We start from the raw sequence: 108768 nt of genomic DNA, 5'->3' as shown, positions 1-108768 counted from the left end.
AGAGCCTGCTTCCCTTCCTCTCTCTCTGCCTGCCTCTCTGCCTACTTGTGATCTCTGTCTGTCAAATAAATAAGGTTAAAATCTTTTTAAAAAATAAAGAAGTTGCCTAGGGTTGGGGAGATGGGAGGGACGTGAAAGGGTAGGGGTTTCTTTGGGAGGTGGTCAAAATGCTCTAAAATTGATTGTGGTGATGGTTGCACAAGTATAAATATACTACAAACTACTGGATTGTACACCACTTTAAATGGGTGAATTGTCAGGTGCCTGTCTGCCTCAGTCAGGAGAGTTTGATTTCTGGATTGTGATTTCAACCCCACAATTACTTAAAAATAAAAAAAAATCTTAAAAAAAGGGTGAATTGTATAGTATGTGAATTATATCTCAAGAAAGCTGTTACCAAAACAAAACAAATCCTATTGTTGGTGTAAAAAAACATGTAGAAGTGTATCTATACAGGAGAAAAGACTAAAAAAAACCCTGACATATTAAAATGTTTATTAATGACCCTGTGGTTGAGCCAGGTCAGACTCCCCACTCAACTGGAAATCTGTTTTTCTCCCTCTCCCTCTGCTTGTGCTCTCTTTCTCTCTAAAATAATAAATCTTTTTGAAAAATAAAAATAAAATATGATAGAGGCTATAATTCAATTATTTTTGTGGTACAGTTGGAGCCCTGAGACGGTAGGTGCTATAGACTGAATTGAGTCTTCACCCTCAATTCCTATGTTGAAGCCCCAACCCCCAGTGTGACTGTATTTAGAGATAGGAGGTAACTGAGGTTAAATGAGGTCATAAGAGTGGGGCCCTAATCTGTTAAGATTAGTGTCCTTAAAAAAGAAACACCAGAGAGCTTGCTCTCTCCTCTGCCCCTGTAGGCAGATACAGCAAGAAGGCAGCCTTTAGGAAGTCAGGAAGACAGACCTTGCTTGAGACCAATCTTTCCAGAACTTGACATTGCACTTCTAGCCTCCAGAACTGTGGAAAAATAAACCTCTGTGCTTAAGCTAACCAGTCTATGGTGTTTTGTTATGGCAGGTAAGCTAAGATAGAAGGATCCACTCTCCTGGGGAGAAGCAGGGAAGATTGCTCCTGATTTCTGTGATTCTCCCCTGACCTCCCTCCATCTCCCTCCTTCCTGTTGCCACAGTTGCCTTTCTAAGGCAGACCCAATCATACTGTTTGCATGTTCCCAAGGCCTACAGAAAAATTCCAGCTCCTCTGTCTGGTGTGTCCCACTGCAGCAGTTGAGTTCTCCATCCTTCTCTATGAAGAAGATAAGGGTCTACTCCAACACACTCTGGGGAATCGCCAGAAAGGGTGTGGCATTTGGGTGATAAACTGACAGTAGGCCAGAATTCCTCTTCCTCTGCTCTTCTCAGAAAAAAATACACATTGGATCCTAAAGAAAGTTGAGTCAATCTTTACGGAATGAAAGAAACAGGTAATTGTTCCAAAGTCCCCCAAAATGGACACTGAGCTCCAACCCAGCTCTTGGGGGTGTGGGGGAGGCTGGAGTATACCCTTCCACTCCCTTGTTTCTAGAAACCCAGTTCATATTAAAGAAGGAACCAAATCCTAACTGGTTCCCGGGTGCTGGATGGCAAAGGCCTTTCTACACCAGAAATGGGGTGGACAAGAAAGAGGGTGCAGACTTTAGGTAAAAAGCTGGCATCTATCTTGCTAGTTCAGATGAAACAATGAACACTAGAGGTCAAACCCTCTGCAAGCACAGCTCTACCTGCTAGGGAATGGAGTAGGCCCAAGAGACAGGAATGTTCACTTATTCAAAGGATCATGACCCCACTAGCTTACTCACGGAACAGTTAGGCACTTAGATGCAGCTGATCAGCACTATCCCAAACACAGCATCACCAGGTGCTCCTAATGAAACCTCTAACTTAAGAAATGGGTTTTTCAGATTCCAAGGCCCCCGAGATAGAGCACACTTCCATGGACAGGAGGAAGCCACCTCAAGTAACAGTCTAAACAGTCTGTAAAGTAACGTCTGTGAACATGATTTCATGGGCCTCTGATTAACAGCGTCCACCTTCTCAGGAGACCCCCCTAATCCAAATTTTGCCCTTAAAAATCCTCCTTATAAGGCATCAGGAAGTTCAGGACGTTGAGCATTAGTTTCCCATTCTCCTGGGTGGCACCCCACCAATAAATAGTCTATCTTCATGGTGAAAGCTCGGTGCCAGTCCTTTACTGGCTAGCTGGGCAGGGTGAAGCAACTGTCCTTTGGATTGGTTACAGGTAGATGATAGGCAGACCTCCAAGAGGGTGGTCATGTTTGCAAAGACCTGAATCAGGAACAGGCAGATGAATGGGCCTGAGGCTCCAAGTGAGAAGGCGACACAATCTTGACTTGAAGCCATTCGCACACTGGGGACTTAAACGCATGAAAATGTCCAGTGCCCGACGCAGGGAAAACCACGACCATTCCAACCTAAAGCCCAAGGAGGCACAAGAACTCTCCGCCTTTGGCTAGGCGGCAGCCTTCCCGCCACAGCTGCATCCAATCTGAAGGCGCCATACTCCGTGAGTCAAACAATGGCCAATCAGAAGCGGGATTCTAGGCTTCGGCCCGCCCCGAGACGCTGACGACCAATTGGCGCCTGCGCAGCGGCGGGCCAATCCCCAGCAGTGTGCACAGTCCGGTGGCGGCAGTTGAGCGCGTGGCGTCTGTGGAGGCGGTTGAGGTCGAGTAGCAGCGTTGGGCAGCAGCTGAGCTCACCATGGTAAGACCCCAGGGCCCGGACGGCATTGGCAGGACCCCGGCCACTTTTGCTCTGTGGGCGAAGCCCGCCACGTGAGGCGACAGGGAGGGGCAAGAATAGGACGGACGCCGGGACCGGGGTGCCATGGCGGGGGGCAGGCGTGGGCCGAAGAGGGGTCTGGGGTGCGCATGGGAGGTCCAGGGCTGAGGGGACGAGCAGATCGTCATCCTTTCGCTTGTTTTCTGGGTGTGTGGGCCTCAAGGGTAGCGGCGACCTGCATCATGGGAGTGTCTGAGGTTGGGGGGGTTGCGTCGGCAGGTGCAGGTGGCGCCTCAGAAATTGTGCCTTGAAGGAGCCAGTCTGGCAGCTGGGTTTTTGGGGTGGCCTCCAATCAGCCTCTGAGAAGACCAGCCATATAGTGTTGGGCTTCTGAAGACTGGAGGGTGGTTCTCAAATTTTCGGGTCCCAGGACATCCCTTCGTATTACAAACGATCCAGGACTCCAGGGAGCTTTTGTTTTATGTGGGTTATATTGATAAGCATTTGTCATGTTAGAAATTTAAAACGAGAAATTAATTTGTTCACTTTAAGGCAACACATGTTAACATAAATTACAAATATCCAAGTCAGAATAGCCATAGTTTGTCAACTCTTTGTGGGAAAATAACATTCCATGGGAAAAGCAGCTAGTTCAGTTGGTAACTCAAAACACGCAAGTGCCATTTCTCGAAGACAGCTGTATTTTAGTAGGTACAAAAGTACTTTATGAATATTTTCCATCTTGTCACAGTTCTTGAGGACAGAGTTTTTTTAAAAGATATATTTAACTTTAGAGAGAGAGAGCATGTGAGCAGGGTAGGGGGGGTGGCGGGGGGAAGGGAGAGAGAGACTCCTCAAGCAGACTCCCTGATGAACACAGGACTGGATCCCAGGACCCTGAGATCATTACCTGAATTGAAATCAAGAGTCAGACGCTTGGCCTGGGTGACTCAGAGGGCTAAGCCTCTGCCTTCAGCTCAGGTCATGGTCTCAGGGTCCTGGGATTGAGCCCCACATCAGGCGCTCTGCTTAGCAGGGAGCCTGCTAACCCCTCTCTGCCTGCCTCTCTGCCTACTTGTGATCTCTCTCTCTCTCAAATAAACAAAATCTTTAAAAAAAAAAAAAAGAGTCAGATGCTTGGGTCACCTGGGTGTCTCAGTTGGTTAAGTAGCTGCCTTTGGGTCAGGTCATGATCCCAAGGTCTAGGGATTGAGCCCTGCATCCGTCTCCCTGCTTCTCCCTCTGCCTGCTCTGCCTACTGCTCCCCCTGCTTGTGCTTGTGCTCTCTCTCTGACAAATAAGTAAATCTTTTAAAATAAATAAAATAGGGGCCCGTGGGTGGCTCAGTCGTCAAGTGTCTTGTCTTGGGCTCAGTCATGACCCCAGGGTCCTGGGATTGAGTTCTGCATTGGGCTCCCTGCTCCGCGGGAAGTGTGCTTCTCCCTCTCCCACTCTGCTTGTGTTCCCTCTCTTACTGTGTCTCTCTCTGTCAAATAAATCTTTTAAAAATATAAAAGTAAAAAATAAAGAAAATTTTAAAATCTGCTTAAAAAATAAAAAGAGACGCTTAACTGACTGAGCCACCCAGGTGCCCCCAGGTTGGAGATTTTATGAAATCAATAATCATTTTTGCTTCATTATGAACATTCTTAAATGAAATTGACCAATTGATCTTCTTTTTTTTTGTCTTTTTACTGTGAGTGCATAAATGTGAGGAATCTGATGAACATTGGTACACTTTGGTGCCACTACCTTGATTTGTGCTCAAGCACCAGCAGTTTTACCCACCTCTAATTATGCACCATCAATGCAGTTGTGAACACGGTGAGAAGGACTGGTCACCTCAGCAGTCCCGACTATGATATTGCTTTAATTTCCATGTATCCTGAACAGGTATATGGATCTCCAGTGGCCTGGCAACTCCAGATAACTTTGAGGAATGTTGCTGGGTAGGGGATCAATAGAAACAATAGATCATTGATAGGAGGAAACATAGTTTTATTGTAAAGTAAAGAAATGAGGAGAGCTTCTGCACATTTGCTGGCTGGAAGTTGAAGCTTCTGGGTAAGTAGGGAACAAGGTTATCTGGTAAGAATACGAAGAGAGCAGTTGGGCTGGAGCTTGAAAAGAACACAGGAAGTTTCAAATAATTTTTTTCAGTGAGGAGATAAAGCTGACTAAAGAAATGTAAGATTTTAATGATCCAGCTGAGGTTGGCAATGAATTTATAATGGCTTTCTTTTGAAAGCTAGGAATGGGGGCGCCTGGGTGGCTCAATGGGTTAAAGCCTCTGCCTTCGGCTCCGTCATGATCCCAGGATCCCAAGATTGAGCCCCACATTGGGCTCTCTGCTCAGCAGGGAGCTTGCTTCCCCTCCTCTCTCTCTGCCTGCTTCTCTGCCTACTTGTGATCTCTCTCTGTCAAATAAATAAATAAAATCTTAAAAAAAAAAAAGCTAGGAATAATTTTCGTGACTGCTTTTGATTTGTTTCATTGGTTAGATAATCAGATGAAAGTGGCCTTGGAGATCACCTAGCACATTGGTCGCCCCCACCCCCTTTTTAAGATTTTTAAAATGTATTTGTCAGAGTGAGTGGATGAGCACAAGCAGGGGGAGTGGCAGGCAGAGGGAAAAGCAGGCTCTCTGCCAAGCAAGGAACCTGATGCAGGACTCTTTCCCAGGACCCTGGGATCATGACCTGAGCCAAAGGCAGCCGCTTAACTGACTGAGCCACTTAGGTATCCCATGTCAGTCTCCATTTCATAAAAGAAGAAACTGAGGGATTTTCTCAGGGTACAGAGCTTACTGCAGTCATAGCGGGGCTGAGTGAGTAGAAAAGCCAAGTCAGGCACTCTGTGAAGTATAGGCTGCTTGGATTAGGTAAGGCAAAGTGAACAATACGGATTTGCAAATGGTGTGATTGAGTGGAGTCCAAGACTTCCCAGAGTGTTGATGACTTCCTTCTCTGAAGGAATGAGTTCTTTGTCATTGGAGTTCTTTCTGGAATTGAATGCTTCCTTCTGGGATAGATTCCTTGGGGATTGTAACGTAGTGTGAGTCTCTGTGCCCCTAATTTGAGATATGATGCTCGTGTAATAGAAAACAAGACTTCAAGTTCTTGGTGTATTGTACATTAGGATTTAGGGTAGATAGGACACCTTGAATTTAATTTGATTTCCTCTATGTATTTGTAAGGATAATGTGTCTAAAATAGAACAAATGATTAATGACTGTGCAGTTAGGTTCCTGGCAGGAAAGGTATGATGCAGTCAAAATATGTACTTTGAAGAAAATCTTTAAAAAGGCACTGTCTATAAAGATATGGGCAGGGTCTAAGGAAACCACCAACAGATGGTGCAATGTTTTAGCATCTGTGATGTCTGGTAGCTTTTAACTCCTAGCTTTGAAGGTGAAGTGAGGGAGTGGTTACTGGAAGTTGAGAAGGTAGCTTTATGAAAAGCACTGTCTGCTAGAAGTTGCTGGCCTTGATAAACACTCAAGGAACCCATGGAAGTATGGCAGGAGGGAACCAGGAAGTGAGCACCCTGACCACACTGTCCTCTAACCTCCCTATCTCCTGCTGATGCCTGCCATTGGCTAAAGCAACCAGAAGCCAGGTGCAAAGCAGCCCTTTTAATGCAGTCCACATGGGTCAGCCTCCCTGAACACAAACCTAGATGGAGAAAAATAGAGGATATATGCAGATGGGTAGATAGAAGACACACATACGGTGACCAGTGGCACCTGAGCTGTGGTAACCTGTGTGCTAGTCCACTTGTCCTTCCCTGAGTCTACATTACCTGGTACCCGGTCTTTGGACAGGACACCATCAAGACTTAATATTCTTTAGAGACTAAGTATGACTAGCGACAATGCAGAGCTTATTATTGACAGGACACGTATAATCGCAAACACTTTTGTATATAGGGGCTAAGTCTGGCACTTAGTAGGTAGGGTGGTTTAGAGCACCTCAGTTTTCACAGTGACAAAAGGGTCATATAAGCCTTCTGGGAAAGGCTTGTAAATGATTTAGATGATGAAACATATATATGTTATTATGTTTTGCATGCCATATAGTGTCGATTATCTTAAAAACAGAGAGGTCTCAAGGTTTGTGTTCTGGTTCCCAGCGCGAGTGCATCTCTATCCACGTGGGGCAGGCAGGTGTCCAGATCGGCAATGCCTGCTGGGAACTGTACTGCCTTGAACATGGAATTCAGCCTGACGGTCAGATGCCAAGTGACAAAACCATCGGCGGTGGGGATGACTCCTTCAACACGTTCTTTAGCGAGACTGGGGCTGGCAAGCATGTGCCCAGAGCAGTGTTTGTGGACCTGGAACCCACTGTGGTCGGTAGGTACTGGGGCACTTGGACAGCTTTCCTGGGACAGTGAGAGAGTCTCCCTAAAGCCCCACCCACGTCCCCTGTGCTCCTTTGAATCCTTCCACAGAAAGGATGGGGCGAGCGAGTATATGCCTGTGACTGTGTTAGGTGAGAAATTACAGAGTGAGTGCTTAAAGTGTCTTTGGCACCGAGGCTCCTAATGCAGGAGAACCTAATATCCAGGAAAGAGAGGCTGGTAATAGATTCACTCGCGGCCCTCTCAGACCCAGGCAGGTGGTTGTGTAGACCAGGGTGCGGGGTGCCCGGTCTCGGGTCCTTCGTTAACGCTGCCCACAAGGTGTTGCTGGTGCACAAGAGTCTTGACCGGCATCTTAGACACAGAAGGTAAATAGAGAACATTCCTTGGGCTCCACCCGCTGAGAAGCCTGAGGTGGTGGCCAGGGAGAGCTGCAAAGAGACGCACCTTTCAGTGGCGACCCAGGAGGGGACAGAATGTCAGCCTGAAGTCTGTGAGCCACAGGCCACCTAGGGTGCCCTGTCGGGACTGCCTGGCAGAAGTCACGCCGACCTGGTGACTATCTAATATGTAAGGGCTTCTTAGGCACACTGTTTGATGTAGCTACAGCTGGGAAGAAATAATCGCGTGTGTACAGATGTGAGCTTTTTCCCCTCTTTGAGAACCGGTCAGATTGGACTTTGTACCTCCAGTTGACTTTCCCTGCTAGGGCCACAGATCGCAGTTGTGGTCTGCATGTCACAGAGAGACGTTTCCTGTGAGACACTGACGCTGCTGACCCCCAAGGCCCAGCATGTGTGTGGTAGATGCAGCGGGTCCCCGAATCCCTCCCTCTTGGTGAGTTAACAACAGGCCTTAAAGACACGCGGCCCACGCATCCTCTTTGTAGATGAAGTGCGCACGGGGACCTACAGGCAGCTCTTCCACCCGGAGCAGCTGATCACCGGGAAGGAGGACGCAGCCAATAATTACGCCAGAGGCCATTATACCATCGGCAAGGAGATCGTCGACCTGGTCCTGGACCGGATCCGAAAACTGGTAAGAGGGCGTCCTGTGGACGTTGCCCTGGACGGGAGGGCGGGTTGGGGATGGGGACCGCGAGGTCACTCTGGCCAAACCCCAGGCCAGAATCTTGAGTTCCCGTCTTCCTTCACTGGTGGCTTCATGCATCCATCATCCATCCATCCATCTTAACGTCTGCCTTGCTTTGCTTCTGCTTGCACACACACCGCGTGTGCGCTGTGGACGATTCGAATGCGTAGCGTCCTGCAGAGGAAAAGAGGAGTGACCGTGGCTCGTTGGAGGTCGGCGGTGTGGCTTCTGCAGGCGCTGACCCACGGTCTGTGATTTCTCGCAGGCGGATCTGTGCACGGGGCTGCAGGGCTTCCTCATCTTCCACAGTTTCGGGGGCGGCACCGGCTCTGGGTTCGCGTCTCTGCTCATGGAGCGGCTGTCGGTGGACTACGGCAAGAAGTCCAAGCTGGAATTTGCGATTTACCCAGCTCCCCAGGTGTCCACGGCCGTGGTGGAGCCCTACAACTCCATCCTGACCACCCACACGACCCTGGAACATTCCGACTGTGCCTTCATGGTGGACAACGAAGCCATCTACGACATATGTCGGCGCAACCTGGATATCGAGCGGCCCACGTACACCAACCTCAATCGTCTGATCGGGCAGATCGTGTCCTCCATCACGGCCTCCCTGCGATTCGATGGGGCCCTGAACGTGGACTTGACGGAATTCCAGACCAACCTGGTCCCGTACCCCCGCATCCACTTTCCCCTGGCCACGTACGCCCCGGTCATCTCTGCCGAGAAGGCCTACCACGAGCAGCTGTCCGTGGCTGAGATCACCAATGCCTGCTTCGAGCCGGCCAACCAGATGGTCAAGTGTGACCCTCGGCATGGCAAGTACATGGCCTGCTGTATGTTGTACAGGGGGGACGTGGTCCCGAAAGATGTCAACGCAGCCATCGCCACCATCAAGACCAAGCGCACCATCCAATTTGTGGATTGGTGCCCGACTGGCTTTAAGGTAGGACTGGGTGATGCAGAGTGTTTTTTACCTGTCAGCGGCAGCAGACGCAGCACAGCACGCCCTTTGTGGAGAATACCCCCATTCCATGGCAGCTAGGCTGCAAGGAAAACAAGTTTAGGAATTTATAAGGGCATATCAACTACTTCATGTATCCTTATTTCTTAGAACCACCCTATAAAGTTTCCCAGGGTAGTATTACTGACATCTTACAGTGTAAAGACTGAGCTGAAACAGCTGTTAGTATCTTAACGGCCCCATGGGCAGCAAGTGATGCAGAGCGCATTCAGAGACTGACTGTACGTCTGGTCTCTCCACATTTCTCTTTTGCTTACCTGAGTTTGTTAGGTCTGTGGTGTTTTGTATTAGAAATAGTGTTTTTTAGACTTTACATAACTTCAGACATCTCTATTCACTGCAGTTTAGGCAAAACTTACAGGTCTGTAAGCAGAATTTTAAACTGGTTACACAGTGTTTACTGTAGGGGCTGACGAGTTCACTCTTGTTTCTCCAAACCACACTGGGAATGCTGGGTCGTACATAATGTCACATTGATAATAAATAGGTGGCTCCTTCAACTCTGTTTAGTGTCACAGTGAAATGTCTGCCAAGAAAAAGGGAACATGTCTTGGAAGCCAAATAACAGATTATAGGCTCTAGACCTATTATGATTATGCAGCTAAGTGCCTCACTATGCCTGGTTTTGAGAACTCTGTGCCCTTTGTAGTTAAAAGTGGTTGTTCACCCTTGGGTTTCTGCACTTGACAAAGCTGTGGAGCCTCCTATTTGTACGTCCTGATGATTTCCTAAGGTGTTTGGAGAGCTGTACATTCCAGTCATTTCAGATTGAAAATGAAGAGAAACGGAAGAAATGTGTGTCATCTGGTCCCATTTGGAATGGCTGTAGCTTACCTGTAACTGCACAGAAGTTGAATCTCTCTGGCCCTGCCAGCCCTCACTTTTGTCTGTGTCAGATACCTTGATACACATCATCTCTGATGGTATAAAAATGATGGATTTAAAGTGACTTACAGGAAAAGGTAAACTTTATGACAGGTTTCACCAATCTGGAAATAGCCACAAATTTTACATGGGAAGTTTGCTGACCTTAGAAATTAGAGGTCAAAGTTTAAATCTATTCCGTGCATCTAACTGCCAAGTTCTTGACTTGGGTGGAAGAAGTTCTCTTTCAGTCACACTAACCTTCAGAAGGTAAGGATATCCAGGCAGCTTCACCTGGGAGGCACTGTGGGGGTTGCCTTGTGACCAAGCTCCCTCTCCTGAATCTCTGGCTCCTGTGAACCAGCATGAAGGCCAGTCTGTGAGGAGGTACAGAAAGCCATAGCTTTTTTTTTTTTTTTTTTTTAAGATTTTATTTATTTATTTGACAGAGAGATCACATAAGCAGAGAGGGCGAAGCAGGCTCCTTGCTGAGCAGAGAGCCCCATGTGGGGCTCCATCCCAGGACCCTGAGATCATGACTTGAGCTGAAGGCAGAGACTTAACCCACTGAGCCACCCAGGCTCAGTAAAGCCGTAGCTTTACTGGGTAAAGCTCAGTAAAAGCCATAGCTTTTACTGTTCCTACAGAAGACAGGCCAGCCTCAGAGGGACTGTATTGCATTCTCATTGCTCTAAGCTCTTTGTCACCTGGAGTGTGGTTACATTCTGTGTTTTCTAAACATTTACTCAGGGATACACAATATTCTCTGCTTAAATGTGTTTAGTTTTTTATTATAAAAATGCATATATGTGGCAAAATACTAAAACACTATAGAGGGACATCTGGGTGGCTCAGTGGTTTAAGCCTCTGCCTTCGGCTCGGGTCATGATCTCAGGGTCCTGGGATCGAGCCCCGCATCGGGCTCTCTGCTCAGTGAGGAGCCTGTTTCTCCCTCTCTCTCTCTCTGCCTGCCTCTCTGCCTACTTGTGACCTCTCTCTCTGTCAAATAAATAAATAAAATATTTAAAAATAAAATAAAACACTATAGAAGGCTGAAAAGCTAAAGTCCTCTTCCCCTTCCATGGAGCTTGCTTTGTTCTTCATTCTGTGCATTTTCAAGGGAATTTATTCTTTTTGTGTTCTGGGTGATGTCGAGAGGCCAGCAATAGGGACAAAGGATGTAAGTTCTTGTCAGTGACAGAGTTGACTCAGTACACACAAGCCACAGAAAGCAGGGAATTGGTGGCACTCCCACTTGGGAGGAACTAGCTGGCCTGTTGTGGGAGGGCAGCCGCACCCCCTGGTCAAGGTCTGGGCCCATGTCTCTCCCCATAACAATTCTGGAGACTGGCTGTGTCCCTAGCTGCTGCTAACTGCTTTGTGCTCACGAAGACATTGCCTCAACACACTCCCAGGAGTTTATCCTCCTGCACGATGATGTTCCCTTAGCCATCAACGGCTCTAGCCTGTTTTGTTACCCCAGAGTACAAATACCTAGGGTTATTTCTAAGCATAAATACTCACATAGTAACCAACTTGCTTTTCTTTTTGCCAAGTATATAATATACCTTGAAGGGTGCCTGGGTGGCTCAGTCAGTTGGTGTGCCTTTGGCTAAGGTCATGATGCCAGGGTCCTGGAATCAAGCTCTCCGCATCAGGCTCCCTGCTCCACGGGGAGCCTGCTTCTCTCTCTCCCACTCCCTCTGCTGTGTTCCCTCTCTCGCTGTGTCTTGCTCTGTCAAATAAATAAAATCTTAAAAAAAAAAAAAAAAATATATATATATATATATATACCTTGAACATGTTTATATGCCAAGACACAGTTCTCATTCTTTTTCATGACCAGTGTTTCACTAAATGGGTCTGTAAAAATTTAGTTTGCCATGATGGACATTTGTTTCCAGTTTTGCCATTAGTACTTTATAAAGATTTTATTTATTTATTTGACAGAGATAGAGATCACAAGTAGGCAGAGAGGCAGGCAGAGAGAGAGGGGGGAAGCAGGCTCCCCACTGAGCAGAACTGGATGCGGGCCTTGATCCCAGGACCCTGAGATCATGACCTGAGCCGAAGGCAGAGGCTTAACCCACTGAGCCACCCAGACACCCGCCATTAGTACTTTAAATACATAAAAATGTTCATACATGTAGCTTTGTGCTCGTATGGGTAAAACTAAGAATTGAAAGCATACAGCCAAAGGATGTTAAATTCTTATCAGTGTTGTCAAAAAATAAAGTACCAGTTTATACAGGGCATCATTTAAACTGGGTCCACAGCTCATTTTTAAAAGTAAGCTACTGGAGTGTCTGGGTGGCTTAGTTGGTTAAGCATCTGCCTTTGGCTCAGGTTGTGGTCCCAGGGTCCTGGGATGGAGCCCTACATTGGGCTCCCTGGTCAGGGAGTCTGCTTATTCTGCCTGCTGCTCCCCCTACCTGTGCACTCTGTCAGATAAATAAAATCTTAAAAAAAAAAAAACAACTACCTTTTCTGAGGCCACGTTATAATCGCCATATGTTCCCTTTCTCTCGCAGGTGGGCATCAACTACCAACCCCCCACTGTCGTCCCCGGGGGTGACCTGGCCAAGGTGCAGCGGGCTGTGTGCATGCTGAGCAACACGACCGCCATTGCCGAGGCCTGGGCCCGCCTGGACCATAAGTTTGACCTCATGTACGCAAAGCGAGCCTTTGTGCACTGGTACGTGGGGGAAGGCATGGAGGAAGGGGAGTTCTCTGAGGCCCGGGAGGACCTGGCAGCTCTGGAGAAAGATTATGAAGAGGTGGGTGTGGATTCCGTGGAAGCAGAGGCTGAAGAAGGGGAAGAATACTGAATGGGAGTGCATCTGGCTACCATCCCTTTGTATCAACCCCATTGTAACATTACAAGATATGTTTACCTATTAAAGTTTCTGTATTGAAGCATCGTGTCCCTTGTGCTGCACCTTGACAGAATGCCCGATCCAGATACCTGCCTTTTCAAAGTGCATTTCCAGGGGAAAAAACGTTTCCTCAAAAAAATTAAGCATGTTCTTATGTTTAGTTACCACTTTACCCCTAGAAGGCAGGCTTCAAAAGGCATGGCTGAGGGAATTAGGAAAAATGCTTTGGTTATTCTTAAATCTTTCACTTATTCTTGGTGTTCCTTTGGAGAATGAAATAGTAATGGTTTTTTTTCCCCCTAAATGTGGAGCCCTAAATGTGGAGCGGCTACTTTCACCCAGTCCTATGGGAGGGACCAAGGAGGCAGCTCCGCCCTAGCGCAAACGCATTTACTGAAGCTGTTTCCAGCAAGGTCTTTTGGGGGGGGGGGGTGGATAATTGGTTTGTTTTAAATCTTTTTTTCTTTTAACATTATCTATTTGAGAAGGAGGAAGTGAGCACCAGCAGGGGTAAGGAGGGGGTGGGTGGGGAGAGGGAAAAGCAGGCTCCCTACTGAGCAGGGAGCCCAAATATCAGGCCCTGAGATGAAGGCCCATGCTTAATTGACTGAGCCACCCAGGCGCCCGTTTGTTTGTTTGTTTTAAAGATTTATACATCTTCACTTTAGAAAAAAACAGACTCCAAGCAGGAGGGGCAGAGGAAGGGGGAGGGAGAATCCCAAGCCAACTCTGCGCTGAGCACAAAGCTTGAGGTGGGGATCCATCTCAGGCCCCTGAGGTCATGACCTAAGCCAAACCAAGAGCAGAATGCTCAACTGACTGGGCCACCCAGGCGCCCGTAAGGCCTTTGTTTTTGTTTTTAAAGATTTTATTTATTTGAGAGAGCATGAGAGGTAAAAAGGTCGGAGGGAGAAGGAGACTCCCCATGGAGCAGGGAGCCTGATGCGGGACCAGATCCGAGGACTCTGGGATCATGACCTGAGCTGAAGGCAGTCGCTTAACCAACTGAGCCACCCAGGTGCCCAGCCTTTGTTTTTATCCCTAACTCAGCTGCCTCCCTGCCAGAAGGAACAAGAAAACCCTCTGCCCATTTACCTTTTCGCAAAATGTGACCAGTGCCCACCGCACACCCATCCAATTTATAGGCACCTTTCCCGGAGTAAGCTATGAGCACTGGACTTTGTCAGGTTCTTTGGATCACGCATCGTGGCCCCTTTCTGTTCTCGCTGGGGTTAACTTTCTTGCAGTCTAGTCTTTCCCGGGAGCCAGCGTGAGTCCCAGGACCCTGCCGGCTTCCCGCTGCCCCGCCGCCAGAGCTGTAGGCCGGGACTCTGCGCCGCCAAGCGAGACTGCTCCTTCGGCGCCTAGGTACTAAGAACCAAGAGCTAGCGGGAAAGACAAAGAGAGGTCCCTGTGTGTGACGGCGCACGCGTTCAGGTAGGCTGGGACAGCGCAGATCCGCCAGCGATGTTACGCTCCAGCCGCTTCCGGGGCCCGCCCCGCCCCTCGGGCCAACGCCCCGCGCTTCCGAGTCTCTATGGTACCAACTTCCAACGCGCGCCACTCATCGCGAGACTTCGGCGATGCAGCAATGGCGAAATCGTGAGTGCCGCTGACGGGAGTCAGGAGAACGGGCTGGGACGGGGCTCGGGCGAGATCGGGCCGGGGGAGACCCGGCAGGCCAGGGCCGCCTGGAGCGGAGCGGCGGCTGGGGGCGCGAGGCCCCTTGGGGCCGGGACAGCCGCCCACGACCAAGCTCCCGCCTCTTCCCCAGATGCCGCGTCACTGCTCCGCCGCCGGCTGCTGCACACGGGACACGCGCGAGACGCGCAACCGCGGCATCTCTTTCCACAGGTCAGCGCGCGTGCGTGCTGGCGCGGGAAGGTTAACGTGCGCATGCGCCCGTTTTTCCCCTTTTCGTGGAGACACGATTGCGCATGTGCCATCCTCTGTTTGGCGCGAGGCTTGTACTTGCAGATGGGAAAGGGTGAAAGGGGCGGTGCCGGTGCGACTGAGTCTAGGTGGGAGAGGAAGCACAGGAGATCACCAGCCTGGGGCCTTATGTTCTGTGACTCTTACCTGCTAGGTGGTACTAAGGAAGTTGCTCTCCTTGAGGCCTCAGTTTCCTCATCTGGGCTTGGGAGGACGGTGTTTACCCGGAGAGTTGAAGGGAGGTCTGGTGGTGGCGTGTGCAGGACCAGCCCTTGCCGTCTGGAGAGCTTGGGCAGCTGGAGCCCAGGGTTGCAGACACCCTGGTGCTCACTGGTCTGTGGCTCCACAGACTTCCCAAGAAGGACAACCCGCGGCGAGGCTTGTGGCTGGCCAACTGCCAGCGGCTGGACCCCAGTGGCCAGGGCCTGTGGGACCCGGCTTCCGAGTACATCTACTTCTGCTCCAAACACTTCGAGGAAAACTGCTTTGAGCTGGTGGGAATCAGGTGAGCTTCCTTGGCAACCATCGCTGGGGCAGGGTTTGAAGCATCAGAGTAGCTGGCCGGTTGGGGCAGCTCTAGGGCCAGGAGAGGAGGATCCTGGAGTCACTCGCTGGGGGACAGAGAGACCTGGTTCCCAGCGTGGCTGCATCTTTCCAGCTTTGTACCTCAGTGACAGACCCATCCCCTCAGGATAACTGTGCCAGTGACAAGGGTGAAAAACATTAGCTTTTTCAGAGGTTGTTCTTTAGGACCCAAGTCCTCCCAGCAAGTCCACAATGAAATTACACTTTTGGCTGGTCAGCCTAGTTCTGGTGGAGCCTTTCTACACACCGAAACTTTGAGGAAGAGAATGGTGTAACTCTTTATCTAACTTGGTTTTCCCTAAATTAAGTGCTTGCAACATGCCTACCCACCTCCAGCAGCACTAGTGTGGGAGAGCCTGATCTGGGGCGCTGGGGGCATGCTAGCTCTGTGCCCTGCAGGTTGCCCTGGGTGGCAGGATGTGTTGTCCATCTCATCCAGGCTGCTTTCCCCCACAGCGGGTATCACAGGCTGAAGGAGGGGGCAGTTCCCACAATATTTGAGTCTTTCTCCAAGTTACGCCGGACAACTAAGACCAAGGGGCACAGTTACCCACCTGGCCCCCCCGACGTCAGCCGGCTCCGGCGCTGCAGGAAGCGGTATGTGTGCTGTGGGTGGAGGGTGCCTTGTTCCCATCCCAAGCCTGAGAGACGGGTTTATTTAGTTTGTTTGCCAGCAATCTTGCTGGACAGGGTTCTGAGCCAGCAGAGTGGGCTCGGTGGGCTGGTGAAGTGGGATCTGGCAAGGCTTTGGCCTGGCCTATTAGTCTCTCTCTCTCTCTCTCCTCTCAGCTGCTCTGAGGGCCGAGGGCCCACGACTCCATTTTGTCCACCTCCCCCTGCTGATGTCACCTGCTTTCCTGTGGAAGAGGCTTCGGCCCCTGCTGCTTTGCCTGCCTCCCCTACTGGGAGGCTGGAGGCTGGCCTCAGCAGCCCCTTCTCAGACCTCCTGGGGCCCTTGGGTGCCCAGGCAGATGAAGCAGGCTGCAGCGCCCAGCCCTCACCAGAGCGGGAACCAGAGAGACAGCCGTCCCCACTCGAGCCACGGCCTGTTTCCCCCTCGGCCTACATGCTGCGCCTCCCACCCCCGGCCGGCGCCTACATCCAGAACGAGCACAGCTACCAGGTGGGCAGTGCCCTGCTCTGGAAGCGGCGGGCTGAGGCCGCACTTGATGCCCTGGACAAGGCCCAGCGCCAGCTGCAGGCCTGCAAGCGGCGAGAGCAGCGCCTGCGGCTACGGCTCAGCAAACTGCAGCAGGAGCGAGCACGGGAGAAGCGGGCACAGGCAGATGCCCGCCAGACTCTGAAGGAGCATGTGCAGGACTTTGCCATGCAGCTGAGCAGCAGCATGACATGAGTGAGGGGCTGTCGGCCCCAGGGCTGACATGAAGGGCTGTCTGGTGGGTCTTCAGCCTCATCCTCCCTCAGAATCCGCCTGGAAAGGGAGTCCATGCTGTGTCCACCAGACCTGCCAGATGCCATAATAAAGTGGATTCTAGGAGGCCCTGCTATCTGGCTCAGCTGGGGCTGGGGCCCTACCCCTGGAGTCTGAGCTCTCAGCTACGGAGAGCAAGAAGTCCAACTCTTTCCTGCCTCTCCTCCTGCAACTCCAGGCCCCCCCAGGGTTTTCTGAGGGACAGGATGGTGTGAGCAGAGGCCAGGGACAGCACTAGGAACCCTCTTCTTGGTACCTGAACAGCCCAGACTTAAGCAGTCTCACCTCTCTGAAAAAAAATACTCATGAAACCCAGGCCAGATTCAGTTTGCAAGGACACCTGCATGGCTTCCATCCACTGACCCAGTCGGCCCAGCAGTCTGGGTTGGCCCAGCACAGCACCTCAACCCCAGCCTGCAGACCAGCTGTGTACCCCCTTAACCACTGTGCTGGGCTCATCTGAAAAACGGACAAAGATGGCAATTTCTGACCTTGTGCTATATGCTTGGCTAGTAGTAAGGGCCCAGCAATGACACTTCCTGGTCCTCAGAGGTTTGGGAAGAGGTGGGGAAGCTTAGAGGCACCCTTGCAGATAGCAGTCCTGGCCTCAACCTGAGTCCCCACTGTTGTTCAAGTTGACTGGAATGTAGGCTTCCCCACATCTGTGATGGGCAAATGGCTCAGGGGGCCGGGTGGTTTTTGTTTTTTTTTAAAGGGCCGGGTGGTTTTAACTGCACACGCAATCTCCCTGCTGGGCTTCAGCCACGATAGCCCAAGAGCATAGCTGAAATCTCCCTAGACCTGGAAAGTGCCACGCAATGTTCTGAAATTGGCTTTCTAGGGTCCTTGGTGTGTAAGTTCATTTATTCATAGGTTTAGAAGAGGTCAAGCAACTGGTTATAAGGGTCCACCATAGAGCAGGGTCTGTCCATCATTCCCTGGGGTTTCCAGGCTCAGAGAGGCTCATCTCGCGCTGGCCCGTTTCCTGGTTTGCTGACGGCCTTATGGACTCCCCATGCTGAGGGCGCCTACCTGTCACTGGAGCTCCCCATCTGTCTGTATAAGGTACCTGGGGCTCTTCATAAGGGTCAAGGCATGGCAGGTGCCATGTTTGCATGGGGGCACAATGGGAAGGAAGGTGTAAAGGACTGTTTCCCCCAACGTAGCTTCCTGATAGCTAGGGCAAGAGGGTCCCTGGGGTTCTTGCTGCCAGAAAGGAGACAGAATACTGCTTTCTGCATTAGCGTGGAGTCCCAGGGCCTTCTGTCGGCAGATGGGAAGGATGTGGTGGCCAGTCCTTAGCTTTCCAGCCTAGGCAGGAGCCTCTAATGCAGTGTGGGAGCAAGACAGCCTTGGGAATCCAGGGTTCCCCTTGGAGCACAGCCCTCCCCCACCCCCACAACTGGACACCTCAGATGGGGCGGGGAGTTGCCAACCCGGAGTCCTGGCGTGTCCCAAGCACTTGGGACACACAGTCTGTCCCCCGCTCAGGGAGGGCCTATGCCCATGAGGTGTGTCTAGCAGATTAGCACTACTGTGGTCTTAATGGCATGTCTATGACAATAAATAATTAGGGATACATGGGGACCGGGAGGGGGGCACCTCCACTGACTTCTCCCTGGCACAGCTGGGGATCCCTGATGTGCACACAGTGGGGTAGGATCCTGCAACTCCTCTGGAAGCCAGGCCCTGGCCAGAGTGGCCCTTCAGGCTAGTGCTGACTTGGGACCCTTAACAGCCGCCTCTGTGAAGGTGAGCGGGTACTGTGTAGCTCCGTCAGAGGGGTCTTGGCAGTAGGACTCAGCGGCCAGATCCACAAGCCATGCAGTCCCTGCTGGATGGGCAACCCCACACCAGCTCCATGGTGGGCTCTCCCATTGCTGGGCCCTGGCTTCCCACCCATACCTCCATCAGAGGAGAGGGTTCTGCCCAGGGTTTGGGGGAGGTCGCCTGTTTCACCATCCACTCCCTGTGGGACCTGTGTCCTCAGCAGTGAAACGGGGCAGAGACCCCATGTTCCCTTTCTCTTTGAAGGCTCAGGGAAGCCGGCCCCTTGGCTGGCAGGTCCAGTAGTCTGCAGTGGGCAGGGCAGGAGCAAGCACGTTGATTCCTGAGTGGGCTGGCACCACGTGGGCCCTCATATGTCAGCGCCCAGCTCCGCGCACTGCTTGTCAGAGATGTGGGAGGCCAGGGAGTCTATGATGTCAAGCAGCAGCTGCTGGCTCAGCGAGCGCAGCGTGGGCAGCTTGGAAACCTGCGGGAGGCAATTGGAAGGCCCACACTGGATGGAACCAGATTCCTGTGAGGGCCAGGGTGCCCTTCAGAGTCCCCCCTACACACACCCGAGCTCTGGCGAGCCAGAATATGGGCTGACCGAGTGACCCTCCCACACCGCCGCCGGGCCTACTGCTGCAGGGCAGAAGCTGCTTCCATGCGCCCCACCCCACACCCAGCCAAGGCCAATGCCAAGGGCCAGGAGGCCAGTGCGGGGCTGGGAGGGCCCTGACCTTGGTGAACTGGTGCACGATGATGTGCAGGCAGTGCCGCTTCATGTCCAGCGCCTGTGTCTTGTCGGCTGCCTCCAGGATCTGGAACGGCAGGTTCCTTGAGGGGCTGCTCCCTCTCTCAGCCAACCCCCCCCCCCGGGGGACTTCAAGGAGGCCCGTGGGCACCTGTGAACTACCTGCAGTACATTCTGCACAGTCACGTTCATCTCCAGGTTCTGCTTGCAGTACGCCTGCAGCCGGTTGTTGTAGAAGCCGTAATAGTAGGGGGCCGCAAACAGGTAGCTGGGGGCTGGTTAAGGAGCTGCCGGCCCAAGGAGCTTGTCCTCCCGCCACCTGCCCATCTCCCCGGGGAGGGTGCAGCTGGAGCCCCAGGCCCAGCAGAGACAGAGGAAACCTGAGCTGCCTCCTGCCTGCTCAGAACAAGAAAACCCACCCCGACACCAGGCGCTGGCCCAGGGCTCCCAACCAACTTGCTCTCTACACAGACTCTGAAGTACTCAGGGCTTTGTCCAGACCCCAAAAAATCCCAGGAGCCTCTCCCAAGAAAACACCCACATTCCCATTTGCAGGACTGACCATGGCCTCAGAGCCCTGGAAGGCATCTCACACCCAGTTCAGACCCCTAAGAAGGGACGTGACCAGGAATCCCACTGTGGTGATCTACTCACCTGTCACATGGGACGTTGACCGACCCTTTTCTCTGGGCAGTGATGAGGGTCAAGAACCTACCCACCCCTCCTGGCTGCAGACCCTCTGTGCCTGCCGACCAGCCCCTTCAGGGAACCCCGGGAGAGCACCTCAGAGCCGGCAGCTGGGACCAGCCTGCCGGTCTCCAAAGCCACCTGAGGTGGACCCTGGGAGCGCCCCCTGGTGGGGAGGATGCAGTGAGTCCTCGGGCGGCATGTTGACCTCCCCGTAGTAGATGTAGCGCAGCATGGACTCGAAGGCCTGCCTGCTGGGCACCATCTCCCCGATGGAGATGTTCACCTGGCCGTCCTCTGGCATGAAGGACCGGAACATGGCCTCAAAGTAGCTTCAGACAGGGGCAGGGGGGTCCTGGCTCGCAACAAATGCAGGCAGGGTGCGGGCCTGCCTGGCTCCACCACCACACACCACCCCCTCTACCCACCTGGAGCGGGCGGCCAGGATGGCCTTGTGGGCCGGTCTTGGGTGCCCATCCAGTAGCAGAGTGATGTCACAGAACTCCGCCCCTGCTCCCTCCAGGTACGCCTTCATGTCCTGGATCAGAGATGTGCCTGGGGGGAAGCCCCAAGGGTAGTGTGGGGGGACCTTGAGCAGAGGCCTCGCTCCCCCAGCAGACCCTGAGCCATTCGGGCCTCAGGGCTCCATGGACACTGCTTCCTGCCCATCTTGCTGCCCTGAAAACACCATTCCTGGGGGCAGAGGCCCTACTCTGGCCTGCCCCCCAGAGTCTGATCTCCCCAACTCAGCCCTGCGAGCCCTCCTCCCTTCCCTTGTGCTTATTAAGCTCCCTCTGGTCCTGGCAAGTAATGTGTCCTGACACATGTCACTCAGGGCCAATGGCCAGAGGCAGCACAGGCCCTGGGGAGTCAGGGGATGAATGAGACTGTGCTGTCCCTTCCCAGGCTAGGTACGGACAGGGAGGCACCAGAACATCTGAAGTGTTCGGACCGCGCTTGCCCCTCACTAGGCCCCAAAGGGTGGGCACACCTAGAGGAGTAGCTCAGGAACTAGTCACTGTGACCGTGGACGGGAGCCCTCAAACCTGTTAGTCCGAGCAGCCACCCTTGCCAGACAGCTGCCCTGTGTCCACCTTCAGAAACGGGCTCAGGAGAATCCCTGCCCTCAGGATGCCCTGTGGGTTAGGGCGTCTTCCTTCCAGGGAGCCTGAGCTGTCCGCCCTTGCCCCTGAGACCAAGAAGCACTCTGGGTCCCCTGCACACAGACCCCACCCTGAAGGCCGGGCAGGTCCTTCCACAGCTCCCATCTCTACCCAAGGCAAATGCCATCCATCCCTGTCTGCTGCTCTCAGGGACAGGGCCTGGGTCCCTACCGATGTCCACGGGCTGCTCCGAGGGGGTGCGGGGAGGTGGCTGCTGCTTCCGCCGCACAATCTCCACGATCAATGGCGAAGAGAGGTGCTCGAACTCCTTCATCATGATCACCTGGTTGAAGTGGGACTCCTTCACCACGAAGTTCAAGCAGTGCTCCTGGGACACACAAGCCGGAGCAGGCAGGCAGGGTCAGGCCTTGGCCCATAGGGCAGCAGCCCGGACGGGATGGCTTGCCAGGGATAAGGGGAGGGAGGGTTGCCAGAGTGCCGGTGGTAGTGGGCAGGCGGGGTGGGCCATGCATGCCGGCCGTACCTTTAACTGGCCCAGCTGCAGCCTGGCGGCGCTCTCGCACACGACCAGCACATTCTGCAGGTCCACGGAGGCTTCGATGTACTGTCGGCACAGCTGCTCCAGGCGGCAGAGCTGGAAGCTCAGGGCCAGCTTGTACACGTCCATGACGAGCAGCACGTCCTCTACGTGGCCTGCAGCCCAGAGCTCCCTGAGCCTCGGGGACGCACGGAGAGGGAGGAGGCACAGGGCAGCGCAGAAGGGAGGACAGGGCCCGGGGCTACTTCTGTGGACATCCGGGACAGTGGACAGAAACTCCACCACATGAGTGGTTGCGGGTAGTCGTGGCCACTGAGCCTCAGGCTGTACACCTGCCCACCCTGCTCCCCACACCCCCTCACCACCGCACCTTTCCGCGGGTACTTGATCTTGTCTGTGTAGAGGAACTGCATGAGCACTTCGAAGGGCCGGGCCTCAGCCTCACGGATGGCCACGTGCAACAGGGGTGGCCGGGCTCCCCCCGCTGTCCCACCAGGGACCTCCCTGGGAGCTGGGGCTGCCTCCTCCTCCAGTTTCTGCAGAGAGAGGAAGGGGAGCTCAGGGACGCCCCAGGGCTGCTGCCACCCTGGCCAGAGGGGCAGGGCCACACCTCACCTGGGCCAGCCGTTCCCGTGCCTGCACGATCTTCCTGCGGAGCCAGCGGCTCCGAGCAGTGACGATGGCCACATGGCCCTGCACGCACTCCTCTTTCTATAGAGAGAATGACACCTTGGTGGGCAACATGGGACCCTCCTCCTGGCAAGGATAGAGGCCCTGCCGGTCCCAGTGGGGGGGCCTGGGATTTCAGGGGTGAGTGGGAGGCCAGTCGTGCCTTGGGGCACAGCCCTCACCCTGCAGGGTGGCAGGCAGGCTGGGCACAGGGAGAGCACCTACCTCGCCCAGCACAAACTCCACGTCGCAGAACTGGCGGCTCTCCCACAGACGCCCATAGTCTTCATGCAGCGTGCACTTGGGGTAACAGGAGAACTGCCGAAGGAGACCCCAGTGTGGCCACAGGCCCAGCCCCTACCCTCCTCTGGGCCACACATCCCCAGCCCATCCACCCTGGCCGGCCCCTTGCCGTCAGCCCACCAGCCCCACCTGGAACCGGTACATCTCCCCGCTGCGGATGTTGTTGTCCACCGTGCCCCCGAAGATGTACATGGCGTCTGAGATCACCGCGGCTGCGTGGAAGAGCCTTCCGCTTGGCAGCTAGGTGGAAAGGGGTGGGGAGACAGTAAGTGACCCCAACCAGTACTTCTCTGAGCCTCAGTCTGCCCATCTGTGAAAGGGGCTGACCACAGGACTGGCACTGGCGGGGGGTGGCGGTGACCGACCCCTCGGGCGCCAACCCTCACCTCAGACGCTGGCGGGGCAGGCTGCTTGGCTGTGGTGGTGCCAAAGTCCAGGCCAAATACATCGCGGGACTTCTTGAAGCCACCTCGGTCCTCAGAGGCCAGGCCAGGCGCCTCCTCAGAAGACGATGCTCGCTCTGGCACCTCAGCCCCGCCGACCTGGAGGGGATGGACACATGAGCATGGGAGCAGTCTGCCAGGGCCAGGCCGGGCAGCAGACACCAAGCTCCTGCCAACCTTGCCCAGGAGCAAGAGCGCTTGGGGCCACATCTGGGAGGGGCTGAGCCACGGGTTGAGGGGCCCTGGCGGCACAGTTCAGATGGGACACCAGCAGCACTCAAGCTGGGTGTTTTGGCAGGACACCCTCAGCCCCATGCAGACACAGCCAGAAGTGCCATGTTGAAAGCCTGCTGGCTGGAAGAATGGAGAACAGGGGCCCAGGGCCTCAGGTCGGGCCAAGACAGGTGTCCAGAGCCTTGGGCCTCAGACATCCTGGCTCTCTGCTCTGGTCGGCTGTCTGGAGCCCCCCGGGGAGCCCCCTGAGGCTGTGGGAAGCTGTGGGGCATTAGGAGCAGCTAAGTCAGGATCCCCGCCCCCTTGGGCCACAACCCCCCAGCCCCACCCCAGCAGCCACAGCCACCGTTCTGGGCAGCACTTGCCTCGCTGTCAGAGCTGGGCTGGACGACCTCCCAAGTCTGGAAGTCCACATCGTAGCAGTGCAGCTCATTAGGCAGTGTGTTGTCTGCTGCGCCCCCAAACACATAGAGGTGGCGGTCAAAGGCCACCATGGTGTGCCCATAGCGCCGCTGCGGTGGGGGTGGGGAGCCACGAAGCAGATGCTCAGTGGGGATGCGCGTCCACCTGGGGACAAGTTAAGAGGAACCCAGTGCTGGAGTGGAGGCTCTGGCTTCCCCACGTCCTCCGCCTGGGGCACCCAGCTGGCTCAAAGCAGGGCCTAAGTGCATCAGCCCAGTGCCCCTCATCCCCTTTCGCTCTAGCAGCCGCTCTGCCTGCGCCCCTTGCCCCCCTCCGCCGCCAGCCATAAAGCAGGCAGCAGCAGCAGGCAGGAGCCGTGACCTCTGTACGGTGAGGCAATCCCACTCTCTGGGGAACGGAGACGTGTCCACAACTTGGACACATGTGACAATCCCCACAGCCAAGTAAGTCCTTGCTCTCAAGAGCTCCCAGGACCCCACCTGATGCTGCTCCTACATCTACCACCCTCCCAGGACTTCCCAACACCTTCCAGCACATCCTCTCTTTGAAACGCAAATGATCCTGGCCAGGCAGTCCACGCCATCTGGCTCCATGCTGCTCCCTGCTACTGCCCCCGCACCTGTTGCCCCTGCCACCGGGCGGGGGGGGGGGGGCTGTGGGGGGGGGGGCATTCAGCAGGCAGGAGATCTGCCCCGGCAAAGCCCAACTCCGGGTGGCAGGGGCCCTCACTGCCCATCTGGGGGGTGAGGGTGGGGCGGAGGAGCTCTGTAGGAGACTCCACGCTAAGCACCTCACACCAGCAGTGTGTCTCCATGGGAGATGGTACCTGTGTGAGGCCCACACGGCGGGATGTGCTCCCCTTGCACAGCCTCAAGCAGGCCGGGTTTGTTTGTTCCCACTTCTGGGGGGACCAGGGTTGGGGAGCAAAGGGCACAGGCATGATGCCGGGCAGGCGGCCGTCAGGGGTGCCCACCACCAGTCCCAGCACCAGGGCGCTCACGTCTTGTCTTTGAATTCGAACTGAAAGAGGTTGTTGGTTATCTTGGCTCCACTCTGCCCTGAGAACACGAACATCTTGTCCCGGCACACGGCCACCGGGAAGTTGCAGCAGGACGGCGGGATCTCACCGCTCTGAGCCACCTGGGGTGGAGAGGGCAGCTCAGCCAGGGCCCTCATGGGACCGGGCGTGTGGGTGACACCACTGAATTGGGACGACTTTCATTCTTGAAACTTCTTCCATCAGTCAGGGTTCCTAGACTAATTTCTGTAGAACAGAGTATAGCCCAGCTCATCCACCTAAAATGGGCCCGGTTTCTAACAGCTGAGGCTAAAAATCATCACTACATGCGAAAGATAACCCGGGGGGGGGGCAACGGAGCAGTCGGACAGATCCCCCAGAAAGAGCAACGAGCAGGACACCCGCCAGCGGGCTGAACTCACTGTTCAAGTAAGGGTGGGTTCTACCCAAGCCACACCGGTCACCGGACGTGACTCGATGCAAAACCCAGAGCCTTTAGTCACTAGGTAAGGGCAGCGGAGATCGGGCAGGAAGTTGGCAAGGAGGCGGCTAAGGACAAGGCTGGGCTTTGGCAAGAGGAACAAAGCAGCCCCTCCCCTGGCCCCCCAAAACCCTCACCTCCCTGCCTCCTCTGCCCCACCCTAGCCCCCCAAACTCCTCACCTCCTCCCAGCACGTGAGCTCTCGGTCCTGGAGGCCAATGGTCCACATGTCATTCAACCTGCATTAGGACAGGGGAGTCAGGATCTCCGCAGCTGGGGCTGGCGGCAGGGTGGGCCTGGGGCCAGCCAGGAGGGATGGCTCCAGGGAAGGACACATCATGCAGGGCTCAGATCAGGGGCCTAGGGAGCAGCCAAGAGGTGGGAGCTTCAAGGCAGGGGGGCTGGTGAATCCCTTCTCTATGCACCCTGCCAGACAGGAACACGTGGCCTTATGCACAATGTCTAGCCACTGTGGCAATGTCGATCTCATTCGGCTGACTCCTGGGGGCTAAAAGAGGAGTTCAAAGAGGCAACACTCGCAGAAGCTACCACTAACGGGCGCCTGGGTGGCTCAGTTGTTAAGCATCTGCCTTCGGCTTGGGTCATGGTCTCGGGGTCCTGGGGTCAAGCGCTGGATTGGGCTCCCTGCTTGGTGGAAAGCCTGCTTCTCCCTCTCCCACTCCCACTGCTTATGTTCCCTCTCTCGCTGTGTGTCTCTCTCTCAAATAAAATTTTTTTTTTCATTTTAAAGATTCCATTTATTTATTTATCAGAGACAGAGAGACTGAGTATGAGCAGGGGGAGCAGCAGGCTCCTGGCTGAGCAGGGAGTCCGATGCAGGACCCTGGGATCATGACCTGAGCCGAAGGCAGATGCTCAACCCTCTAAGCCACCCAGGCGCCCCAAATAAATAAAATCTGTTCAAAAAAAAAAAAAAAAAAAAAAGAGAGACAGAGAAGAAACTACCACTAACATTGTCACCACTTGGAGCTCTTGGTCCTTCTTTTTAATTTTTTTTTAGTAGCTGCTACACCCACCATGGGGCTCAAACTCACAACCCCAAGATCAAGCTCTTTCGACTGAGCCTGCCAGGTGCCCTACCCCTTGGAGTTTCTATGATGCTGAGATCTTGGGGAATGAGCACATGCTACTTTTATAATCAGAAAAACACAGTAAAGCCAACTGTCTAAAATGAGGGGGGAAATGCCCAGTACACAGGCAGGAACCCTGTGTTGTCGTCCACAGGGGAGGGGCTGGGTCTGAGGCCTGCTTCTGCCACCATGTGCTCACATAAGCCCCTCAGGGTCCCTCCTCACTGCAGGTCTGAGGATTTTCACCCAGCAATTCAGGGGGCCACCATCCACCCCACAGCTCTGACAACACCCAGCTATGACACGTGCAGCCAGGAGAGACCAGCACGCCTGCAAACAGCTGTGCAAATGTTGGCCTGGCCTGCTGCCCCCTTGGATGCCCCCAGGAGGCGTCCTCGGTGGGACTGGACGGGAGTGCTCCTCAGTCGCCCTCTACTCCCATCCCACCCATCTTCTTCCCCTCACTCCTGTGCACACGACCCTCCTGAGACTCCGTGCCAGCCTGGGCCTGACCCCGCCAGGAAGGCCTGCTCCAGGGCTCAGGACACTGGCGGGGTTGCTCAGAGGTGGGAGGTTGGGGCTGGGCACCCCCTACCTGGCATTGCCGTCGTAGCCAGCGAAGATCCACAGCTTGTCACTATACACCGTGGCACCATGGGCAGACCTGGCGACTGGCAACCTGTAGTGCAAGGCTGGGGTGAGGAGCGAGGCCACCCAGCACAGACCCGAGCCTCACAGCCCCATGGGGCCAGCCGGGCCCCCAGAGCTGCCACACCTACATTTGCTGACGCCAGGGCTCTGGGGATGCCAGATGGGGATCATGAGGCTGAGCTCATGAAACAGGGGCAGGGGGATGAGGAATTCAGATGTCCACGGGGTAAAGCCCCCTCCCAGCCAACACCAAAATATCAAAGCCGGGAGGAGGGGTGTTCCTCACCAAACAGGACCAGAGAAGCGCCCATCAGTAGTCCACTGGGGCCCCCTCTGCACTTTGAAAGGAGAGAATCTAAGGGCAGGGAGGAGGCCTCAGACAGGCACAGCTGGGAGTGAGCACAACTCAGGCCTCTCTGGGCCTCGGGCTCTTCTTCTGTAAGGCTACAGGGGACCCAGTGCAGGAGCCTTTAAGACACTCCTCACCCCCTGAAGGTTTCAGGGAAGTCTCTCACCGTCCTTCAATCTTCCACTCCGTCCACTGGCCAGTTGCAAATTTATATTCAAAAAGGTCATTTTTATTCTTCAAGTTAGAATTGGAGTAAATGTCCCCAGTGTAGCCCCCTGGGTAGAGAGAGGGAGAAACGGTCATACCCAAAGACAGCGTCTCAGAGGCTTCAAACCCCAGGAGGCGGGGGCAAAAGCTGGCCTCTCTAGACGTGTCGTGGGACTCCCTCTGTAAACCTTGGGGAGCACCTACTGCCTGCCTGACCCCGTACTGGGCTCTGGGGATCCAGAAATGAGCAGAACCCTGTCCTCTGCCCCTGGCGGAGTGACAGAAGAGGGAAGAGAGCCACCACCCTCCCGCCCGGTCACAGAGGCGGACCATTCCAACCCCGCGAGAGCGGCACAGTGAGGGAAAGGGACCCACAGGGCCACAAGGGCGCCTGTGAGGCCCCTAGGCCAGTGCAGGAACCCAGAGGACTCTGGCGGAAAAAGACAGCATGTGGACAGAGAGAGACTGGCCGGGCACCGCAAGCGAACCCCAGGCCAGGTGGCAGGACAAGGGAGCTGCGAGCCCCAAAGAGGGCACAGGGCCCCAGAGATAGGAGGCAGCTCACCGAAGACGAACATGCTGCTTCCGTAGACAACAGCTGAGTGGTGGTAGCGGGGGGCTGGCGGGGTGCCGGTGGTGAAGGCCCTGGTGTTGGCGGGGGATAAGTTGCAGGGTGGGGAGGGGAGTGGTCAGTCAGCAGGAATCAGCCGTGCAGTCCAAGCCGCACAGGGCACCCCCTGCCAACCCCGGGATTCCTTTCATTTTTTGCATTTTATAGGCAATACCTATCTCATTATAGAACCTTTATGTTATTTTTATTTTTTTCAGCAGGCTCCACAGGGACCAGCATGGAGTCCAACACAGGACTTGAACTACGGACCCTGAGATCAAGACCGGAGCTGAGACCAAGAGTCGGATATTCCACCAACTGAGCCACCCAGATGCCCCTCATTATAGAAACTTGGAACAAAAATGGCTGATAAAGAAGAAAACACAGAACCAGCGATAAGACTTGCCAGAAAGCTCCATCTGTAGCTTTAAGTCACCTCCCACCCCGCAACACACACACACACACTCCTTTTCTATGCTTGTTAATGCCTCTGAGGGGTTTTGTCAATGGAGTCACGGGGTGGGTATTTTGTAACATCTGCTTTTCGGACTCAACAGCAGAGAGCAACTCGGCCCGCAGCTATATCTGGGCGCCCTCGGTGGCGCTGTGTCCCCACTCCAGCAGCCGCTGACCACACACGTTCCTTATTGAACTAAAATCCCATTTCTACCTCTTTCCTGGGGCTGCTCCTTTTCAGACTTATTCTTAAGCAATTATTAGTGAAGGACTGTAGTCTTGAGGGTGATTCTTAAAATTAATCTGTAACTATTGGCTATGTTATGAAAGCCAGGGCGAGAAGAACAAGACATAAACTTCTACGGCAATCCCAGCGCTCAGTGATGCCACCCTGGGCCTGGACATCCTCCTCCATCCAAAAAGGAGCGGTGAGACCCCCACCACAGAGGGACTGGCGGAGGCACACAGAGCTGCCCACAGTGGGGCACCCAGGTGATTCGGAGGTTCTGTGCGCGTCCCACACAAGCCGATGGCGGAGCTCAGGAGGAAGCCCTGTACCTCCGAATCCTGGGATCCCTTTCTCCCCCTCAGCTGAGAGCTGCACCCTGGGCAGGGCTGGATACTGGAACAGACGGGTACAGATCTGCTGTGCTCAGAAAGGGCAGTGTCTTGCCCAAGGCCACACAGCTGCGAGGGCCGTCTGGGGGACGCGGCCAGGGCTTGCATTCGGCCCACTACCCATGTGGGGTCTCCGGGCAGAGACCCGGCCCCATGAAGGCCCCTCGCTGACTGCCAGCCCCTGGGCAGCACCCCACTGCAACACAGGGTGGGTCCTGGAAGGACCCATCAGCCGATGCCTCCTCCCCCCACTCCCAGCGTCAAATCCCACAGCAGCTCCCTGGCCAGGAGAAGGCCCATGACTGAAGGGCTCTCTGGAGGCACAATAGGAGGACCAGTAACCAATCAAACAGATCCCCATAATTAAGAGGATTCAGAATAATCAATCTGAGTTGCAGATTGGGAAAGGAACCCAGGAGACAGAGGGGAACACTAAAGGCCACTGTTATCTCCTCCCCGAAGCTTGTCTCTAGCTTTCCCCAGCATGAGTCCGCTAGAAGTTGGGGCCAGCACAGGGCTACAGAGTTCTGGGGGAAAGGGGGGCTGGGGCTCCAAGGCCACCCACCTGCACCAGGAGCAGTCCTTCACATCGAACCGTAGGAGGTCATTGAGCATGGTCTTCCTGAAAGACAGCCAGGAACAGGTTGGGGTCGGTCCTGGGCTGGTCCCGGTCTGCTCTCCAGGACCCAGAAGACGTACACTGCAGCCCGGGGGGGGGGGGGCATCGTGGGGACTCAGCCAGGGTCAGGCAACCAGCTGATGCCTGAGGGACCGGGGAGTGACCACAAAGGGCGCGCCCCCACTGGTGCAGGTACCAGGGCAGTGACGCACATGGGACCCGCCTGCCTGGGGTTGGGTCCAAAGCATGATCCTGACTGCTTGAGGGCTCACACCTCACAGCGGGCTCCAAGACCCCCCACTCTCACTCCCAAGTCTCAGCGCCCCCTTCTCTGAGGCTGTGCCACAAGGCAGAGCTTCCCACATCTCCGGGGAGGCCCTTTTGCTCCTCGCCGATCTTCCTTCCTCCTCTTTATTGCAAAGCCAATGTAACTACATTCAAGATACAATAAAACAGGAAACAAATCCACTGGCCATGTACCAGGACCTGCAATGTTACCACCGCACCCATGTCAGTAAGAAAGAAAAACGGAGTCAATTAACAGGGGTCTGGCACCCCTTGCAGGCCAGGCCTGTACAGGATCCCCCCTGCACCCCTCCCTCAGTCTGCAGCAGGGGGCTGTGCTTCCCACCTGCATTTACAGATGAGGAAGGGGCCTGGGAGATAAAGGGCCTAAGGCCATGCAGTCAGGAAGCCAGGAGCCGGGAAGCAGAAATGTGACTGTAATTTCTCCCCTCTCCCATCTGCCTCTCTTCTCCTTCCCTTTCTCCCCCCTCCCGCTATCGGGCACTGCAGGAAACCATCTTTCTTTGCACCCAGTCCATCTTTGCAAAGTTGCACCCAGAGTGAGACAAATCTGTACCCTGCTTCTTGGTGCTTGGTGCCACATTGTAGCAAGTCTTTCTGCTCACTGCTACACAGTTGCCATGACAACGCTACCTGCTACAGAACACTCCTAGGGATGCTCCCCTCTACTGCCCTGGGCTGGACCCCCCCCACCTTTTCCGGTCTGGGGGTTGTCATTAGCCTGCAGTGAACATCTCTGAGCAGATGCCTCTTTCTCTTTCACTCCTTCATGGGACACACATTTACTGAATTGTCCGTGTACTGGGTATAGGTCCCGCCCTGGTAGAGGAGAGAGTTGTGTGCTCTGAGATAACACTGAGATGATCCCGCGCGATCTGTGCTCTTACCATGGAGCCAGCAAGAGATGCAGAAGGGGTGGGAGGGCCGACAGCTGGCCCAGGCGGTGGGGAAGGCCTCATTCACAGCATATTCTGAAGAGAGGTGAGAAGGGTGGGAAGGAGGGAACCACCAGTACAAGGGTCCAAGCAGGAGATGCTTGGTTCACTCAGAACACAGTGAGATAGTGATGTGGCCCAGCGCTGTGCAAAACAAGGGCAGAGGAGCAGGGCAGGCACAAGTATATAGGGCCTTGTTGACAGCCAGGACAGCCCAGGCTCCTAGTCAGAGGGAGGGGAGCCATCCCGGGGCTATGGGCTGAGGAGGAACACAATGAGACTTGCTTTTGCAGATCCCTCTAACTGCTCATGGGGAAGAGCCTGTGGGAAAGACAGGCTGGAAGCCAGGGCCATTCTGCCTGGTCTGCAGGTCCTCATGGGGTCCTGTGAACCCCACCAGCACCAAGTCAGCCCCCCCAGGGAGTCCTGAAAAACCAAGGCTGCAGAACCAATCAGAGGCCAGCCCTTCTGGGCTTCAGACCTACTATAGTTGAAGGGCAGGGATGGACTCATGAGTAGACCAGGTCATGTGCAAACACTATACCCACAGAACAACCTCCACCCTGAGCCCTTCCCAGCTTGGTGCTCACTGACCCCCAGGAGCATGCTGCAAAAGCAGGGTGTATGACCGCCCCTTATACAGAGGAGGAGACCAGGGTGCAGTTAATGCTGTTAAGCCACCTACCCAAGCCCAAAATCACAAAGCTCTGACTTAAACTGAGCCGGGTCTATCCAGGAGACCAAAGTTCAAGCCTCAACCCCACATCTAGCAGGCTCCCGAGCCTCCCAGAGTCCTGGTGAGCATCCCCCGCCTTTCCTGACCACATCAAAGAATGAATGGGGGGAGGGAAGCCCTGCCCAGACTCCAGGCCGGGTGCCATTCTGCATTCCCCAAGACCGGGCCATTGCCCATGCTGATCCCTCTGCTTGGAACACTCGTTCTCTTTTACCTGATTCACTCCGACTTATCTTTCAGGTCATCAACCCCTCCAGGAAAGCTTCCCAGCCCAGACCAGGCCCCCTTCTCCTCTCCAAGCACGTAGGCTATGCCCACACCCAGTACTTAACGGGGCCCAGCCCACGATAAGAGCTAAAACAGTTCTTTCCCTCTGGGAATGGGTCTTAGGGGAATGCCACCCAGGCGAACCAGCCGCACAGACCAAAGGTTTGCCTCTGCCATTATCTCTCACCCAAGGAAACCAGCCACAACCTAACTGGGAACAGTTCATGGCATGGAGGTGTGCCCACCAACAGAACACCAGGTCATTGTCAGGAAAGCTGTTTCCCAGGAATTTCTAGCAATGTGGGAAAACCTTTACAAAAAGTGCAAAATAGGGGAAATAAATAAAACTGTCCTCTAAACGCTGCCATGTGGGGCATGTTGATAAAGCCCAGAGAGAAGGGCAGAGAAGGAAAAGTGTCTGGGGAGGGTGGCAGCCAGAGCGGATGTCTTTCTTTCAAGGATGTGTCCACTCGCTCAGAACAAGAGGCACATTTGTGTGTCCCAAGCATGTGCTACCCACTGAATGCTGTGCAGAGGGCCTTGAGGATAGGGTCTCTCATGTGGAGAAACAAAGGTTGAGGACTTAGCCAACCCAGTTAGAACTAACCCAGTTAGAACCACCATGTTTCTTTCTCCCTGGTGCAAACACCCTGATGCTCATGCTCACTCACCCATTGTCTCCACCAAATACGTAGATGGCGTCTTTATAGGCCACCACTGTGTGCTTGCTGCGCCTGGAAAAGAAAGAAGAGGTAGCTGGCAGTGAGGCTGGGACCCTCCTGGGGCAGCCAACAAATGAGACTAAACACCCAGGCTGCTACAGAAATCAGGTAACACCTCTCAACTGCCCAAGATCGCTAGAGATTCCCAAATTCCACAAGTACCACAGGACCCTGTATACGGGGACCCTGACATTGCCCTGGGAATCTCTGGACTCCTCGCCCCACTGCAGAGCACCTGGGACCCCAGCTCCAGACCCACAAACACCACTAGGTACCTCTAGTACCCTGCCCCAGGCCACCCCGCTCCGAGACTCCCTCAGAACACCCTCCTACGGCCTCGACATCATCCTGGACATCACCACTTCCTCCCCACCCCCCATTACCAGATCCCACTCCTGGACACCACGCCCCGGCCTCGGCCCCTGGACCCCGCCCCGGGACCTCCTCAGACACCCACCCCCCATCCCAAGCCGCCGTACCGGGCCCCCACGAACTCGTCGCAGGGCGGGAGGCGCCGCCAACGATGCACTGTCTCGAAGGGCCCGAAGTTGAGTGTCAGGTACTCAACACTGTCCGAGCAGCTGTGGTCAAAGTCCACACTCGGGGCTACCTTGGACCTTGCGCTGCCTGCCAGGGCCCCGGCCCCAATCGGGCCTCCCGAGCCCCCCGGCCCAGCCATCCCGGGTCCACGCCGGATCTGCCACCGGGTCCGCGGGACGTGCGGCCACCGCCCCGGGCCGCCCAGAAGGACTACATTTCCCGGCGAGCGCTGTGCCGAACGCGCCGCACTTCCGGCCTGCGCCGCACTTCCCGGCAAGCTTAGCGCCCCCGTGGCTCCGTGGGCCAGCGCAACCTCTGGGAAGCGGGGAGTGAGTAACCCTCTGGGAAGCGTTTGCCACAAAGTACGCGCGCCAGATTCCCTCTTCCACTGAAGACGGCACCCAGGCTCCAGCCCCGTCCGGACCGAACATCCCCGTCACCGGCCAGGCCCACACCGCCCGGAGATGGGCCACACTTCCCGGCATGCCCTGTGCGCCCGGAACTCGGCTTGACGGTCCGCTACTCTTGGGATCCTAGGTGGAGGGTTCCGGGCTTTCAGCGGCCTGGGAGGGAGCCCGACTATCTCCCTACTGCCTGCGCCCCCACTTCTCCTCCTCGGCATTCCTCTTGACTGGGAAGCAGAATGGTAGAGAGGCTCTAGATTCTCGTTCTTACTTAATAGCAGAGCCTCATTTTCTTTACCTGCAAAATGGGGATTCGGGGAGTTCTGGCTACCCTGAAAAGCATGGGATCTGTCTCAGGACCCGGCCCCTACAGCCCTACGTAGGCACATGCCCCCACACCGCCAAGCGCCAGCTGTCTCTGACCTCTGAAGAAGCACTTCCCGTCTCAAACCCTTGGCATGTGCTATCCCTTCTACCAGGAGCGCCCTTCTTTCAAAACCCAGATTCAAGACTCTGGTTGGAGAAGCTTTCCCTAACCCCAGGGGCAGAATCAATTGCTACCTCCCCTAAGTGCTCATAGGCCAAACTCCTGTCGCACTGAGAATTGTGTGGTTGTGCTTTCTCCCTTATAAAGGTCTGCCCAGTTACAATGGAAGTCACAAAGATCTGCAAATGTGTGCGTTTTAATTTTAAGATAATATCTAATATTTTGCAGGGTCCTGCAGGGGACCAGTCTCAAGAGAGGGAGAAGAGGATAGGCCTGTCCTGCCTCCATTGCCAGCCCTCAGTGGCAGCTGAGGCCTGGGGGGATAAGCATCTCCTGGAGGGAGCAGAAGCCTCTCTGGAGGTGAGCCAGGCAATCGAAGGCAAGCACTGGGAAGGCTCAGGTTCTGCCCTGGGAGATCCTGGGAAATTGGAGGTTGGCACTTGCCCCCAGGGCTTGGCCTCTCTCCCTGGTGCCCAAGCGTGACTGCCCAAGTCTGCTGCATGCGAGCTCAGGATCCTTTCCCTGTGAGCCAGGACATGTCGCCGGTCCTGCAGGAATGAGGGGAGGAGGAGTCAGGGTAGAAGACAGCAGGTTACCCACTCAGCACCATGAACAGGTGATCCCTGAGGACAGCGGGGGACCTGCTCTGTGCCAGGCCCCGTTGCCCAGGAGGAATGGGTACTTAGGCAGAGAGGGGAAGTCCATGGGGTACAGGCTCTGGGCTGAGGTGGGAAAGGCTCAGAATGGTCAACAGGAGGGACAGAGGACCACGTACTTGCTGTGCAGCACAAACAGCCTTTTCGAAGGCAAGAGAGAGAGAGAGAGGGCCAGGGAGAGGGAGAGAGGATGTCATTCAGCATGTTCCCTCTTGGTTCTCTATTGTTTCCAGCCCGAGGCCTACTCCTGTCCCGTGGCCTCCAAGCTTTCCCCAGTCCCTGGGCTGGGGGAGGAGGGCCTCTCTGTAGGCGCTTTGAGCCTACAGGGTGACTCCCATTGCCACCATCCTGGGGTGAGGGTAATGGCTGACATCCAGTGTCCCCCAGACACCAAACAACCACCCAACATCACTAGCTGCCTGTCCCTCCCACCCCTAGCTTCTGCCAGTCTCAACACAACCAAATACAGTTGGGTGTCCCAGGCCAGATGACTGCCCAAAGAGTGGCTTTGACCAAGGGCTTTGACCCCCTCCCCATAGCACTAGCTCTGCCCTGGGACACAGCCTCTTTTCCTCCTTCTATCACCCCAAGAGCACAAATAACCAGCCCATTCGTAAACCACAACCCTTGTCCCATGCCACCCCATAGACCTGATGCCCCGTTGACTGATGTGGACCAAGAACAGGGGAAGGGGTCTGTAGGGCTACAGGAGTGGATGGCTACCAAGGGCCAGTCCCTTGGGGGACCTCTCCCTCCCCCCACCAAATCTCTGAAGCCCACACTCACTCCACCTCCCGCTTTCGGATGGTGCGGCCGGAGGCTAGCACCTCAGCCACCTTGGACACGATGGGATCGTAATTCATGCTGGCCACAGCAATCACCTCATCGCCTCTGCAGGGACAGAGTAACTGAGCCTGAGGACTGCTCAGAAATAACATTCCTTCTTGGAGACCCTGATGCACTCCTCTTCAGCTGGGGCCCAGGGGGGGATCTTATGCAGGGCAACAGGACTGTCCTGAGCACCCAGCCCTCCTTGCTTTGCTTGGACCGACGTGGGCTTGGGGATCCTGTCAAAGGCCCATGGAGGCTCTAGCCTTCCTCTTCAGTGGAGTTCAGGGCTGAGCACCTGTCCTGGGATCACCACTCTCTACTTGTGTGACTCTCCTCAGTGTAAAAGTGGGAGGCCACAACCCCTACTCAAAGAGCTGTTCTGAAAACAAAATGTCCTGCCTCAAGGCGTGGCTGCTGGACTTAATACTACCCGGCCTCCTCACTTGGCCTTGGAGGGTCTCCTGCCTAGCTGTCTCCTCGGTCCACCTTTCAGGTAGGTCCCTCCACTGGAGCAGAGCTCCTCTGGGACGAGCTCCCCCTTCCCGACCTTCCCGACCGCTGCTTCGCGCCGCCTTCCACCCCGTTGCTCTCACTTGGTGTAAAAAGCCACGAACTTGAGCTCTTCCAGATCCCCCTGGATGATGACGTCGTCGAAGCCTTCTCCGTACCCTGTGAGCCGAACAGGAGGGGATGGGACTCCCCCAGCCTGTACTTTCCTAAGTCCTCCCTACAGCACCCCACCATGCCCAGCTCCTTTGTCCTTGTAGGTGGTCCTCAGTGCCGCCCCCAACCAGTTTTCGTTCTTCTTACGGCGGACGTGCTCACGCCCCTAGGATGCTCATAGCCCTGTCCTAACCCCCAGGCTCCGCCTCCGCACTCCGCCAACACCTTAGCCACACCCCTAAATGCTCTTGGCCCCGCCCCTGCCCGGCGCCCCTCCGTTACCAGCGTAGCGCAGGCTCTTGCCAAACATGGCTGTCCACAGGTAGGGTACAGTGCTGATCTCCGCCTCCTGCGCCAGCATGTTCTGCGCGGCCACCCGCCCTGTAGGACCCAGGTCGTGAGAACCCCGACCCTAGCCCTCACCACCCCTACACTGCCTGCCCGGGCTCTCCGGGGGACCTCTGACATGTGGGGCTACTCCCCTTCCTTCTCTTCCTCCTCACCTCCCCAGAGGTCAAGTAATGCGTCATTGCTCAGCCCACTGCCCACCCCCGATTGCAGCTGATCGGTGCAGAGGGGACACCTGGCTCAAAGCCAGTCACTCAGATCGCTTCTCTAGAGAATTTGAACCAAGTGCTCCAGACCTGGAAGCTCTGCTTCCTGGGGTTGGGGGATTGCCCACCATTTCCGGTGGGCACACAATGAAACAGACACACCAGGTATGAAGAGGATATCTATGGATGGCCACAGGGCTTGCTGTGTCAACTGGCTGCTCAGACAGGTCACCCCCGAGCCTTGAAAGGGTAACCCAGAGACCAGGACCCAAGGCCAACAACTGGGAGGTGGGCCTGGAGGAGGCTGAGCCCCAAGGACAGCCCCCCCATCCTGCCACGGGCGGGTCATACCCTGGGCGTGAGCCATCTGCCAGTGTGGGATATTCACTTTCCGGTTGTTCCTCCAGGCCAGGGGGAAAGTGACAGCATCGCCAGCGGCAAACACGCCTGGGACGTTGGTCTGCATCATCTGTGGGGAGCGGGCCGGGGGTCTATGGGTGGGACAGGGGCCTTGGCCTGATCCTGCCACCACCCCAAGGAGCACCCTGCCCACCCCGCCCGGCCCCACCTTGTTGACAGGGATGAAGCCTCGGGAATCCAGATTGACACTGCTCTGCCTCAGGAAGCCTGTGGCCGGCACCGCACCTGACAGGACAGGGCCACCGTGTCCATTCCCCAGTCCCTGCCTTGTCCCACCTCATTTGTCCGCCATGACCCATACCCTCCCTCACCAAAATCCAGCCCCAGACCAATAGTCCAAGGAGCAGCCCACCTAGTGGCCTTCATGCATCCTGTCCCCTCTGCATGGCCCCCCGCCCCACCAGACTGCCCTGGCTCTCACTTCTTCTGAGAGACTCCAGGAAGCGCCCCCACACCCCATCCCCATCCCACCTCACCCCCGCCCCCAGTGGTTGGCATGGTGTACCTCCCCAGTTCCTACACTGCCATCTCCCAGCTCTGTCCTTCCCCAGGCTGGCACCTGGAGGGCAGCAGGGCCCAGGTAGAGGGTTGTTTGGGTCCTGTAGGCCATGTGGGGCAGGCCATGGAGGTATCTGTGGGCAGTGGTCACTGGGCGCATCTTCCACACCAAGCTCTGGCTACCACCACCACCCCCCCCCACACACACAGCCCTGCGAAGTGGCCATTTTGTGGATGTGGAGACTGAGGCTCAGGGAGGGGAAGGGACAGGCCCAGGATCACTCTGGAGCACGTGCAGGTGCTTGCTGGCACCTGCCTGCCTGCCCACTCACCGATGCCCACAACACAGACGTCAGCCCGCACAACCTTGCTGCTCTTCAGCACGACCTCCTTCAGCTGTGGGGAGGGGGCAGGTGAGCAGGGCGGCCCAGCGCCTGGGAAAGGGTGAGTGGGGTAGAGGGGAGCAGGAAGAAGGGCCCACCTTTCCCTCCTGGGCCCGCAGCTCTGACACCTCTGTCTGCATGTAGAACTTGACCCTGTTTTTCTCAAACATCTGTCAGGGCAGGTGGGCAAGGCCATGAATGAGAACATGGCAGGGCTGGGCTGGGTGCCTGGGGTTCCGAGGGGTTGGGTGCTGGGGGCCGGGGTGCGCTCACCTTCATGAGGGCGCGACCAACACGTTCCCCCAAAAATCTCCTGAAGGGTGTCTCCTCCAGCTCCACCACAGACACCGAGTGGGCTTTTTCGGTCAGATAGGCGGCCACTTCCATCCCTGGGGCCAGGGTGGTGGATGGCAGGCTGGCACCCTGAGCCTTCCAGGGCCAGTCCCACCCTGGGGCCAGCCGTCACAGACCATCGCCCCCACCAACCCTGGCTGCTCACCCAGGAAGCCGGCTCCCACGACCACCGCGTTGCGGCCCCGGGCCAGCCTCACCACACGATTGGCATCTTCAGGTGTCCGGATGGTGAACACGTTCTCTACCTCTTTGCCTTTGCAGCTCAGCGTCTTAGGGCTGAGTCGTGGCCAGCATCAGTGAGGGGCTCCCAGCACCCCGAGCCCTCCCATCCCGGCTCGTGCCCTGCCAAGCATCCGGAGGAGACAAGGGGGAGACACCTTCCCACCTGCTCCCCGGCGCAAGCAGCAGCTTGCTGTACTCCAGCTTGAAGCCATCCTTGAACACAACCTTCTTGTTTCTCACATCCACTGTGACCACCTGCAACCCACGCCGGGCAGAAAGTGGGCCTGGGTGTGGACTTGAACCAGGCTGTCCCTCCCAGTCCCTGCCAGACCCTCTCAACTGGAAGGTTCCACCGGGGCCATTCCTGACACCTGGGTCATCCTTCCTCCTGGCTTCTCCTCTTTACATTTCAGACACCACCTTCCCCTCAAAGCCTTTCTTACGCTCTCCCGTCCCAGCCCTGAGCAGATCTCTGCATGTGCTCCTAAGCCTGCCGGGAAGGAGATTCAGGGCTGTTTTCCAGGCCTGGAGTGTGCCAGGGTGCCTGGACAGCAGGGCCAAGACGGCAGGACACTACCCCCACAAGCTTCCAGGGGCCCTCATGGCCTCACGTCATTGGTGGTTCCTACTAAGCCTTCCCCAGATTTCCTAGCCTTGGCCCCATACCTGGGCCTCAGTGAGCACCTCGATACCATAGGCTCGGAAAAACTCCTTGGGCCTCAGGGCCAGTTGCTCCGGCTGGGCGTCCAGGGACTGCAGGAGATAGCTATCTTGAGATAAAGCCAGGTGGCTCTTGTTCCATTTTGCAACAGAGGACCCAAGGCCTGGGGAGGGTGGGACTGGGCCCCACTCACAAAGGGGCTGTGGATAGAATTCAACAAACCCGCATCTTTTTGGAGGTACCACAGATAGGACTGTTGTGAGCAGAGAGGGCAGCCAGCCAGACGCCCAATGGGCACTGAGAGGGCCTGACTGTGCCCAGAGGGCTGGGGGTCTGGGCCCTTCCTGGGCCGCATTTGCCCTTCCTCCCACCTTGCTGAGCTTAGGTCGGTCATAGGGGAGGTGCCGGTCCAAGGTGCACAAGACGATCCTGTCCGAGAACCCCTCTTGCCGCAGGGTCTCTGCACACACTAAGCCAGCCGCACCTGAGGGGAGGGTGCTGTAGGTCAGGGACCCCCTTTCCACCCCACCCACCCCCCGCCCCTCATAACCCACCACCAACCTGCGCCTACAATGAGCACGTTGGTGCTGCTGCTGTGCCCAGCACTCGTAGAGATACACTTGGCCATCACCTTAGTTCTTCGCTGGAGCTGCAAGGCCTGGGGACAGCCGGAGAGCAGAAGGCAGCTGGGAGCTGGAGTTGTGGACATCCTCCCTGTGCCATCATCCCAGCAGGCCAGGTCCTGCCGCTGCAGTCCAGCCTCATCCCCACCAGGTAGCCTTTTACTCTTCCCCAGCCACAGGGCCTTTTCACATGCTGACCCCTGGGTCAAGATGCTATCCTCACTTCTCCCTTTTGCCTGAGCCCCAAGCCACACCCTCACCTGCTTGCTGGCCCGGACGTACACCTTCTCCTTCTCAATCTTCACCTGCAAGGGCTGTGTTGCTCAGGACCAGGTTTGGGGGTGCTCCAACCCCTGCCCTGCCCTCCCAGGCTCCCACCCCACCGCCCACCTAGCCCCACCTGGAATTTGTGCAGACTGTCTAGGCCAGGGAAGTCCTCCAGGTCACCAGTGCTGATGTTGAAGCAGGCACCATGCCAAGGGCAGCGCACCCGGCCACGGGACAGCACACCTGGGGGAGGGCGGTGCCAGGCTGGGGCCACCAGCAACAGTCCCTCTCCTCTGTGTCCCAGCAGCCGCTGGCTCTTCCCCACAGCCCAGGCGACCCCACTGATAGATGAGACCCTGAGGGTCCAAGGAGGATCTGAGCACCTTTCAGGGAGGTCCCACTCCACCACCTGTGTATCCTGGGACAGCTCACCTTTCACCAGGGGTGCGCCATAATGTGGACACTTGTGGCCCAGAGCGTGGAACTCCCCGTTGTCCTTCACCAGCAGCACCTTCCCCCAGCCCAGCTCCACTTCCCGCATCCTGGGGAGGGGCTGTGCTCAGACCGCAGGCTACACACCAGGCCCCACTTTGGGTGGGCACCTCTTCCCAGAGTTCAACTTTCTGGGGAGCAGGCCCAGACCAGGAGAGGCCATGATGGTGGGAGCTGGTGCAGACACCTGTGAAGGCCCCTTCCAGGCCTCCCAGCCCACCTCCTCCATGGCCTGCATCTTGCCTTCCCATCTTGGGCTCTTGGAAGCCCCCCACCCGACCCCCAGTCCCAGCACCCACTGGCCATTCTCGAGGTCCTTGACATGGCAGACAGCAGCCTCCACACAGTCCTGAGGGCCGGGATAGGGGTGAGGGGCGGTCAGGCGCTCCTCAGCGTGGAAGTGGCGGGCTGTGCCATTGCCCTGGTAGGCCCGGGGGCTGCCCTTCCCGCTGGCTGACAGCTCCTCCTTGCCCCGCTCCTTCTCCGGCAGCACCACCTCGATCTTGAGCTCCACTGTGGGTGGGCAGGGCAGCACAGTGAGCGCCCAGCCGGCCCACCCCCTTCCCCACCCCACCAGCTCCAGGGCTGGCTCCTTAGAGTGAGTTTCCTCCCGGGCCTCCACCTTTCCAGAAAGCTCCCTGCACCAGCTTCAGAGAGCCTTAAAACAGGTGAGAAGGAGAACAGATGCAGAAGGAGGGTAAGCTGGGTTGTCTTGAGTTCATCTCTGCATGTTTTCTTTTTCAGTAACAAATGAGTGGGGGGGGGGCACAAGGGGGCTCCTTTGACCCTGACATTGCCTTTTGTCCAAGAATCTATGTGGGAGGAAAGAACCCTGGTGCCCTGAGCCCTGCTCAGACTCCAAGGACATGGTCCCTGATGGCGGAGGATGCCTAAAGGGTCAGGTCACGTGTAGAGTCAGACCCAAGTGAGAGCAGGATGTCCAAATCTGGGTGCGGCTCATTTCCTAGCCAGTGACTCTGGGTGACAGCAAACAGAAGGTCTGTTGGTCCGTTTGCAACTTTCCCATAGGTTTGAGGGTTTGTTGTTTTTTTTTTAATTTAAAAAAAATGTACAGGGGGCACCTGGGTGGCTCAGTGGATTAAAGCCTCTGCTTTCGGCTCAGGTCATGGTCTCAGGGTCCTGGGATGGAGCCCCGCATTGGGCTCTCTGCTCATCAGGGAGCCTGCTTCCTCCCTCTCTCTCTGCCTAATTGTGATCTCTGTCTGTCAAATAAATAAATAAAATCTTAAAAAAAAAAAAGTACACAATTTATTTTCAACTTCTTAAAATAGTTATGCTCACCAATGTAGGAGCCCATCATTTGCCAAGCCCTGGGTTTTCCACGTTTTCATGTGCAGGGGTCTGGGGCCTTGGATGTGAACCCCACCCGAAAAGGGTAGGTACAGAGGGTGCGCAGGGCCCACCTCACGAAGCTTCCAAGCAGAAGACACTTCCCCAGAGTGCCCATGGGACCCATTCTAGCAGGCAGTTAGCTGGTTTTTGTCTCTATATTTCTCTGCATTTTCTAAATTCCCTACAATGTGCCTGGGGTGTTTTTCTAATTAGAAGGGAACAATAAACAGAATTTTTAGCAGCGATAATCCGGCCTCCTGGGCCTAGCGATGGAAGCTAAGCCCCTGGCCCAGCATGGGCCCATGAGGAAGCAGGAGGGGCTTCTCCCAACTCCCAAGGCAGCAGAGCCTCCAGGCTTCTCCCCATTTTACCTCTCGTCCCCTCCATCCCAGACCTGGCACTCCAGAAACAGAGAACACGGAGTCACGCCTCTGGGCCTTCTGCCTATGCAATTCCCTTGGCCTGGGTTGTCATCCTTCCTGGCCCTGGCTGACCCCTGCCCATCCACCTGGACAGTTCAGGTGCTGCATCCTGCGGCTGCCCATTCCTCATTTCACGCTGTGCTAATCTCCCACCCTGGCCTGGCCCGGAGCGGGGGCGGGGAAGGCAGGCCCACACCCCTTATCCTCAAGTCCCAGTTCTTAGCCAGGCCCAGGCACAGCAGGGGGCGGGGGTGAAGGTCTGCTCCATGATTCCAGCTGGGCAGGAAGGGCCCTAGAGCCCACCGCCGTGCTGAAGCTGTTGTGTCAGGTGGTGGGGGAGAGGGAGGTTGAGGGTGGGGTGGGTTCTTTGCCTCCATTTTCCATACTTTATGTAATGGTGTTAGAATGTTTTGAGAAGAATTAAAAAGGAAAATACTTCCAACTCAGCTGACACCAGCTATGTGAACTGTAGAGAGGAAGCTCACAGGAACAGCCTGGCAGGGGCCCAGATAACAGCCAAGCCAGATTGTTTGTATCCTCCACATCCTTCCAGAAGACTCAGAGGGGCTCGCCAATGCAGTCTAACGTGAATCCATTAAGGCAGAGGTCTCTGCCCACCCACAGAGCCAGATCAACCCTAGCCTCATGATTCCCGGGAGCCCATGTGACCATGCACCCTTGCCTTATCCTTTTGGACCTCAGATGCCTTCATTATAAAACAGAGAGAACAGTGCTTACCTCTTTGTTGATAGGGAATGCTGAAGGACTTAATATATGTAACTCAGAGTAGAAACTCAACAGATGAAGTTGGGGAATAGCATTGTATTGTTAGCTCTGAGCCTCCTGGCAGCCATGGCAAAAAGGGAAAGCCTTTAAGTGGCACTTGTGGCCTCAGAAAAGGCAAGCGACTAGATGCCAAGAGAGCTGTGCTTCTTCCTAGTTCTGAGCTTGGCAAGGGTCTGGCCTGGAACACTTCTTATCACGGACCCAGAGTCAATGGAACATGGGGAGCACAGAGCGAGCTCAGGAAATGTGTGCTGATGTGCTCCAATCCAGAGTCAAGCAAGATAGAAAGTAAAGAGTTTGCACAAAGACCTTTGGCTTGCTCTGATCTCCCTGTAGCCCCTCTTGACCCCAGCTGAACTTTTATGGCCCAAATGCTCCCACTCACACACGCTGAAATTCCCTGAACCTCACCCTTGACCTGCCCAGTGTAGGTGCCTAGGGTTCTAAGCTCCAACCCCTTTGCCATAGCCCCACAGGGGAGTCCTAAAAGCAGGGAGCCTACCTCCAAAAAGAGGGCTAACAATGTTCTACACATGCCCCTTCCTGTGTGCCAGGCCCTGTGCTAAGCAAAACAGTGTGCATGGGGTGGGGCAGGGGAGGGGGTAAAATTGTTAGCCCCACTTATACATGAGAACGCAGAGACTCAGAGAGGTGAAGTCACCTGCCCAAGGCTACGCAGCCAAGAAGCGGCAGGGCTGGATTTGGGCTCAAGAACATGAGTTCTCACCACTGCCTCTGGGGCAGTGAGAGCTGTCAGCTCCTGACCTGGGAGCTGGGGGCCAGGGGTCTCAGGCAGGCCAGCCTGTTGAAGTCCTTTAAAGGAAGCTGCAGGTGGCATCCTCTGCTCTTGGCCTCCTGCCACACTAGCTAGCATTTTCCTGCCCACTTCTGATGGGGGGAAGGCTGAGGTCAAGACAATGGTCATCATTCACCCAAGTCATACGTGGAGCCAGGAAGGGTGGCAGGATCAGGCCCAGAACTGGGTACCCACAGGATGGGCATGGGGGGAGGGACAGCTGGTCCCTGAGACAGGTACAGGGGGGCGTCCCCTCTGCCTGGCAGGGCATTAAAGGTCTCCTCTTGCCCCCAAGTTCTCCCTCAGACCCAGGAAAAGGAGAAAAGGCTCATGTGTTCCAAGGTAATGGAGCCGATGGGTATCAGGTATAAGGGGAGCTGGCTGGGGCAGGGTGGCCTGGGTGGCAGGTGGGCGGGGCACTGACTGGGCACGAGAGAGACCTCTCTGGGCCTCCATGTCTTCATCTGTGACAGGCCTCCATTCTTTTGCCTTCCTGAGTATTGTGAAGAGAGAGAGGGAAAATAGGGGCTGGAGAGAGAGCCCAACAGGCAGAAGTCTCCGTGGAGAGCACATCCAGGCCTCCCTTAACACCAGGGAAGCCCCCACCTCAGGCCGGAGCCCCTCCGGCCAGGCAGGGCAGGATTTCCTGCACAAATGGGGCAACTCAGTTCAAGGCCACACAGGGCATCAGAAGAGGGCTGTGATCTGTGCACCCCACCTTCATGGCAACTTTGATGGGTCAGGCTTATTTTGTAGAGAGGGAAACTGAGGCTCAGAGAGGTAACTTGCATGCCCTGGGTCACACAGCAGCTATGGGTGTCCTTGGAGTCCCTCTTCCCCGGCCCTAAGAGGAAGGCCCCCCTGCCCTATCCTGGAGCAGGAGGAACCCTAACTTCTACTTTCTGAGAGAGGTTCAGCAGCTATTTCCCCCAGAAGCACCCAAAGTCCCAGATAAAGAAGGGGACCCATTGGAGGGGGGCCAAGAGAAGGCTCCAGGCCCCCCACCCCCTCCTGCCTACAGGGAATTAACATTCTGAGCAGCCTGCAGCCCAGCCTGACCTACTTCGGAGGCAGAGGGGGGAGGGGGAGGAGGAAGGTGGCTGGAGGAAAGAGGGAGGGGGGGGAAGGAGGGAGGAGGGTAAGGAGAGGGAGGGTGGAGGGTGGGGAGAGGGATGGGGAGGATGAGGCAAGAAGAAAGGAGGTACCTGGCTTGGGTTTGGAGAAGCACCCACCCATGGCGAGTGGCCCACAGCTGAATGGGGGGGCAGGTATACAGATGGTAGGCTGTGGGAGGCCTAGGGTGCCCCCGGAGGTGGGGCTGGACTCCCCATGGCCCTTAGAGATGCTGGAGCTGCCATCGGGCCAGAGCTGCCTCCAAGACCTGCAGGGGAGACAAGGGGTATCTGTAGGGACCCGGGCTTTGATGGGGGTTGTGGAGAGAGACGCAGAGAGATAGAGATAGATGGGGGCAGCGGCGGGGGGGGGGGGGGCTTTGGGAAGATGTGCACATTTGAGTTGGGATCCACTGCCTATAGGGGACCCTGGAACGCACCTCCCTTTTGAGGCCTTCCAGCCTCCCTACTCTCACTCTCCCCTCCCATTTTTGCCTGTGGGCTGTGCCTACTGCCTAGGGGGCCCTCTGCTCTGATCTCAGCCTTTTTAGTCCAGCCCCACAGCTGCCTTGTCTGGTAAAACCTGATTTCTGCAGCCCAATGGAAAGCCAGCAGTCTGGGAGCCCTGGGACCCTCCCTTCTTCAGGGAGCTCCCACCATGCCTGGGGTCCAAAGGTCCTCTCAGGCAGATCAGAGCCCTCCTGATTCTGTAGTTTCTCCTTCCTACAACGGGGGTGACATTTAGTTCTCCTGGGCCCTGGCCCCCACTTTGGCTGGCAGGTCCTGGATACCCACCTCCTCCAGGCAACCCCTGCTTCTTCCTTCTGGCCCAGCAGTGGATGGAGGCTTTCCAGCCTTGGAAGGCGGGGCAAAGGGGGCAGGGGTCCAAGAGGTGGCCCAGTCTCCAGCCTCTACCCCTCCTCCCGGGTGAATGAGGCCAGGAAACACTGGAGGGTGTGGGTGGGGGGTGGGGGTTGGGCTGGGCCAGTCCGCTGGTCCCCAGGGAAACCCAGCTCCATGGTGAACAGAAGTAGGCGGCTAGCCCAGGCCTGATGGGGTTGGGGGAAAGGGAGCCCAGGCACACAGTCCATGTCCAGCAGCCATGAGCTCCCACCCAGTACACAGGACCCCACTTCGCAAATGCTCGCCAGGCCTGTGGTGCTGAGATGACATCCAACAGCAGTTGGAGAAACTGAGAAGCCAAGGGCTTGCCAAGGTCAAGCAGCAGGAAGGGGCATCCAGGTGACCTCCCACCTCCGCCCTGCCTTGGTTAGTTTCAAGATGGGCAGGGACCAAAGAAGCCCCCATATCTCCCTGCAAGCCTCAGGGCGGGGCGAGAGGTCACCAGATCAGAGTCCTCAAGGCCACAAGGTTGGCCTCCTGGAAGATGCAGCTTACAGACCGGACTTTGGAAGCCCTGGGACAAAGGTGTAGCAGCCCCGTTTACAAATGACCTTCCCCCAGTCCATCCCACTGTCATCCCCCCTGTTTCCCCTGGAAGTTCTTCCTGAAGTCTAACTTGAGGTGGGGCTGAGGCCTACCTGGTCTTGCCCAGATCTCAGCAAAGGCTTTGAGTGGGTGCCTGAGAGCAAGGGGGCCAAGGAGAAAAAGTTGGGAAGGGTCATCTACGGCCTGGCATCTGATCTTACCAGCCCTCCGAGGCGTACACTTACAGTTCAGGAGGCGGTGGCAGCCAAAGGTCACTGGCCACATGGGTCATACTGGTACTTGGTCCCCCACTCATCACCGAGGCAGATCAGTAAGACTGGGCTACCACCTGCCCTGCCTGGCCCCTCCCTGGGCACAAGGGGGCCCTCCCCAGATCCTGGCTTCTCCTCGGGCTCAGAGGGCTCAGGCTGAGCCCACCTCCTTCCTGCCTGGCCTCAGGCTTCACAGGCTGGGCCACAGATGTCTGGGAAGGTGGGACCTCCACTTGCTGTCCAGTCCCTGTCTGGGCGGTTTCTCCCTCCCTGGGGTGCCTGGGGGTCCTAGACCCTCCAGGGCCTTGGGCCTGGAAAGAGATTTGCTGGGGATGGAAGCTTCTCCAGGCCTACTATGTGCAGGCAGGCTGGGAGCCCAGCTACCTCAAAGGCAAAGGTTCTTGCTTGTGGAGCAGCAGGAGGCATCCCCAAGATTTGTGGAGTGCTGTCCCTTTCCCACAAATTAACCCAGTGCTGAAAAGTTCTAACTTTCCCACCAGGAGCATGTGTCCTCATTCACCCGGACACGGTGCCCCCAGGACCGTGCAGGCTGGGCAGAAAAGGGAGGAGGGGAAGGTGCTGTTCAGTTGGGACCCTCAGTGGCTTTCAGCCTTCTTCAGGACAGCAATCAAGTTTGAGGGGTGCCAGCCCTCACCTGCTCCCCCGCAGGGCCCTGGCGCAAGCCTCCAGCGAACTCTCCCAGCCTTTGCACGTGCAGTCCCCTCTATCTGGGAAGACCTTTCTACCGCCTTCCCGCCCATCCAGATGTCCTCACCACACGGGGGGGGGGGGGGGCGGGAAGGGGAACGGGGACACAGTGGGACGCCGAGGGTAGCGGGGAAGGGCCCCGGGCTGGGGAGGGGGAAAGGAAGAGAGGCGCTTCGGCCCCAGCTATTCTCTCTCCCACTCCCGATGTCTGCCCCAGCCCCCACCGCGCCGGCCCAGGGTCCGAGACCTGCGAGCGCGCCCGCTGACCCGGGGCGCGGAGGCAGCGGGGCCGGGACCCGGCAGCCGAGCTGGGGTGGCGGGGTCGGGGTCCGGGGTCCTGGGGGCTGGGGTCCCTGGGGCGGGCGCTCACCTGGGTTCGGCGTGGGCCTCCGCTGTGGAGCCGCTCGGGGCCGCGGCCGCGGGGGGGTGGGGTGGGGCGGGCGGGGGCGGGGCCGGCGCTGCGGCGACACTGCGGCCGGGGAGCCCGCGGCGCCCAGCACCGCCCCGCCGGGTCCCTGCTGGTAGATGGGGGTCGGTCCCTGGTTAGGGGCCGGGCCGGTGGCCTCGGAATCCGCGCGCGGTTCGTGGGGTGTGGGGAGGTATGGGGTGGCCCTTCTGGCCGTGGACGCCCCCAGCGGGGTCTGGGTTCTTGGGGATCCTCTGGATCCTAGAGGGGTGCCAAGTTGGGCTGCGCACCGGGTCTGATTCTTGTTTCTGTTTTTTCTTTCCTAAGTCTTCGAATCCTGGGCGGCGGAGTGACTTTTGCGGTGGGAATTGAAGAACCCGGAGTAACCTCCCAAAGAAGGAAAATCCCAATCACTCGCGACTGCCCCATAGGTAGCTTGACTGCCTTTGGGGGATCAGTCTCCTCTGTCTCCTAGCTCCTTCCCCTCTCCCCACACTTCATAAGATGTATCTTAAATTATATTTTGTGACATTTTCTTTTTCCCACCTGTCATTATATTAGGAGCACTTCTTGGGTCCCTCTAAATCATGATGCACCCTGGTGTTGTGTCCCCTCCTCCAGGAAGCCCTCCCTGACCAGCCTTCCTTGACTCAGAGGTGATCAGGCACAGAAATTCTGGATCCTAGTTACCTCTAGTATCACTGTCCTGATTGTCCCGATCTTTGTGCTGTATTCAGGTAGAGCTTGTACCTGCGGCAAACCGGGACTCAGTGACTATGTAGGAAATGAATGAAAGACACGTTCCAGGGAAGCCGTACCACATCTATCATTCAACAAACACATCAGGGCCCACCAGCTCTGTCCTATTAGTGCTCCTTTGGCGGCTCCTGTTGGCTTCTGTTTTTGGCCACTTCTCCCCTTTCTGGGCCTTTGCTCTCCTGTAAGGATGACAAAAGAGACAGCAGTGACAGTCTCCTGCACCAGGCAGATCCAGCCTTCAGAGAAAGTCCTTATGACCCACCCTGCCCAGAGGGACAAGCACAACTCCCCCTCATCTTACAGCTGTACAATTTCAGAAAGCAGAGTCTCACCCAGGGGCAGGACCAGGGTCTGCACGAGTCACTCCTCTGCAGGTGGGTGTGGAGCCCAGACTTTGAAGGGGATGAGTGGTTCCACTCAGACCATCCCCCTGTGGCCATGTGTGTGGTTTCCACAGTGTGACTGTGGCCACTGCCACAGGAGAGGCCCCATCAGTGGACAGATGGTGTATGGGGCCTGGTGCCCTTGGCCTCCAAAAGCAGGCCCCATTCCACACACTTGCTGACCTTGCAGCTCCAGCCCCTTAGCCAGGCAGATAGTGCCATGGCTCTGGCTTCACACACATTTATTTCTTTTCTTCACAACTGCTTGAGGAGGAAGTTTCTCTGTGCATCATCTCCATTTGACAGTTGGGAAAACTGAGGTTTTGAGAGGTTAGGAACTCCCCCAAGGCTACCAGGTGGTGAGTGGCAAAACAGAGACTTGAATCCTGCCAGGCTGGGTAGGCTATGCTGGGCTTACCAGTGGAGGGGTAGCAGTGGGAGGAGAGAGGCCTGCCAGGCCTGGCCAAGGCCCCATAGTCTCCAGGGCAGAGTTCGAGTCCTGCTCAGGGACCCATCTGCGTCAGTGAACCCCTGTGCCCAGGTTCCCCAGAAAACGTGGGGGTGACTACAGTGCCGTCCCTAGGAGGTTGCCAGGTCACCATGCAGAACCATGGGAAATAGAGGGCGCTCAGGATATGGGGTAGGGGCTGCTAAGTGTGCGGTGCCAGAGATGAGATTGGGGAACAGGTCAATGTGGGGGCTGTGCAAAAGCCAACAAGCTGGGGATATGTCCTGACACGGGGCGAGTGCTGCCCTGACATGGGGCAAGCCCTCTATGGCACCCTTGGCTTGAGAGATTGGGCTCGAGACTCTAGCTGCCCTGTGGTGGGGCAGAAACTGCAAGATCATCGGGGAGCAAATGCTAATACCTAGGGTAGGAGAGGAGTGCTGCCTTCGGGATGCCTGGGTGGCTCAGCTGGTTAAGCTCAGCTCATGCTCCCAGGGTCCTGGGATTTGAGTCCTGCATGGGACTTCTTGCTTAGCAGGGAGCCTGCTTCTCCCTCTGCCTGCTCTTCCCCCTGCTTGTGCTCACTCTCTCTCTCAAATAAAAATTTTTTCTTAAAAGTTAAAAAAAGATTTTAAAAATTAAAGAAAAAAAAAAAAGGAGTGCTGCCTCATAGAGGCCCTCAAATTTGGGGGTGGTGCGTATGAACAAGAGGACTTAGGGAGATTCAGGAGGCCTCTGAGCCTTGGACAATCTGAGGTCCTGATCTTGCCCCAAGGATGATTCTGACAAGACAAAAACATCTGATCTGGAGAATACCCACAGGGCTGATAGTGAAGAGGGAAATCGAGCCCCAGGAAATCACCCAGTGAGGTGACCTGGGGGTGGCTGAGAGACCCCTAGACCCAACAGACACCCCAAAGGCAAGGAAGGGGGTCGCCAAGGTTTGAGAAGCAGGTGTGTGTGTGTGTGTGTGTGAGTGTAAGAGAGAGAGGGAGAGATCCCTGCCCAAGCCTGTCTCTGTTCTCCTTTCCTCTGCCCCCTTCTGTCAGTTTGCCCTATTCCCCATTCCCCCTTAGCCTAGGGCCTGGATGCCAGGGTGGGTGCGATGATGAACGTGACACAGGCTCAACGCTTAACATTGGGATTGACACTGGCGCCCCCTGGAGGCCAGTCTGAGGGCCAGCAGGGCCTCTGGGAGCTTTGGGATTTTGAGGGCAGCGACTGAGACAGTAGAGCCCCCTTCCCTGCCAGATTTTAATAGATTTTCAGATCCTGAGACCTGAGTTTAACTGATTCCCAGGAAATATTGGGGGGGGGGCGGATACAGCACAGCTGACACCAGACCTGAGGACAGCTGTGCCCACAGCTTCACAGTGATTCAATCATATGGAAGCAGAAGTTGGAGGATCCCTAGGTTGGGGAACCTGGGCCAAACCTCGCACCCTAGCCTCATTCCTGACTTCCTCTGGCTACTGCAGCCCAGCCTCCCCCAGCCCGATTTGGTCTACACCAACTGTGTCTGAGCCCTGTGTTCTCAGCACCTTCTGGGTTCTCTGTCTCTGTGGTCAGCTCCAGTTGCCTACTGACTTCTTCAGTCCCGATCTTGCTACACTGACCTGTTTCCAGTTGTGGGGTAACTAGCCCTAATTCCAGTCTTCACGGAGGGAGGGAAGTTCAGAAGGGTTTTCCTAGGAGGTGGCAAGGACTGAGGACAGACAGGCCCTTAGGAGTTCACCAGAGAGAAGAAAGGCATCCAGGCAGAAGGAATGTCCAAGCAAAGGCAAGGAGGTGAGATGGCAAATTCCACGGAATTCAGAATGGGCCAGTCCAGTCTGATGTGAGTGCTGAGTTCTGGGCAGGGGCATAGCACAGAGGTATGTTACGGGCTCAAGGAGGAGTTGGGTGAGAGATTTTCATCACAGGGTCTTTTGTCACCTTACCAGCAACTAGGACTGGTATTGAACTGGAATGAGGGAGATGGACCAGGAAGTCAGGAGACCCCTGGGATGAAGACTGGGCCAGAGTCAGCTGGAGGGCTGAAAGATGGGCCCTTAGACCGGAGGGTTTTCTCTCATCAGAAGATTTGCAACAACCTCCACACCCTCAAAGACAAATGTGCTAGTTTAAGCTCCCTCAGCCGCATAAAGGAACACTGTTCAGCCACAAAGGGTGCCTTCAGAGCATTTGTACAAATGTTATAAATATTTTCTTATCTGTCGCTGGCAGAAGTGTAAATTAAGGTTATCCCTACAGAGGGCAATTTGGCAACACTTCTCAAAATTGCAAATGCCCAGAGCCTTTGATCTGACGATTCCACTTGGAGCAACTCATTTTAATACATCTGACCACCTTGGAAAGGACCTACATGTCCATCACTAGTGGACTGTTGAGTGAGTGGGCGGTTCAGCCATATCATGGAGTACTACAGATTGGTGAAAAAGAATAAAACCTCCATACATGGATTCACGAAAATCTTGAAAACAGATTGGGGAAATAAAGCGAGGCGCGGAACAGTAAGTAATCCATGCTACCTTGGTGTAGAGAAAACATTTAGAAAGGATATGTACAGGGGCGCCTGGGTGGCTCAGTGGGTTAAAGCCTCTGCCTTCGGCTCAGGTCATGATCCCAGGGTCCTGGGATCAAGCCCTGCATCGGGCTCTCTGCTCCGCAGGGAGCCTGCTTCCCCTTCTCTCTCTGCCTGCCTCTCTGCCTAGTTGTGATTTCTCTCTGTCAAATAAATAAAATATTTTAAAAAAAAGAAAGGATATGTACAGAGGTATTTCAGTATGCTTGTATGTTACAGAATAACTGTGGAAATGTATATAATATATAATAAACTGGAAACAGAGAGATGCTGGAGAGTGGAATGGACAGTGGAAGGATACATTTCATCAGATACCTGTCTTCTGAATGCTGCATCTTATGGATGTTCTTCCTCCAACCCTGATGCCAAAAAGGAATTCCCCAAACTCTTGGAGCTGTTGTGGGGAGCTCAGGTGGGTTGCAAACCACCATTCCCGAAGGGCTGGCACTGGGACTTGCGTCCCTTTCCTCTGCTCACTGGGTCTGGTGCAGCCCCTGCCCAGGTCTCCCCTCCTCTTGGTGCCCGTCCTCCACGCAGTTACTGGACACAGCATTCCTTTCCTCCCTCCTTCCAGGCCTTGGCTGCTGGGTAGCTCCTGGCGCCACTCAGAGAGCCTTCCCCCTTGCCCCTTCCCCGAGCCACTTCCTCACACCCTTAGCCTCCACGGCAGGTTCCGCGGGGCTCTCTCAGGCGGGTGGGTGCTGGCGGTGCAGCCCGCTCACTGCCGTGCTCCGCGAGTGCCCGCCCCCACTTCCGCGACCCGGGGGCTGAGACGCTGCTGTCCTACCCCTCCGCTCCCAGGCCGCCAGGACACAGGTTACCTGTTAGGGCCCAGAGCCCAGGAGCCCTGGGAGCCTTCCGGAAACCGGCAGCGCTGATGGCCATCGGGCCTCACGCCCATCTACCCACCTCCAGACCGCCACCCCCACGCGAGCCTCGGCCTCGCCAGGAAGCCCCCGACCGGCGCCCGAACTCCGCAGCCAGCTAGCTCGGCAGCCGTCGAGGCCCCGCAGAGTGGGGCTCACCTGGCTCGGCCAGGAACCATGCGTTCTGGACAACATCTGGGAAGGGGCAAACCGTTTCTGGGGCTTGAGGGAAAGGGAGCCTCCGGGGGATCCAGAGCTCTAGGTCCTCCATCTTCACCCGCTGGGGATCCTCCCTCTCTCCATCCCTAATCCGTGTGATGGTCCGCCTGCCCCGGGGACCAACGGCGGCAGCCCGGCGTGGGGAGCAGTGGGGCCCGGTGTAAGGTGTCTGGAGGACGCGGCGGTAGTGGTCCCAGAACCGGCCAGCGAGGCGGTAGACTGGGGTCTAGGTGACCGGGCTGCGCCTGGGTACGCGGGGCAGCCGGGCCTGGCGGCCAGGACGCCCTCAAGTTCCAGGTGTGTGGCGGCCGCGCCTGCGCACTGCTGGACGGTGCTCGGGGCCCTCCACCCCGGGGTCATCCCCATAGAGGAGGGGCGGGGAGTGCTCACAGACCCGCAGTACTCCCGCCTACTCGGGTCCGCGCCCCGGCGGACTCAAGCCTCGCTCCTATCACAGGCAGTCAAGATAGACCACAGCAACTTGGCCCGGGACTTCTAAGAGCCGGAAGCCCAGGAGTGAGGGGTTCACTGACACAAGTAGTTCTCAAACTTGGCTGCCTAACAGAACCCCCGGAGAACTTAAAAAAAAAAAAAATAATAATAAGAAGAAAGAAACCCCAGCGTCCAGACCCATGAAATTAGAATCTGGGATGGGATCCCCGAGGTCTCCACTGTGCAGCGCGGGTGGAGGGCCAGCGGTGTGGATGAGACCAGAGGGATCGAGGAAGGGTTGGTCACCCGAGGTCTCAGATCAGCAAGGGATCACAGGCAAAGACAAAACCAGGCCCGCTCCAGCCGCCCCTGAGCTGCTTGCTCCCTTAGCCCGGATTATGCTTATTTCCCTTCTCTCAGACAATCAGAAGCCTTCCTGAACCTGCCCAGTGGCTCCCATTGTTGGGAGCCATCCTCACCACGTCTGCAACAGGAGCTTTCCACAGCAGGGCAGGGATCCCCTCTGTGATCCAGCTCAGGTTACCAAGACCTGGGAAACCAGGTGTGTATGTAGACTGCAAGAGTGGGGTCTTCTTCTTTTTTTTTTTTTTTTTTTTTTAAAGACTTTGTTACAGATAGAGACAGCGAGAGTGGAACACAAGCAGGAGTGGGAGAGAGAGAAGCAGGTGAGCCCCGGGCTCCTCACCAGCGGGGAGCCCCACGTGGGGCTCAATCCCAGGACGCTGGGATCATGACCTGAGCCAAAGGCAGACGCCTAATGATTGAGCCACCCAGGCATCCCAGGGTCAGGTCTCGACAGGGACCTGGGGGAGAGGGTCCATGACTAGACAAGAGAAGGGCCTCCCAACAGGAGCCAGGGAGGAGACCGTGTGCAGAGCCCAGTGATGTCCCGGTTTTTGCTGTGGCGTGAGGTTTCAAGATTTGGGCAGTGGCCTCTGCTGGCCTGCACGCAGGCTAGCTTAGCAAAAAGGTGGAGGGGCAGCCCCCACACCTGGCCCCATTTCCAAGGTTTTCCCTGCAATGGAAGAACCCAGCCGGTACTGCTGATCAAAATGCACCTTTTCGGGCGCCTGGGTGGCTCAGTGGGTTAGGGCCTCTGCCTTCGGCTCAGGTCATGATCCCAGGGTTCTGGGATCGAGCCCCGCATCGGGCTCTCTGCTCTGCGGACAGCCTGCTTCCTCCTCTCTCTGCCTGCCTCTCTGCCTACTTGTGATCTCTGTCTGTCAAATAAAATAAATGAATGAATGAATGAATGAATGAATGCACCTTTTCAAACAAAGTATTCTTCAAAGGTGTCTGTCTCTAGGGCACAGTTTTTTCTAGAATGGCTTAAGTTTTGGTATTTCAAGACAAACTTTTCTTTGAAATTCTGCAGAATCCTCAAAGTAGGAGCCAGAGAGTACATTTTAGCAGCATAGTTCTGTATACATACGGATTGGTGTCACTTCCTGAAACTCCTTGCCAGAGGTTTCACCACAAGGAAATGTGGACCTCTCAATACACACAGAGAAATATGTGTGGGAATGGGGCTCTGGCTTGAGGGGGATGTCAGGAAAATCAGTGTTGTCCCCCCTAGCCGCCAGCTGTCTACCTGCAGGTCCCTGGAGTTCAGGGGGAAGGCAATATACAGACAGGAACAGAAAAGAATGTAAAAAGTTAAGCAGGTATCATGTCCTAACTTGTGATGAGGCTGCTTGTCTTCCAGGACTTTCACTTGAAACCATCCAACCTGGGGTAGCTTGTGCTGAACAAGTATTTAACAGAAGCCTCAGAGACAGGTGCCTGAAGGGAAAACATCCAGGTTTTCCTTAGTGGTGTAAAGCGTGGGAACTACTGTTCCTTCTTCCAAAGGCCGAGATTGAGCACCAGCCCCCCATAGCACCCACTGCGCATACACACTCTTCTGCAGGGGGGCCCCAGCTGTGGGGAAGGGCCAACGCACCAACGCAAGACGCAGCATCCCCGGAAGAGCACCAACTGTTTCTATGTTTCACAGGCATTCGCCCGGTGCTTAACTGTTTGGGAGGCTGATGTGGGCTGAGGAGCCTACAGGCAGCACTGAGGAGACACCGAAACACCAAAGCCGCCGCTGCCACCACCGGCTGATGCAAGTTTTATTGAGACAATGTACAAACAGGCCATGGAAACAAGGGTTCTGATGCCGGGACCAGTAACGTAAAATGAATACAAAAATAAAAAGGCACTAATCTGTTAAGAAAAGACACTCGATATTCTAAGAATATAAGTCATTTAATACTGTTAATTTTATAGCACAAAATAAAACAAGCTATGATCCCCAAAAATAATTTTAAAAGCTTACACAGAAAATATTATTGCCTGAAGTTTATGATCTTTAAGTTACAGGTCAAAAGTTTTGTGTTGTTGCTGTCATTTTAAAACACACAGTGAAGACCGTCTAGAAGCAAGGCCACTGTTCCTCCTGCAGAGACAACGACCCTGTCTCAGGGAACTGTCCTTCTACTCCTTTAAAATATACAACCAGCTCAGTTTCCACTCTGATAGCAGTTAACCAGGGACAGAGGTCTCTGGTCCCAGAGGGTGGAGTTTGAGGCAGAGCTCAGTGGTGTCCACAGAAAGCATTAGTCTTAGGTACTGTGTTAAAACAATCAAAAAGTCACTCATTTTAAGAGGTTAATGAACATAATATTAAAGGATTAAATTATAAACACCTGGCACAAAAACACATCATCCCTTTTCAAAAATAAAATGGTAATATTCCTCTGAGCAAACATTACAAGAGCAGTGGCCGTCTGCCTTGGCCTGTCTTGTCTGTAAACAGCTGTAAAAGAAAGTCAGCACGGAGCCAGGGATCCTTGAGCTCCAAGGAGGGAGCAGCTGTCTTTCCCCCCTTTCTGTTTTCCAACAGTGAGCACAGAAGGTGTCTTGTCCGGGTGACCCAAGTTGTCAAATGGTAGCTCGCGGACACATGCTCCTCTTCCACCCTGCCATCAAGTGGTACCACACCACAAAGAAATGACAAGGATGACTCCTGTGTTAGAAGGTCCTTCTCAGGATAAATAAGTTTTGAGTTAAACCACCAATGCCCTAGAGTTCATAATTTGTTCAGTTCCCAAGTGAGTTAATTTAACATCCAAATATTTTAAGTGACACACAGTAGACCAGAACAAGTAGCAATAATGAATAATCCTAAAAGGAGACCAACCAAGGAACAAAGGCAGCTCCTCTGGAAGATTCGCATCGCTTTCTAAAACAGGAAGTCTTCCCCAATCACTGGGGAACCCAGGCACGAAGCTGAGGCGAGGATTTTTTTTTTTTTTTTTTTTTTTTGCATATTTAGTGTGATGAAGACAATCTCCCCGCCTGATGAAAAAAACTAGTAAGGTCCTAAGTCAAAAAGGTACTACTTTTGGCACATATCCCGAGAGTTCAGAACTCAAGGCTCACCTTATTTTGGGCTCCCAATCTCCTGGGAAGCCCTGGAGACATGCACACGGGCTGAAGTGACAAGCAGGCTTATTATGAAGCCAAAGTAGGTTTGCGGGGTGCTCAGATTCTGAAGTGGTCCACGTGAGGTGGGTCTTGCTATGGGTCCGCAGACACGGATGAAGGGAAATCGTGCTTCCCAAAATGACCATACATTTCTTGTACTCCAAACCAACTACTGTCACCAAAACATGCCAAGCCCCTCAGTTAAACTTGGTTTTTAAAAAGTCTTAAGGTTTGTGTCCTCTTTGAACAAGGCACAAACTCCACCTTCTGCTGGCCGGCCCTCTCAGTACCGGGTCACCGGCTGCAAGGTGAGTGCTGTGTCCAGGCGGACAGCGGGGATGCCGCCACGCATGTGCCACTCGCTGTGGGAGCTGGGCTGGGCCTGAACTCAGAATAAGAGACAACTACAGCGGAGAGGCAGCACCTTCAGAGCAAGAGGTGGCCACACTGTTCACTGATTAGGGAGAGCAGACTGCATTTTTCCCAGGAAAACCACAGACGGGCAGCCACAGTGATATTTTTCCCAACTGATCATTAACTTTGTCACAGGAACACTTTCAAGATTCCTTAATACGGTAGTTACCTGCCTAATGGAATACTGATTTAAAGAGAGATTGAAAAAATGGTTGCTTTGCTGGTTCTGTCACCACAAAATATATATCACTCTAACTCAAAACCTAAGACCCCTGGGAGACAGGGCCATGGTTAGAGCAGACACTCAGCAAATGATGCAATCACTCATTAGGTGGCTGCTACATTTCTAGGTCTGCTGTATTCATTATGAACCGAGGCCTGTCTTCACCAATTTCTAGAAGGGAGAGCAGACTGAATTGCATGAAGATTCCAGAATCCTCAACTGCTATGTGCACCAGACAAGAGATCAGCCTCACCGTTGTACCAAGCTGGCTTGTATGAACAGCCCTCTTTTAGCTAACAAGGAAATGTTAACATCAAATTGCTAAATGGTTAATGGTTCTCCCTAGTCACTAAAATCTTAGACATCAAATGCATGAGTCAATTTCCAGAGCCTGCATTTTCTTTGCCTCGGAACGTCATGGATACATAGACCGGGGAACCAATATTAGCAGCACCATCTTTCTCTAGCAGCCCTGTGAGCGTGGGCTGCAGCAGTGAGGAGTGGGCCTCAGTGAGAAGAATTTAAAGTTTCATTAATGAATTCAGCGATTCTATGAACAACCTTTTTAGAGAAACTTAATTCCTATACCTTAAAGGGGTGTATTCACTAAAAAGCTGTACAGAAAACTGGCCAAGTGCTTCCCCCCATTGCTCCTGTCATCACGGCAAACAAGGTAAGCAAAGCTTTCCCCAAATCACCCCCTACTCTGATGCTTTTGAGGACAACGTATTCCAAGAGGCCACGCACACAAGCTTGGCACACTACGACTGATTTTTCTGTGTTGTTTGCTATATGGCAAAACAGGTACAACTGGCAACCAAGGGCTGGTGTTTTTGTTGTTTGTTTTCATATTCCTTTAGTTACAGCAGCTTCAGTTTGGAAGCTCAGAGGCACGTGTCATTCTTTACAATATCACAAAAATCCAACCTGCTACTTAAAAACCTGTTCAGAACACACAAGTCTAATTAAGTCTTCCAAAACCAAACCAAAAAGGAAAAAAGAAGAGCCAGATTTGGGGAGTTTAGAACAGAATTCCCTCTTCTTTAAGGTTCATTTGCTCTGTTCTTCAAAGGAAAAACAAAGTGGTGACTGAGCCACTGCTTTGTGGAACAGCGACGGCAACATCTCACCATGGCCTCAAGCTCCATCTGATGAACGGGACAGAATCAGTCACAAGTACAAACAGGGCAGTGATGAGAAGACAGACCCTTTCCTCGTCAACTTCTCTTCACTTGTGTGCTTCCACCAGTATTTCCAGTTTATGATCCAAAAGAACTCTAAAATCTGCTACTCTTTGACAATACAACTATGATACAAATGCCGAGGCAGCCACTGTGTGCATTCCAAATGTGTATGAGAGACCGCCACTCTGCAGAAAGCTGGACATCGGCAATGCAGTGTAACTTGCCTATGAGAGAGAATGCTTTCCCACTTCAAAGGAGACTATGACAGGCAGAACAAGGAAGCAGCAGAAAACAGGCAACAGCAATCACTCATTTTCATCAGGGTTTTGAGGGTCAATGATTTTGACATGTGTAAAGGGGAAGAGCCCTTTGCGCCCGTTCACTTCACCTTCCCACTGGCCATTTATATTCATCCTTGTGACTTTCACAATGTCACCAACCTGTAAGGATGGAGAAAGAAGACAAAGTCAGCATTTTCTCTACAAACTAAAAAAAAAAGTTTACTTTATCTTATTTATTTATTGAAAGGCTTACTTTAAGCCATATTCACTGTTCTATCCACAGGAACCTACAGATTTTTTTAAGGATTTATTTTTTTCAGTGCTCAAACCAAAATCAAGCAGTGCCAAAGACACAAGGTGCTACCAATAAGCCCAGTGTTTTCCGCAGCTGATGAGAGTGTGTATTTTTTTTAAAAAGGTTTTATTTATTTGTCAGAGAGAGAGAGAGAGAGAACATAAGCAGGCAGAGTGGCAGGCAGGCAGAGGCAGAGAAAGAAGCAGGTTCCCCGCCAAGCAAGGAGCCCTATGTGGGACTTGATCCCAGGACTCCAGGATCATGACCTGAGCCGAAAGCAGAGGCCAAACCGACTGAGCCACCCAGGCACCCCTGAGAATGTGTATTAAATGAAGCAGCTTCTGAGCACAAAAGCAGCCTTTTTTTCCCTTCCTATATTGGTTATTAACTCTAACAGGAAAGAAATGAACACTTAACTCTGAGAATGGTTAAAGTGAAATCACACAAAAAAGTGTAAAAAAACCCCCACAAAACTAGGGGCACCTGGGTGGCTCAGTCATTTAAGCGCCTGCCTTCAGCTTGGGTCATGATCCCGGAGTCCCAGGATCGAGTCCCACATCAGGCTCCCTGCTCAGTGGAACGTCTGCTTTTCCCTCCGCCCTCACCGCCCCTCACCCCACTCCTGTGCTCTCTCTCACTCTCAAATAAATAAATAAAATCTTAAAAAAAAAAAAATTAAAATCTATCTCCACCCCAATTTACAAGGGGATGGAACTGCTGTCACCAAGACCTCACTCACCGTGCCATCTCCCCCAATGCCCAGAAGCAATAATGTCTCCTTGAGTTGTTCATTCCCTGGCCTCTCTGTGGGGCCATCACAGGGGAAGGAAGCCTAGGTCTGAGCATCTTTTTAGGACTTTAAACTGCAGGGTGAAAGGAATCCTAGCTATGGTCAGAGGACAGGCACTGGTTAGGGGCTGCTCAACTCATCAAAGGGAAGGCAGGAATTCTGTTTCAGAAGTGATTTTCAAATTGTTCTGCAGACCCACAGAGCTTTACAGAGGTGTTTTCAGGGCCCAACAAATGTCTGATTGGGATTTCAACTTAAGCCTGTATTTTATAAAGTTATAACAGAAAACAGTACATGGGAATGCTCTACTGCTACATTAAGCCGTGCTGCCCCAGCTGCTTTCCATGCACATCTTCCTTGGGATGAAGCTGCCTGTGCCATGCGTCTGACTGAAGACTCCCCAGATGACAAGGTAAAGGCTAAAAGAGACCTATCACTACTTGCAACAAAACACATTCAGAAATAAGCTGGATGCTGAAGTGGATAGCAGACTGCATCTGTCACTCATGTTATTTCCAGTTTTTTCCTTCCCATTCTGTCAACTGTCCCAATTGCCTTTTTAGCTAATTCTTATAAATCTCAACTTAAAAAATACATTTATACTTATAACAAATGTTAAATCTGACAGGCAACTAGGTTTCACACATTATCTCATTTGGAAAAAAAGGGTCTTCTTTCTGCTAAAGCTACTGGTCCTTGGGGCACCTGGGTGGTTCAGCTGGTTAAGTGTCTGCATTTGGCTCACATCATGATCCTGGGAGTCTCGGGATCGGCCCTGCATCGGGGTCCTTGCTCAGTGGTGAGTCTATTACTCCCTCTACCCCTCACCCCACTTGTACTTTCTCACTCTCCCTTTCTCAAATAAAATCTTAAAAACAAATAAAGCAAGCTAGCTACTGGTCCAGCAAGCTGACTGCTGGCCTGGAGTGACCACAGATCCCAGAGATGACAAGGCAGCCTTATAAGTCTACCTGTACACAGCTCTGGGCTCTAAAGCCAACCTTGGAGCCCCATCTGCCTCTCTTGGTTACTAGGTGGGCCACTGCCTTGTAAAGAAAAGGAGGCATGTTTTCTGAGGAGACTCCAGAGAAGGGAGGCTATGTATGAAACAATCATTTGAATTAGTATGTAAGATGGCTAGCATGAGGGGTACTTGGGTAGCTCAGTGGATTGAAGCCTCTGCCTTCCGCCCAGATCCTGCATCGGGCTCTCTGCTGGGCAGGGAGCCTGCTTCCTTCCTCTCTCTCTGCCTGCCTCTCTGCCTACTTGTGAGCTCTGTCAAATAAATAAAATCTTAAAAAAAAAAAAAAGATGGCTAGGACGAGCAGAAACACTAAAACCCGGTGATACAGTCTATAAAACAAATAAACAAGAAACAGAAAGCCAAAGAAAAAAACAAAAGGGGCTCCTGGGCAGCTCAGTTGGTTTGCGGGGGAACAGAGGGTGTCTGACTCTTGGTTTCAGCTCAGGTCATGGAGCCCCCATGTCAGGCTTCCCACTCAGGGGGGAATCTGCTTCTACCCTCTCTCCCTCTGCCCCTCCTCCAGCTCATGCTTTCTCTAAAATAAATAAATCTTGGTGGGGGGGGGGGCGGGGAGTAAGGTGCCTAAGATGAGAAAAACTTCAGAGACCCAAACTCCAGACTCCAACACTTATTTAGACCATGGCCCAAACAGAGGATAGCCGTTTCTTTCTTTCAAGATTTTATTAATTTGAGAGAGAGTAGAACAGAGGGAGAGAATCTGAAGCAGACTCCACACTGAGCACAGAGCCTAACACAAGGCTTGATCTCACAACTCTGAGATCAGGAGCTGGAACTGAAACCAAGGGCTGGATGCCTAACCAACTGTGCCATCCAGGCACCCCAAGATCCCCCATTTTTTTTTCTATTTTTTTTTTTTTAAGATGTTATCTGAGAGAGAGTGAGAGGGAGTGAGCATGAGTGGGGTGAGGGGCAGAGGGAGAAGCAGATTCTATGCAGAGCAGGGAGCCCAATGTGGGGCTCGATCCCAGGACTCCAGGATCCTGACCTGAGGTGAAGACAGCACCAAAAAATAAGTCCCTTTACAGGGAGGTCTGGAGATATGTTGCTTAGATGACTGAATGCCTCTCTACACAGGCCACTGGGAAGCAGACAGCTTAATGTTTTGTCAATGTCTTCCAAGTTTGTAAACTTGGTGATTTTGTTCTGATGTGACCACATAACAATATGAAAGTGGTTCACGCCGCTTAGAGCCAGTGGGAAGGTCCAAAGAGGACAGAGAAGGGAACATGCCCCTGTGGAGTATGCTACATAGACCTGGTTTCCAATTCAATGGACACCAGGAGTCGGGACCTGTTTTCACAGAGGTTTTTACCTGCAGAGCTTCTTTAGAGATGTTACCACCTCTCGATGCCCAAGGTACACTACCCTCCTAACAAGGCAGGCTGGGATAACAGATCTACAGTCTGGAGCTCTCCAATGTCACAGGCTGCTGGTTCACTACAAAGCAAAGGTAAAAGCCAGCAGCATCCAATCCTGGCCATCTGTGTCCCTGCCACCTTGCATAGTGCAAAGGCAGCATGGCCCAACTATGCCTGGGACCACTCAACCTCCCACTCTCGGTCTCTGCTCACCAAGACAGCCACTGTTTTTAATGCTCTATCTTCACAACATCCCCCTTGTGAACCCAGACTGGCTGCTTTGAGTTTTCTACACCTCCATCCTCCAGTTTTTTATTTTACCATTCTACTTGTGATTCTCCAAACCTACTGAGAAAGATGCAGTCACCGCATTCAGGCGGAAAACAGCAGTATTAACAAATGAAACTTCTCACCTTGTGGAAACCAGCCTTAATACTGGGTAAAATGAGAAAATGAGGCTCCCTGGTTAGAACACAGTATAAATAAGAAAAAACAAATTGCCCTAATTTTGACTCAAACGCTTTTATTTAGGAGCACCATTAATTCAACTCAGTGGTAGGATGGCTTATAAAGAGTTAATCTGATGGGCGCCTGGGTGGCTCAGTGGGTTAAGCCTCTGCCTTTGGCTCAGGTCATGGTCTCAGGGTACTCAGAGCCCCACATTGGGCTCTCTGCTCAGCAGGAAGCCTGCTCCCCCCTGCCCTGCCTATCTCTCTACCTACTTGTGATCTCTCTCTCCCTGTCAAATAAATAAATAAGATCTTTAAAAAAAAAAAAAAAGTTAATCTGGTAAGTAAGAATTAAGATTCTGGGGCGCCTGGGTGGCTCAGTCAGTTAAGCACCTGACTCTTGACTCAGCTCAGGATCATGACATTGAGCCCCATATCAGGCTCCACGCTTAGCACAGAGCCTGTTTGAAATTCTTCTCTTTCTCCCTCTGCATGCCCACCTCCCGCTCACATTCGCATCCAACTCTCTCAAATAAATAAATATATTTTTAAAAAAATTCAATTCTTAAAAATTTTTATTTTTTAAAGTAAGCTATAGGCCCAGTGTAGGGCTTGAACTCATGACCCCAAGACCAAGAGTTGCATTTCCAACAAATAAGCCAGCAGGTGCCCAAGAATTAGACTTCATATGATGAGAAGTTCTGAGACAAAAATAAAATGCCAAATACTCAATATGTATAGGAGAAAGGATGTAAAAAGCAACTCATGTGTTTACAGATTACATTATTATAATTATTTTCCAATTTATGTCACAGGTTCAACTGAAACACTTCAGTTGGTTGAACAATTAAAATTATCATTTTTATTTATTTTTAAAAAATATTTTATTTATTTGTCAGAGAGATAGAGGGGAGTGTGCACAAACAGGGGGGAATAGCAGGCAGAGGGAGAAGCAGCCTCCTCACTGAGCAAGGAGCCTGATGCAGGACTTGATCCCAGGACCCTGGGCCAAAGGCAGATGCTTAATGGACTGAGCCACCTTGGTGTTCCAAACAATTAAAATTTAAAGGTAAAGACTGAGAATTCTATTTTTGAGATTTGCATTAAAAATAAAGTTAAAAGGGGCTCCTGGGTGGCTCAGTGGGTTAAAGCATCTGCCTTCGGCTCAGGTCATGATCAGGGTCCTAGGATGGAGCCCTGCATCGGGCTCTCTGCTCAGCAGGGAACCTGCTTCCCTTCCTCTCTCTCTGCCTGCCTCTCTGTCTACTTGTAATCTCTGTCAAATAAAATAAATAAATAAATAAGTAAAAATAAAATCTTAAAAAAAAAAAAGTCAAAAAAAATTTGTAAAATACCCAGTGGAAAAAAATTACAACTAATAACACATTTTCTCTGGTGTTGTCTTTTTTTTTTTTTAAAGATTTTATTTATTTGACAGAGAGAGAGATCACAAGTAGGCAGAGAGGCAGGCAGAGAGAGAGGAGGAAGCAGGCTCCCTGCGGAGCAGAGAGCCCGATGCGGGGCTCGATCCCAGGACCCCGAGACCATGACCCGAGCCCAAGGCAGCGGCTTAATCCACTGAGCCACCCAGGCGCCCCTCTCTGGTGTTGTCTTAAAAGGAAATAACAATTAGAGAGAATAAAGAGATTTAATAATAAAAATCGAGTTTTAATATATTTGGGACATATTAAAGACTTTTGAAATATTGATTGTTTATAGATAATTAGTGCTGGGAGTCCACGTATTGCTTTCTCCAAGTCATAATATTTTAATTTATAGACAGTAGAAAGAGAATGTCTTTTTTATTCATATCTGGGAAAGATCATACAAATGTTTTTGATAATTATGAAAAATTTAATGTTCTGTAAAGTGGACCAAGAAGTTAGTTTTATTATTATTATTATTTTTTTTTGAGAGAGAGAGAACACACATGGGAGTGGTTGGGCAGAAGGAGAGGGAGAGAAACTCTTAAGCAGGCTCCACATCCATGCAGAGCTTGGCACAGGGCTCCACCTCACAACCCTTAGATCATGACCCGAGTGGAAATCAAAAAATCAAAATCAAAAGAGTTAACTGACTGAGCTACCCAGGCAAATCCAAGGAGTTAAGTATAATTTACATATTCTTCTCCTACCTTACAGAAGTCACAAAACAGGAAAACCCTAATTATGTTACTTGTTTCTAATAATAAAAAATTTCAGATCTGTGTATAAGGGAAGTTCTAATGTGAATAAAGAACCTTGAGTTATAGTAGAGACTTTGTAGAAATCCCACAGCTGGAAGCTGAAGTTGATGGAAACCTGGAAAAATGGCTTACATCCAATCTTACTCCGTTAAAAAGTAGTAACTTTTAAGCACAAACATAAGATACAGTAAGAGTGAACACGCAAATTAAAATCAGGTCTAGGTAAGAAGAGAGAAACCTTCGGCACGCAGGAGCTACTAGGATGCTACAATCTAGACCCCTGCATAAGGGCCACATCCCTCAATTTCCTCGAACTCTTCAGTGCACCTGTTCTAGACCCTTGGCCTCTTTGAGTCTTTCAGTGCAGGAACCTGCTGTCTCGTGTCTGGAGCTCAATGAGGCTGATGAGATGAGGTGCTTCACTGTCTGGCCTTTCTCTCCACAGTACAACATTCCTTCCTTATCTCCCTTTCATCTAAGAAAACAGACTGCCTCTGTCTTTATTTTTAAAATAATGAAATGGTGGGGCGCCCCATTTCATTCATGAAATGGCTCAGTCAGTTGGGCGTCGGACTCTTCATCTCAGTTCAGGTCATGATCTCATGGGTCATGGGATGGAGCCTGCCCACTTCTGGTTCCCCTCAATCGGCTTGAGGATTCTCAGCCTCTATCACCCCCTGAACTCACACGCACTCCCTCCCTTTCCCTCTCTCTAAAAATAAATACATAAATCTTTAAATAATGAAATAGGAAAGAAAAGTCATGGATAGAAAATGACTGATATCATTCTAAATTGACTTCTAGTTATTCTTAATAATCACAAAGAAAATACAATTAACGCATTAAAACAGACAACAAGGCAAGGACAAGTAAGAGGATGTGTGAGTATATAACTGTAAAGAGAATTCTGTGAGGAAAGGGAAGGGGAACCAGGGGTGCAAACACCCAGGTAGACTCTGTTATACAAAGGGATGATGGCCTTAGGGCATCTGTGCAGTCTTTAAGTAGTAGGCTGGCACTCAGAGCCAGATCAGAATTTGATCTTGTTAGTAATCTTGGTCTTGATCTGGCCAAGATATTGTAAAGAAAAAAAAGGCTAAGGCAAAAATGAGTGCAAACTGAAAAGAAACAAAGCTACAGTTTGGGGCCGATGAGTGTTGCTGATAGATACTGGGCCCTGCAACTTCAGTTTTCGTTTGCTCCACTCATTTGATGTCCTACAAAAAATACTTTGGAATTCTGTCATTTTTACCTATGCTTTCTCTATCTTCAACTGGACTCCAGATGCCCAGAGAGCATATATTTTGCCTGAAGTCTGCAATCTTAGCCTGCCCTGGCTGATGTTTGATAAATGTGAAAGAAAACAAAGTCTCACTTTCCTGAAAACCTGGCCTGGGGCAGCCCTCTCCTACATCTTGGATGAGTGCATCCCTCAAGCCTGGGGGCAAGAAACATGCTCTGACCCTCTGCTAATGGCCCCCTCCTCAGTTTCCCCAGTCTCTTACTACCTGGCTCTAAGTATAGCCATCCTGCCCTGATGTGCCTTCCAGCATCTACTGTTACCCCAGACTAACCAGCCCAGCTCCCAATCACCCTGCTCTCCTACAGCCAGACCATACCTACCACATTTGACTATTGCTCCCACCATTTCAGCGAGGAGCACCTGATAGTCCAAAGTCAATAGCGCAAGTCCAGTTCTCTCCCTCCAATGCTCCAAGGCATCTGAAGTAGGAGACTTCACTTGCCCCTTCTTACTCCCTGCTGCTCAGCTCTTTTTTGTGGTATTCTATAAAATAACACTACTATCAGCTGGGTACTTCCCATTTGCCATTTGTGGAAAGTAAGTCTCTGTGAAGCCAGGTGCCTTATTCTCCAGGATTCTGGCAACTTGCCCAAGGAGCCTCCATTCTCTGCTCTGCCTTGGTCACCTCTCCACCCCCACACAGCACTCTCTGAAGGAGGGCGTTTGTTTTGCTTATTTTACACTCCATGTCACAAGTCTCTTGTAAACTACTTTCTGGAGAAGTCTGCAGAATCACAGTTAAAGAGACAAGAGAAAACTATAGGTTGATGTCCCGCATCTGATAGATGGCCAAGCAGAGAAGCAAGGTGTTGGGAGAACAGAAGTAATAGGCACAGGATCTAGACAGTAAAAAACCTTTAAAAAAGACAATCAGAACTGGGTCACTGCTCTGCCTTTTAAACCTCCCAATACCTTTTCTCTGCCTAAGAGCAACATCCGAACTCCAGTCTTCAAGGCTCTGCCTCATCTGGGTCCTGACTCCTCCCATCTCTGACCTCAATTCAAGTCCCTCTGCTCCTCCCCTCCAAGCTACACTGGCTTTGTTTTAGTTTCTCAAACTTGCCAATCTCTTCCCCAGATATGGACTATACGACAGACACAAGGACATGATGTAAATACAATTCTACAACTGCACATCTTTTTTTCTTTAAGATTTTATTTATTTATTTGACAGACTGAGATCACAAGCAGGCAGTGAGGCAGACAGAGAAAGAGGGGGAAGCAGGCTCCCCACTGAGTGGAGAGCCTGATGTGGGGCTCGATCCTACGACCCTGGGATCATGAGTTGAGCTGAAGGCAGAGGCTTTAACCCACCGAGCCACCGAGGTGCCCGTACAACTGCACATCTTAAGACACAGTTGCCCAGAATCGTCAAGCTGGTCCTAAAAAACCTTGGACCTCTGCTCTTCTTCCACAGTTGAAGACCCAAGTGCCCCTCCTGAAAGGTTCTTGTAGGGATGCCTGGGTGGCTCAGTCAGTTAAGCAACTGCCTTTGGCTCGGGTCATGATCCCAGGGGTCCTGGGATCCTGGGACTGAGTCCTGCACTGGGTTCCTTGCTCAGCAGGGAGCCTGTTTCTCCCTCTGCTTGTTGCTCCTCCTGCTTGTGTGGGCTCTCTCTCAGACACGTTAACTATAAATAAAAACTTAAAAAAAAAAAAAAAAAAAGGTACATGGGAACTGTTAACCAGGACACCCAGCTAAGCAACTGGTTATCAGAGTAGGGATTCCTGAATGGAACCCAACCCCACACCCATGGTGGTCACTGCCCTCTGGAAGCACTGGAATCAGCATAGAGAAGCACTGTACTAAGTGGGTTTCAACCTTGTTAGTAACAACATGGGTCCTCTCAAAACTGGTGAGTGGTTGGGAAGGATGCCACGTATTAGAATGAGGTAAGGGACAGGCCTGAAAAGTAGGGGTCTAATAAATTACTGTGATGGAGGGGTGCCTGGGTGGCTCCATCGTTAAGCATCTGCCTTTGGCTAAGGTCATGATCCCGAAGTCCTGGGATGGAGCCCTGCATCGAGCTCCCTGCTCCTCGGGGAGTCTGCTTCTCTCTCTCCCACTCCCCCTGCCTGAGTTCCTTCTCTTGCTGTCTCTCTGTCAAATAAATAAAATAAAATCTTTTTTTTTAAAGATTTTATTTATTTATTTGACAGAGAGAGATCAGTAGGCAGAGAGGCAGGCAGAGAGAGATGGAGAAGCAGGCTCCTTGCTTGCAGAGCAGGGAGCCCTGCGCCAAAGGCAAAGGCTTAACCCACTGAGCCACCCAGGCGCCCCAAAATAAAATAAAATCTTAAAAAAAAATTACTGTGATGGATACCAAGCAGCTGAGGAAGACAACGGGAATATGGAGAAGATAAGCCGAGTATTGAAAACTGCCAAGAACACTCAAACCTCACGCCTTCTAATTAACTTGTGATTCTGACAGTCTTTACAGGATGCTTCCTACACCATTCTACATCACTAATTTTCTAAGATTTACTGCATTATCTATTGCAGCTCAGTTCTCATCCTCAAGGAACCTCTCTTTTCACTGTGGGATAGACAATAATCTGTCCAGATGTGGTAGATGCTCAATAAATGTTTGTTAGGGAATAAACAAAAGCAGAAAGTGGAAGAAAAACAGTACCAAGAAGTCCATGCTGCAGAGCACAGGAGCAGGAAACTACTGCCTTTTTTTTTTTTTTTTTTTAAGATTTTATTTATTTGACAGAGATCACAAGTAGGCAGAGAGGCAGGCAGAGAGGGAGGGAAGCAGGCTCCCTGATGAGCTGAGAGCCTGACACAGGGAGCTGAAGGCTGAGGCTTTAACCCACTGAGCCACCCAGGTGCCCCAGGGAGCTACTGCTTTGACCTAGGGAAACTTGACTAGTAGAGATTAGTCAGTCAAGGTTCAGAATGAATAGGAGAGACATCTGAGGGTCATCTGACCATTAATGCCTCATTCTGGCCTTGCAGGAGCTCTCACATGTCAAAACACAACATGTCATTCCTTATGCTATTGCTAGCTCAGTCCAAGGCCCTTCCCATGGGGAGCAAGCCCTAGAACACCAACACAGGAAAGATGTCCTGGCTGTGTTTTGCTACCAGCTGCCCACAATTACAGGCCTGGCTGTGGACCAGCTTCTTCACAGATCCACTGAAGAATGCTTGGGCTCAGATCCTAAAAATGCCATCTTGCTGCTCCTCTCATCATGCCCGATTCTGGTAAAATGCCCTTCCTTTGGCTTCAGGGTAGGACTGAGCCCACAGAACGACTCATTTCTGAGAGCAGAGTGATCAAACTCTGATCGAAGTTGGTGGATATCAACTCAGTTCAAGGAGCACTCTAAGCCTGGAACAAGAACATGTGGCTGATCCTATCAACAGATCAAGAGGAGACAAATACCTTACTAAATGTCACCCAATGACAATCCTTATCATTACAAGAAGTGCCACATTATTATCTTTGTGCCTGGCTATACTCAGCACTTGTGAAATACACACATCAACTCTAAAATTAAGCACACACCAGTAGAACACTAACCAGTCCCATTCTTTGTGTCTAGTGAGGACCACACAAGAAGGCAAGAGGGCACTTCCTGATGCTAGCAATAGTTTCCTATCTCTTTACTTGTCCAGAGCATACACAGAAGGGCTCTGGCAAAAACTCTACTGTCTGACTTCTGGCACCTGATTCCAAGGGCAGTCAAAGCCCTGGAGGGTCCAAGCACTGGCTTCAGTAGCTTTCTGCCTCCCCAGTCTCCTTTCCCAATTAGGGTATCTGCAGATTATACTCTCAGGTTACGTAAAAATAACATCAGGAGCACAACAGATTACAACGGAATCAGAAGTTCTAACTTGGGTGACATGAATATATCTCAGAAATCAAAGAACATCCTGAAAGTATACACAGAATTGTATGTAAGTGCATTAATGTATGTTGTCTTCCTGTAGAAAGCTTTCATTAGATTCTAAAAGGGGTCCATAACCCAAAAAAGGTATAAAACCCATGTCCTGCAACCACCAGGCAGTTTTAATCCTGTGATCTGTGACTTTCATTCATTTACTTGTTCAACAAATAGTGATTATTTATGTGCCAGGCCGAGGCTAGATACAGCAGAGAAGAAAGCGGACAACAGCCCTGCCCTCATGGAGCTGGCCTGGGGTTGTCACTTGTTTTAACACTTCCCCTTGTGCTCGCCCAGTACCAGTACCTAAATCAAAGCTCCTAGAGCTGAAGAGGCTATTTTAAGGGCTACAACCTTCCTTGTCCGTGTGCTCTGAGTAGCAGACAAGTAGTCTCATACACTCTCTCCTACTACCAAAGCTACTTACTGGTTTTTAATACTGAAGACTTGTTCTGTTCCTTGAAATTCCCATTATCTTTCAGGGCAGCAACTGGTTAGTGTTCTACCGGAGCAACTACAGGGCAGCAACTTGATTTTTAAGAGGGCTGCTTACCAGTTAACACTTCTTATGAAAACAGGGATTTTATTTTAAGATGGGCCAGGGGTTAAAGGTATCAAAGGCCAGTATGCTGTGATGCAAGAGAATGTGGGCTATGGGAAGGAAGAAGTAAAATTTATCTCCATTTGCAGATGACAGGATCCTATATATAGAAAATTCCAAAGATTCCACAAGAAAGCTATTAGAGCTAATAAAATTCAGCAAAATTACAGGGTACAGATCAACACACATGTACCAGTTGTGTTTCTATAAACCAGTAACGAACAATTCCATTTAGGGGCACCTGGCTGGCTTAGTTGGTGGAACATGTGACTCTTATTGATCCTGGGGCTGTGGGTTTGGGCCCCATGCTGGATGTAGAGATTACTTATTTAAAAAAAAAAAAAAAAAAAAAAAAAAATCTTAAGCAACAAAAATACAGGGGCACCTGGGTGGCTCAGTAGGTTAAGCATCTGGATTTGGCTCAGGGGCCTGGGACTGAGTCCTTTATCATATTTCCTGGCTCAGCAGAGATCCTGCTTTTCCCTCTGCCGGCCGTTCCCCCTGCTTGTGCTCTTGCTTGCTTGCTGACAAATAAAATATTAAAAACAAAAAACAATCCCAAAACACGATTCCATTTACAGTGGCATCTAAAAGAATAAAATAACTGGGAATAAATTAATAGTGTGTTTTACCAGAGGAAAACATGGAACACTACAAAATGTTGCTGAAAAATATTAAAGATTGAAGTAAATGGCAAGACATCTTGTGTTCACAGATAGGAAACCTTAGTATTATCAAGATGTCAACACTAATCAGAGATCTATAAATTCAACACAATCTCTATCAAAATTCTATCTGTTTTTGCAGAACTGGAAAAGCTGATCGTCAAATACACATGGAATTCCAAGACACCCTGAACAGCTAAAACAATCTTGCAAAAGAAGAACAAAGTGTAAGACTCATACTTCTCACTTCACAACTACTACGCAAAGCTGTAGTAAACAAACAGTGTGGTATTGGCATACAGACACACATATAGACTAATGGAATAGAGAATTCAGAAGTAAACACATATATTTATGACCAAATGATCTTTTAAAAAGATTTATGGGAGAGACAGGGCGCAAGCATGTGAGTGTTATGTGGGGGGAGGGGAGGGGCTCAGGGAGAGAGAATCTTCAAGCTGACTCCCACTGAGCACGGAGACTGCCATGGGGATCATCCATGAGATTACAACCTGAGCCAAAACCAAGAGTCAGAAGTTCAACCAACTGAGCCACCCAGGCGCCCATATGACCAAATGATTTTTGACAACAGTGCCAAGTTCATTCAAACGAGGAAAGAATAATTTCTTCAACAAGTGGTGCTGGTACAACTGGATTTCCACATGCAGAAGGAAGTATTTGGACTGCTACATTAAACCATATATAAAAACTAACTCACAGTGAAGAAACAAATTACATAAGAGCCACACCCATAAAAGTCTTAGAAAAAAACAATGGGGTAAATCTTTGTGACCTTGAATTTGGTAAGACATTCTTAGATATGATATCAAAAGCATAAGCAGCAAAAGAAAAATTAGGTAAGTTGGATTTCATCAAAATAAGAACACCCATCAGGGCGCCTGGATGGCTCAGTCGGTTAAGTGTCTGCCTTCGCCTCAGGTCATGATCTCAGAGTCCTGGGATTGAGTCCTGCATTGGGCTCTCTGCTCAAGGGTAGCTTCCCTCTTTCCCTTTCCTTCTCCTCCCTGTTCATGTGCATGTTCTCTCTCTCTCAAATAAATAAAATCTTAGGGAAAAAATGTGCATCAAAGCACACTACCAAGAAAATGAAAGGAAAACCTATAGAAGGGAAAAAAATTTAGAAATCATGTATCTAATAAGAGCTTAATATCCAGAATATATAAAGAACTTTTCGTAAAACAACAAAAAACAATCCAATTAAAACATGGCAAAGGGGGCGCCTGGGTGGCTCAGTCATTGGTGTCTGCCTTCGGCTCAGGTCATGATCCCTGGATGCTGGGATCAGCAGGAAGCCTGCTTCTCCCTCTTCCATTCCCCCTGCTTGTGTTCCCTCTCTTGCTGTGTCTCTCTCTTGTTAAATAAATAAAATTTTTCTTTTAAAGATTTTATTTATTTGATGGAGAGAGATCACAAGTAGGCAAAGAGGCAGGTGGGGTGGGTGGGGAGCAGACTCACTGCTGAGCAAAGAGCCCAATACAGGGCTCGATCCCAGGACCCTGAGATCATGACCTGAGCCTAAGGCAGAGGCTTAACCCACTGAGCCATCCAGGCGCCCCAAATAAATAAAATTAAAAAAAAAAAACAAAAAAAAACAAAAAAAAAAACCAGGGCGCCTGGGTGGCTCAGTTGGTTGGACAACTGCCTTTGGCTCGGGTCGTGATCCTGGAGTTCCAGGATTGAGTCCTGCATCAGGCTCCCTGCTCGGCGGGAGTCTGCTTCTCCCTCTGACCTTTTCCCCTCTCATGCTCTCTCTCTGTCTCTCTGTCAAATAAATAAATAAAATCTTAAAAAAAAAAAAAACAACTAAAATCTTTAAAACAAAAACAGAAACAAACAAAACATGGGCAAAGGACTTGAGTATCTTCCCAAAGAAGATATAAAAAATGGCCAAGAAGCGTATGAAAAGATGTTTGATATCATTAGTAACTACAGAAATGCAAGTCAAAATTTTAAAAATGGAAAAACAGTAAGTGTTGGTGAGGACATGGAGAACTAGAACCCTTGTGCACTGCTATAAAATGGTGCAGCTACTGTGGAAAACTATGGTGGGTCCTCAAAAAGTTCAGTATGGTTACCATATGACCCAGCAACTCCTCACTTAGGTATATACCCCAAAGAACTGAGCACAGGTATTCAAACAAAATATGTACATGAATGTTCATAACACTATTCTCAACAGCTAAAAGGTGAAAATAACTTGGAGGTCACCTAAAGAATATATAAACAAAATGTGATGTATTGATACAATGGAATATTATTTGGCCATAAAAGGAATGAAGATACAGGCTACCACATGGATGAACCTTAAAATACTAAGTGAAATAAGCCAGTCCCTTGGGGCGCCTGGGTGGCTCAGTGGGTTAAGCCTCTGCCTTCGGCTCAGGTCATGATCTCAGGGTCCTGGGATCGAGCCCCACATCAGGCTCTCTGCTTGGCAGGGAGCCTGCTTTCCCCCTCTCTCTGCCTGCCTCTCTGCCTACTAGTGATCCCTCTCTGTCAAATAAATAAATAAAATCTTAAAAAAAAAAAGTAAGGGAAATAAGCCAGTTCCAAAGGACAAATACTATAGGATTCCATTTATATGAGGTATCTAGAATAGGCAAATTCATATATACGGAAAGGTTAGAGCTTACCAGACCCTCAAGAGATGAGGAATGGGGACTTATTATTTAACGGTTACAGAGTTTCTGTTTGGGGTGATGAAAAGTAGACAGTGGTGACAGCTGCACCCTTATGAATGTAACTAATGCCACTGAATTGTACACTTAAAAATAAATTCCATTATGTATATTTTACAATTAAAAAAAAGAATGTAACTGGGACGCCTGGGTGGCTCAGTTGGTTGGACGACTAACTTCGGCTCAGGTCATGATCCCGGAGTCCTGGGATCGAGTCCCGCATCGGGCTCCCAGCTCCACGGGGAGTCTGCTTCTGCCTCTGACCTTCTCCTCGCTCATGCTCTCTCTCACTGTCTCTCTCTCTCAAATAAATAAATAAAATCTTTAAAAAAAAAAATAAAAAAAAGAATGTAACATGCCAAGACCAGTGAATTGTATGGTTTAAATGAGTAAATTGTGTAATATATAAATTATATCTCAAAAAAGCTGCTTAAAAATAAGACTGTGGGCTAAGTCCTAGCTCTGCCACATGTCACCTGTGAGACTATCAACAAATTTACACAAACCTTAAGTTCTAAGGGGGTAAAAAGGGACTGGTGCCACCTATCCCATAAAACAGCCATAAAGACTAACTAAAACACTCTGGGAAGCCCCTACCTGATGGTTCTTCTTACTCAACAGCTACTATCACATACAGAAAACTAAGGTCAGCATAATGACCAGGCTCAGACAGGCCTTGCCTGAACCATGCCAGGGCCTCGATTTCATGATATTCTCACCTAATTATACATTAAGGAAGCAGAACAAAAGTCTTTTAGAGATTATCCTCTCTAGTTCACAACCCAATGAGAACATGGTATGTTAGAAGAAAAAAAAGTTATTAAAAATACAAGAAATTTCTAAAATTCTAAAGAACTTTCTAAAGATTCCTAGCTTTTTTTTTTTTTTTTAAGATTTTATTTATTTATTTGAGAGACAGAGATCACAAGTAGGCAGAGAGGCAGGCAGAGAGAGAGGGGAGGAAGCAGGCTCCCTGCTAAGCAGAGAGCCCGATACGGGGCTCGATCCCAGGACCCTGGCATCATGACCTGAGCCAAAGGCAGAGGCTTTAAACCACTGAGCCACCCAGGTGCCCCTAAAGATTCCTACTTTTTTTTTTTTTTAAGATTCCTACTTTTGATAAAGCATTGTGACTAAGGAAAAAAGACACTTTTGGTACACAAGTAGAGTAAATCAAATTCATAAAACTAGGTATTTTTTAAAAAGATTTTATTTATTTGATAGAGATCATAAGTAGGCAGAGACAGGCAGAGAGTGAAGGGGGGAGGAAAGAAGACTCCCTGCTGAGCAGAGAGCCCGATGTGGGGCTTGATCCCAGGACGCTGAGATCAGGACCTGAGCCGAAGGCAGAGGCTTAACCCAATGAGCCACCCAGGCGCTCCAAAACTAGATATTGTTAAGCAAAATCAACAAACATCAATGACAGAAGGGTGGAGAAGGACCCCACCAGTCCTGATGAAAAGCTGAGATTCTTACTTAACAGATGAGTATGAGCTTGTAGGCATCTCTAACAAACCTTGGTGAGAAGAGGGATTATTGCTGGACTGTGACAGGAGGTAAGACAGAGTGGCCTTGTTATGTTAGGAGGGTCTGACCCTGTATAGATCTCCAGAGCTGAGTCAGATGTTTGATGATGAACACATACAGACCTGACATCATCACTGTGGATATATATACGCTACAGGTGACAAAACCAGAGGAACTCACAGATGATCCCTTTCAGGCTGAAAAATATAGCTAGTACTACTGAAACCTCGTTTTGTTTTGCACACAACTTGATCTCAGCTGGTAGAACAATCAATGAAGAAACTGCTAATGTGAATTTAATTCTAACCAATGAAGCAAAACCAACTGGTTGAAGTAGAAACCTGAGAACTCCAGGCCAGTCAGTGAAGGAAGTGGTGCCATGGGCCTTAGAAAGATTCAGAAGATCCGGAAACCAGATGTAATCCAGCGACTAGGGGTTTCAAAATGGGGAGAAGACAATCAAGAAGAAATATGAACACAATCACAGATGACCCCAACGGGAGTCAATACCAAGTATCTTGCGAATGCTGGTGAACTCACACAAAGAACTCTTGAGCATCATAAAAAAAGAACAAGCACCAAAGATGAAAGGATGTCCTTATACTGATAAGACAGATACCTAAGTGTAGACCAAACACACCTGCAAGCAGGAGTGAGTCCAACTCTGGTCACCTGGCACAGAACATTACAACACAGGACACTAGAAGACCTACAAAGGGTCAAGTTTCTTGGTTTTGTTAAAACAGACAATGACGGATTCTATAAAATGTAAAAGGCGAGCATGAAATCAAACCTGGACAAAATTCTGAATATAATTAGCAAACAGATGGTATCTAGAAGGCAGTACGGGCTCAACCAAGAACAAGTCATGCCAAACAAACCTCATTATCTTTTTTTAGATATGCAATGTAGATCAGGAAGGGCTGCAGAGGAGGACTTTAGTACAAAGATCTGGATCGTGCTTTTATGAAATCTGCAGTTAACAACATGAAACTAAGGGGGGTGATTAATATGCCAGATGACATAATAACGATTTTAAAAGATTTGGATAACTGTACAGATGGTGTATGACAGAAAAAGAAACGCAACCTCCTCCCAAACCTGAAGAGGGATAACCGTAGGGTCACATACGAGAGTCCAAACACTGGGCTAAGCAAATACAGGAAATGGACTCGTAGTTGTTTCTCCCTGGTGGAGAGCTAAAAGGAACCACACATGAGACTATATTCCAGAACTTGCACAAGGACAGAGACCTTTGTTTCTTTCACTACTGAACTCGAATCTCCTTAACAATGTCTGCCACAGCGGTGCCTGGGTGGCTCAGTGGGTTAAGCCTCTGCCTTCTGCTCATGCTCAGGTCATGATCTCAGGTTCCTGGGATCCCCACATCCGGCTCTCTGCTCAGCAGGGAGTCTGCTCCCCCCCCCAACTCTCTGTCAAATAAATAAATAAATAAATAATCTTTAGAAAACAAAAACAAGGGGTGCCTGGGTGGCTTAGTGGGTTAAAGCCTCTGCCTTCGGCTCAAGTCATGATCCCAGAGTCCTGGGATAGAGCCCCACATCGGGCTCTCTGCTCAGCAGGGAGCCTGCTTCCTCCCCACCTCTGCCTGCCTCTCTGCCTACTTGTGATCTCTGTCAAATAAATAAATAAAATCTTTTTAAAAAATAAAAACAAAAACAAAAAACAATGCCTGCCACATTGTAAGTACTCAGTAAACCTTTGCTGAAGAAGTGTTTTTGGAGGTGCCCAAGCTGAGACCAGAGGGCCAATGGATTTAGATGCTGCAGAAAGCTAAAAGCATTAGGAAGCTGGGTGGACTGAATGATCCATTACTGCAACATGCCTTTCTTCCTCATCCTGAGTCACCTGAAGTTTCACTTGCAAGCCAAGAAAATGTTATTCTTCCCCCACAGAATCTGTTCCACAGACTCTGATTCCCACAGATCCCTACTGTCACCAACTTTTTTTTTTAAACTAAGTAGGCTCCATGCCCAGCATAGAGCCTAATGTGGGGCTCAAACTCACGACCCTAAGGTTCAAGACCTGAACTGAGATCAAGAGTTGGATGCTTAACTGACTGAGCCAGGCACCTCTCACCAACTGTTTTCTTAAGCCATACCACAGGGGAAAGTTCCACCAAGGTTCCACTTAGATGCTTAGATACAGGGGCGCCTGGGTGGCTCCATAGGTTAAGCAGCTCGGGTCATCATCCCAGGGTTTAGGGATAGAGGCCCACACTGGGCTCCTGGCTCAGCAGGGAGCCTGCCCCTCCCTCTGCCTGTCCTTCCTTCTGCTTGTGCTTGCTCTCCCCCCCAACGGCCATGTCAAATAAATAAATAAAATCTTTAAAAAAAAAATGCTTGGTTACAAATTTTCATACAGCAGGGCGCCTGGGTGGCTCAGTGGGTTAAAGCCTCTGCCTTCAGCTCAGGTCATGATCCCAGGATCCTGGGTTCGAGCCCCGCATCGGGCTCTCTGCTTGGCAGGGAGCCCGCTTCCTCCTCTCTCTCTGTCTGCCTCTCTGCCTGCTTGTGATCTCTGTCTGTCAAATAAATAAATAAAATCTTAAAAAAAATTTTTTTTTTCATACAGCAATTAATCATACAGGTGTGCAGCCCCAAAGTTAAGGACAATGCTAAGAAAGTTCTTCCCATTCTTTTCTAGTCAGGAAAGTGTACTGGAATACAAGTGTGTGAGAATGATAATGATAGGGAGGGAGATTCAAGGATTTGCTTTCAATTATTTAAAAAGCAGTAAAAAGGTAAGTAGTTTGCAAACTTCTGAACTGCCATCAGTTGTGAGAAATTGGCTATTTTATGCTTTGGTGAAGGCAACATAAGAAAACTGTTCATCTCCTCAACCTAGCCCTTTGATGATATGTCAACAGCTCCCTTCCTCTCCTTTGTGCTGCTTTTGCCCAACATACTGCACACCTGCACCAACCTGCAGCTACTTGGAGGTATTAAGTCTTGTTCACGTAAGCTCTTTCCTCTGCCAGGAATGTCTCTCTGCACTTCACCCAACTAACTTCTATTCATCCTTCAAAACTAAGTTCAAGGGTCACCTACTCCAGGAAGACTTCTCAGACAAATACCCACACTTCCATCTTCTACTCCCCCATTACTCACTCTCCCTCCTACTCTGTGTTATTAGAGCACTTACCACACCACTGGTTTCTGTCTCTAGTCTCACTAGGCGGTAAGAACCTTGGTGGTAGGACCCTACAAGACGTCCCTCACAGGTTAACTGCATGAATGATTAATGAACAAACTCACTTCAACTTTCAGAACAAGGATGCCTTTAGACTCTAAAGAATTTAAGTAACTTGCCCAAGATCACACCAGAGAAAGCCAGGACCTGAATGCAGGTCCGTAATCATTCCCTGACCATCTTGCTTTTCTGCATCCCAGATACTAAGTATTCCTTTTCAAATTAAATCCCAAGGATCAACTCACTTCTTGAAAAGAGGTAAGCAAGAGAGATAAACACAGACCTGTTTTAAAATCTCTCTTTATGGGCACCTGAGTGGCTCAGTCAGTTGGGCATCTGCCTCTGGCTCAGGTCATGATCCCGGATCGAGCCCTTCATCAGGCTCCCTGCTCAGCAGGAAGTCGGCTTTTCCATCTGCCCCTCACCCCGCTCTCATGTGCGCATGTGCACTCTCTCCCCCAAATAAATAAAATCTTTAAAAATAAATAAAAGAAAATCTCTCTTTACTTGTAGGAATGTTCTTTTGAAAGTGAAGTTTTACGAAAAAAGTGTGAAATAATTCATGAAATAAAGTTCACCTAAGCCCTCATCATTCTCACTAACACCATCAAGGGAAATAAGGAAGCTTCAATTACTGGCACATTTTGTCCTACTTATTTCACCTTTCTTATTTTAATTTTAATACTTTTCCTGGTAACCTAATTGCAAAAGTCTCAAGAGAGTTGTTTTTAACAAGATCAGACAAAGTTCTACAGAGATCAGCATTAAGTTCTAGAAGATAATATAACTCACAGAACTATTTACTTATGCTATAGCCAAAGTCTCATTTAAATATACAGAATGAGAGGGGTGCCTGGGTGGCTCAGCGGGTTAAAGCCTCTGCCTTTGGCTCAGGTCATGATCTCAGGGTCCTGGGATCGAGTCCTGCATCGGGCTCTCTGCTCAGCAGGGAGCCTGCTTCCTCCTCTCTCTGCCTGCCTCTCTGCCTACTTGTGATCTCTGTCTGTCAAATAAATAAATAAAAATCTTTAAAAAAATAAAAAAATTTAAATATACAGAATGAGAAATACCATTAAATGGAATTTGGCAAAAGTTTATTTCTCAGGTCCCCCTTACACTCTTCGTGAAACACCAAAGCAAGTCTTTAGTGAGACTTACACAGCTGGGGTATCGTCACGAGGAGACTCAAATATGGAGACCTCTTTCTGGAGTCTGAGAAATGAGGAGAGCTGCCTAATGGCCAAATATGTGGGTTATCTTAAAATATACATCATTAACCAGGCTCTTAATCCTCATCTAGTCTAAGGCACCTACCCACATATCTGCTCACCAAACTCTGAATGATCTCCTTTATGGGCACCTGGGTGGCTTCATTCAGTTAAGCAGCCAACTCTTTTTTTTTTTTTTAAGATTTTATTTATTTATTTGATAGACAGAGATCACAAGTAGGCAAAGAGGCAGGCAGAGAGAGAGGAGGAAGCAGGCTCCCTGCTGAGCAGAGAGCCTGATGCGGGGCTCGATCCCAGGACGCTGGGATCATGACCTGAGCCGAAGGCAGAGGCCCTAACCCACTGAGCCACCCAGGCGCCCCAAGCAGCCAACTCTTGATTCCAGCTCAGGTCATGATCTGAGAGATCTGAGATCTCCTGGGATAGAGCCCCATGTTGGGATTCCCTGCTGAGTGGGCAGTCTGTTCAATGACTCTCCCTCTGCGTCACCCTGTCCTGCTCCAGCTTGTGCACATGTGTGCGCTCTCTCAAATACATAGATCTTTAAAAAAAGGAAAAAATAAATGAACAATCCCCTTTATAGTACCTGGTCTCCCACTCTACAACTCCCCTGCCCCCGTGCACACTCTGAGCAACGCAAAGGAGATACAGGTTTTGTTTGTTTTTTTAAAGATTTTATTTATTTGACAGAGAGAAAGCCAGAGAGGAAACACAAGCAGGGGGAGTGGGAGAGGGAGAAGCAGGCTTCCTGTAGGACAGGGAGCCCAATGCAGGGCTCGATTCCAGAACCCTGGGATTATGACCTGAGCTGAAGACAGACACTTAATGACTGAGCCACCCAGGCGCCCTGAGATACACTTTCTGAAATGCACGCACATCTTAGAGCTGGAGGTCAACAGGCAGGTGGCCTAGAGTGAGGCTTTAAACCCTAGCTCAAGTAAGAGCCCAATTCCTGACTTCCTCTATGAAACCTGGAATTCTGTCTGGGTGCCTCGACCCCCATGTGTCTAACACATGTGAGTCACAACAACTCTCTGAGTCCTAGCTCTGTATCCCTACGATGAGACAATAGATATGAAAGATTTTTAGAGCCCAGAACACCCCATGTAATTTTAGGGTGCTGATATATGAACTAGGCTAAAGGTGTATACACATGCAGGGGCAGGTCTGTGTGGGGATGAGAAAGCTGGAAGGCCTACTCAGCCAGGATTCAGCATGGTTTCTTTCCTGTTCCTCCACTGGGAAGCACTGAAAGCATGTGGATCCTCCCTAGACGTGGTTCCCTGCCACAAGCCTCAGCAGCTCACTCCTTCTTTACAGCCAATGTGAAAGGGAGAAGTAATGAGACTCTGAAACAAACCTTCAGGTGTAGTTCGCTTGGACCTTACTCTTCATCCAGAGAATATGGAGGATAACCAATGGAAAAAACACACAAAATCAATGCTAGCTTTTATCTGTGGACAGCCTGCTCCGCGGGTTAAGTTCTGCTTTTTTTTCTTTTTTAAGATTTTATTTATTTATTTGACAGACCGAGATCACAAGCAGGCAGAGAGGCAGGCAGAGGGGGAGAGGGAAGCAGGCTCCCCGCTGAGCAGAGAGCCCAATGCAGGGCTCGACAGGACCCTGAGATCATGACCTGAGCCGAAGCTTTAACCCACTGAGCCACCCAGGCGCCCCTAAGTTCTGCTTTTTTGAGGCAACAGACTCCATTATTTCATCCTTCCATCATGTATCTAAGCTGTCTCCCAACCCTGCCCTACTTTGACCTTGGGGTGAACAGAGAGAGAACAATCCCTAGCTTAATCTCAGCTTCTCCAACATATATGCAATTTGATAATACCAACAAAGAGTATTCAACTGTAATTTTATAATGATACTTATTTACCTAGTAGTCTGCAGCTCACAAAGCATTTTCACAACTTATCAACAAGTGAAAGAGCTAGGATTTACGGCATCAAATTCCATGTTTTGACACGTCAGTATTTAGGGCCCATCTCACTGCACATATTTTATACCTTACAAAAAATAATACGAAAAATATACCGGACTATTCTAAAAATATGAAAATTAAAAAAAAAAAAATCTTTTTTTCCCCTTAAGTAGGCTCCACACCCAGCATGAAGCCTGACATGGGCCTGAGATTGAGACCCAAGCTGAGATCAAGAGTTGGACACTTGGGGTGCCTGGGTAGCTCAGTTGGTTGGGCAACTGCCTTCGGCTCATGTCATGATCCCAGAGTCCCAAGATTGAGTCCCACATCAGGCTCCCAGCTCCATGGGGAGTCAGTCTGCTTCTCTCTCTGACCTCCCCTTCTCATGTTCTCTCTCTCAAATTAATAAAGAAAATCTTTAAAAAAAAAAAAAGAAAGAAAGAAAAAAAGAAAAAGAAAAAAAAAGAGTTGGACACTTAACCGAGCTATCCAGGCACCCAAAAAATCTAGTTTTCAAATCCTCTGTTCTTCCTCTGGGGTTTGTGCTCATTTATGGCCGTCACTCTAGGTTTATCAGATGTCTCATCAAACTTCTACTTTCTGTGATAAGTTTTATGCCCTCAACAGGCTTATCAACATTGGTCTTCAGGACTTCTTGGTTCAGAAAGCCACAGTTATATGTTAAGTTTTGCAAGAATCTCAAATAAATAAATAAATAAATAAATAAATAAATCTAGTAAGTAAGGTCTGAGATGTTTTTATTTATTTATTATTGGTTAAGATTTTATTTATTTATTTATTTATTAGACATTTTGGTGGCAGTGTTGCTTTTTCTTTTTCTTTTTCTTTTTTTTTTAAGATTTCATTTATTTATTTGACAGACAGAGATCACAAATAGGCAGAGAGGCAGGCAGAGAGAGGAGGAAGCAGGCTCCCTGCTAAGCAGAGAGCCTGATGCAGGGCTCGATCCCAGAACCCTGGGATCATGACCTGAGCCGAAGGCAGAGGCTTTAACCCACTGAGCCACCCAGGTGCCCCAAAGATTTTATTTATTTATTTGACAGAGAGAGACACAATGAGAGAAGGAACATAAGCAGGGGGAGTGGGAGAGAGAGAGAAGCAGGTTTCCTGGTGAGCAGGAAGCCGGATGTAGGGCTCAATCCCAGGACCCTGGGACCATGACCTGAGCCAAAGGCAGGTGCTTAACGACTGAGCCATCCAAGTGCCCCTGAGATACTTTTAATTAAATATTTACTTATTTATTTGAGACAGAGCGAGTGTGTGGGTACAAGCAGGGGGAGAGGGAGCAGCAGACTCCCCACTGAGCAGGGAGCCCAACATGGGGCTTAATCCCAGGATCCTGGAATCGTGACCTGAGCAGAAAGCAGACACGTAACTAAGCCACCCAGGCACCCTGGTCTGAGATATTTTATGAGACTGACGCGCTGCCTACTGCGCTAAGGAGGCACCTGGTCTGAGATATTTTAAACTTTATCTTCTGCCTAGCTGAAGAGGAATTCTAAGACATTTACTCATATTTCTCCTCGATTAATCACGATGTTAGAAATATGGAACTGTACAAGTGGCTATATGTCCACCTGTATGCTGATTTCATCTCTATGTCATGGGTCTCTATTAACCATCATCTATTCTTACTGGGAAGAAAACCAACTACTACAAGAGACTACACCTTGGGAGAAACAAGGAATAGGAAAGGACAAAAGAGTCATGTGGGACATTCATAGATCTTCCAAAATCACCTTACTCCCCTGAATAGAACTTTAAATGAGCAGTCATTACTTTGCAGAAACAAAATTTTAAAAATGAAAACCGAATGTTAAAGGACCCAAAAACCCACCCTGTAAAATTTACCTCTAATGCCAATGCAGTCTTGTCATAAGCACAGGGTACTCTTTTTTGGATGGCTTTTGCAAAGACAGGTCCATTCTGTGTGGATGGCAAAGGGTTGATCGCTGCCCCAGGAGTACTGGAAACTGCAGGTAGAGGAGTTGTGGTCTGAGGTTGAGCATAGGCATGAGCAGGTTCTGGGATCCCGTAACTATTGGAATTCCTATTCCCATGCTTTCCATGTGGTGAGGATCTCACAAGCTTTTCAACATAAGGAACAGGAATCATCCCAATCCGGCCATCCTTGTTCCGGGCGCTCCACCACTGTTCTTCCGGCTTCTCTATTATCACCAGGATCTCACCCTTTTTAAAGGGCAGGTCTTCAGCATCGTTCCCAGGAAAATCATAGAGAGTCCGTACATATTCCAGATTTTCTTCTGCTGTAGGCAGGTTGGGTGCTGATACAGATCCCATTGGAGGGCTTGGGTACCTTCAGAGAGAAAGAAAATGAACTCTAATAGAAAAATCAATACCAGTGTTTGTTGAAGTTTTATGTAAACCATTCTTCTCTATGATGAATTATTTCCCTCGCTATATTCTCAGTAGTTAAGAAGGTTCTGACACTTTCATGCTCTGCAATTTGTACTGTCTCTGAACAGACCTTGTTAAATCACATGTCAAGTGCACACACATACACACACACCATCTCTGTTTCACACTAACTTTTTGTTTACACAGAGATACAAGTGGTCTGAATTTATTTTAAAAATCCTGAATAAGTTCAGTAGCTGCCTTCCTTAGGACCCCGTCATAGGATCTTACTTAGGACCCTGCCAGACATTTTTCCTCCTGGTTGTAATCTGTGACATGCTTCCTGCACACTTCCCTAGGCATCCAAAGAGAAAATGACAAGGGCTTCAGTTTCTGTGTCCCTCAAAATACAAAAACTAGAAAAGGGTTTATACGCCATATTGCATTTTATGCATAGATCATCATCTGAGCATCGAAATTAAAACACAGGGAACTTTTCACAGCAGAACTCATCAAAGTTCTCATCAAAGCGTCAGTCCATAGACAACCACCACACCCTTCTGCGGTGCTCAGGAGATCAGCATGTATTTGCCAAGTAAGCTGCAGAATGCCCTCCCAGGGTCCGTTATAAAAGTGCAGCCCCTGTTCTCCAGTACACCCTGTCTGTAATGCCTCTTCTTCAAAAGAAGTATAAAAGTCTCTATTCACCTAAGAAATGTTCTGAGAAGTTGCAAATACATGAACTTTTGGAAAAAAAAATTCTTTACCATTTGGTCCCTCCCACCATTTAACTTTTCTAAAGCAAATAATCTACACCAGAGTTATAAACCCTGGGCTTCATCCAAAGAGTCTGCACCTCTGAAGTGACTACACCTGCAAAACCATCACCAGAGCCCAGTTCTAGAGTAGCCTTGAGGGAGAGTAAGCCAGGATAGGAAATACCTATTTAACCACTGACTATGCTTTCCAATTTATCTTTTTTTTTTTTTAAAGATTTATTTATTTATTTAACAGAGAGAGAGAGAGAGAGAGAGAGACAGAGATCAATCACAAGTAGGCAGAGAGGTAGAGTGGTGGGAGAAGCAGGCTCCCCGTAGAGCAGAGAGCCCAATGCAGGGCTCAATCCCAGGACCCTGAGATCACGACCTGAGCCGAAGGCAGAGGCTTAACCCACTGAGCCACTCAGGCGCCCCAGTTTTATCTTTTTTAAAAAGATTATTTTAAAAAAATCATTTATTTATCTACTTATTTGAGAGAGAGAGAGCCCGCAAGCAGGTAGAGGGGCAGAAGGATTACGAGAATCCTCAAGCAGTCTTCCTGCTGAGAGGGGAACACAACACAAGCCTTAATCCCAGGACCCTGAGATCATGACCTGAGCCGAAATCTAGAGTAGGCTGTTTAACAAACTAAGCCACCCAGGCTTAGTCTATTATTGTCTATTAGCTCATGTCCAGTCTTTCCTTCCCTCCAATTAATGATCTAAAAAGTTACTTCATATAACAACATGATCTCTTATGTTTAAATATTTTAATTAATTTTTTTTCTTTATAAAACAAGCTACCATGTTACAACATTCAGCAGAAAAGGAAAGACAAGGGATGCCTGGCTGGCTCAGTTGGTAGAGCCTGCAACTCAATCTCCTGGTTCTGAGTTTAAGCCCTGTATTGGGTATAGAGTTTACTTAAACAAATAAAATAAAATCTTGGGGCGCCTGGGTGGCTCAGCGGGTTAAAGCCTCTGCCTTCCGCTCCAGTCGTGATCACAGGGTCCTGGGATTGAGCCCCACATCGGGCTCTCTGCTCAGCGGCGAGCCTGCTTCCCCCCTCTCACTCTGCCTGCCTCTTTGCTTACTTGTGATCTCTGTCAAATAAATAAATAAAATCTTAAAAACAACCCCCTTGCAACAAAAGGGAAAAAAAATCCTACAGCTCTTGCCCCATCATAGCTACCTTTTCACCCCTCCCAATGGCCAAAATTAAGATTTATTTATTTGAGAGAAAATGCTCCCACTCAGGGAGAGGGGCAGAGAGAGAGAACATCTAAGCAGACTCCCACTGAGCATGGAGCCCAAAGCCAGGCTGAATCTCATGACCCTTGGGATGAGGATCTGAGTTGAACCAAGATTTGGACGCTTAACAGACTGAGCCACGCAGGCACCCAAACTTTATGGCTTTCTTAAAAGAGTGTTATGTATGCCCATGCCGGTTTTTCTGCCAAATACCACACCACAGGTATTTCCTTTTATCACTGGTCTACGTGATCATTTATTTACCTCTGTCAGGATGACATACCAGTCTGTGAGGCTGCAGGAATTAAGCATCCCTGTGTTTCTGGATATTTAGTTTTTCTTTCTCCCTATTTGATCATCAACATCACAAAGTCTTTTTAACATAGTTTTTTGATATTCAATTTTTTTAAGGGTGGGGGGGTGGGAGACAGAGAGGGAAAGAATCTTAAGCAGGCTCCACACCCAACACAGAGCCCAACCTGGGGCTCAATCTCAGGATTCTGAGATCACAGTGGAAGCGGAAACCAAGAGTCCGATGCCCAACCAAATGAACCATCTCAGTATTGGATTTTTTGTAAAGCCGAGATTTCCAGATTAAAGAACAGAGCCATTTTCATTGCCCTTGGTACACACTGCCACACTATTTTCCAAAAAGCCAGTCTTCATAATTTGGCAAAACTTAAATCTTTTAAATGTAAATGACTAGTTTAATATAGTATACTGACAACTGAATTAACAACAGTCTATGTATTATGCCATGGTGATTAGGAGCTTGATTTAAAACCTCCAGAATCTCAGGGGGGGGTCTGCTTCTCCCCCTCCTTCTGCTGCTCCCCCTGCTTGTGCTCACTCACATTCTCTCTGTGTCAAATAAATAAATAAATAAATAAAATCTTAAACAAACAAACTAACTCTGGTGCAGCTGGGCATTAAGTGTCTGCCTTTGGCTCAGGTCATGATCCCAGGGTCCTGGGATCAAGCCCCGCATCAGGCTCCCTGCTCCGCAGAGAGCCTGTTTCTCCCTCTCCCACTGCTTGTGTTTCCTCTCTGCCTACTTGTGATCTCTTTCAAATAAATAAATAAAATCTCCAGGAAAAAAAAAAAAGAGACAGCAGGAGTAGCAGGAGGAACAACAGTAATTAAGAGTTGACACTTACTACCTATACCAAGCACTGTTTGCAGTCTGTACAGATTTTATTTTTATTTTTTTAAAGATTTTATTTAGTTATTTGACAGACAGAGATCACAAGTAGGCAGAGAAGCAGGCAGAGAGAGGAAGGGAAGCAGGCTCCCTGCTGAGCAGAGAGCCCAATGTGGGGCTCAATCCCAGGACCCTGGGATCATGACCTGAGCCGAAGGCAGAGGTTTTAACCCACTGAGCCACCCAGGCGCCCCTCCGTACAGATTTTAAATTATTTCATCCTCTCAGCAATCCTGTGATTATCCCCATCTTACATATGAGGAAGCCAATGCAAACACAGGGTTATCAGATTTGCACTCAGGCAGTCTGGTTCTTGAGTACTCACTCATAACCAGTGAGCTAGTCAGCCTTAGGAATAAACCCTGCGTCTTTTTGGTGCATGGGAATTAACGTCAGATTGTGTGTGAAATGTGCACAATAGTTCCTGGTTGTTGCTGAGCACCGGGATCAGCTCCCCACTCCTACCCTCAAGGTACACCTTGCCTCTATTTCAAGGGCCATAGACAATCTGCAAGAAGTTTGGGTAATACTACATAAATCTCAGATACTTTACTAAAAGCACCATCAGTTCCATCTCAGACCCCAACCAAGGTATTTCATTGTTCGTATACTTAAAAAGTTAAAAGCAGTTAGGTTTTATGGTTTTTTAAGATTTTACTTATTTATTTGACAGAGAGAGATCAGAGAGAGGCAGGGAGAAAGAGAGGGGGAAGCAGGCTCCCCGCCAAGCAGAGAGCCCGATGCAGGGCTCAAACCCAGGACCCTGAGATCATGACCTGAGCTGAAGGCAGAGGTTTAACCCACTGAGCCACCCAGGTGCCCCCAAAGCTGTTAGTTCTACAACACAAACTAAGAGGACACTAGTACAGTTTCAGTGGGGATTAACAGTAATGAAATTCATCTACCCAGGTATCCACTAGAATTACTACATACTGAGAACTTGGGAGACAATGAATTAAAACCAAGTTCTTGTTCTTCAAAGACTGCCAATTTAGCATAATTAGAGAATGGAAGACAAACACACAGCAAAAAGAGTAACTAATGTGCCATAACAGAAGCTGACAGGGTCGAGGAGCACTCAAAGGAATGAGTTCTGTTAAGGAGCAGGAAAACAGGCACGGAGGCAACGCACTAGAAGCTGAAGACTAGCCCCCTTTGGAATTGAAAGATTTTGTTGAAGACAGGCTTACGTATTTGGGTTCTAAATCAGAACAAGACTAGCAGCCCGAAGGTTCAAAATGCTCCCTTTCCCAGGCTCCCCATAACTCACAGGGCACACTGCTCATTCCACAACAGGGCACAAACCAGGAACTTTGCTGGTAAGGCCCTCGAGGTTGACAAACTTTTTAAAAGATTGGTCTATGTTTGAGGTTTTGCGGACTACACATATGGCTTATGTTATATATTCATCTTTCTTTCAAATACAACCTTTCAAAAATATAAGAACCATTCTTAGCTTCAGTACACTATACAAAAACTTGAGTTTGGCCTAGGAGTCTGCAAACTATGGCCTGTAGGCCATTCAGCCTACTGTATACTTTTGTAAATAAAGTCTTATTATACCACAGCCAAACTCGCTCATTTACAGTATTGTCTACGCCTGCTTTTGTGCTCTAAGGGCATAATTGAGAAACTATGAGAGACTATATGGCCTAAAAGCTTAAAATATTTACTATCTGCCCCCTTATTGAAAGTTTGCTGATTCATTGTCTAGATTACTGGGTTAAAAGAGCAGAGCATGCTTTTCAACTTTCAATGCATCCCTGGTGAGGAGATGTATGCAAATCTGACAACTATGGAGGGATAGCTTATACTTTCTCCACCATTATACTGCTATAATGACCTTAAGGCTCATTTCCTGATTTAGTACATGCCAGATATCCCTATATTTCACATCAATCTCCCAGCCACACATCCCTGACATAAATTCCAAAGTCTTCCACCCGATATCCTTAAACTCCTGTATTCATCAAAATTCCCTGCAAATTACACATAAATTCCACTGTAGACATGAAACCATGATGATGCCAGGGCAGATTATCTTGCCCTTTCTACTAGGTCCCACAGCCCAAAGTAACATGTAACATAAAACTTTAACAATTCATTGTTTCTCATTTCGATTTGTTCAAGACTGTAAAAGAGCACCTGTAAACTCCTCTTTAAATTTTACATACAAAGAGGGGTGCCTGGGTGCCTCAGTCAGTTAAGCACCTGCCTTTGGCTCAGGTCATTATCCTGGAGTCCTGACACTGAGCCCCATGTCCGGCTCCCTGCTCAGCAAGGAGTCTGCTTCTCCCTCAGCCCCTCACCCTGCTTGTGCTCTCTCTCTCAAATAAATAAATAAAATATTTTAAAAAATAAATTTTACATACAAAGAGTTTTCTAAGCCCATTCAAACACTCTAAGACCCAGGCTTCTCCTTGTCTTATGCCTACAGTCCACAGTGTACTGAGTAGGAAGGCCCTGGATGACTAACTGGAAATTGGCTTTTCCTACCTAGTCAATGAACCTCCTCTCCTTTAGGTAAAAAGCACTCTCAGCTTCATGTATGAAGCACAGATAAAACACTGTCTTTAAACCTAAGCGTTAATATCTTCTAAGTCTAAAATTTCCCTCATGCAAAAGAAGGAATACAACCTCTGAGAAGAGAATTTCAAAGGCACTGGTAATCTAGTTTTTTAAAGGGGTCACATGGGGGTGCCTGGGTGGCTCAGTGGGTTAAAGCTTGTGCCTTCGGCTCAGGTCATGATCCCAGGGTCTTAGGATCGAGCCCCGCATCGGGCTCTCTGCTCAGCAGGGAGCCTGCTTCCCTTCCTCTCTCTCTGCCTGCCTCTCTGCCTAATTGTGATCTCTGTCAAATAAATCTTAAAATAAATAAATAAATAAATAAAGGGATCACATGGGTATTGGTGAATTGTCTTATTATGTACACATATATACATATTCTCTTGTATGTATGAAAGTATTTCACGGTAAAAAGTTGATAAACAAAATTCTTCTTAAAGACTTATTTATTGGGGTGCCTGGGTGGCTCAGTTAAGTGCAGACTCTTGATTTTGGCTCAGGGCATGATCTCCTGGCCCTGGAACTGAGCCCAGCATCAGGCTCCCTGCTCACTGGAGTCTGCTTGTCTCCCTCTCCCTCTGCTTGCTCTGTCTCACTCTCAAATAAATAAATCTTAAATATACATACATTAACATATATTTATATTATTCTTGTATATAATATAAATATATAAAATACTTTATATGATATGTAATATAAATAAATTTCATATTATAATATAAATATGTATACATATAAATGTATAAATATACAGACTTACTTGAGAAAGAGTGTCACAAGTTGGGGGGGCAGAGGTAGAGAATCCTCAGGCAGAGCTGAGCCCCCACCACCTTTTTCTCCCCTGCTCCTCATCTCTTCTTTCAAGCCTTCGCTGACCCCTCAGTTGATCATTCTTGCTTTTAGGCTTCCAAGGTATTCTATTTAACTTGTTCAATATACTGAACTTCTCAAGAGCTAAAACCTAAGATAACTCCCATTATATGCCTTGAGACTAGTACTGGGCTTTGGTTTAGAGTAGGCTCAAATACAGTGAAATTCCTGCTAATAAAAATAAAATGCCAAAGACATAGGGAAGCATTTCCCATTCCTGTTTCTATCCTTTTTTCCCCTCCTTCTGAAAACACAGAAACTTCAGCACCCCAATTCCCTATATTTGGTTTAATTCTGTTATATAGACAAAGAAATCCTGCATGCCATTTGGTTTGCTGTCCAAGCCTCTTCAGCTCACCACTGTTTCATCCATGCTCTCAGTCATCATTCCAGACTAGTTGCCACATGCCTAATGGCCCCACCTTACTTGGTATGATCTTAGCTCTGATTCTAAAATAATCTGAACTCCCACTAATAAGCACTGTCCCCTTTTACTTATCAGGAACAACTAAAAAATTTTAGCCTGAAGGAAACCTAGAAATAATCTAGTCCAACTCTTTAGGTCAAAAGAAAAATTCTTTCTACGGTTAAAAAAATATATATCTGCATTTGAGTCTTAAATAAGAGAAAAGTCACAAATCAGATGGCTACCAGTACTTTACATGCCCTGGGAACACAACTCTTAACTGGGCAAGCTTCCACTCCCAGCATAATGACCATGTTCTTGTATCTCATCTGAATCAAATTCAACTACTGGTAAGAGGAAAATCAAAGGTTTATTCACAGTACCAAATTCTATGCTAATCAAAATTACTGGTAATCTCCGCCACTCCCAATTCTAGAAGTCCAGATTTGAGTTCCCTCAAATATTTAGAAAAGGGGATGTGGGTGGTGTCACCACGTGGCCCGTGGCATCCTCTGGTCCATGCAGGGTTTGACTTCTGCTTCACAGGTGGGAGGGCTCTCTTCTGGGCACTCAGGTTAAGCTGAGCATCCTTTTCAACTATTCTATCATAGTAAACAGCATGGAAATGGCCTTTTAAAAAAATCTCAGCACCAGGGATGCCTGGGTGGTTCAGTCAATTAAGTGTCTGCCTTCAGTTCAAGTCATGACCTCAGGGTGCTGGGATTGAGTCCCACACTGGGCTCCTTGCTCAGAAGGGAGCTTGCTTCTCCCTCTACCTGCTGTTCCCATTGCTTGCACTCTCTTTCTCTCTGACAAATAAATAAATCTTAAACAAACAAACTCCACACCAGTAACCTTCTCAAGAATATGAAAGGGATTGCCGATTCAATGTTAGTTCTGTGTTACTAAGTACACGAGATGTGCAATGTCTGTTGACAAAAATCAAAGATTTTCTCTAAGGGTCCAACTGCCTCAGTTAAAAAACTTTACTTCTCAGCTTTTCCTCCTAGCCTGCATATAGCTTCATATAAACAAAGCAAGCTATGCAAAACACAGTTTCTAAAACACAGGAAAATGGCTTTCTATCTATCTAAACAATTTACTTAGGAACCTTCTGAAACATTCTGTTGTTAAACTGGAAATCACCTCCATTAAATAAAAAAAACACCAGCACTTACCTGAATGTTTTTTTTTTTTTTAGAAGATTTTATTTATTTGTCAGTGAGAGAGAGAGAGAGAGAGAGAGAGAGATAACAAGCAGGGGAGCACCAGGCAGAGAGGGAAAGGGAGAAGCAGGCTCCCTGCTGAGGAGCCTAATGGCTCCCTGATGCGGGGCTGGATCCCTGAACCCTGGGATCATGACCCCAGCTGAAAGCAGACGCTTAACCAACTAAGCCACCCAGGAGTCCCTACCTGAATATTAACTGTTAAGTTAGTGAACAGAATCTTAAAAATATTTATAATCAAATAAATTGGAGGTGAAAACCACCACAGGTTTTATCTATCAGAACAACTATAATATAAAAATTACACCTTCATCTGGGGTGCCTGGGTGGCTAGGCTGGTTAAGTGCCGAACTCTTGGTTTCGACTCAGGTCATGATCTCAGGGTCTGCTTGTCCCTCTCCCTCTGCTCCTCCCTGGCACTAGCTCCCCTTCTCATAAATAAAATTAAAATCTTTTAAAAAAAAAATTACAACCACATTCTGCAAGAATTCTTTAGGGCCACTCAATCAACAAAAGCCATCTGACATGATATGACACTTTTTGGGGGTAAATTTAAAACCCACTGCAGGAACACCACAGACAAATACAAAGAGCAATTAATAAGATAAACTGAGAGGACACAAAGTTACAAATGTACCAAGTCATCTTTGTCTCTTCCTTTCTCTTCCCTTAACACACCCCCTCCCATTAGCAACATCAATTAACTCCAAAACAGGCACCTCCAAGTCACAGCTCTACACCAGTCAATATGGCCTGTGACAAAAACGTCATCAGCCACCATCCTTTTGCACCCAGATAACAGTGACAACTCCACATCACTCCTGTGCTTCAAACTCCTTCAATGGCACCCACTGCATCTAAAATAAAATCCAATTGCCTTGGGCCGCCTGGGTGGCTCACTGGGTTGAGCCTCTGCCTTCAGCTCAGGTCATGATCTCGTGGTCCTGGGATCAAGTCCTGCATCAGGCTCTCTGTTCAGCGGGGAGCCTGCTACCCTCTCTCTCTGCCTGCCTCGTGATCTGTCAAATACATAAATAAAATCTTAAAAAAAAAATCCAATTGCCTTATCTTCACCATTACATCTCCTAACTCTTCTTATAGAACCCATATATTTAAGCACCACACTTCCAACCCAACAGCTATCTTTCTGACCTCAGGACTTTGTGTAAGCTCTCTTCCCTATTACTGGAAAGCTCTTCCCCCCTTCTTAGCCCAGACTTTCCCAAGGCTTGCCTCTTCTCTACCCTTAGATAGCTTCAGGCCTTCCTTGACCACACTATGTCAGGTAGGTCCCTCCTATTATATTCTCTCTGTTCAGCCTCATTTCCTTCATAGCATTTATTAATGTTGTATTTCATTTATTTTCCTACTTTTTAGTTAGTCTCTTCCAATAAAATGGAAGTTCTATTGTGGAGAAAGTACGTCGGCCATCCATTGTTCTCAGTCCCCATCACTGGGATATAACATATATATATATTTTTTTTTATATATATTTATATATATAAAAAACCAGCTGGGCGACTCAGCTGGTTAAGTGTCTGCGTTTGGCTTGGGTCATGATCCCAGGGTCAGGGGATAGAGCCCCACACTGGGCTCCCTGCTTAGTTGGGAGTCTGCCTCCTCCTCTCCACCTGCCTCTCCCCCAGCTCATACTCTTTCTCCCACGCAGGCTCTGTCTCTCTCAAATAAATGAAAAAAAAATTTTTTTAGTTCATTTGACAGAAAGAGACACAGCAAGAGAGGGAACACAAGCAAGGGGAGTGGGAGAGTGGCAGAGAGATACAATAACCAAGGAATATCCCCAGGACCCTGGGATCACAACCCAAGCTGAAGGCAGAGGCCCAACAACTGAGCCACCCAGGCGCCCCTCAAATAAATAAAATCTTTTTAAAAAAATATAAAACTAAATGTTGCGGAACAGTCCAATAAAAAAGATCAGACTGGAAAACAAACACCAGTCCTTAAGTTCCAAGGAAGTCATACAATCATAATTTTTCACTAAGCAAAATTTAAAAAATGAACTTTTAGCAAAAGGGTACGAAACTCTGGCCTAATGAGTTCAGTTTTGATGTCTAAACCACTTAAAGTATCTTGTTTGAGGTGTGAAGAGGCATTAAACTGACTTCCATTTGGCCAAGACTTTACAGGGTACCTCTAGTTTTCTATAAAGTCTGAAAACCTATCAAACCAATCTTCGAATTTTAGGCTGGGGGAGAAAATCCAAAGATTAAGAAAGTAAATTCAGTCCAGATCGAATTCAAACAGAATTATGATCATCGTCCTGAGATACCAGTGGAATATAAAAACCTAAATTACGGCAACATGCCTGGGGCAGAAAGTGGAGAGGAGGAGAAATAATTACAGCTGCGTGTAAGTGGAGGGTCAGGGAAAAGGCCCTATTATTTGAGGGGCCTGGAACAGCAGTTAAGATTTTTTTTTTTTTTTTTTTAGATTTTATTTATTTGATAGAGATTACAAGTAGTCACAGAGGCAGGCAGAGAGAGAGGAGGAAGCAGGCTCCCCGCTGAGCAGAGAGCCTGATGTGGGGCTCAATCCCAGGACCCTGAGACCATGACCTGAGCCGAAGGCAGAGGCCTTAACCCACTGAGCCACCCAGGCACCCCAGCAGTTAAGATTTCAATAGGTGAGGTGAGGAGTGAGGTGGGGTTAAGCAGTCAACCTAGAGCCAGCAGCCCAACCAACAGCTGGAGCAAAGGTACAAAGGTGTGAGAAAGTAGGCAGGAACAGCTATCAGGGATTAAATGAGTTGCTTAATGGGACTGCACTAAAGGAAGAACAAGGTGGGGGACGGGGAGGAGGACAGGCATCCAAAACAGAAAAGTTATGTCTGGTATCTGGAAAGGCCCATGTATGAAAAATGTGGAGTTGTTTTTGTTGGTAATGAAAGCCACCGCAGCATACTCCTTTTTCTCTCTCTAGAAGGAGATCAAACCATTTACCTCGCACATTCTGAAACAGCAGTACTGTAATACCCGTCACCTCAAAGCAAGCACAATGCCTTGCACATAGCATGGCTTAATAAATGCCTGAAATTAATGCTATTAATTCATCTCTATGAGTTGGAGAAGTAATTCACTGAAATATATTAAAAATCTCATAGCTGGTTCTAATATTTTCTCCAACCCCTCATATCAGAATATACTGTGCTCAAAGTTGACTCCAATTACCAGCATCTCTGGGGACCTGGAGATTTCACCAATCAGATTCTTGGTGCCTAGGTCTTTGTTATACACTATTTGATTTATAATCACTTTCTCTCAGTTTTTAAAGTCCATTTAGTTCAGCAGTTAATCTTACAGTCATTATACTGTCATGGCTCTGTTTCCTCTTATTCCACGGAAGCAACATTTACGCATCTAGTGGGTGCTCCTTAATTATCATAGCTCTTAATGGTTAAAGCTCAGAGGAGTATCTTCTCAGCAAATCTATAAAGTCAGAAACACCTCATTCCAAAAATGAGCACCCTATCCTTTCAAAACATAAGTTCAAGAAGCAAAATGGGCAGTAAAATACCTTTCATTTAAAAAAAATTCCAGGCAATTTCTTCAGTTCAAATTTGGCATAATTTAAATAAAAGAAACGTGATAAAACACTGAAGGCAAATTAAAGCAAATCATCAAATAAAATAATTCATTTTACTTGAAAAAGAGGACCTAGATGCTTAACTCTACTAAATCTTTAAGACTTACAAATGTACAAAACGTACGTCTTAAACTAGGATAGAATTAAGACGGTGTGGCTCAAAAATTTCCCTTTGTTATTAACATTCTAGCTTTATTACTCCTTAGAATTTAATCAAATGAATTTCTGGCCTATTAATGGTCCAGCTTGGGGTAAACTACAAAATAAAAACTCAAAAATATATCCTCGCTGAAGCCGGTGCACCTTCTGTAACTACAAAACAAAAGGTGTCTGGTGTTAATTCAAACCTGGCACCAAGGTATCAATATACAGTTCTGGTATTTCTTTCATTTTTTTTAATACAGTTCTTATATTTCACCGTTAAAGGTTTTGTATCTATAAAGACTTAGGCATTTTCATTTGTTGACTGTTCCAAAGGCTGCAGACCAAGAGTTCTTAAACTGGAGCAGGGAGCCCAAGAACCTTGAATGGTGTGTAAAGTTGTGTGTACGTGCATTTTTAGGGAGGGGGAAATGCCACAGCTACCTTAAGATTCTCAAAGAAGTCTGTGGTCCAAAAAAACGTTTAAAAACAAAAACTCTTTAGTAGGATACCCCAATAGATAACGTGACTAAAGGCAAAAAAGCGGGCATTTTAGCTATGCAACCGCCGTTTAACAGATTTAAAACGCATCCCCTCATCCAGTGACCCAGATCCTGACACTATTCTTCCGTTCAGAACGCCTTCTGGAAAATCATTTGGTTCAGAATGGGATGAAACGGGTTCAATCACCCACCCCCACCCCCCACTCTTCGATCCCAAGCGAACCAGCCCCTGCCATTCTCTACCCTCCTCCGCGGTCGGAGCCGGCAATGCGCCCGGGAAGGGCGGGCGCTAGCGTACCTGGGTGCGGGCTCGATTAGGGTGGTGGTGTCCAGGTAGTGAATCTTGTAGAACTCCAGCAGGGCCGGCAAGTGATCAAACTCCTGGTCCCCGATCTTAAAACGGCGGTTGGGCAGCGAGTTGATGATGTAGTGGGAGACCCGCGAGTTCTCGGACACGGACAGCACATAATCCCCGGGGCAGGTGGAGGAATCGCGAACTAGGAACATACCGTGGCGCTGCCCCTGGAGCCGGGTCTGCGCCTCCTGGCGAGACACCGGCCCCATGTACCAGGCAGAGCGGTCTGAGGAGTCGAACCTAGCGGAGGACATGGTGTCGGACCGCGGCTCTGCGGCGATTCCGGGCGGCGGCTGCGCTCGTCTGTTCTGGACACCTTTGCCCGACAGACGGCTTTGCGGCCAAGGAAGGGCCTCTTGGCACACCTCGAGGCGCAATTAGAGGGCCGAGCCAGCACCTTCCTCTCGGCTCCGGGCCCGCAGCATCCTCCGCCGCCGCCCGCCTGCGCCGGGGCCGCCTCACGGAGGGAGCCGGCCGGAGGAATGCAGGGCACAGCCCGAGGTCGGGACGGGAGAAGCCGAGCCGCAGCGGAGGCCGCCCCGGGGTTCTCGGGCTGCCTGGCGTACCGGGGGTGCTTTCAGTCACTCCTGGCCCGGAACGCGCCGACTCCACGCCCCCCACACGGCTCTGCAGTGATCCCCGCCGCCACACGAAGCACCGGACTCCCAGGAGCGTCGCGCCTCCGGGGCGGTTTTTGCCCAGCCCGTTCCCAGGAGCCACAGCAACAAAATGGCGGACGCGGGAGAAGCGGCCGGCCACCTCCCCCTCCGCCCAGCGCCCTCGATCTGCGCACGCGCGAGCTCTGGCTCCCAGCTGCCGCCCGGGCCCTCCTCGTGACGTTGCATGGCGCGGCCAATCAGGAGCACAGTGGTGACGGTAGGGGCTTGCGCCGCTTTCAGCAGCTCCCGCGTTCCGGCAGCAAGCGGAGGAGGCGGAGGAGGCGGAGGAGGCGGAGGAGGGGGAGGGGGGTAGTGGGGGTGGCGGGGGTAGCGGAGGAGGCGGGGGTGGCGGAGGAGGAGGTGGTGGCTGCAGCCACTCCCTTCCTGGGCTGCGGTGCGCCGCCGGGGGCGCTGACGCTGCGGGCTGGCCCTGCTCTGGCAGGAAAACAGCTGGAGTCGAGAGGCAGCGGCATTTCGAAAACCTGATCAGCGAACAAAGCATAATGAGCATGCCGAATCTTTCTGGCCTTGGAGGCGTGGCACTGAGGTGACTTGGCTGGCTGAAGGGCTCAGGGGAACCCGTGCTGGGGGAGACACACGGGCGGACAGGCCTGAGTGGGTCCAAGGGGCTCTGGTAGGAGATGACCGCGGTGGCTTCGGGGACCAGCAGATAGGGACCAGTTGACCTAGACCCGAGGTGGCCAGATGTAGGCCAAGGGACCTAGAGTGGCCAGGAGACTCGACAAGCACAAATAGTGGTTTGTGAAGGTTGGATGGAAAGGATTAAGTGATCTAGGAAGTCCACCGTCTGGTGCAATCTGGCTATCATTAGCTCTTAAGTGATAAGTAAAATGCAGACTCCTCTGGGTGTGGCCTGAAGACCTAGTAGGCTCCGAATTCTGCTGTTTCTCTAGTTAATCTTCTCGCATTCCCCCTGGCTGACCCTGTTCCTGCCAGGTCCGTGTAGCCTGTTTCCCCGCCCTGCACCCCGCACTAGAATGAAATTACCAGAGAGCTAGGATCTTGTCTGTCTTGTTCACTTCTGGGCCTAGCACAGCGTCTGGACCTGACCTGATGCTGAAATATTTGTTGAATGATTGAGTATTGAGAAAAACTACCAGGGTATTGGTGCCCGGTTATTGGTAGCACCACCCCTGGAACTGGAGAGACAGGAAAGCATGTCCAAGAAGGGAGGGGCAGGCAGTACAAACCTATACTTAGATTCCTTTGCCAATGGAATTTCATTTTGGCCGTTTGCATCCCTCACCGTTGGACATATACTAGATTCTAGGTTGGTGGGTGATATCCATCTTAGGGTAAGCTAAAGGAGAAGTGTCAAGTTTTAGTGCCTTTTGTGACTCATCATAAGTAGATTTTCATCCCCCACCCCTATACTGTCATGTTGTATTATTCTGAGGTATGATTTAAACAACTTAAAATTTGAAGCTGACTGTTTGGATTCAAATCCGGCTCCCGGCTGACTACCTGGGTTACCCTGGGCCAGTTACTTAATCATTCCATGGCTCATATATTAAACAAGCTAATACACGTAAAATGCTTGGAATAGTGCCTGATACCTACCCCCCCACCCCGCTCTCAAATAAATAAAATCTTAAAAAAAAAAAAAGAATAGTGCTTGACATTATTAAACATCATATGAGATTTTTATTATTGCTCTCTCTAAAATGAATAAAATCTTTTTTAAAAATAAAAAAATAAGATTTTATTTATTTATTAGAGAGAGTGTGAAATGGGCAGAGGGAGAGGAAGAAGCAGACATGTTGCTGAGCTCCATGCAGTTTCATCCCAGGACCCTGAGATCATGACCTGAGTGGAAGGCAGGTGCTTAATTAACTACACCATCCAGGAAGCTTTTCTTATTTTATTTTTATTTTTTTAAGCTTCTGGCTCACTAACATAATTTCTTCTACCTCTCTAAATATACCTTCTTGTTTTTTTGTTTTTTAGATTTTAGTTATTTATTTGTCGGAGAGAGCACAAATAGAGCTACAGGTGGAGCAGGCAGAAGGAGAAGCAGGCAGAGGAAGCCTGATAACGGGACTCGATCCCTGGACTCTGGGATCATGAACTGAGCCGAAGGCAGACACTTAACAGACTGAGCCACCCAGGGGTCCCTTTCTTGGTCTTTTTGATAGCACCTTTCTCTCCAGCCTTTCTGTGTAGAAGCTCATCCCTTAATATCTCTACATCTTCTCCTTTGATAGGCTAATCATGAAAGCTTTAGGAGTCACCTATTGGTGACTCTGAAACACAGATATTCTAAAAGTAGAACAAAATCTGGCCACCCCCTATGATTTCTGTCAAACCACTGTGGTCATGGCTTAAGTTCTTACCTCATTCCATTGTGATCGCTCGTAAGCTTCTCTCTCTTCCTAATTCGAGCATCTGGAGGCCTGCCCACTTTTACTACTACTATTACTTTTTGTATTCCCAGTGCCTAACACAGTGCCCAGCACATAATATATGCTTAATAAATAGTGTTTGAATGTAGGTGGATAAAAATGAGAAGCCAGGGAAAAATGAAGATTGATTGTAGTGAAGGTAAAGAGAGCATGTTACTCTTTCCTGTTAATTAACATAATAACTGTATTTCAAATAGTTATTTGGACCTGATGTTTAGCTCTATATCAACCCCTGTGTTCAAGACAAGCTTCCATTTGGATTAAATTGTGCCTTTCAGCTTCTCCTTTTCTATCAGTTGTGTCAGTATTTTTCTAATTTGCAGGGTCAAATCTGAGACATCTTTTACTTAACTGAAGAACTCAATAATACCTAGTTTATACAGTGCTTTCCAATTCGCAAAAGTTCACATAATACATTATTTTACTTACTCCAACCAACGTCCCATGAAGTCCTTTTTTATAAATGTTCCAGAAGCTCAGAGAGGTTAAGTGACTTGCAGCCATAAACTATTATAAATTATGTAATTTGCAGGGGGCAGAGCTGGCACTCTTTTTTTTTTTTTTTTTTTTTGACAGACAGAGATCACAAATAGGCAGAGAGGCAGGCAGAGAGAGAGGAGGAAGCAAGCTCCCTGCTGAGCCGAGAGCCTGATTCGAGGTTTGATCCCAGGACCCTGGGATCATGACCTGAGCTGAAGGCAGAGGCTTTAACCCACTGAGCCACCCAGGTGCCCCCAAGAGCTGGCATTCTTAAGGCAGGTCTTCTGACTCAAAGTCCGCTTTACCGTCACACAACTGCCTATAATTCAGTCCATTTTCTTTATTTCACCTATCAGGAAACTGAAGTCTTCCGAAGTAAAGTTTAGTACCAGGAAGGAACATCAGTCTCAGAATACAGAAGGGTGGTTGGATGTGCCCCCAGTTTGGATTTCAGATACCACCATCATTCTACTGCCAAAGTGCCATGATCCCCTCTTGAAAAATTTCTCTTACAGATGGATCAGATTTTCTCCTTTTGCTTCAGAAAGTCCACTGCAGAATGGACTGGATAAAGGTAGAAACAAGAATGTCCCTCTGTTGATAATTGTTGAAGCTAGGTGACTTGATGTGTGTTTGGGGCAGGATGGAGAGGGCTAAGATAATATTCTACTTTTGTATATGTTTGGAATTTTTCACAATAAATTTTTTTAAGTGTTTTTCTTTGCTCTTAGCACTGCTGAGACGAGTTAAAAAAATCCAGAAAACAGGGGCGCCTGGGTGGCTCAGTGGGTTAAGCCTCTGCCTTCAGCTCAGGTCATGATCCCAGGGTCCTGGGATCAAGCCCCACATCGGGCTCTCTGCTCAGCAGGGAGCCTGCTTCCCCCTCTCTCTCTGCCTGCCTCTTTGCCTACTTGTGATCTCTGCCTGTCAAATGAATAAATAAAATCTTTAAAAAAAAATCCAGGGGCGCCTGGGTGGCTCAGTGGTTTAAGCCACTGCCTTCGGCTCAGGTCATGATCTCAGGGTCCTGGGATCGAGTCCCACATCGGACTCTCTGCTCGGCAGGGAGCCTGCTTCCCTCTCACTCTCTCTGCCTGCCTCTCTGCCTACTTATGATCTCTCTCTGTCAAATAAATAAATAAAATCTTTAAAAAAAAATCCAGAAAACATTTCTAGATGCTAAGATAAAATAAAATGGAAATGAATGGAGAAGCAACAAGGAAGCATTTAGGGGCACCTGGGTGGCTCAGTTGGTTAAGCGTCTGCCTTCAGCTCAGGTGGTGATCTCAGGGTCCCGGGATGGGGCCCGACTTCCTGCTCCTTGCTCAGGGACTTCCTGCTCCTTGCTCAGCAGGGTGTCTTCTTCTTCCTCTCCCTCTGCACCCCCTCCCCAACTCCTGTTCTCTCTCTCTCTCTCAAATAAATAAAATCTTAAAAACAAATAAGGAAGCATTTAAAAGGGGGGGGACTATAACATAAAGATTTGTAATTCTGCCTGAGCTTGCTCATTCCAAGGGTTTCCAGATGGCATTTTATTTTTCTTCTAAGAAAATGACAATCTAGACTCAAAGGACTGACAAGGCTTTTCAAGCACCTTGTTCAGATTCCTTAAGGCTCTCTCTGTAGAGAGGGAACAATTTCAGGACCTACTGTTGACTTTGTTCTGCTCTGTCTGGGCAGGTCTAATCCCTCTGGTGATGGTTAAGGCCAGGCAGTGTTCCTATGTTGTTGCCTTACCAAAGACATGAGAACAAGTATCTGTCCCTTTGTCCTGCCCTTGATTCTTTGCCAGCAATAATTCTGAGAGTAGAAGAGACATGACCATATAGGTGTGGATACTTGATAAATTTACTTCATTGACTTCATAAGGTTAGCAGTTCTAAGATGCTTTCTCTACAAGGACTGGTTGACCTGCTGAGTTTCCTTTTCTTTTTTTTTTTTTTTAAAGATTTTATTTATTTATTTTTCAGAGAGAGAGAGACAGCACACGCACACAAGCAGGGAGAGCGGCAGGCAGAGCAGGCAGAGGGAGAAGCAGGCTCCCTGCTGAGCAAGGAGCCAGATGTGGGGACTTGATCCCTAGACCCTGGGGATCATGACCTGAGCCAAAGGCAGATGCTCAACTCACTGAGCCACCCAGGCATCCCACCTGTTGAGTTTCTACTGGATTTATTAACCTTTTTTTTTTTTAAGCTCTTTTCTTCCTATGCAATAAATTTTCTGTTATCAATTTTTCTCAGTCACTCTTCTCCCTTGTTTTACATGTATTTCTTTTTTTTAAAGGTTTTATTTATTTATTTGACAGAGAGAGATCACAAGTAGGCAGAGAGGCAGGCAGAGAGAAAGAAGGAAGCAGGCTCCTTGCCGAGCAGAGAGTCCGGGACTCAACCCCAGGACCCTGAGATCATGATCTCAGCTGAAGGCAGAGGCTTAACCCACTGAGCCACCCAGGCGTCCCTTTACATGTATTTCTAAGTTTACCTCCCTAAAACAAAAAAGGAGCTCATTGATGATTTCTCCCTCCTATTACTTTGCTACTACAATACTAATAATGTTCATATCCCCATTATAATTTTCTGTACCAAGCTATTTAAAATATCAACTTAATCATTTCTTTCCAAGAGTGATCTCTCTGAACTAGGCTTAGCTGCCATATCCAGAAGCTCTACGGGCCACTACAGAAAGCATTGTCCCACTTTATTCTAGTGATTTTTTTTTTTTGAGGTTGTATTTTAATTTTTTTTAGTAATCTCTACACCCAACATGGGGCTCAAACTCATGACCCTGAGATCCCAAGTCACATGTTCTTCTGACTGAGCCAGACAGGTGCCCCTGTTCTAGTGTTTTAAAGTGTGGTCATGTTCTCCTTGCCATTTTCTAATGTAGTTGTAATTGCTCTGTTGTCTCTTTTATATAAAGTTCACTTTCTTATCATTTAGTTACTTGTGGGCTGGATGGCATATTTTCTTGTTTCCCCTGGATTTTAGAGCACTCTGGAATGTCATTAGTAATATTCTGAGCAGGATGATCCTTCCACGAGAGGACTTAAAGTGCTTAGTTCAGAGAAATCAGTTCCATTCAACTCTTTATGGCATGGGGAGTTGGGGGGGTACCATATTTTTCTGTAAAGGGCCAGATAGTAATATTTTAGGCTTATGCAGGCCAAGAGGAAAATCAACAGTATTATTTATGTAGGTACTTGTATAACAAGAGAAAAAAATTCCTACAAATGTGTTAAATCAGGGCGCCTGGGTGGCTCAGGGTTAAGCCGCTGCCTTCGGCTCAGGTCATGATCTCAGGGTCTTGGGATCGAGTCCTGCATCGGGCTCTCTGCTCAGTAGGGAGCCTGCTTCCCTCTCTCTCTCTCTCTCTCTGCCTGCCTCTCTATCTACTTATGATCTCTCTGTCAAATAAATAAATAAAATCTTTAAAACAACAACAACAACAACAACAAAACAAATGTGTTAAATCAAATTCAAAATATAACAGTAATTGAGGGGGGACCTGGGTGGCTCAGTGGGTTAAAGCCTCTGCCTTTGGCTGAGGTCATGATCCCAGGGTTCTGGGATCGAGCCCTGCATCGGGCTCTCTGCTCTGCGGGGAGCCTGCTTCCTCCTCTCTCTCTCTGCCTGCCTCTCTGCCTACTTGTGATCTCTGTCAAGTAAATAAATAAAATCTTTTTTAAAAAAGTAACAGTAATTGAGTATAACTTTCTTATCATCCGTGTACGTGAATGAGAAGAATGGAATTCTTTGGGATGACATTTTGCTTAATTGGGTTCAAGGTTGGTGCTCCGTATGATCACGTATTGAGCTATTAATGACGATCTGTAATGAGACTTTACATATATCATCTTTGAAAATGTCTCCATCCAAATGGTACGGCCCATGTTGCTATCAGTCCATGAGCATGATTTTAGTTGAGCATATTTATTGTTGAAAGGCATGTACAGAATTCTGCTAGATTCTTCTCCCAGTGTTTGCCTTTTAGGCTATTATTACATTGCAGATTAGTCATTTGCATTTGAAGGTTAGGTGGAAGCTCCTCAATTGCACAATTAAATGGATTTTGAAATATGGAAATTTCCATTGCACTTGACATCAAGGTCTGGAGATATTGCTTCTTTTTTTAATTTTTGGCATTACAGGAAGTATATAAAGCTGTTTCACATTCTTTGTGATTCAAAACATTATTGGCAAAATGATTGCTACTGTATACACTTCACATATGAGCACTGTTCTGCTCTGTAATTTTAGCTTGAATTCATTGACAAACACTATCAAGCCTGTAGCAAAAGCCAATTCCCAGTTATTCAGTAATGATGGTTTGGAATATTTCTCTGTTCTGAAAATTTTCAAATCTTGGCTCTAAGCTGGGGGAAAAAACTGCAATAAAACTTTATCACTGCTAAGCCATCAAAATGCTATAGAGTAGAGCAAGTCACAATATTCAGCTTCTATCTCTGACAAAACTTCATAGACCTGTTGATGGATAAATACAACAGCAAATGAAGTTCAGTGTTGATAATTCTAGTTCAATAACATATGATAGATTCCAATATTTTCTGCAAATTAGTTGCTGATGAGTAATTTGAGTCCAGTGAAGAACCATAGGCTCTAAAGGTCTTATCTCTTCTAGACCTTTATAAATTTATCCAACTAAGCCTTCTGCTCCACAAAGTTTTACCTCCATCAATTAACACATCTTAGCAGATTCCCCTTCAGGTTATATCTTATGAGTGTTTTCTCAAATTTTTCAAAAAGTATTCTTGCCTGTTGTTGTTCCATGCAGATTCCTCAAAGAGTCTTATTTTTCAGTGACTTCAAACTTGGCATTGACGCCTCAAACAACAGCAACTGAGCACTGTTGGTAACATCTCTCATCCCATTGAAAATCATCAAGGAAAATCACTCAATATCATTGGTTTTTTGGTTTTGTGTGTTTTGGTCAGGAACATCTTATCTATGTCCTTCCTTTGCCCAGAAGGACTTCAGTGTTGCTATAGCTGAATATAATCTAGATTTACAGATGACTTTGCCTTTCCTTCTTGTAAGCAACACATTGTGTGTGTGTGGGGGGGGGGTTAAAGTTTTCTTTTCTGATATTGTCAGAGTGACAAGAATGTGAATAATTGTCCCATTTTTCCAATTTAAAAAAAATTTATTTACTTGTTTAAGTAGTCTCTACACGCAATATGGGGTTTGAATTGTCAACCTCAAGATTAAGAGCCAACTGAGCCAGCCAGGCACCCCCATGTTTTATGTTTTTGACGTCATATTTTGCTTTTTTTCTTAAATTAATTTTTTAGAGGGGGAGGGGAAAAAGGAGAGGGAGAAAGAGAACCCAATGCAGGGGTCCACCCTTGGATCCTGCTTGCCAGGCAACCCACGTTTGACGTCTTTTTATCTTGTGTATCCCTTAACCAATTATGGTCATCATAGTAATTTTTAATACTTTCCTATTTTAGCCTTCATAAGTGCCTTTATATTTACCTTTCCAGTGAGATTTCTTCTTTCATGTTTTCTTGTTATTAATTAGGGTCTTTTCTTTTCATCTTAACATTCCTTATAAGGTCCTTTTTAGTGGTGGTGCTTGTGCTTTAGCTTCTGCTTGTCAGGAAAACTTCATCTCTCCTTCAATTCTGAATAATTGTGCTGGGTAGAGCGCTGTTTGTTGGAAGTTTTTTTTCTTTTTTCTTTTTTTTTTCCTTTCCTTGAACATATCATGCCAGTCCTTTCTGGCCTGCAAAACTGCTGCTGCTGCTTTAAAAAAAAAAAATTTTGGGGCGCCTGGGTGGCTCAGTGGGCTAAAGCCACTGCCTTCAGTTCAGGTCATGATCCCAGGGTCCTGGGATTGAGCCCCACATCAGGCTCTCTGCTCAGCAGGGAGCCTGCTTCCCTTCCTGTCTCTGCCTGCCTCTTGGCCTACTTGTGATCTCTACTGTCAAATAAATAAATAAAATCTTTTTTAAAAATGACAACCTATATATAAATAAATAAATAAAAATTTTAAAAAAAGATTTTATATATTTGAGAGAGAGAGAGAGGGAGCATGGGCGCGAGGCGGGGCAGAGGGAGAGGGAGAAGCAGGTTCCCTGCTGAGCAGAGAGCCCCACAAGGGGCTCAATCCCAGGGTCCTGGGATCATGACCTGAGCCAAAGGCAGATGCTTAACCAACTGAGCCACCCAGGTACCCAGGCCTGCAAAGCTTCTTTTGTAAAATTTGGGGATAGTCTAATGAGGTTTCCCTTGTACAAAACAAGTTGTTTTTCTCTTGCTGCTTTTAACATTTTTTTTCTTTAATTTTGACATTTTAATTATAATGTGTCTTGCTGTGGGTCCCCTTGAGTTTATTATATATGGAACTCTTGGGCTTCCTGGATCTGGATGTCTGGTTACTTTCCTGGGTTAGGGAAGTTTTCAGCTATTATTTCTTCAAAAAATATTTCTGCCTCTTTCTCTTCTTTTTTTTTTTTATATTTTATTTATTTGACAGAGAGAAATCACAACTAGGCAGAGAGGCAGGCAGAGAGAGAGGAGGAAGCAGGCTCCCTGCGGAGCAGAAAGCCCGAAGCGGGGCTCGATCCCAGGACCCTGGGATCACGACCTGAGCCGAAGGCAGTGGCCTTAACCCACTGGGCCACCCAGGCGCCCCTGCCTCTTTCTCTTCTTGACTCCTTCTGGGAGTCCTACAATGCAAATGTTAGTCCTTTAGATGTTATCCATAACTCCATTATGCTGTCTTTACTTTTTTTCTTTTTTCTTTTTGCTGCTCTGATTGAGTTCTGCTGCACTGTCTTCCAGTTGACTGATTCTTTCTTCTGCTTCATCTAGTCTGGTGATAAACCCTGGTGTATTTCTTATTTCAGTTACTGAATTCTACAGCTATTTGACTTTATTTGGTGCCTATATTTTCCATCTCTTTGTTGAAATTCTCACCGTGTTCATCCATTCTTCTCCCCAGTTTGGTGAGCATCTTATGACCCTTACTTTATACTCTTTATCAGGGAAATTACTTCTCCCTGTTTCATTGAAGTTTTTCCCCCCTGAGGTTTTATCTTGTTCTTTCATTGGTATATATTCCTCCATTTCTTCATTTTGCTTGACTCTCTCCGTTTCTGTACAGTAGATGAAACAGCTACCTCTGACAGTCTTGAAACAATGGCCTCATGTAGGAGTTAGTTCTTGTCATTCAAACCTCCCCAGCTCTT

The 108768-nt window shown here is 49.8% G+C and overlaps 5 protein-coding genes across 10 annotated transcripts; 2 read left to right on the top strand and 3 right to left on the bottom strand.

The window, feature by feature from the left end:
- Positions 1 to 5565: 5565 nt before the first annotated feature.
- Positions 5566 to 13031, top strand: LOC123953939 (tubulin alpha-3 chain-like). 2 transcript variants are annotated; one of them, XM_046024379.1, is made up of 4 exons: positions 5566 to 7108; positions 7982 to 8158; positions 8478 to 9158; positions 12632 to 13031. In XM_046024379.1, the coding sequence occupies exons 1-4, from the start codon at positions 6809 to 6811 to the stop codon at positions 12926 to 12928; spliced, it is 1455 nt and encodes a 484-aa protein (XP_045880335.1). In that variant the 5' UTR covers positions 5566 to 6808; the 3' UTR covers positions 12929 to 13031. The 2 variants fall into 2 exon arrangements, with proteins under 2 accessions (XP_045880335.1, XP_045880334.1); XM_046024378.1 differs by having other exon boundaries at positions 5566 to 7112; positions 8010 to 8158.
- A 1282-nt stretch (positions 13032 to 14313) lies between these two features.
- Positions 14314 to 16983, top strand: THAP7 (THAP domain containing 7). Its single transcript, XM_046024377.1, has 5 exons — positions 14314 to 14578; positions 14751 to 14830; positions 15258 to 15413; positions 15950 to 16090; positions 16283 to 16983. Exons 1-5 carry the CDS (start codon positions 14444 to 14446, stop codon positions 16845 to 16847), a joined length of 1077 nt encoding a protein of 358 aa, XP_045880333.1. The 5' UTR covers positions 14314 to 14443; the 3' UTR covers positions 16848 to 16983.
- Positions 16984 to 17763: 780 nt separating this feature from the next.
- Positions 17764 to 33696, bottom strand: LZTR1 (leucine zipper like transcription regulator 1). Of its 2 annotated transcripts, none has more exons than XM_046024376.1 (21): positions 33413 to 33696; positions 32883 to 32945; positions 29914 to 29970; positions 28230 to 28309; positions 27624 to 27732; positions 27053 to 27136; positions 25548 to 25605; positions 24868 to 25007; positions 23810 to 24011; positions 23154 to 23309; positions 22897 to 23007; positions 22690 to 22782; positions 22411 to 22506; positions 22166 to 22331; positions 21781 to 21950; positions 21468 to 21624; positions 20562 to 20688; positions 20316 to 20430; positions 19609 to 19714; positions 19433 to 19513; positions 17764 to 19179 (listed from the first exon to the last, which is right to left on the bottom strand). In XM_046024376.1, exons 1-21 carry the CDS (start codon positions 33610 to 33612, stop codon positions 19130 to 19132), a joined length of 2421 nt encoding a protein of 806 aa, XP_045880332.1. In that variant the 5' UTR covers positions 33613 to 33696; the 3' UTR covers positions 17764 to 19129. The 2 variants fall into 2 exon arrangements, with proteins under 2 accessions (XP_045880332.1, XP_045880331.1); XM_046024375.1 differs by having other exon boundaries at positions 20316 to 20465; positions 33413 to 33692.
- An 848-nt stretch (positions 33697 to 34544) lies between these two features.
- On the bottom strand, positions 34545 to 48294 carry AIFM3 (apoptosis inducing factor mitochondria associated 3). 4 transcript variants are annotated; one of them, XM_046024098.1, is made up of 21 exons: positions 48236 to 48294; positions 45551 to 45726; positions 41288 to 41501; positions 40929 to 41038; positions 40630 to 40739; positions 40490 to 40534; positions 40168 to 40264; positions 39978 to 40090; positions 39612 to 39698; positions 39109 to 39200; positions 38869 to 38999; positions 38643 to 38758; positions 38468 to 38539; positions 38319 to 38382; positions 37637 to 37713; positions 37420 to 37537; positions 36797 to 36895; positions 36445 to 36520; positions 35807 to 35911; positions 35140 to 35160; positions 34545 to 34912 (listed from the first exon to the last, which is right to left on the bottom strand). In XM_046024098.1, the coding sequence occupies exons 2-21, from the start codon at positions 45579 to 45581 to the stop codon at positions 34873 to 34875; spliced, it is 1818 nt and encodes a 605-aa protein (XP_045880054.1). In that variant the 5' UTR covers positions 45582 to 45726; positions 48236 to 48294; the 3' UTR covers positions 34545 to 34872. The 4 variants fall into 4 exon arrangements, with proteins under 4 accessions (XP_045880054.1, XP_045880053.1, XP_045880055.1 ...); XM_046024097.1 differs by lacking the exon at positions 48236 to 48294 and adding an exon at positions 48113 to 48193; XM_046024099.1 differs by lacking the exons at positions 35140 to 35160; positions 48236 to 48294 and adding an exon at positions 48113 to 48193.
- Positions 48295 to 56217: 7923 nt separating this feature from the next.
- Positions 56218 to 98761, bottom strand: CRKL (CRK like proto-oncogene, adaptor protein). The gene is made up of 3 exons (XM_046025585.1): positions 97940 to 98761; positions 84612 to 85077; positions 56218 to 59715 (listed from the first exon to the last, which is right to left on the bottom strand). The coding sequence occupies exons 1-3, from the start codon at positions 98248 to 98250 to the stop codon at positions 59581 to 59583; spliced, it is 912 nt and encodes a 303-aa protein (XP_045881541.1). The 5' UTR covers positions 98251 to 98761; the 3' UTR covers positions 56218 to 59580.
- Between the last annotated feature and the right edge of the window lie 10007 nt (positions 98762 to 108768).

This window comes from Meles meles, chromosome 12 (assembly GCF_922984935.1).
Source record: "Meles meles chromosome 12, mMelMel3.1 paternal haplotype, whole genome shotgun sequence".
Lineage (NCBI taxonomy): Eukaryota > Metazoa > Chordata > Mammalia > Carnivora > Mustelidae > Meles > Meles meles.
The sequence above is the reverse complement of the archived record's forward strand: the minus strand, read 5'-3'. Positions and strand labels throughout refer to the sequence as shown.

Excerpts from the sequence above, each read along its gene's own strand:
- LZTR1 (XM_046024375.1), bottom strand. The coding sequence starts at position 33,612 with ATGGCTGGGCCGGGGGGCTCGGGAGGCCCGATTGGGGCCGGGGCCCTG. Across the intron at positions 24,012-24,867 it reads TTCGAATTCAAAGACAAGAC|GTGGACGCGCATCCCCACTG; the intron begins GTGAGCGCCCTG and ends ACTTGTCCCCAG. Across the intron at positions 20,466-20,561 it reads ATCCTGGCCGCCCGCTCCAG|CTACTTTGAGGCCATGTTCC; the intron begins GTGGGTAGAGGG and ends CCCTGTCTGAAG.
- THAP7 (XM_046024377.1), top strand. The coding sequence starts at position 14,444 with ATGTTACGCTCCAGCCGCTTCCGGGGCCCGCCCCGCCCCTCGGGCCAA. Across the intron at positions 14,579-14,750 it reads GATGCAGCAATGGCGAAATC|ATGCCGCGTCACTGCTCCGC; the intron begins GTGAGTGCCGCT and ends CCTCTTCCCCAG. Across the intron at positions 16,091-16,282 it reads CTCCGGCGCTGCAGGAAGCG|CTGCTCTGAGGGCCGAGGGC; the intron begins GTATGTGTGCTG and ends CTCTCCTCTCAG.
- LOC123953939 (XM_046024379.1), top strand. The coding sequence starts at position 6,809 with ATGTTATTATGTTTTGCATGCCATATAGTGTCGATTATCTTAAAAACA. Across the intron at positions 7,109-7,981 it reads TGGACCTGGAACCCACTGTG|ACACGCGGCCCACGCATCCT; the intron begins GTCGGTAGGTAC and ends CAGGCCTTAAAG. Across the intron at positions 8,159-8,477 it reads TGGACCGGATCCGAAAACTG|GCGGATCTGTGCACGGGGCT; the intron begins GTAAGAGGGCGT and ends GATTTCTCGCAG.
- CRKL (XM_046025585.1), bottom strand. The coding sequence starts at position 98,250 with ATGTCCTCCGCTAGGTTCGACTCCTCAGACCGCTCTGCCTGGTACATG. Across the intron at positions 85,078-97,939 it reads CTAATCGAGCCCGCACCCAG|GTACCCAAGCCCTCCAATGG; the intron begins GTACGCTAGCGC and ends TTCTCTCTGAAG. Across the intron at positions 59,716-84,611 it reads AGACTGCATTGGCATTAGAG|GTTGGTGACATTGTGAAAGT; the intron begins GTAAATTTTACA and ends CCATCCTTACAG.
- AIFM3 (XM_046024098.1), bottom strand. The coding sequence starts at position 45,581 with ATGGGTGGGTGCTTCTCCAAACCCAAGCCAG. Across the intron at positions 41,502-45,550 it reads CTTCTCCAAACCCAAGCCAG|TGGAGCTCAAGATCGAGGTG; the intron begins GTACCTCCTTTC and ends GCCCACCCACAG. Across the intron at positions 40,535-40,629 it reads ACAGTCTGCACAAATTCCAG|GTGAAGATTGAGAAGGAGAA; the intron begins GTGGGGCTAGGT and ends CAGCCCTTGCAG.